Genomic DNA, 144,179 nt, shown 5'->3' with positions numbered 1-144,179 from the left:
CAATGAGGGAGGCCCCATGGGTGTGGGACCCTCCAAGCCCGGTGCGGGACATAATCTCTTGGTGTGCCGTTTGCTAAGACCTGTGGAAAAGTGCAGTATTTGGGTGGGAGTGACACGATTTTCCAGGTGCTATCTGTCATGGCTTCCCTTGGCTAGGAAAGGGAATTCCCTGATTCTTTGCACTTCCTGGGTGAGGAGATGCCTCTCCCTGCTTTGGTCTCGCTCAGTGAGCTGCTCCCACTCTCCTGCACCCACTGTCAGACATGCCCCAGTGAGACAAACCCCATACCTCAGTTGGAAATGCAGAAATCCCCCATCTTCTATGTCACTCACACTAGGAGCTGTAGACTGGAGGTGTTCCTATTTGGCCATCTTGGAACTGCCTCCAGCTTTATTATTTTTGCTTAGGATTGCTTTGGCTATTTAAGCTCTTTTTTAGCTCCATATAAATTTTAAAATAGTTCTTTTTCTAGTTCTGTGAAGAATGTCATTTGTAGTTTAATAGGAATAGCCTTGAATGTATACATTGCTTTAGGCAATTTTGCCATTTTAACAATATAAATTCTTCTTATCCATGAGTGTGGAATGTTTTTCCATTTGTTTCTGTCATCTCTGATTTTTCTGAGCAATGTTTTGTAGTTCTTATTGTAGTGATCTTTCACCTCTCTGTTTAGCTGTATTCCTAGGTATATTTTGTGGCAGTTGTGAATGGAATTGCATTCCTCATTTGGCTCTTGGCTTGGCTCTTGTTTGTGTATAGGAATGCCAGTGATTTTTGTACATTAATTTTGTATCTTGAAACTTTGTTGAAGTTGTTTATCAGCTTAAGGAGCTTTTGTGTCGTGACTGTGGGTTTTCTCAATATAGGATCATGTCACCTGCAAACAGGGATAATTTGACTTTTTCTCTTCCTATTTGGCTGCCTTTATATCTTTCTCTTGCCTGATTACTCTGGCTAGGACTTCCAATACTATGTTGAATAGGAATGATGACACAGGGCATCCTTGTCCTGTGTGAGTTTTCAAGGGTAATGCTTCCAAGTTTTGCCCATTCAGTATGATGTTGGCTGTGGGTTTGTCATAGATGGCTCTTATTATTTTGAGGTATGTTCCTTCAATACCTAGTTTATTGAGAATTTTTAACAGGAAGGGTGTTGAATTTCATCAAAAGCCTTTTCTGAATCTATTAAGATAATCATGTAGTTTTGTCCTTAATTCTGTTCATGTGATGAATCACATTTCTCGATTTGTGTATGATGTGCCAACTTTGCATCCCAGGGATAAAGCCTACTTGATCGTGGTGCATAAGCTTTTTGATGTGCTGCTGGATTCAGTTTGCAAGTATTTTGTCGAGGATTTTTGCATCAACGTTCATCAAGGATATTGGCCTAACATTTCCTTTATTTGCTGTGTTTCTGACAGGGTTTGGTATTAGGATGATGCTGGCCTCATAGAAAGAATTGGGGAAGAGTTCCTCTTTCTGAAATTTTTGGAATGGTTTCAGTAGGAGTGGTACCAGCTCTTCTTTGTACAGCTGGGAGAATTCAGCTGTGAATCTGTCATTCCTAGGTTTTTCTTGGTAGGCTATTTATTACTGATTTTATTTCGGAGCTCATTATTGGTCTGTTCAGGGATTCAGTTTCTTCCTGGCTCAGTCTTGGAAGGGTGGATGTGTCCAGGAATGTATCCTTTTCTTCTAGATTTGCTAGTTTATGTGCATAGAGGTGTTCATAATATTCTTTGGTAGCTATTTGTATTCCATGGGATCAATGACCCCTTTTGTCATTTCTAATTGTGTTTATTTGGATTTTTTCCTCATTAGTCTAGTTAGCAGTCTATTTTATTAATTTTTTTCAAAAAATCAACTCCTGGATTCATTGATCTTTTGAATGATTTTTTCGTGTCTCAGTCTCCTTCAGTTCAGTTCTGATTTTGGTTATTTCTTGTCTTCTGCTAGCTTTGGGGTTGGTTTTCTCCTGGTTCTCTAGTTCTTTTAATTGTGATGTAAAGTTCTTTCACTTGTAAAGAACTTTAGTATGTGACATTCTTGTAGCTGTGAAAATGATAATATTCATTTTCAAATAATTTTTTTTGAGACAGGGTCTCACTTGATCACCCAGCTGGAAGTAGAGTAGTGTGATCATAGCTCACTGCACCCTTGAACTCCTGGGTTCAAGTGACTTTTCTGCCTCAGCCTCCCAAAGTGTTGGGATTACAGGTGTGAGCCACCACACCCAGCCAATGTTTATTATTTACTCTAGTAAATATACATAGACAGTCTTTACTACGTGCATAATCAAGATATTTTATCATGCCATTTAATGTTCACAAGAGGTGTGCCAAGCATCATTATCCCATTTAATAGGTAAGGAAACAAAGGCCCAGAGAGTTTAATTACCAAGCATATGTAGCTAGTGACAGAGCAGGGATCTAAAGGTAGGTGTCTCTGACTCCAAAGCCCACACTGTCTTCTTTACATTTGTAGTTTGCAACCAGTTTTGTGAAGCCAGATTCTGCAAGAGGTGCCCAGTACCAGGAACAGGGACCAAATGGTTGAGCATCAGGCCCCTAATCCAATTTTAACCTGGGCATTTCTGCTTTTGTCTGTTTTACGCATTGGACTCCTATGGAGGTTATTCTTTGACAAAAGGTTTCTGCCATTAAAAACAATTTGAAAACCATGGTACTGTGTTTAACCACATAAATTACTGTACTTGGCCATTTTCTATCAATAAAAATCATATTTTTTGTCCCTCCCACTGCCTCTTACACTGGCCCTGTCCTCCTCGACCTTTTCCCAGCCCCTGCCAGTCATTTCCCAAATTAGGAAGTCTGCTTCCTTGCTCTCCCCACAGCCCATGGTAGATGTATTACCTGTGGGATGGGCCTAGGGCTGGCTCCTCCTGTCAATTCCCCACTGTTCTCAGTGACTCGGGACCACTGAGATTCAATCTAATATCACGCCATGCCTGTGTTAGAGCTGGAAGGGGCCTCAGAAGTCATCATTAATTAGAAGTCCTGGCTGTGTTTCACAGATGATCACACAAGTCCAGAGAAGCAGCCCAGTCTATACTAGCTGCTCAGTACATGCTTGCTGAATTCAGTGACTGCTCCGGAATGTCAATATGGGAACTGAAGGGAAGAAAAACAGTTGGGAAAAGAGTCTTAAAACTACATCTATCTGCAAAGCACTTTACCTGAGACTGACAAAAATTCACTTTACTTCCACTGACCATTTTAAAGAAGAGAATGAGGACAATGCTGGTGGAGATAACTGGGTGGTCCTAACCTTCAGAGGAGGCATGGCTAAGTAGGAGGGAGATGTTTAGGAGGCTGGGGCATGGCCAGAGGGATCTGTTTTAGAACAGGAATGAGACAGGCCTAAGTTGGAGGAGTTGGACAGGGATGGCTAGAGCACCTTCAGGAGAAGCTGTGTTCCTGAGCTGGTCAGAAAATGAAACCTTCTAAAGATTGGGCCGAAATCCAAGAATGAACAAGGAGCTCCCAGGAACACAGGCAGATTGTTCCAACCCTAGGACAAATGGCATGGGGGAACATCTGGGAACATCCCGAGTCGCTAAGACCAGTAGGGATTTGACAGCAAGAGACAGCCCTAGGCCCATCCCACAGGTGATGCATCTATCACGGGCTGTGAGGACAGCAAGGAAATAGGCTTCCTAATTTGGGAACTGACTGGCAGGGGCTGGGAAAAGGTTGGGTAGGACAGGTGTCAGAGGAAGCAGGAGGGATAAGAGTTGAGTGGACCTGGGAAACAACTGCTCTAGTTATAGGCCTGCTATGGGGTGCCTCAGAGTCATCAGCCTGAACTCTTGTGGCCAGAGCTCCTATAGCCCAAAGGTCTCTGATTCCAAGACCATTGTCAGGACTCTGGGACCTTCTATCTGTGGATCCTTCCTCCTTATTCCAGTCAAGACCTTGCCAGACCCCCTGGGCACTCCAGATGTGAGGGAACAACACTAATGGATAGAACTCTTGTTTTTTTGGGCTGACCCAGAAGTATGAAAGCCACACACTCACCATTATTGTATGACTGGCTCAGCTAAGCCTGTTTCCCAGTAGGAATGTCTAACTGAAACCTGCCCCCTCTCACTCTAGTTCCCCTGCCCCCTCTTTGATATCAAGCAGCTACCTCCTTATTCCCCTTCCCCACCCTTACCCCATCTTCTCCATGTGGGCAGCAGCTGGCTCAGCAGCAGGCTGGGGCTTTCACAGTGATGTTTAGGATCTGAAATCAGAGAAAACAGGAGGTGGGGGAGTGAAGATACGGTCAGTCCAGCAGTCTCACCGTATTGGGAAATGTACCAGGTTAGAATGTGGGCATGATGACCTCTGACGCCCATGATGTGGGTGGAGTGTTGGCTTTCCTGTGCATTCATGGAAATGGGGCATCCTGAAGATGCAGGAGTAAATGGGTTAGGCTGAAGGCTCTTCCAGCAGAAGACCCCAGAGTATACAGGTTGTCTCCCTATGTTTCCAAGCACACCAGTTTCATCTGGAGCAGAGGAGGCATCAACAGCTGAGTCTGCGGAAGGCTAGGTTTTGGGGTGATAGCCAGAAGGTATCCATATTAGGGATTAGGCTGTCATTCTCTTCTCTGTGCCCCATATTTTTTGTGACTATTTGGTTTTTGGTTGGACATTCCCTGCAGAATGGTAGCTCCTGAACAGTGGGGACCAAAACTGCCACTTAAACACTCCTACATCCATCTCACAGATGGGGAAATTGAGGCTCAGAGAGTTCAAACCCCAGGCCTCACTCTGCACCAATGAATCTGTCATGGGAAGGTGGATGGTGGGAGCTGAGGATCAGCTCTGGATATGTGAGCCTAGATGGAGAGAGGGTTACATGGCAGGAAGGTGAGGATGAAGTCTGGCTTTCCTGCCCCCTACTGGCTTCCCCAGACCTCACCTTGTCCCAGACCTGCTCACTGATCCCCAAGGCACTTCCCACCAAGTGACTGACCCCTGCCACACACACCAGGAAGTCCACCCCCCCACAGTGTTCCAGGGCCTGAGAGTAAGAAAGGGACATAAAGGAATAAGGTTACGGAAGAAGAGGGTGTCTTCAGCAGTGAGAGGTGACTCCTGTTTAATGTCCCAGAGGCTGTACCTAGGTCAAGTTCAAAGCACAGGAGAACAATATGATGTGAGGATGGAGATTCTCTCTTTTCCTTTAGGAGCCAGGTACTGAGTTTCTGGATAAAAAGCAGTGGAGCATCACCCAAGTACTCTTTCACGTCCTCCTTCTAGTCCTAGGCACTGTTGGCTACCCGTTCCCAAACACACCTCTCACCTGCACTGTGTCCTGAAATTTCACTGTCCCCTCTCCAAATCCCTGAATACTCTACCTCTGACTATAAGACCAGGGCTTCCTTCTGTACAACATCTCTGTCCCCTCAGACCCCTCCTCAGGAATCTTCCAGGAGGGCCTGGCTGGCTCCACGGAGCTGGTGGAGAAACCAGCTTCTCCTTTCCCACCAGCATGGTCCCCACCCCAACATCTCCCTGAGTCCCAGGCCACATGCACTCCCTCTCTCCCTGAGGGAGAGAACCTGGGTGGAGAAAGGATGCCCTCCATAAGCTGGTCCTTTCTGTGCCCAGGTCGGTTAACTGGAGATTGGGCCTTGTGGACAAGGCTCAAGTGACACACAGTTGACCTGATTCCTGTGATGGTGGCTTTATCCCTCTGCCCTAATGTGGGGCATAGTATCAGAATCCCTGAGCCTGTCTGCACCTCCTTCTATGCCCCTCACCATGACCACCAGCCGCTCCCGGTCCTCAGCCTTCCCCATGTAGCACAGGGTATCTGGCACATGCTCAGCCCCTCCTCCTAGGGCGTGGCCCTCCTCCTAGGGCGTGGCCACCTTCTGCTGCTTCCCGCTGCTGATGACCACGTGGGCCCTATAGTGGGCCAGACGCTGGGCAATGACGAAGCCGATCCTGGGGCAGAGATGAGAAGGAGGTGACAATTTAGACTAGGACTGAGACTTTTCTTGCTGCATTTCTAGCCCTGAGGCACCAAATGAATTCTCTCCACTAACTCAGAGCAGATAACCTCATGCTGCACTATGGATGGTCAGAGGACTAGAAGAGATAAAGAGATAAAGGGTCCGTAGATGCATTGAACTTCCTATGTCCACATCAGATCTTCTTGGCCTCCCCTCCCACGAAAATTCCTACTATGAAAACTCGTTCTCAGTTTAGTTTCTCAAGGCTTTAGTTTGCTTTGTAGCTGCAACCAGAGAGCTCCCTGCTTCAGGCATGTGAAACCACTGAGTGCTCACAGGCATGCAACTTCAAAGTGTGAGGCATTAACCCACATAGGGCAACTCTTGACTGATGGAGGAATTCTCTCCTCTTCCCCTGAGAGATGCCTCTGAGATGCATTTCCTGCTTCCTAGAAGACCTTTGAAACCTCTCACCCAGTGACCTATAGTGGGCTGACTCCATAACACATCCTGCACTGGTTTTGTCTCCTTTCCTAGTTTCCTTTCCTGTTCCTCGATGTTGCTCATTAAGATCACCTTCCCAAAAAACTACTAGCACTTAAGCCTAGTAAACTTTGCTTTGTGGGGATGAGCCTAAGAAATGAAGTCAACAAAACCCAAAGACACCCACAGTTCCCAAATTCCCAAAGAGTTGTTCTCAACTGTTTGTAGATCCTGTGATCATGGCAACTTTGTTGGCTAATTTAAGTTTATAGTTGGCTCCATTGCTTGTGAGGACCCCCAACCCAGGGTCAGGGGCCTAAACATGGTGGTTTCTGATGAAATATCATCTCCCTTTTTGGGCTAGAACTGGGTGGGTCTAAGAATCGCTCCTGGAAGATCAGCCTCGAGCCTGCTCCAGTGAGCCTTTCCAGTGATTTTATGAACACAGAATTTTGTATATGAAATCTCTTCTCTTTAAATTAGCTTGAGTGGCTTCTGTTATCTGATATCAAATTCTGACATATGCACACATAGGCTTGAGAAAAGAAATTTGTATCTGAGGAATACAAATCCTTTTAATTATTAGGCCCAGAGAGACATTAAAATGAGGCCACAATCCCACACCCTACTCCCCTCTTTGACCTAAGTATTCATCTCTTGACACTGCTTGCTATTGCCACAAGTAGCTGGAAATTTAACCTAATAATGCCACACCAGACACTATAACACATACTCTGTAGTTTAAAAATGTATAGCCAATCACTAATCAATGTTCTTTGTGTAAACCAATGAGAATTTCTGATAAACAATTTTGTAACAGTCCATTCCCTGTCCCCGTTTTTGCCTTTAAAAATTCACTTGTAACTCCTGCTAATTGGAGTGTACATTCAGGGCAACTTGAATCTATGCTCCTGGGTTGCAATCCTCAAGTTTGGCCCAAATAAACTCTCTACTTGTATTAATTTTGCCTCAGCTTCATCCTCTTAGGTCAACATATTCAATAAATATTTATTCATTGAGAACCCCTAGGATAATGAACATCTACTTCACAGGTTTGTTGTGAGAGGCCCAAATAAATTAAGATGTGAGAGGGCTTTGTAAACTCTCAAGTTCCTAAAGTTCCACAGCTTCTTAAGAGTGATGTGTTTTATCATTTTGTCCTCCATGAGTCTCTAGCCTCAAGCTTCGAGACACATTTGACTTCCTGCTCCCAGTGCTCTACCCTGGCTGCTTTGCATCCCTCAGCCTCTTCTTCTAGACTTATCTTCATTTTCAGCACATGAGAAGAGTCCTTCCTGACACCCCAAAGCTGATTTATTGTCTCCTCCATGTGACCTGATGTCCTCCCTCCTGTGCTTACTTTTCACATTCACCTTTCTAACTCTAAGTGACAGTGTTACATTTGTCACTTCTAGCAGGGTGTCCGGCACTTAGTGATTGCTTCATAGGTATTTGTTGAATGAAAGAATGAATGAATGAATGAATGAATGAATGAATGAATGAATGAAGATTTGGTTGCAATGATGTAATGATTTCTTAGGGGCCTCACTGGACCTACAGGTCAAATTCCTTAGTTACTGCATGTCAGACCCTTCCCCTGTGCAGTCTGTGGTGTTAGTTCAGCTCTGGTCTTAAAGCATTTATTGTAAAGTACCCATTCATGATTTTTAAGTGTTCAGGCTTTGGGTGGCATCAGGCATTGTGTACACTGTGAACTTGTGTTTTCCTGATATTTAGAATACTGAGTCTCTATTCAAATCTTCACAAATCTGTAGCTATGAACTTATTTACATAAAGCCAATTCCCTTATTTAAGTACTTCAACCTTAGTAAATCTTAGGCAAATATCACAGCAGATAAATGCTTTTGAAGCAAACTTTAAAGATAAATTCACAATTCTTTTTTTCTCTGAAATTTGACTCCTACAATCCCTACTCGTTCATTATGGTTCCCTACCTCCCTTGTAGCCAAGGATTCAAAACAGTATTGGGTTTCCTTCTCTTCCTACTCAACATTTTGTTAATGTCACTCCAAACAATTTATTTTTAAAAGCAAATGCTAAGCGTTTCTCTCTCTCTCTCTCCCCTTCCCATCCCCAATATAATTTTGGCAAAAGATACAGAATCAATGCATGCACTAGTCTCTTCATTCATTCAGTGAGCATCTATTGGGAACCTGCTATGGGCTGGGCGGCCAGAATACAAAGATGACTCATGATTTGGGTACTCAAAGCACTCACAGCCTGAGCTGGGCCTGCAGAAAAATATGATTATAATACATTGTGGTAGGAGGAACATATGATTCACATGCTTTTATGGGAGCATAGGAGAAGAACGGCACCTAACTTAACCTTGGGGTGGCAGTGGTTAGATAAATAATTTGGAAAAGGTGACACCTAAGTCAATCGAGGAAAAGGAGCTTCTAATATTGCATTTGTTTGTTTGTTTGTTTGGAGGCATGCTTTTTTAATTTAAAAAGGATATATGTTCATTATAAAATTTTTTTTAATATTTGTAAAATATTTGTAAAATTGTATAAGAAAGTTGAGGGAAAAGTTGCAAAAGACTTTAAAACAGACCTGACTTTGAAATGGACTCTGGATATCTTCAGTAAAAAACTAGGTGTTGTCTAGCTACTCTTCTAGGTAACCTAATTCTGTGGGGTCTCTGTATCATACATTGTCTTTGAGCTATTTACAACTCAGAGTTTTAGGTAACTAATAAATATTTGCATCTATCCAGAGATGCATATAAATTTAATCTGGAGGAGATTCAATTTTCCCTCTACATTGGAAGAAATCAGCTTTGCATCTATTAAGCAAATTTTACTCTTCCCTATGGCCTATATATGTGTGGTTCTTTGAATTTACCTTTGAATCAGTTGTAATGGCTTTGTGGTTCCCCTCATTAATTAACAAGTTTTAAAAGGTTGGTACTTGTTCTTTTTATATTTGTATGGGAGTCATTATCTTACCTTCTCAAAAATTATCCAACACAAAAAAGTGAAAATTTGATATTTCACTGTTAACTATTATAATTATTTTGCCATTCTTTAAGTCACCTCTCCACATATCCATTCTCATATAATAGCTGTGTGTTCAATTTTGCATGAATGGGACCACAGTATACATGACCTGTTTTTTCTTTTTAATTTTCAGAGCTTATTCTTGAAGGATGAATAGAGTAAGGAATTTGGAAATATAGAAGGGCATACCAAGCAAGGAAGTTAGCATGAGCAAGGGCAAAGGGGAGAAAAACAGCACAGAGTGAGAGAAACTACCAAGAGTTTGTTATCCCTGGAACAGCAAGCATGAGGTGGGGAGTGGCTAGAGATGAGGCTATAGAATTGGTCAAGGGCTGGATAGTGGTGGTTATTGTACGCCAAAACAAAAAGCTTAGACTTTCTCTAGAGGGCAAATGGGAGTCCCTGAAATTTAATAAGAAATGCAAAGGGGTCAGATATTGATATGGTCAGATTTTTGCCATATAGAGACAACTTTAGCATGTGTGTGTATGCACATGCACTTATTTGACGTGGCAGCCAGGAGATTATTGCAGCAAGAGATACTAAGGTCTTGTGCCCATCAGATACTGTCAGAAAATAGATGGCATACTTAAATTGGGTAAATTAAAGAGAGTTTCATGAAGGGGCTATTTACAGAGGCAAAGTATAGGGTAACCACAGGAGATAGTACAGCACTGGAGCTAGGCACAGGGAGGTTTTAATACCATCCAGGCCTGAAGGGGCAAAAGGAGGAAGTAAGTTACCCCAACAAAGACAAAGACAGAAGGCTGTCTGTCGGGGGCTGTGACCTTTGGTTAAGTGTTGTAGTAAGCCAGAGACACACTGCAGAAGGGAACTACGTGAATAAATACCACAACCACATTTCCCTCCTTTCCTCCGATCTAGTATCAGTGTTCTCTATTAACAAAACCCTTCTGGAAGTGAGATGTCATCCACATAGCTCAGCCTCCAAGAGATGGAACAGAGTGGAGTATGCACCTGGAGGGTCCAGTGGAAGGTATCCAGCCAGGCCCTGAACTAGTCAGAAGTAGTATAGATGCAGAAAAGAAGTTAGATTTAGGAAATATTTATTAGTTAAAATTATTAGCCCTTTGTGAGAGATTGGTCACCCTGGGAGCAAAAGGAACTAAAAATGAAGCCCAGTTTTCCAGCTTGGGCACCTGAGTAGTTAAAATGTGAATTTCATGTTAGTGCATTATATTGGTGACATAACGTTAATTGAACATGATGAGCAGAAGTCAAAGGAACTCTGAATGTCTAAGTAATACGTATATGCCTCAGAGGGTGAGAGGTAAATTCTACAGAGATCCAGAAACCCATCACATGAGTGGTTTTTAGGATTCCAATGGTCTGAGGCATATTGAGACTTTCATTCAGAGTTGAAATGCAATGAAAATTTGGTAGTGCTCTTCAGGTTTGGGGGACATTGCATACTATTCTTGGAAATTCTGCTGCAATCTAATTATTGGGTGATTATGAAGGCTGTCAGTTTCGAGTGGGGCCCAGAGTAAGAGAAGGCTCTGTAGCAGGTTAAGATGTGTAACCAGCCCTGCCACTTGGGCCACAGGGCCAAATGGATCTCCTAGAGTCCCAGATATTTGCGCCAATAAAGCTCTATGAAAAATCTTTGGTAAGCCCCAATAGGGAGTCTTAGCATAAAACTCTAGCATTCTAGTGCAAGGCAAAACTAAATGCATTAGGAAACAATAAAACATTTGAAAAGTAGCAAGCAGCACCTGATTCCTGGTAGAGACTGAGTATCAAACCATGGAATTTCTTTTCTTTCTTTCTTTCTTTCTTTCTTTCTTTCTTTCTTTCTTTCTTTCTTTCTTTCTTCTTTCTTTTTTTTTTTTTCAGATGGAGTCTCTGTCACTCAGGCTGGAGTGCAGTGGCGTGATCTTGGCTCGCTACAACCTCTGCCTCCTGGGTTCAAACGATTCTCCTGCCTCAACTTCCTGAGTAGCTGGGATTTCAAGCTGGTGCCACCAAGCCCAGCTAATTTTTGTATTTTTAGTAGAGACAGGGTTTCACCATATTGGCCAGGCTCCTGACCTCAGGTGATCCACCCACCTTGTGCTGGGATTACAGGTGTTAGCCACCATGCCCAGTCTAACATGGAATTTCAAAGGATGGTGTGACTAGAGCTACTCATCATAACCTGGGCTCTCTGTCTTAAAGTTAGGAAGACACAGCAGCAACCCACCATTTGAAGGAAATGATACAATAGGGGTCAGGTCTAAGCAGGACCAAAGTAGGTTACACAAATCACATAAGCAGGTGCCCAGATCCCCATGCCACCTACCCCTGTTGCATGGATGCCTCTCTCTCAGCTTATATACTCTCAACTTCTAAGCCATATGTGTTACATGGTCTTAAGGTGGTATTCTCTATGAGCAGATGGCAGAGGAGGAAATAACCTGGTCCCGGGGCCACCTGAGATTAGTGATCATAGAGCCAGATTATGGATTTCATGATATGACTGGATAAAATAAGCTCTAACTACATTTCTGGTTAACTCATATTGGATCTGAAGAAGTCATTTGAAATTTGATTCATGGCTTTGTCTAATATATCTTGAAAAAACTTTGGCAGTCACTAAACCAGTGTCACTAGGTGGCTCAGCTTCATCTGTTCAAAGGTGATTTCCCCTCCCCACATGCCCCCAGCTAATAACACAACCTATGAGTGACTGTTGAGAAGAGCTGAAAAGGATTGCATACATTTAAATACCTGGAAAAGCTAGTTGCAGCGCTGAATGTTGTATATCCATGCTATCATTGCATTGCTAGTCTCTTTAGGAATTCTCCCCATCTGTGTTCTTTGATAAGAGCTGAGGTATGGAAAGGTGAGGTCCTTAAAGGAAAATTGTCAACACATCCACTGCCCCATTCTACCATATATCCGAATTCAGAACATCCCAAAGCAGGTTAAGACATTTAATTTCTAATACAAGGCTACACTCTTCACCAAATTAAGTATAAAAGAGAAAGATAACAAACCATAAGGCAAGAGTCATTAAAGGAGGCATCTCAGTCACAATATTTAGGATGGTCTTACTGTTGGCAACTTGAAGGTTTCTTTACTCATGTCAACACTCCATTTTTACCATAGTAAAAATATGGATAGGAAAAGAATATGACTCTCTTCCTTTTTGAGTAGGCCAACTAAAAGGGGAGCTAGCAAAGTGAATTTTACATAAACAAGTACAGGTGCTTTCTCAGGCAAATCATATTTAGGAAAAGACCACACATGGAAGTTGAAGATCTGAAAATGTATTTCTTTTTAAAGAAATAATTTTATTGGCATACATTTCACATAACATAAAATTTAAGTCTACAATTCAATGATTTTTGTAACTCTACCAAGTAGTGCAACCATCACATTCGGTGAGTTGTAGAGCATTTTTATTGCTCTAGTAAGACCCCTCATGCCTTTATCTCTCTTCCTAGCCCCAGGCCCAGACAGCTGAGGTATGAAAAGGTGAGGTCCTTAAAGGAAAACTTTATCTATTTTGTCTCTATAAATTTTATAAATTTGCCTTTCTGAATCTTTCATACTAATGAAGAAATTGACTTTTAAAAAATATATATGGCTACTAATACCTCTTGGAAAGTCTTTGCATATATACTGTTCTATAACATTCCCTTGACCAAGGAATGAGACATGTGTCTCAGGTCTGTGGTATTTTTGGAAGAATATCTATTCATATTTCTGTATCTCTATAGATTTATATAAAATATTCAACATACAGTCTTCTTACCTTTGTGGTGAGTACCAGTTGCTTTGTCTGGGGCACAGAGGGAATCCCAGTGACAGGAGTAGCTCAAGATTGGGCAGATCCTGGGGTGTCTGGGCAGCTGCTGTTCTCTCTCCTCTCTAAGTCAGGCCATCCTTTCCTTTCTCCTCCCCCTAGGGCACACCAGGAGGTCTCCCTGCCCTCTTTCCAGACTTCACTTTGTTGAGTCATCAGAGCCCCAAACCAGGACCGAGACTCCTTCTGAAAGACACCAAATCACATTCTGTCCATCACGCAGAGCATCTTTCACAGCTTTGCTTACCACCACAGGGCACAGGGACCTCTCTGAATCTCTATGGACTGTGCACATGAGCTCTCAGGAATTCTGGTCTTTTCCTTATATTTTCTATGTTAACATATGGGCCCACTGTCCATTCAGTTGTCTAAGTCAGAAACTGCAGTCAGCCAAGATCCTTCTCACTTCTTCCATACCCAATTGTCACCAAGCCCTGCTAATATGATATCTGCTATCTTTTAGTTGATCTTCTCCTGATTCCCTGGTCGCTGCGTTTTGTTGGAGTGGTCATCTGTCTTGCCTGGAGTGTAGTTGTAGCTTCTGTTCTGCTCTCACTTCAAAACTAAGCTGGAGGAACCTTTCCGAGGTGAAAAGCTGATCAAGTTCATCTCATTGTGGAGATTCAACAATGGCTCTCCCTTGGCTTTGATGATAAAATGTACATTTCTTGCCTTCCCACACTGGGACTTTGTTGATTTGTCCCTGATTCCTCTCCCTTTGCCTTCATAAGCTCCTTCTACTACAAACATAACAATGTTCTTGCATTTCATGCTTGCATCTTCTCATTCCCTGGATTGTTCCTACTCTTCCCTCAGACTGAACAAAGCCATCCCTTCTGCAGGGAAGCCTTATAAATACATCTACTTGGTTTTACATGGCTGTCTCTCCAACCCAACTTTCAGGGTTTCCCCTGCCCCTCTTCCCACTGCCACCAGGCTGACAATATCTTAAGGGCAGAGTTCATATTTTATATTTCTCCAGAGTCATTGCTCATGATAGACTCATTATTTGGAGTTTCTTAGTCTCTTTAAAAACAATCACACCTTTGTCTTAACGTCAGTCTTCTGTAGATGTCTTGAGCCTCCTATGTGGTCATGAGGATTGTGCGTTGGGACCCAGGGAGACACAGTGAAGATTCAGCTGGAGAAAGGGGTTGTGCAACACAGCTTATGTTTGTTCTCTGTTAAAATCAGGCTCTTTCTTTCTAAGGAGAGTTCTAGAGCAGATGTTTCTATTATTCATGAGTCCATGTTTTGTAGTGTGTTCTATGTACCAAACTAAGGCACATTTGGTGTTTTTATCTTTATGCAAACCCACTGAGGTGGGTGGTGCTATCCTCCCTTGACACATAAGGAAGCAATCAGAGAGAAGTTGAATAACCTGCCCAACCTATTATAATTATTATTCATTAGAACTGAGATTTGTCTTCAAGCCCCATACTCTCAGCTTCTAAGCCATATGTGTTATGAAATGGATAAAATATTGTGAATTAAAAGGTAAATAATTTTGCATCCTGACCCAACATGCCTATTGAAGTTAGTAGAGTCTAAATGCAGCTATGGGTGGGAAACCAAGTTAATTATGAGACCTCTTGCCTAGTCCTGTCTTCAATTGTGCCTCCCCAGTCTCAGCCTGGGTTGCTCTGAACATATTTTCTTTCCTATCATCTTCCTGGTCTCCATTTCAAACACCTTGGTATAGGATGTACCTGTTCTTTTTCAAGTACTACATGTCTAAGACTTGTTAGTGAGATATTGTCTTCCACTGCCAGTTTTGGAGTCAGGCTTAGATGTGTGGAAACAATTAATCCCTCTATACCTGGCAGTTTCTTTCAAAAAATATGCCTACCTTTATCTGGTTTTCACAGCTTTAAGTCCACATATGCTTTTGAAATGAAAAGTGGCTTGCATCATCGACAAAGTAACTGCCATTAGAACCTAGTCTTGTAAATTTGTTTGACTTTTTGACCTTCAAATTCAGAGCAAATAGTAATACAACTCAAGTCTTGAAGCTATAACTCAGTGTCCTTGCCCCAGGAAAGAATCAGTTGGTTCTATCTTCAGGAAGATAATTTATACACACATACACATTTATATAATCTATATATATATATAAAATATACACACATGCATTATATATGAAAATTTTTTGATAACTGCAAATTGCTGTACGCATAATGGGTATATTACTTTGTTAATTTTGTCATTTTGTATACAGCAGCTGTCATCCCATTTGCTATATTTAAGAGTTTTATTTTTCTTAAAATTCCTTTCCTTTCTGTGACTTTTAAAGAAGCACTTTTTTCCTTCTGTTCTCTCCCCAGTTTACCGTAAAGAGGAAAGCAAAGCTTTTCTCTATGACATGCAACACTTTCAGCACTTCTGTGACCAAATGTGTGGGGGTTTTCCCAATACCAACCAATTCTCCTACTCTCTGGACACCAACTGGGCATCCTATAATTCAACTATGACACCAACCACCTGGAGTTTATGCAGACGCTACAGGTTAAGGGCTCAGTCCCACAAGACTGCCCCCACTTCAGATGCCAGTTTCAAGTAGCGAATCCCCAGGTTACCCAAACTTCTATCAGCCTTGGCTACAAATGGAGGGTTCCCACAACTCCCTCCTCAGTTTTGATGATTTGCTATGATGGCTCACAGAACTCAGGGGAAGACATTTACCAGTTTATTATTAAAGATATTATAAAGGACACAGATAAACAGCCAGATGAAGAGATACAGAGAGAGAGCTCTGGAAGGGTCCTGAATACAGAATTTCTGTCCCCATGGAGTTGGAATGCACCCCACTCCTAGCACATAGGATGTGTTCACCAACCTGGATGCGCTCTGAATCCTGTCTTTTGGAGATTTTTTGAAGGGTTTATCACATAAGCACGATCAATTACAAACTCAATCTCTAGTTCCTCTCCCCTAACTGTTGATGGGGGATGAGGGAGAGTGCCAAGCTTCTAACCATGCCTTGATCTTCCTGCTGACCAGCCTTCGTTAAGGAACCCAGCAAGAGTGACCTTATTAGAACAAAATATGCTCCTAGCACCTTTATCATTTGGGAAATTATAAAGGTTTCATGAGCTCTGTCCAAGTTCTGACCAGGGAAGAAGACCAAAATAAATGTTTCTTATTATAATTAATATTACAATATTATAATCTTTAACTTCACCTCTGTGACTTGGAATACATAATCACAGAAAATCATTTACAGTCATCCCACGTGTAACAACATTTCTGTCAATGACAGATCACATATACAATACAGCTGAAAAATTCCCATCGCCTAGTGATTTGTGTTGCAGTTGCCTAGAGTATTCAGTACAGTAACATGCTGTACAGGTCTGTAGCCTAGGACCAATAGGCTATAGCATACAGTCTAGGTGTGTAGTAGGCTACGTATCTAGGTTTGTGTAAATACACTCTGATATTTGCACAAAGAAATTCCCAAACATCAGATTTCTCAAAATTTTCCTGGTGGTTAAGTGATGCGTGACAGTAACTACATAGCTTAATGTGTTTGCATAAATGTATTTACACACTATATTCCATTTAATAAGTTGTTTTTCATGTTAATATGTCTCAGAGATATTTTTGAGTCAGCACATGGTATATTTACCTCATTTAAGAGCCATTCTGTGCTTTTTGATGGAAGGCACTCATAAGAATACAGGGAGATTGGCAGCCATGTTTCAATCCTGCAGTGAAGCTGATGCCTGACTAGGCATTAGTGCTCTACTTGTGCAAAACGATGTCATAACGGATCCTGCCTTTTGAGTGGCCTGAGGTCAGTGGTCAGTAGACCTTTGCTCTTCACAGTCCTCGGGGATCAGAACGTGAGCAAACGAGAAGGCACAGAAACCCAAGTCACACTGACACAGTGGCAGTAGGCTCTAGTCCATTCTCAATCTTCTACTTTGAATGAGTGCTTGAGTTAATTTTCAGGTCTGTGGGAATCCCTGCATAAATATAATTACATCTAAAGCTATGGGTCATTACTGTGACAGTAAGCTATGGATATAATAACCCACCATTATTTGTCATGTAATTTTTATAAGCACTGATATTTTCTTATGGATCTATTTACTGTAGCCAATTTATCAGCCTGCTCTTTTTGGGTGATTCCCCTACCCTCCACCCCACAAAGGATAACCCCTTCTCCTGCAAGTCAGTGATGTAGGTGAGAAGATTTCAGTTTTTCCTTTTAATAAATTCCTACCTGATTTTCAAAAAGTCTTATCCAAGTAGATTTCAAAGTTTTATTTATGGTATAAGACATGCTGATGAGTTATGGGACGTGGTATATGATACATGCAAGAGTAGTTATTTCTGCTATTTAAAGCTAACAAAATTTTTAAGCTAATCTGTCTTGAATATAATCAGGTAGGTAGCTCCAAGATTGGATAACCTTTCTTGAAATTAATCTCTTTCTTTCCTTTTCATAAATTAAAAATTTCTTAAGGCAAACATAATACATTTCCCTTAAATAACTGGCTTAAACCAAAAGGAATTGAATTTTTGAAAGGTCATCTTGATAGATTTATTTAAATAAGAGTAATAAATTTATTTTAATTAATGTTATTTACTATATAAAGAATTTTGCCACTATTGAATAGCAAAGCAATTAATCACAAGCCAAAGCAATATAAATAAAAATATGGTGTAAGATATTATCTTATTAAGACTTAGAAAAAAAGTTTCTCACTAAGTAACATGTTCAGACTCAAATAAAGGTCTAGCAGTTATAAATGTATTATATACATGTATTAATTTCTTGATCTCTTTTATAAGGTCATATATGCTAGAAAGTAATATTTTTGAAGTTAAAAATAAATAATAAAATTTATGTCTTTCACCTGAAACTTATGCTTACCTTTCCTCTGTGCAAATACTGAATCCTGAATACCGAATTTGTGGCAACCACACATGAATACCATTTTCACCTGAAATGAGATAATATCCCAGTTCTTGATGGTTGTTCAAACAAGAGAAAGTTCATGGAAAGATTATGTTGTTATAGGATTATTTAAATTCACCAGCTACTACAATAATTTGTTTAAAAAGATTTGGATTAAAGCAGGTTCTGAGTGTAATAATACACTATATTGATTATATCCTGATATCTGAAACTGAAAACCAGGTGAGGAATGACCTAAATGCAGCAGTGACACACATGACCAGCAGAGGCTGGCTGGTAAGTCTAGCAAGGGTCAAGGCCTCTCAAAATGGTGGAATTCTTAGGAATAACCTGGGCAGATGCCACCATGACGTTCCATAGGTGAGCACAAATAAACTGATCTCATTACTACCCCTTGAAATAAACAAAAAAGCCCAATGTTTCATTGATCTATTTAGATTTTGGAGGATGCATATTCCACATCTAGAAATGTTGCTCACTGCTATCCATAAAACTACCCAAAGAATGCTGTATTTGAATGAGGGACCAAAAAAGCAGCCACATCTGAATTTCAAAAAGTAGTTCCGCTCTCACTGCCTATTTTGTCGTTCCATATCATATATGATCTTGGAAGTGTCTGTAACATATGCCTATTATATGTAGACTGGAGATTACTGCGAAAGCCTGTGAGTACCACTCATAGGTGACCACTGGGATTCTGTATCAGAATATTCCTAAATGATGTAGTAAGATATACACAATTTGAAAGACAGCTACTACCTTACTATTGGACATTAATGGTAACAGCCCCTATGACTGAAGGACATAAAATACTCCTGAAACCTGAAATGCTGTTATTGTCTTGTGTTATGTCAGAGAAACAATCTAATAAGGAAGACAGCATCCAGAAGAGTTCCATAATAAAGTGGAAATGAGAGAAACATGTTACTAGGGGGACACAGAGGTACTCACTGAATCTACAAGCAGGTAGACTGTTTCCCTCTAGGATTGACTTTGGAGCCACTTGAAGAACTACTGCGTCCTATCACCACCTGGACAGTGCCGTGTTAATAGATCTGTATTAATCATCAAAGAGCTGCTTGGTTCATGAATGGTAGTTCCAAGGTGGATGAATAGCCTCCTATTTGGAAGGCCACCACACTAAGACTGGCAGATTGAAAGACTGATTGAAAAAGATAACAAATTAGCTCAACAGACTGAATCGCATGCTGTTTTCCTGGCAGTGAAAGGGGAATTGAACAATAATAAAGGCCTTTACATTTCGGTTTTTACTGACTCATGACAGTAGCCCACGACCTAGCTATATAGTCAATGGAACACTGGCCTATTAAGTAGACACTTGTATGGGGAACAACCTCATGGAAATTACTATAGGAATTTAAGGAGCACATTAAAGTAGAATATGATAATGTTCATCAGAAAAGATCCTTTCTAGGGTCAGAAGGCATGTCCTTATGGTAGAACAACTTATATTCCTTTGGGTATATACTCAGTAATGAGATTGCTGGATCAAATGGTAGTTCTGTTTTTAGGTCTTTGAGGAATCATCACACTGCTTTCCACAATGCTTGAACTAATTTACACTCCCACCAATAGAATATAAGTGTTCCCTTTTCTTCGCAACCTCGCCAGCATCTGTTATTTTTTGACTTTTTAATGATAGACATTATGACTGGTGTGAGATGGTATCTCATGGTGGTTTTGATTGGCATTTCTCTAATGATCAGTGATATTGAGCTTTTTCTCATATGTTTGTTGGCCACATGTATGTCTTCTTTTGAAAAGTATCCGTTCATGTCCCTTGCCCACTTTTTAATGGGGTTGGTTTTTTTTTTTCTTGCAGATTTAAGTTCCTTATAGATGCTGGATATTAGATCTTCATCAGATGCACAGTTTGCAAAAATGTTTTCCCATTCTATAGGTTATCTGTTTACTCTGTTGATAGTTTCTTTTGCTGTGCAGAGGCTCTTAAGTTTAATTAGATCCCATTTGTCAATTTTGGTTTTGTTGCAATTCCTTTTGGCATCTTTTTCATGAAATGCCTAGGTTGTCTTCCAGGGTTTTTATAATTTTGGGTATTATGTTTAAGTCTTCAATCCATCCTGAGTTGATTTTTGTATATGGTGTAAGGAAGGTGTCCGTTTCAATCTTCTGCATATGACTAGCCAGTTATCCTGGCACCATTTATTTGAATAGGGAGTCCTTTCCCCATTGCTTGTTTTTGTCAGCTTTGTTGAAGACCAAATGGTTGTAGATGTGTGGCCTCATTTCTGGGCTATCTGTTTTGTTCCATTGTTCTATGTGTCTGTTTTTGTACCAGTACCACACTGTTTTGGTTATTGTAGACCTGCAGTACAGTTTGAAGTCAGGTAGCATGATTCCTCCAGCTTTGTTCTTTTTGCTTAGGATTGCCTTGGCTGTTTGGGTTCTTTTCTGATTCCATATGAATTTTAAAATAGTTTTTTTCCTAGTTCTGTGAAGAATGTCATTTGTAGTTTAATAGAAATAGCATTGAATCTATACATTGCTTTGGGAAATATGGCCATTTTAACAGTATGGATTCTTCTTTTCCATGAGCATGGAATGTTTTCCCATTTATATCATCTCTGATTTCTTTGAGCAGTGTTTTGTAATTCTCTATGTAGATATCTTTCGCCTCCCTGGTTAGCTGTATTCCCAGGTATATTTTTTGTGTGTGGCCATCGTGAATGGAATTGCATTCTTCATTTGACTCTTGGCTTGACTGTTGCTGATATATACGAATGCCAGTGATTTTTGTACATTGATTTTGTATCCTGAAACTTTGCCGAAGTTGTTTATCAGCTAAAGAAACTTTTGCGTCAAGGCTGTGGGGTTTTCTCAACATAGAATTATGATATTTTCAAACAGGGATCGTTTGACTTTTCTCTTCCTATTTGGATGCCTTTTAATCATTCTCTTGCCTGATTACTCTGGCCAAAACTTCTAGTACTACATTGAATGGGAGTGGTGAGAGAGGGCATCCTTGTGCCAGTCTTCAAAGGCAATACTTCCAGCTTTTGCCCATTCAATATGATGTCAGCCGTGAGTTTGTCATAGACGGCTGTTACCATTTTGAGGTATGTTCTTTCAATACCTAGTTTATTGAGAGTTTTTAACATGAAGGTATATTGAATTTTATTGAAAGCCTTTTCTGCATCTATTGAGATAATTATGTGGCTTTCTTCTTTAGTTCTGTTTATGTAATGAATCCCATTTATTGATTTGCATATGTTGAACCAACCTCACATCCCAGGGATAAAGCCTACTTGATTGTGTTGTATTAGTTTTCAGATGTGCTGCTGGATTCAGTTTGCCAGCATTTTATTTAGGATTTTTGCATCAATGTTCATCAAAGATATTGGCCTGAAGTTTTCTTTTTTGTGTGTGTCTCTGCCAGGTTTTGATATCAGGATGATACTGGCCTCATAGAATGAGTTGGGGAGGAGTCGCTCCTCCTCAATTTTTGGAATAGTTTCAATAGGAATGGTACCAGCTCTTCTTTGTACATCTGGTAGAATTCAGCTCTGAGTATGTCTGCTCCTGGACTTTTTTGGTTGGTAGGCTATTTATTACTGATCCAATTTTGGAGCTCATTATTGGTCTGTTCAGGGATTCAATTTCTTCCTGGTTTAGTATTGGGAGGGTGTATGTGTCCAGGAATTTATCCATCTCTTCTAGGTTTTCTAATTTGTTTGCATAGAGGTGCTCATAGTAGTCTTTGATGTTTGTTTGTATTTCTGAGGGGTCAGTGTTAACATCCCCTTTGTCATTTTAATTGTGTTTATTTGTATCTTCTCTCTTTTCTTCTTTATTAATCTATGTAGCAGCTAGACTAATAAAAAATCTTATTTTAAAAAAAACTGGATTCATTGATCTTTTGAATGTTTTTTCATGTCTTAATCTTCAACTCTGATTTAAGTTATTTCTTGTCTTCTACTAGCTTTGGGATTGGTTTGCTCTTGCTTCTTTAGTTCTTTTAATTGTGATGTTAGGTTTTTAATTTGAGATCTTTCTAACCTTTGATGTGGGTGTTTACTGCTATAAATTTCCCTCTTAACACTGCCTTAGCTGTGTCCCAGAGATTCTGGTGTGTTGTATTTTTGTTCTCATTAATTTCAAAGAACTTGATTTCTTCCTTAATTTCATTATTTACACACAAAAAAAGTTATTCAGGATCAGATTGTTTGATTGCCATGTAATTGCATGGTTTTGAACAATTTGTTTAGTCTTCATTTGTATTTTTATTGTGCTGTGGTCCAAGAGTGTATTTGGTATGATCTCGGTTCTTTCGCATTTGCTGAGGATTGTTTTATGTACAATTGTGTGGCCAATTTTAGAGTATGTGCCATGTGGCAATGAGAAGAATGTGTACTCTGTTGGTTTGATGTGGAGAGTTCTGCAAAGGTCTATCAAATCCATTTGGTCCAATATTGAGTACAAGTCCCGAGTACTTTTGTTAATTTGTTAATTTTCTGCCTTGATAATCCGTCTACTACTGTCAGGGAAGTCAGTGAAGTGTTAAAGTGTCCCACTATTACTGTGTGGGAGTCTAAGTCTCTTTGTGGGTTTCCAATAACTTGCTTTATGAATCTGGGTGCTCCTGTGTTGAGTGAACGTATATTAATGATAGTTAAGTCTTCTTGTTGAATTGAACCCTTTACTATTATGTAAAGGGTCTTTTTGATCTTTGCTGGTTTAAAGTCTGTTTTGTCTGAAATTAGGATTCCAACCCCTGCTTTTTCTGATTTCCATTTGCGTGGTAGATTTTCCTCCATCCCTTTATTTTCAGCCTAAGGGTTTCATTACCAGTGAGATGGGTCTCTTGAAAATAGCATACCATTAGTTATTATAAGGCATATCTTTTCTGGTAAATTTACTTTTGGTCCTTTTTGCATGCATAATTGAATATTTTGTTTGATCTGAATGCCTGGGTTAAAAGTTTTGTGAACACTCTTATCTTGGTTCCATTTTGGCTTGGTTATGCCCATCTGTAAATGATTTGGCCTTTTTCCTTTGCTTGTTTCTAAAAATCTTCCAAGAGCAAAAATAAACGTTCTAGATGGCGTATGCAAGATAGCTAATTGAAAACCACTAGTATGATCACCATGATCTAAAACACTGGTCCAAACTCTTGATATTTTATGAAAGAATTTATAGCATTTTCTTTGTTCTTGAGAAATTAATAAGAAGCAGAATTCTCAAATATTAAAGCATACCAAGTTTTCTGGGACTCCCACTGTCCACATATTATGGCCTATTCTCATGTGCAATTTTAAAATTGATGGGCAAATTATATCAAGAAAAATTCAGTGCCCAAATGATCATTTCTCAAGCTCTTTTTTTAAAAATCCTGCAACTACAGAGTTAACATGTAGAGCCTTCTAACTTCCTTATCTCTACTTCTTTTCTACCAACTTTTAGTCTGTCAACTTTTCTACTGATGTTGAGATAAAACTCACTGCTTGTGGCATTCCAGCCAAGGTTTTTAAAAAGTTTCACAGGGCTTTCTGTTTAATGGCTTTACTAATTAAAATAGCTCCATGGTAACCAACAACCTAGACACCTTTTGGAAATGCATATTTAGGTTTGTTTGACTAGCAGTTGCTTATGGTGATGGAACAGTTAATCCAAGGATTGACAGTCTAAAAGGGAAGAACTAGACAAATATTTATGAAAATTATACTCTCAGATCAAACAGATCAAAATCTTGAGCTCAGTGCAATAATATAAGGTGTCTTTGTCTGGTATAAATTTTCTATTGTCTGCTATGCAGAGGTCAAAAAGGAAAAAAACAAAAGAAACCTGCTAAAATGTTTCTCCACCTGCATCAACTGTCAAGCAAACCAAACCGGCAAACAAAAGATAGATTTGTTGCTAAAAAAGACTATTTGGAGATTTTGGGGTTTTTTTCTTATAAAATTCAGTCTGTCCTAGCTAAAATGTAAACATTGAAAATTTAACCCTAAACTCATTTGAAACTTGAAAAAAATAGAAAAAAAGAAAGAGGTTTTTTTTTTTTTTTTTTTTTTTTTTTTAACCAAATTGCTTCACCCACAATTTTGGTCTGCAGCCTTATTAGATTACCTATGAGGGCAAATAAAGTTTACCCATATGAACAGATCCCATCTTTGACCCAACTGTCTTCTATAAACTGGTGAGTCTATATGTTTTGTGTCTCATGCCTAAAATTCTAAAGTGAAAGCTATAAGATCTCTGTGTGTATGTATCTATGTCTAGGTGTATCTACTCATATGTGCATATATTATGTTATATGCTATATTTACATGTTATAATCTGTCATACTCATCCAGAAATCCCTAAAGGAACTCTATTCAGATTGACTTAAATAAATGAGCACTCATGTAAAATATTTAGCAATTAACCCAAATACCTTTTAGTTTATATGACTTACACAAATCTTTGATAAGTAAGCTGGTTTTTAAAATGTTGGTAAAATAAAAAATAGAAATACCTTAAAATTTGTCAGCATACATTTTTGCCTGTGTTTACTGTTCAGACAGCTTTATAGTCATCTCTACCAAACATTTTAAGGTGTTAGAGTTTGACATAAAGATTATAAAACTGTAAACCCAGCTTAAGACAAAATGATCTTTGTGCAATTCTTTGATATGTCAGACTAACATTGTTTAATAAAAACAAGGTAACTCTGTGTTGTCTTTACTAGGTTTCTGATTACTTAGGAAAACTGAGCTTTGAAAGCGTTAAGGTTTTTAAAGCCATATAACTTTCTATATTGCTTTTGAAGTGTTTATCACTCTGGTTAAATGCATGGCTATTAGTTTACAGCAACCTATGATCCTGTTTTGATCAACTGTTTCAAACCTTTTTTCCATCTTTGGCATGCTTCCCCAGGATCAAAATTCTAAATTAAATAGTTTTGACCTAGATTTCACTTTGGAATTTTCCATTTGAGCCCCTGGAGAGTCTCAAAGGATGTACTTCTCATCTTGTGGAGATATTAAACGATTAGGGCTTACTTGGTAAATTGTATGGGGAACACAGTCAAATGATAAGTGATGCTAGATCTTCTTTCAGTTCCATTCATGAATGTGTTTTTGATATGAATGTTCCAAAATTTAATAAGACTCTTAGAAATCTGTCATCAGTCATAATTCTGGATATTATGTTGTGTACAGCAAAAATAACTGAATTTCCTTGTCAATTGCTGATTACAATGAACTTTCATCAGATTTTTAATCATGACTAGCCTAAGTTTTGGTCATTCACAGTTATTATTTTGATTTTTCTCTAAAAGCACTTGTAATAAGCTACACTCCAAAATTACTTTTCACAGAAAATACTCTAGAAGTACTCTTAAATATAGGTTTTTAATAACTTTAAGATCAATGGACTAGATAAAAATTTCCCAGAACTCCAGTAAAGAAACTGATTAGTTCGTCAAATTGCTATTCAAGATCAAGCAAGACAAAAATTAATTATGTGAAACTGAAAAACTGATGAAGATAATGTTTTTGTGCTCTTTATTTAAAACGTTTTTGGCCAGGCATGGCAGCTCATGCCTGTAATCCCAGCATTTTGGGAGGCTTAGGTGGGGAGATCATGAGGACAAGAGATCAAGACCATCCTTACCAACATGGTAAAACCCCATCTCTACTAAAAATACAAAAATTAGCTGGGCGTGGTGGCACGTGCCTGTAGTCCCGGCTACTCGGGAGGCTGAGGCAGGAAAATTGCTTGAACCTGGGAGGCGGAGGTTGCAGTGAGCCGAGATTGCACCACTGCACTCCAGCCTGGCGACAGAGCGAGACTCCGTCTCATTAAAAAAAACAAAAAAACAAAAAAAACATTTTTGATCCTTTGCTTAAATGTTTTGTTTTTCAGATTTAAAGAAATTTTCTCTCTCAAGCTATCTGTAGCTTACGGCAACTTGGTAAAGTATACTTTTGTAAACAAAGATGGATTCATTTGCTTTTTCTCTCCACTTGATTCCTCCAAAATTTGGAAACTATTCATAAGTATTCCTATGGCAATGTGGTTATTTGCATAAGTCCAGTGAAAATCTGTTCTCTCTTTACAGCAGGATACAATTAGAAACATTGGCTATATTGTCAAAGCTTTGATGAAAATGTCATTTTGAGAATGTGCATAGAATGCCTGGCTTCCCAGGCATTCTGGTTTCCAGCCTTATCATGAGTAGATAAAAACGATCACTTCCTGGAAAACTCAGGAACCCTAATAATTTAAATTTTAGATTTAGATTTTAATTTAGATTTTAGCAAAACCTAAAGTCTGCCTTGGTTTGGCTTTCTAACATCAAGAGGTTTTTAAATCTGAGATTCTTATGTGATCTATGTGGAGAGAAAAAGTTATGTTTCCAACAAAAAGCTAAAACATCTGTTATTGGGTTGTAGCTCTGCACTTTTTCAAGTTCTTGCTGTCTGCCTATAGACTACACTAGATCCTGAATTTGTCTAGATTCCTCCAATCCAACCTTCTTCCATTAAATTACTAAAAACAGTAATTTGTTTCTAAAGCCCTATAAACTGAAACTTGACAAATTTCTAAAACTGAGTCCTGTGCCTAATGTATAGGCCACACAGAAAGTTCACCAAACTACCCAGTGCTATAACCAGAGACATTCAAACTGCAAACCAGGATGAGAAAAGTTGACTTTTTCTTTTCCTTTTCCTTTTTTTTTTTTTTTTTTTTTTGAGACAGAGTCTTGCTCTGTTTCCCAGGCTGGAGTGCAGCGGTGTGATCTTGGCTCACTACAACGTCTGCCTCCCAGGTTCAAGTGATTCTCCTGCCTCAGCCTCCAGAGTAGCTGGGATTACAGGGGTGTGCCACCACACCTGGCTAATTTTTGTATTTTAGTAGAGATGGGGTTTCACCATGTTGGCCAGGCTGGTCTCAACCTCCTGACCTCAAGTGATCCACCTGCTTTCGCCTCCCAAAGTGCTGGGATCACAAGAGTGAACCACCACACCTGGCCAAAAAGTTGGCTTTTTCATACTGTTAACAGCTTTTCCCAAGACATCAGAATAGGACTCTATATTGTAATGAGACTCTTACCCTCTTAATGTCAACCTTTTTCATTTGACAGGATAATGGTCATTTGATGTATTCAATTGGTTACTTAGGTTCATGGCTCAAAGCCATTATGCAAACTGGTATTGTCAAACTACTATTAATCTTACTTTGTGTTTTTCTTTTTAAACTTTGCATCTGTTACTTGCTAAATTTTGCAGAAGTGCAATTCCTGGCAGAATAATGCTAGCTTAGCACTTTGAAGTAATAACAAATGCCTATGAAACACAAAAATAAACTTAACAATGGACTCCAGGTATACTCAGCCTGAGAGCCACTCCCTTCAAACCTCTCTTGTTGCTTAAATTGTGGCTAAAAGGGTTTTAATACTGACGTCTCACTGTCGTTTGCTTTCTCCAACATTGGACCGTCTAGACCAGCAACCAAGGACAGGTTTATCTTAGCACCAAGGAATATCAGAACCTCACTACAGGATGACTTATTAGTGATGCTTTTGGAGAAAGAACTTGATCAAATGGGGAAAATGTGAAATTTGTCAGAATGAAAATGGAATCACTTATGTTAAAAAAAAAAATTGACAAATAGAGCTGGAGAAAGCAATGAAGAGAGAGTTTTGCTGGGCACAGCAGCTCACACCTGTAATCCCAGCAGTTTGGGAGACCAAAGTGAGCAGATTGCTTGAACTCAGGAGTTTGAGACCAGCCTGGGCAACATAGTGAAACTCCATCTGTACAAAAAATTAGCTGGGCATGGTGGCACATACCTGTAGTGCCAGCTACTCAGGAGGCTGAGGTGGGAGTATCACTTGAGCCCAGGAGGCAGAGGTTGCAGTGAGCCGAGATTGTACTACTGCACTCCAACCTGGGTGACAAAGTCAGAACCTGTCTCCAAAAGAAAAAAAGAAAAAAGAAAAAAAAGAGTTCTATGCATTAATGCCTAATAACAAAAACTATCACAAAAGATTCTGTAGAAACTGAAATCTTGCACAAAGGCCATTGCAATCTTGCAAAAAAAATAAAAATAAAAAATACAGCTGCAAGAAAATCTGCCCAGCAACTGCCTGTACAAACTTGGACTGACATCACTCATTATTGATCCTTGTAACAAAGGAAAATTATCTTAAAACAATTATGAAATCATCTATTTTTTCTTTAAAAATCTTTGTCTTCCTTTGTCTCCCTGAATATGAACGTGGTTTACTATGGCATGCATATTTCCATTGTGATGCCCTATTCTAAAAAATACATAATTTTTTGCCAGACACAGTGGCTCACGCCTGTAACCCCAGCACTTTGGGAGGCCAAGGTGGGCAGATCATGAGGTCAGGAGATCGAGACCATCCTGGCTAACACATGAAACCCTGTCTCTACTAAAAATACAAAAAAAATTAGCCAGGCATGGTGGTGGGCACTTGTAGTCCCAGCTACTGGGGAGGCTGAGGCAGGAGAATGGCATGAACCGGGGAGGCGAAGGTTGCAGTGAGCCGAGATCGCGCCACTGTACTCCAGCCTGGGTAACAACAGAGCAAGACTCTGTCTCAAAAAAAAAAAAAAAAAAAAAAAAAATATATATATATATATATATATATATATATATATATATATATTTAAACCTCTCTCGCTGTGTGTTTTAGGTTGACAGCATGAATCATATTCTTAACATCCTATATTTTCAAATATCTGGATTTATATTAGATAATAATTATATTTAGTTGCCAAATGTCCTAAAGCTCATCTCAGTGCAAGGACTTGGTGTCTTTTGGAGTTAACTGGTTCGGTGTCCAATGCATTGGTCAGCATCCCACATTAGAACACTCCATGGCACCATTTTCTTTTCTTTGGCAGGAAAGGATATGAGAATGGAACACATACTCACACATGCAATTAACTAGTTATAGCATAGGCCTGCCAAGGGGCATGACACCTGAATTTGGCAGAAAAGTTGTCAAGCAGTAGCTAATCTCTTCTTAAATTGGTGAAGAATTCATAGGCTTTGACTATGGCCTAGAGGTGATCCCAGTGACCGGAGTTATTCTTAAGGTTGGATAGGACCTTGGGTGTCTGGGCAGCTGTTGTTCTCTCTGCTTTTAAAGGCAGGCTATCCTTCCCTTTCTCCTCCTCCCAGGACACACCCCTGAGGTCTCTCTGCCATCTTTCCAGATTTCACTTGGTTGAATTATCAAGACCCCACATCACCTCCTCTGGAAATGATTGCTTCTGAGAGGAAGCCTTCCTTGCTTCTCTGTCCCTTCAACCACACTCTGTATCTTCAGCATCTAGCCCAGTACCTAGTCTAAAAATAGATGCTCAATAAATGTCTGCTGAACTAACAAATGAATACCACTCATTTCAACCTCATCTACCGCTTTGTCTTGTTCATTTCCCCCAATTTTTTTTTCTGAATTTGACTGCAAATGCATTAAGGGTAAGATGTTAAAATTTGTTGCTTTCCTAAAGAGTCCATATTTGCAGTTTTGGTTAGCCATTATATGTTTGTGAATTCCTTGAATCCTTCTCCAAAGCACAAATCTCTTGCTTAAGAGAGGTCATTTTTAGGAGAGCCCAGTCTTATATTATATCATAATAAATTGTGTGTAGGGCCTAGAGAGAAGAAAACCATATGAAGAGATGCCTTGGATGAGCCTCAGGTCCATTAACTCATTTTTTCACTTCATTTTCATAATAACCTCACTGGATTAGTGAGGTTGGTGGCACTAATCTACTAGGTTGGTTGATTATCTTTAAAGCCCATGTTCATAACATCTATGTCACTCCTAGGAGTTCAATTATGAGTAAATGAAATATGGTGAATTCAAATTTAAGCCATGTTGAATCCTGAGCCCTCAAATACCTTTAAAAGCAGGAGGATATCTATGTGCAGGAAGAGGCTGCATAAGACTTAATCAAATCCTAGCTGGTCTTATCTTAAGTGGGCCTCCCTAACCCATTGTCCACATTCTGAGCTGCTTTTGAGATTGAGCAATTAGAATTTACCCTAGTGTGAATTAGAAAAGAGTCCTGTCTGGGCAAAGTACTAGGGGTGCACAGCTTGTTGACTGGATGGCACTGTTGTTCAAATTAGGAAAAGCATCTCCTCTGGGCGGACAGCTGAGAAGAATTGAGTCTGAGCAGGATTCCAGGCTCTCTCTCTATTTTCTGGGCTCCCTCTCCATTTCCAACAGTCCTGATGACTCTGCTCTCCACCTTCTCAAATCCTTGAGGTCTCAGCCGTTCATATTTGCAGTAAGCCGTCCCTCTACAGGAACCTGTAAGCCACCACTGGCCCTAATTCTTATCTCTATGAAGATCCCATATACAGATTTACTCTCTTCTCATAGTCCATGTATATGGAAAGGAGAAGAGTCCTTTCCAGGTTTTTAATTTACTTTTGTCCCATTAAAATTAATCACTCAAATGTTGTGAGACACACAAGGTAATTGGCACCTGCAAGCCCTTGGGATTACCATTACCTCTTCTCACAGTCACCTAAAAACGTATTTCAGTTTACATGAATGTGGTCCCTAAAACAAAAATAAAAGGTTTAGAGTAGTTTTCTCTCTCTTCCCCAACCCTTCTTGCTACAATCAGTCTGTACAACTATCACCATTCTTATCCCTGCACAGCCAGCAAGATGACTATTCTCTGGTAAGAAGCAGTTGTACCTCCGTCTGATCAAGGCATGTGAGTGGGAAAAAGAGAGGGTGTGTGGTAGTTGTGAACTGCTGGCCTTCCCTTCTGTTGCCTGCCCCACCCATAACCTGTACTCTCCTTTCCCCTCTCCCCTTCTCCCTGTCAAATACTAACAAGGCAGATTTCAGCTTCTTAGAGTAGAAGGTATCTTGGTTGTGCCAAGATAAGATGGATGAGCACCAGCGTTGACTGTGAGTTTGAGTTCCTGTAGGGCTTTGAGCTTCTTTTGAAGGAATATAATTCCACTCAGTCATCTTCTGGCCTTTCCAGGAAATTCATCCTGTCCTAGCTTTTACTAGAGCAAAGACCTCTTGTGTCTTCTGCTTCCACCCCATGCCCAAATTAGTGGTTCAGGCCCCTGGATGAAAACTCATAACCTTGTGAACCCTACTGTCCTAATCTTCAATCCCAACCTCAGGACAGAACTCATGAGGATTGGGCCTCAGGCTTCCACAGTGTCAGCAATGGTGATGTGGAAAGAGGAGCCCTGAGATTCACAGCGGGTTCTCCAGGCTTTTTTCCTCTTCATAAGTGCAACATAACGAAATAAAGTATCTCCAATGGAGAAGCCATAAATACTTGGGGCCCAGATTCTCACTGGGGCTGGGATTCCTGGAGTATCTCACCTTAGTAGGGCAACCTTTACCAGTCTGAAGTTTGCCTTCAGCTGGGCATGTTCATATCTCCACTGTCATCTTATTCATGAGTGATCAGACCACTGGAAAATGCCTCCAGCTTATAACCTTATTGAAACAGATTTGTGTCAGGACATTCTATTCCCATATATTTATCAACCGAAGGGTTAACGATGTCATGTCAGCCAGTCAGAGCCTCTTTCCCAGAAGAGTAATCTGACTGGAGAACATAATTCTTAGCAAAAATTTGCTTGGAAAATATGGGTTCAGTAAACAGAACTGGACTATTTTAGGAGACACTTTGTTCAAGCTGATAGCTAATTTGTCATTCATTTCAACTAAGATTCTCTAAGGGGACTGTGTTAGTTCATTTTGCACTGATACAAAGGAATACTCGAGACTAGGTAATTTATAAAGAAAAAATATTTATTTGACTCACGGTTCTGCAGGCTGTACAAGTGTGGCACCAGCATCTGCTCACCTCCTGGTGAGGTCTCAGGAAGCTTTCATTCGTGGTGAAAGGCAAGGAGGAAGCAGGGATGTGACATGGTGAAAGAGGGAACAACAGAGAAAGGAGGAGGTGCCAGCCTCCTTTAAACAACCAGCTCTTGCATGAACTAATAGAGTGAGAACTCACTTATCTCCAAGGGGGTGGTACCAAGCCAATAGTGAGGGATCCACCCACCATGACCCAAACACTTCCCACCAGGCTCCACCTCCAAGATTAGGGATCACATTTCAACATGGTATTCAGAGGAGACAAATATCTAGACTATATCAGGGACCAAGTATTTGCATCTTCTTTCTCCTTGCAGCTTGCTTGAGAATCTTTTGCATTTTTTACTGCGAACCATGTCCTGAAACAACACTTTGTAACTTGTGATGACTTTCAAGTTTGTGTATAAAACTTTGGATTGTACTGAGATTTACCACGTCCTGGTGATACGTAGAATGACCCCTTAATCTTCACAGGAAGGTACTTCAGTTTATTCTGCATTACACATTTTTCTACTAAGTTGTTAACATTTTCATTTGCCTCAAATTTCATACACTAAAAGATTTAGTCTTTTTATCATATATGTTGGAAAAAATCTTTCTCAGTTTGTTTTGCCATTTACCAACCATAAGTTTTAAATTTTTTCATAATAAAATTGATCATTCTTTTGTGGCTTGGAAGCTTAGATTGTCAGTCTTAAGAGTAATCATTAAAATGCCTGAAGTGAAGGGAGAAAAGGGAAGTTGAGGCAGTTGCTCCTCAAGGGCTGAACAAATTACAATAAATACAGAGATTATATATGCCCATTTTACCTATGTATCTATTGTCTACCTTATAATCCACCCATTCATCTATCTACCATGGTACTAATAGAATGTGCTTTGAAGATCTACAATTACAGGGAATATAATTAAGCAGAGGCTCCAACTGCTGCACTCTGAAATCCATCTGGGTGTTTCCTAGGGATCTATGCCCTCCTCTCCCAGCCAATGACCAATCACAGCAGGGACACTAAGGCAGGCTTGTTCCTGGGAGATGCAGAACTCCTCTGACAGCAGACTTGGGCCTGAGGACTCCCAGCAGCCTTGCTGAACTTTCCTAGACTGTACAGCAGTCTAGAACAATTACACCTAACTTTCCTTTCTCTCTTTTTTTATTCAGGGTCAGACATACATGGCAGTCTGATGCTCTCCCAGCATCTCTGGATCCTTCCTCATTTTATCTCACAAGTATTTGTCCTAATAAGGTCCTTGCACACTTAATCTTATTTTGGTATCTGCTTCTTAGAAGACTCTGGCTAATATATTATGAGGTTTTCTCATTTCTTGTGTTGCAGCTGCCTACATCCTCACGGTAATTGAGGTCAATTTGCTCTCTTACATCGTGATTCCTTTCTTTTCCTATTGACCCATTGGCATGAGGAGCCCAGAATGATGAGGTGGTACTCACAGCTTTGAGTACTGAGGACCCTTACTGACTCCTCCTATGAAAATGTCCCCCTGGTCCCCACTGTCCAGGAGCTAGCACTTCTGATTCAGCGGTGCCTGAGGTTATGGGATCAGGAAGTGTGCAGTCCACAGTGGGTCAATGGGATTGATCATAAGAGAGGCTACTACTACTTCCACTCATCAGTTTGCAGATCCATGTGTTCTAGATATTGGTGTATATCTTATATATACCATATATAATGAGTGTACATACTGACTGAGGACAGTTCCAATCCTACAGTGTCTTGTCCACAGTTAGTGACTTAGACTAGCCTTCGAAGGCCTTTCCGTTGTTCTAGTAGCAAATGAAAGGCTTCCAGTGTATGGTAGGGCCAGTGGATCCCATGGTAATACCTCCATGACTATACCTCCTTTGCCATAAAATGAGTCCCTTGATTTGAAGCAATGTTGTGCAGAAACTAGTGCTGACAATTCAGTCATTCTGTAAACCCTAAGGTAGCAGTGCTGGAAGAACCATGTAAGTAAGAAGGCAGAACATATTTAGTAAGGAGAAATCACTGCCTCCTCCAGGAGTCCAGTATAATCAGCCTGTGCCCAAGAGGCTGGCTGCTCTCCTTGAAGAATGGTTTATACTGAGTGTGTTCAGGGCCAGTCTCTGCTTCTGGAAAGTTGGGAATTCAGTAGTGCAGATAGCTAGATCAGTGTTAATGAAAGGGAGTACATGCTGTTGGGTTCATGCACAGCCTCCATTCCTGGCTATCACCGGCCATTGCATGAGCTTGTGAGTAATCAAAGGGAGTCGTTCTGTTTGTTTTGTTTCTGCATGCCTTCTCTATGGTGGTTGCTCTCTTGTGGGCACTGATGTAAACACAGAGATCTGCACAACTTGTCCCCACTGCCACAGGTCCATCCACCTGTCTTTTTCCCAGACCTCCTACTCTCTGATCAGTTGTGGCAACAGGGGGGAGGGGGGGTGTCACACACTTTTAAACAACCAGAACTCAGAGCAAGGACTCACTCATTACCATAAGGAGGGCACAAAGCCATTGATGGGATCCGTCCCCATGACCCAATTACCTTTCACTTAGGCCCCACAGCTAACATTGGGGATTACATTTCAACTTGAGATTTGAAAAGGACAAACATCTAAACCATATGTCTTGTATGGTGAATTAGGGTTGTAGGTTTTTTGCAGTGACGTGGGGCCATAGGTTCAGGCCATAGCCATTTGGTCACACAAAAGCAGATGGCCACGGATTTTTTTTATGAGTCATCAGGGAGTCTCTGGGCCCTGCGAAGGCTGTCCCAGGAAGGACTTAGACTTGGTAAAGAGGAAGCTCCTGCCCTTTCTGGACCTCACTCTGTTGGATCTAGGCTTTGAAGAGTCTATTTATGCTTGAGGGCACTACCAAGCTGCAAGGAAAAGATAGCCTATGCCACATGAGAATTAGGTGTGTGTCAGAGTCACATTTGAGACTTCTAGGCAGTTTGACATTTGAGAAGGAAATAGATGCTGGCTGAATTGTTGGGCCATGACATCTGCCCAGGCTTAATTTTCCCTAAGGATTCTGCTAACAGCATCCATAAGACACTTTACTAATACACAAGGGGTCACAGGGCTTTGATATTATCCTGTGTGCCTTCCACCCTTGACATAAGTATTTGGTTTCATTTGCTAATACTAGACCGTCTTTGTCAATTAGGCATCATCCCTACCCTTTCTGCATTTTCCTCTGCATTGTAGGGAGGTCTGGAACATCATTTCCCAGTGTCACTTTCCTGTATGGCCTTGGGTTAGAGTCTGCCAATTAAAGGCACTCACGAGGCATTTGGAAAGCCGAAGAGAAGTCAGTATCCCTGTTGGCAGCTGTGAACAGATGCTTGGACATATGGCAGGCATACGATTTGCTCCAACTTCCAGGCAACCTCCTGAGAATCACCTGCTTTGGTATTGTAGACAGCTGGGGTTATTGTTAGCAGCTTTACTGGAATCCAGCCCTTCTTAATTTCATGAAGGTAGCAGCAGTTTTCATATTGCTTCCCCAATCCTTCTAATCATTGTGTAAGCTTCTGATTTCCTGTTTTAAAACCCTTTATCCTTGCAATGCAGATGTACTTCTCTTTCACTGAGAGAACCCTGACTGATAGAACAGTGCTGCAGCCTCCCCTCTCCCCTCGCTTCATGATGATCATAGTGGTGGTTGGGGGTGACCTTTAGGAGTGAGAACTCCTAGCAAATTTTTCAGTATAGCAGAGCAGGCAGCTTCCAGATAATTCTCCAACTCTGTGACCAGAGACCCTTTCTGTACAACAGCAGTCACCCCTGGTGGTGCAGAACAAATAGGATTAGATTTTATTTCTCCTCTTGTGGCCTTCCATTGGCTAGAGTTCAGCATGACTGAGGTACTTCACTTAAGATGATCTAGCTGGCTAATGCATGACCTGGCTGTAGTCTAAGATATTTGCGTGAATTATGCAGAATGAAAGAGATAGATATTCACTCTTAGACTCTAAGCCATATGGGGAGTGCTTCCTCAAGCAAACAGATATGAGTGTCACACAAGGAACTTGTCCATTATCACAGATCTCATATTTCCTTTGTTTTTAGCACAAATATGCCCTTAGGGAAGCTGATTGTCAGGGATAGAGGAAACTAAGGACAACGTGGGGATGTGGATGTCTCAGTGTATGCCAGCCTTGTTATATGATGAGAACCAATGCAACAGACACTGCTGGTGCCCTGTCTGTTTTCCCTTTCTGCACTCAACATTCCCACAGACAGCAGCTGAAGGTAAGTACCTGTGACTACATTCGAGGGCTTTGGCTGGCCAAAGGACATTCAGCTTGGGAGCAGGGGAGGCCAGAAATGCGAGGGGAGTTCTCAACTAATGATGGGAGCAGGTGGATAAATAACCCCATCTTCTTTGCACACCACTGGGGACAAATCTGGGGCATGCTTTGTCTCTGAGTCAAATTCCATGAAAGTTTCTCTGGGGAGACTGAGCCCCAGTAGCTAGAGTTGCCAGATTTAGCAAACAAAAATACAGGACACCCACTCAAATGTGAAGTTCAGATAAATGATGAATCATGTTTAGTATAATTATGCCCATTGTAATGCTCAGGACATACATATATTTAAAAATTATTTGATGTTTGTTTGAAATACAAATTTAACCAGGAGTCCTGTATTTTATCTGCCAAACCTACCAGGAGTCCAAAGCAGTTACTTGCTCGTTAGAGCTCCCTGTATTGGCTTCCTGCCCTTCTGTGTCCCACATCCACCCAGCTCCTTGCTGGAGCTTCCTGGGGTCACCGCTGAATTAGACTGCTTGCCCTCCATCTCACTCTTGAGAGTCTGATCAAACAGCTCCTCTCAACTATTGCAGTGGCACTGGGAGGTCCTCAGAAATGAAAGCCCTGAGGATGCCTTGAATTGACTATGGTTAACTTTCTGGAAGCTATCAGTACAGTGGCTCAAAATAAAACTTAAGCTTAGTTACAAGAGAATAAAGCTACATTTCTTGAACAGCCGAGTTTGTTGCCTGAGGTTCGTACATGTAGTCCATGTCTTAAATCTTCACAAAGACGCTATGGGCTAGACACTATTATTCCATGTTTAACCATGGCCATTTCAGGATGCCAAGTGATTTGCCCAAAGTCATAGCTAGTAAGTGGCAAAGCTAGGATTCAAACCCAGACCGTCTGCCTCCAGAGCCTGTGGTCTCATTCACGTAATACATTGGGAACCATGCGGGGAAAAACTAGGTTTTAGTTATGCCACCAAAAGATGGTTAGGGTCTCAACTAAAGCAGTGGCAGCTGCTTTAGTGGATCCAGGGGAGGTTGCTCTGGTTGCACCTGTGGGTTTTGGTGGCTGACTGGTTGTGAGAGTCGTGAGAGTACCCCCTCAGTTTTATCTCTTTGCCCCACATTCCAGCAGCACTGGCCTTCTTTCTGGTTCTCATAAGTATTCATGTCTACACCCAAGACAGAATATGCTCTTCCTTGTGCCTAGAAGTCTGTTTCTGGCCCTCTTCCTTGTCTATCTCACACTCATCTTTCTTTTTTTTTTTTTTTTTTTCATTTTTATGACATTGGCTTTTTATGCTTCCATACAATTTCCCTAATATGTATCCAAGTTGTTGCATTTATCAATAGTATTTTTATTTTCATTGCTGTGTATTTCATGGGATGTATTTCATGGGATGGATATCCCTCAGTTTGTTTAACCATTTACCATTGAAGGACATTTGCGGAGTGTCCAATTTTCAGCTTCATAATTAAAGCTTCTATGAACATCTGTGTACGCATTTTTGCATTAAAATAAGTTTTCATTTCTGTGGGGTTTATGTCCAAGAGTCTTAACTGCTGGGTGATGTGGTAAGTTCCATTTTTAGTTTCAAAAGGAATTGCCAAACTTTTCCACAGTTATTGTATTATTTTAAATTTCTACCAGCAGTCACACTCATTTTTCAAGCCTTGGCTTATTTTTTTTATTGTGGTATAATATACATGACATAAAATTTACTCACCATGGTAACTATTTGTAACTGTTCAGTTCCCAGGCATTAAGTACATTCACATGGTTGTGCAACTGTCACCACTGTCCATCTCCAGAATATTTTCATCTTGTCAAACTGAAACTCTAAACCCATTAAAGAGTCACTCCCCATTCTCTCCTCCTCCAAGCCTATTGCAACCACCATTCTATTTTGTCTCTATGAATTTGACCACTCTACTTCATAAAATGACTTATACAGTATTTCTCATTTTGTGACTGGCTTATTTCACTTAGCATAATGTCCTCAATATTCATCCATGTTATAGTATATTGCAGAATTCCCTTCCTTCCTTTTTAAGGCTGATTAATATTCCATTATATGTATGTATCACATTTGGCCTATTCATTCATCCATTCACAGGCACTGGGTTGCTCCCACATTTTAGCTATTATGAAAAATGCTGCTATGAACACGGGTGTACACATCTCTTTGAGTCCCTGCTTTCAAGTCTTTGGGATATACACCCAGAAATGAAATTGTTGGATCATATGGTAATACTGTTTTCCATGGTGGCTGCACCATTTTACATTCCCACAAGAATTCCATTCTCTCCATATTCTCAGCACCTCGGCTTATTTGTAGTTTCTTTAAGGAAGCCTCTTCTGACCCTTTTTACTAAGCTTACTGCCACCCCCCTATCCAATCTTCATTGAGCTTATCATAGTTGAAACTTAAATGTTTATTTTTATGATTATTTGCTTAATGTTTGGCTCCCCACTGGACTGCAAGATCTATGTGAGCAGGGATCATGGCTACCTTGAATGTAGTAACTTTGTTCCCAGTAACCAGCTCAGTGTCTAGCACATCATAGGTTATTGATGTTTCTTCTGGATAAATGAATGAATTATACTTCTACTTTGGGAGAATGGGTAGAAGGTGATGGGGTTCGTACAATGAAAATGCAAAGTGAGTTAAGTAGTATGGAGTGGTCATCACAATTCCCTAATTGGCTGTCTGGGTCCCTGTCAGACCTGTTGTTCCAAATCCCCACTAGCTGTCTCGGTGTCTGACCCAGGATAGGACAGATGAGTTTTTATGACAACTGAAAAGAGTCTGTAGAGAATGGTTATTTTAAATGGCCTCAAAGGTGCCTTCCTAGAAACAAATCTCTGGGAAGTCAGAAGAGAGCAGCATCTTGGGGGTCTTCCATTCCTCTAGACACAAGGATTTTCCATCTGGTGGCCACATTCATGCTTACTAAAGAGCCCCTCAGTCCTCTAAGGACAAGAGAAGAGCAGTGTTTCAGTGTATGGTCCAATTAGTCCTTAATGGTTTTTTAATTGTTATTTGGCACTCAAGACAACCCATCTGGATTTAAATCATGTATATGTATCTCTGAATATATATATTATACATTATATATTATTTCATATGTTTTAATATATTAATGTATTTTATATATAATATTTAAATAGCATAATATATAATACTATATATAAAATACAAAAATATGTATCCTTAGTCAATCAAGTGCATCTGGCCATCAAAAAAAACCTTGATGCTGGAAGAGGTCTTGGAGACCATCTTGTTCAACCTGTAAATTTTGCAGGTGAAATCTCTGGGCTCAGTGAGATGAATTTTGTCCATAGTCCCTGTAATTTAGGAGCAGAGGAAGAACTTTGATTCATCTTTCTACTCTAAGTTCAAGTAGGTTTTTTCCTGACTAGATAATGGCTATGTCAAAACAAAAATTGTACCAAAGTTAAATGGGCAAAGGAGGCTTTATTCAAGGTTGTTGCAATAGGAGATAGAGGCCAGAACTCAGTGTGAACACAATTCTGCTGAAACAAAAGGAGTTTTTAAGAGACGGAGTAGGGAGGAGTATTATAGGCTATCTGTGTTTGCTAATAAACTTTACCCAAACAAAAATTAAACTTTCTCATGTCTTCATGACAGGAGGTTAGTTTTACAACTTGGAGCAAGGCACCCACCGAAGTGAGGCTCCCACTCCCTCCCACCCCCGACAGGAACTGGAAGATAAGGCACTACCTCCCTTGATGCTTACATTTCAAAGAGATGGCTCCAAGGTCCTTGAGAAGGACATTCCTTAGTTATAAAATTAGCAAGAGGCTTCAAAAAAATACTTACCTCTCAAAGGGGCAGAGAAGGTATTTACAATTACAGATTTTCAAAAGTAAGGGCTCTGAGAAAAGGGAGATCATGGGGCTCCAGAGTCAGGAAGAAGCCTGTCTAAAGTTTAGTGAAGCTGAGGGGAATGTTAAGGCCATCTTGGTCAGATACCACAATATCTACAACTTATTCTCATTCCAGGATTGTCCCTTTTCTAGAACTTTCAACTCAGCTATAAACAGGCATATTTTTCCAAGTTTCCAGTGGTTCACTTTGAATCACTACCAATGAATGACAGTGGCATGGCACAGACCGTCCTTCAGTGGTAACTCTTCCACATCCCGGCCAATGTCACCTTCCATATGGATTCCTTCCTTTCCCTCCCTCTCTCACTTCCTTCACCACTCGTTCCTTTTCAAAAATTAACTTTCCAAATGAAAATCGTCATTATTTCCCGCCTCTTGACACATTTTGAGTCAGTTATGTAAGAAAAACCAAGCCTGTCCAGGTGAAGAGAATATTTTCTGGCCCCAGAAGGTTGACGTCCCCATCCAGGGGCAGAGGGCGGGAACTGCTGAGATGGAATTGTGGTACCATCATGGCAGCCTGTTCTGATCTTGCAGTCCAACCCAGCCACCCACTCTGACCCAAGCAGAGACAGTGCCTTGATAACTGTGCTTGATTATTCCCTGTTTTCTCATGTTGGCATCTTTCTGTTCATTATGATTGTAAACCAGCTTAAATACCTGTTCAAATATCTCATTTAATTTTATTAATCTATTCAAAAGAGATTAGTTGAGGTTTTTTCCCTGAAATTTCCAAATTCTTTCACTGAAGCCTAATCCACAATAGATCCTTAATAAATATTGGTTTCATGAGTGACTTAATGTCATTGTTTATAAGCATTGTTTCCTAATATTTGTACTCCTACATGATTAAGAATCTGCCAGTTAGTCATTAAACAAGACTTTGTAAGTATCAGAAAGAAAGAAGATAAATTGCATCAAGTTCTATGCAATGTTTTCACTTAAGCAGTGTTTTCCAACTTTTTCTTTCCTCCTTCTCCTACCTCTTCCTTTACTTCAACCAATAGAAAGAAGTACATTTTCTATTGCAATCTTCTACACACACACACACACACACACACACACACACACACGAATGAAACAAAAATTTCTAAAGAAATTTTCACTGTCACTATAGTTTCAATGCACTGTGATATTTTCCATTCCATTCCATTACTGGGTATATACCCAAAGGATTATAAATCATCCTACTATAAAGACGCATGCACACATATGTTTATTGCAGCACTGTTCACAGTAGCAAAGACTTGGAACCAACCCAAATGTCCATCAGTGACAGACTGGATAAAGAAAATGTGGCATATATACACCATGGAATACTATCCAGCTATAAAAAAGGATGAGCTCATGTCCTTTGCAGGGACATGGATGATGCTGGAAGCCATCATTCTCAGCAAACTAACACAAGAACAGAAAACCAAACACTGCATGTTCTCACTCATAAGTGGGAACCGAACAATGAGAACACATAGACACAAGGAGGGGAACATTACACATCAGGGCCTTTTGGGGGATGGGAGGCTAGGGGAGGGATAGCATTAGGAGAAATATCTAACATAGATGATGAGTTGATGGGTGCAGCAAACCACCATGATACGTGTATACTTATGTAACAAACCTGCACGTTCTGCACATGTACCCCAGAACTTAAAGTATAAAGAAAATTAAATGTGTCAAGATAATGATAAGATAATCCAGAGACTGGGAGAAAATATTTACAATATAAATATCTAATAAAGGATTTATATCTAAAATATAAAATGAGCTCTTAAAACTCAACAATAAGAAAATAAATAACCTGATTAAAATATGAGCCAAAGACCTTAACAGACACCTCGCCAAAGAAGATATACTGATGGCAAATAAGCCTATAAAAAGATGCTCCATGTCATATGTCATCAGGAATATTCAAATTAAAACAAAAAGCTATTACCACTCCACACCTATTAGAATGACCAAAATCCAGAACACAGACAACATCAAATGCTGGTGAGACTGTAGAGCAACAGGAACTCTCATTCATTACTGGTGAGAATGCAAAATGGTACAGCCTCTTTTTAAAACAGTTGGGTAGTTTTTCACAAAAACTAAACATACTCTTATTACACAATCCAGCAATAACTGTTCTTGATATTTATCCAAAGGCACTGAAAACTTATGTCCACTCAAAAACCTACACTTGGGCATTTATTCATAACTGCTGGAATTTTAAAGTAGCCAAAATGTCCTTTAGGAGGTGAATTGATAAACTAATATACAGTTTCCAGGCAATGGAATATTATTTAGTATTGAAAAGAAATGAGCTACAAAGCCACAAAAATACATGGAGGAATCTTAAGTGCATATTACTAAGTGAAAGAAGCCAATCTGAAAAGCTACATACTGTATGATTCCAACTATACAACATCCTGGAAAAGGCAAAACTACATAGACAGTAAAAAGGTCAGTGGTTGCCAGAGGTTATGGGGGACAGAGGAGCGAATAGGCAGAGAGCAGAGGATTTTTTGGACAGGAAGAAATATTCTGTGTGATATAGGCATACCTCAAAGATATGCAGATTTTGTTCCAGGACACCATAATAAAGCTAATATCTCAGTCAAGGAAGTAACACAAATCTATTAGTTTCCTAGTGCATATAAAAGTTATGTTTACGGTATACTGTAGTCTATTAAGTGTGCAATAGCATTATGTCTTTTAAAAAGTACATACCTGAATGTAAAAATACTTTAGTTCTAAAAAATGTTAACAAACATCTGAGCCTTCCATAAGTCACACTCTTTTTGCTGATGAAGGGAGGGTCTTGCCTTGACGTTGATGGCTGCTAACTGATCAGGGTGGTGGTTGCTGAACGTTGGAGTGTCTGTGGCAATTTCTTCAAATAAGACAACAGTGAAGTTTGCCGCATCAGTTGACTCTTCCTTTAACTAAGTATTTCTCTGTAGCATGCAACGCTGTTTGGTAGCATTTTACCTACAGGAACTTCTTTCAAAGTTGGAGTCAATGCTCTCAAATCTTGCTGCTGCTTTATCAACTAAGTTTACATAATATCCAAAATTCTTTCTTGTCAACTGGGAGTGGTAGCTCACACCTGTAATCCCAGCACTTTGGGAGCTGATGTGGGTGGGCCACCTGATGTCAGGGGTTCGAGACCAGCCTGGCCAACATGGTGAAACCGATCTCTACCAAAAATACAAAAATTAGCAGAGTGTGGTGGTGTACACCTGTAATTCCAGCTACGTGGGAGGCTGAGGCAGGAGAATTGCTTGAACCCAGGATGCAGAGGTTGCAGTGAGCCAGGATCATGCCACTACACTCCAGCCTGGGCAACAGAGCAAGACTAAAGAAAAAAATCTTTCTTGTCATTTCAAAGCATATTCACCCAAGGAATATGTTTCATCTCCAGAAACCATTTTCTTGGCTCATCTAGAAGAACCAACTTCTCATGCATTCAAATCTGATCATGAGATTGTGGCAATTTAATCGTATCTTTGGGCTCCACATATAATTCTAGTTCTCTTGCAATTTCTGGCACATCTGCAGTTCCTTCTTCCACTGAACTCTTGAACCCCTCCAAGTCATCCATGAGGGTTCAAATCAACTTCTTCCAAACTTCTGTTAATGTTGATATTTTGACCTCCTCCTATGAATCACAAATGTTCTTAACGGCATCTAGAATAGTAAGTCCTTTCCAGGTTTTCAATTTATTTTGCCCAGATCCACCAGAGAAATCACTATCTTAGCAGCTGCAGCCTTATGAAATGTGATTTCTTAAATAATGAGACTTGAAAATTGAAATTACTTGTTGATCCATGGGCTACAGTATAGATATTGTGTTAGCAAGCATGAAAACAACATTAACCTCCTTGTACATCTCCATCAGAGCTCTTGGGTGACCAGGTACATTGTCAATAAGCAGTAATATTTTGCAAAGAACCTTTTTTTACTAAGCAGTAGATCTCAACAGTGGGCTTAAAATATTCAGTAGGCCATGCTGTAAACAGATGCGCTGTGAACCAGGCTTTGTTATTCCATTTATAGAGTACAGGCAGAGTAGATTTAGGGTAGTTCTTAAGGGTCCTAGGATTTGGGGAATGGTCAGTGAGCATTGGCTTCAACTTAAAGGCACCAGCTGCATTAGCCCCTAACGAGAAAGTCAGCCTGTCCTTTCAAGCTTTGTAGACAGGCCTTGACTTCTCTCTAGCTATGAAAATCCTAGATGGCATCTTCTTCCAATAGAAGACTGTCTTGTCTATCTTGAAAATCTGTTGTTTAATGTAGTCACCGTCACCAATTCTCTTAGCTAGATCTGCATAACTTGCTGCTGCTTCTACATCAACATTTTCTTCTTCACCTCGCACTTTTTTTTTTTTTTTTTTTAGAGACAGCTTTGCTCTCATTGCCCAGGCTGGAGTGCAATGGCGCAATCTTGGCTCACCACAACCTCCATCTCCCAGGTTCAAGCAATTCTCCTGCCTCAGTCTCCCGAGTAGCTGGGATTACAGTAATGTGCCACCACGCCTGGCTAATTTTGTATTTTCAGTAGAGGCAGGGTTTCTCTATGTTGGTCAGGCTGGTCTCAAACTCCCAACATCAGGTGATCCACCTGCCTCAGCCTCCCAAAGTGCTGGGATTACAGGCATAAGCCACTGCGCCCTCACCTCGCACTTCTGTTATAGAGATGGCTTCTTTCCTTGAACCTCATGAACTAACTTCTGCTAGCTTCAAACTTTTCTTCTGGAGCTTCCTCACCACTATCAGCCTTCACAGAATTGAAGAGAGGACCTTTCTCTGGATTAGGCTTTGGCTTAAGGGAATGTTGTGGCTGGTTTGATCTTCTATCCAGACCACTAGAACTTTTTGTATATCAGCAATAAGGCTGTTTTGCTTTCTTGCCATTTGTGTGTTCACTGAAGTAGCACTTTTAGTTTCCTTCAAGAATTTTTCCTTTGCATTCACAACTTGGCTGTTTGGTGCAAGAGGTCTAGCTTTCAGTCTGTCTTGGCTTGCGACATGCCTTCCTTACTAAGCTTAATTATTTCTAGCTTTTGATTTAAAGTAAGGACATGCAATTCTTGCTTTCACTTGAACACTTAGAGGTCACCGTAAGGTTATTAATTGGCTTAATTTCAATATTGTTTTGTCTCAGAGATCAAGGTGGCCTGAGAAAAGGGAGAGAGACAAGAGAACAGCCAGTGAGTGGAGCAGTCAGAATGCATGCATTTATCAATTAAGTTTGCTGTATTACTGCATGTTCTCACTTATAAGTGGGAGCTAAATGATGAGGACACATGGACACATAGAGGGAAACAAGACATGCTGGGGCCTTTCCGAGAGTGGAGGGTGGGAGGAGGGAGAGAATCATGAAAAATAACTAATGGATACTAGGCTTAATACCTGGGTGATGAAATAATCTGTACAACAAATCACTGTGACACAAATTTACCTATGTAACAAACCTGCACTTGTACCCGTGAACTTACCATTTAAAAAAAATTTTTTTTAAGTTTGTTGTATTACATGAGTGCAGTGTGTGGCTCTCCAGGACAATTTCAATAGGAACACCAAGGATCACTGATCAGAGATCACCATTTTTTTTTTTTTTTTTTTTTTTTTTTTTTTTTTTTTTTTTTTTTTTGAGATGGAGTCTCGCTCTGCCGCCCAGGCTGGAGTGCAGTGGCCGGATCTCAGCTCACTGCAAGCTCCGCCTCCCAGGTTCACGCCATTCTCCTGCCTCAGCCTCCTGAGTAGTTGGGACTACAGGCGCCCGCCACCGCGCCCGGCTAGTTTTTTGTATTTTTTAGTAGAGACGGGGTTTCACCGTGTTAGCCAGGATGGTCTCGATCTCCTGACCTCGTGATCCGCCCATCTCGGCCTCCCAAAGTGCTGGGATTACAGGCTTGAGCCACCGCGCCCGGCCCAGAGATCACCATTATAGACACAATAAGTAATGAAAAAGTTTGAAGTGTCGTGACAATTATCAAAATATGACACAGAGACATGAAGTGAGCACACACTGTTGGGAAAATGGCTCTGACAGACTTGCTAGATGCAGGGTTGCCACAAATCTTCCATTTGTAAAAAATACAATATCTGTGAAACACAATAAAGTGAAGCATGACTACTTGAAAGTCAGTATCATTGGATATGAAACCCTTTGCTTACATTTTCTTTCTTTGTGTATATGAAGCATTACCACGTGTGGGGATGTTATTCTCCCCCACATATCTTTTTGGATAATAACTGTATTTTTTATTCTTAGATTCAGGGGGTACATGTGCAGGTTCATTCCAAGGGTATGTTGTGTGATGCTGTGATGTTTGGGCTTCTGTTGATCCTGTTGCTCAAAGAGAGAACACAGTACCCAATAGGAAGTTTGTCAGCACTTTTTCCCCCTCCTATTGTCACTTCTTTTAGAGTCACCAGTGTCTATTGTTTCCATCTTTATGTCCATATGTACCCAATGTTTAGTTTCAACTTATAAGTAAGAATACGCAACACTTGGTTTTCTGTTTCTGCATTAATTCACTTAGGATAATGGCCTGCAGCTGCATCCACATTGCTGCAGACAACATGATTTAATTCCTTTTTATGGTTACATAGTATTCCACATTTTCTTTATGTTTTTGGATAATAACTTTAAATGACATTTGACTGTGATCTTTTCCTGTACTAATTTTATGTGAATTTTGTTTTCCTGAATTTTTAGAAGGAAACATGGTTCATGATAAACTGTATAAGTTCAAACTGCCCTGTATTCCCTGGTTTTATGCATTGTTTAAAAATAAAATAGTCCCCTAAAATGTCCTGGCTCTATTCTCATTGACCTACTTTTATTTGGCCCTCTCTTTCTTCATCCCTGTTGCCCCTGCCTGGCTCAATTTTGCCTCCACCCCTAGCAATCTCTCCTCAATGTGGGACTCTGCCCTAGAAACAAACCTGTGCAGGTTCTTTTCAAAGTTCACAGGGTCTGGACCATGCCAGCCCCTTCATAGCCTACCGGGCACTCCTTGCAGTCACCCAACACTGGGCTGAACAAAGCCCCTCCCAGTTTCAGCAGCTGTTTCCAAAGATGTCCACTGTGCTTGCCAGTGAATTATTGTCAGCTCTTTGGAATTCTCTGTTCTCCGATCCTTCAGACACTGCCCCATTACTTCTGTCTTCTTTCTACATAGATGTTACTACCATGCAGGTCTTGTAGCTGTTGGGGATTTGTCACCAGTTCTATTTTGGGGTTTGTGGAGACGGCTTGTCATGGAGGTTTATAAATGTTTTCCATGGGCTTGTGGTTTTGCTATCCAGTTGTTCTGTCTGTTTTAAAGACAGAATTTGGGTTGACAGCTTAGTGTGTCGGTCACATTGCTTAGAGCATGAGCTCATGAAACTTGACATGACAGTTGTATAAACCTATAAGCACTCTTTGTCAGGATAAGAATGTGCCTGGGGCTTGTGTGCTTGGTTTCCAAGCCCTGGGCACTCCACAGAGCTACTGAGAGTGAAGCCCATGCTCCCAACATAGCAGATCTGCTATGGCCAGGCATAGTGGTTCATGAATGTAATCCCAGCACTTTGGAAGGCTAATGCAGGAGAGAATTGCCTGAGGCCAGGAGTTTAATACCAGCCTGGGCAACATAGCAAGACCCCACCCCTAAAAAAATATTGCAGTGGCCTGTACCTGTAGTCCTAGCCACTCAGGAGTCTGAATTCTAGCTACTCAGGAGGATTGCTTAAGCCCAGAAGTTTGAGATTACAGTGAGCTATGATCATGTCACTGCACTCAGCCTGGGCAACACAGTGAAATCCGATCTAAAAAACAAACAAAAAAACAGATTTGCTATTACTATGGGAGGGGTGGGAAACTCCTGCCCAAGACCAGCCTCAGATCTAAATCTGAGTTTGGTTGCCACAAGGAAGAATAGCAATGCTGAGAAAGCCCCATCCCTAAGGTCCAAGCACACAGAGAGGGCCTACCCAAGACTGAAACTGAACCAGGACAACAGACAATTTCCCCCACCCTCACCACAAGCGTAGCACAAAATAACAAACTGTAGTAGTCTGCCACTAGGAAAGGGGAAAGAGAATGGAAAGAAAACCCTCTTTTGCATGAGCATATAGGGATGACTAAATGCTGAAGGTGAACTATGGAAACCAAGAAAAATCCTCTGACCTCAGCTTCAACCTTAAGCAGAAGGCAACAATTTCACAGCACTAGAGGGATTTAACTCAGTGGTATAAAGAAAGTAAAGAGAGCAACAATAAAACCCAAGCTTAACTAGCTGGGCATTGTGGTATTCATCTGTAATCCCAGCTACTTGGGAGGCTGAGGCACAAAAATCGCTTGAACCCAGAGGTGGAGGTTGCAGTGAGCCAAGATCACGCCACTGCCCTCCAGCCTGTGAGACAGAGTGAGATTCTGTCTCAAAACAAAACCAAAACCCAAGCCTACCTCCATTTCTGACGAGATTGACTCAACCTCCCACACTGTCTAACAGAAGAAAAGGCATGTCTATTTTCATACATGAATACTATTTAACTCAGTGTCTACTATTCTACATATTATGTTCACCATGCAATCAAGAATTATGAAACACACATATATCAATTTAAATAATTCATTGCAGGGAGATTTGCAAGGAGATAGAGCAATCAATAGAACCTAACTCAGAGATGACCTAGATGTTGAAACTATGAGATGAGTGCTTCAAAATAACTGTGACTAATACTTTTTTAAGGCCTATTGGAAAAAGTAGCTCACATGCATGAGTAGATGGGGAATTTCGGCAGAGAGATGGAAACTATCCTAAAGAGTCCAATAGAAATGTTAGAAATGAAAACATGACATCAAAGATGAAGAATTCACGCCGGGCGCAGTGGCTCACGCCTGTAATTCTAGCACTTTGGTAGGCCAAGGTGGGTGGGTCATCTGAGGTCAGGAGTTTGAGACCAGCCTGGCCAACATGATGAAACCCCATCTCTACTAAAAATACAAAAATTAGCCAGGCATGGTGGCGTGTGCCTGTAATCCCAGCTACTTGGAAGGCTGAGGCAGGAGAATCTCTTGAACCCAGGAGACAGAGGTTGCAGTGAGCCGAGATCACGCCACTGCACTCCAGCCCGGGAGACAGAGTGAGACTCTATCTCAAAAAAAAAAAAAAAGAACAGAACATCCACAAGTAGTGGGACAATATAATCTGTCTAACATATGTTTAATTGTCCAGAGTGAGAAGAGAGAGAACAGAACGGAAGAGAAATATTTAAATGCATAACAGCCAAGTAGTTTTTGAAATCAATAAAGACATCAAACCAGAGGTACAAGAAACTTAGAGAACCTCAAGCAAAATAAAAACAAATACAACACACACACACACACACACACACACACACACTTACCCCTAGATATATGACATTCAAACTTCTGTGTATCAAAGATAATAAGGAAATCATGGAGGCAGTCAGAGCTAAAAGAAACATAACATACAGAGGTTTTTAAAGGGAATTACAGCATATTTGCATTAGAAACAATTCAACAAAACTCCAGAGGCTGAGGCGGGAGAATGGCCAGAACCCGGGAGGCGAAGCTTGCAGTGAGCCGAGATTGCGCCACTGCACTCCAGCCTGGGCGACAGAGCAAGACTCCGTCTCAAAAAAAAAAAAAAAAAAAAAAAAGCAAAAGAAACAATTCAACAAACCTGTTAGTATTGCATTGAATCAGTAGACAAACTTGAGGAAAATGTATATAATACTGAATAATCCAACCACAGACATAATACCTCCATCCATTAAGTAAGATCTTCTTTAACATCTCTTTGTAATTTATATAGACTTCTGCACGAAAGGCTTGCACATGTTGTGCTTTATTTATTCTTAATTATTTAATATTTTATGCTATTACTAATAGCATCTTTCTTTTCATTTTGTTTTCTACCTCTTTGCTGCTAATATATAATAAATTATTTTCAGATGTGAAGTTTGTTCTGTCATCTTGTTAAATGTATTAATTTTGATAATTTATCTATAGAGTCTTTTGGATTTTCTAAATATCCAATCATCAGATGATCCATGAATGATAACACTTTTTTTCTTCCTTTCCAATATTTATGCCTTTTATTCACTCTCTTGAATTACTACACTGGGCAGGATTTCTAGTATAACACTGAAAAGATGTCATGTTTGTGGGCATTTTTGTCTTGTTCCTGAACTCAAAGGCAAAGTTTTCAATGTTTCTTCAATTCCATGTGTTGGCACAGAATGTGAAGCAATGAGAACTCTTATATGCTGATGATAGAAGTATAAATTTATACAACTATTTTGAAAATAAAGTCATTAACTACTAACGGTAAAGATATAATACTCTATGAGCTAAAAATTCCAATTTGGCCTGAAACTATAAAACTACTAGAAGAAAACATTGGGGAAATGCTCCAAGACATTGGTCTGGGCAAAGGTTTCTTGAGTAAGACCTAAAAACCACAGGCACTCTCCAAAGTAAGAATGGGCAAATGGGATCACATCAAACTAAAAAGCTTCTTCACAGCAAAGGAAACAAATAGCAAAGTGAAGAAACAACTTACAGAATGGGAAAAAAAATTACCAACCATTCAACTGGCAAGGGATTAATAACCAGAATATATAGGAACTCAAACCATTCAACAGCAAGAAAACAAGTAATCTAATTTTTTTAATGGGCAAAAATGTGAACAGACCTTTCTCGAAAGAAGATATACAAATGACTAACAGGTATATGAAGAAAATGCTCAACATCATTAATCATCAGAGAAATGCAAACCAAAACTACAATGATATATCATCTAAACCCAGTTAAAATGACTTTTATCAAAAAGACAATAAAACAACAGGTGCCAGTGAGGATGTGGAGAAAGGGGAATGCTCATGTGCTGTTGATAGGAATAGAAATTAGTACAGCCATGGGGGTTCCTCAAAAAACTAAAAATTAAGCTACCATATGATCCAGCAAATCCCACTGCTGACTACATATCCAAAAAAAAAATCAGTGTATTAAAGAGATATCTGCACTTCCATGTTTATCCACAAATAGCAAAGATATGGAATCAACTTAAGTAACCATCATTGGACGAATGGTGGTGCATATACAACAACAGAATATTATTCAGCCATAAAAAGTAATGAAATCCTATCATTTGAAAGAACATGGATGAAACTGGAGGACATTATATTAAGTGAAATAAGCCAGACACAGAAAGACAAATATCACATGTTCTCACTCATATATGGAAATAGAGAGTAGGTTGACGGTTACCAGGAACTGGGGACTGTGGAGGTGGCTGGGGGATAAAAAGGGGTTGGCTAACAGGTACAAAAATACAGTTAGATTGAAGGAGTAAGATCTGTTGTTTGGTAACACTATCGGGCAACTAAACAGTAATTTATTGTACATTTTGAAATAACTAGAAGAGTGAAATTGGAATGTTCCTAACACAAACAAATGATAAATGCTTGAGGTGATGGACATCCCAATTACCCTGACTTGATCATTATACAGTGTATGTTTGTATCAAAATATCAAACAAACCCCATAAATATGTAAAACTATTATGTAACTATAAAAAATTTTTAAAGAAATTTCAATTCTGGATATACACCCAATAGAACTGCATGCACATATGCCCTAGGAGGCATGATAAGAATGTTTTAGAGCAGCACAATTTATAGAAGCACAATTTATATAAACTGGAACAAGTTAAATTTGTATCAACAGTAGAATGGATCAATTGTGGTATAGACATCAATGAAATGTGTATTGGTTGTCTATCATACTACCCCAAAACTTAGTGATTTTCATTGAGCTCGCAATTTTATGGATCAGCAATTTAGACTGAATTCAGCTGGAGAGTTCTGGTCTCAACTGAGCTGCCTCATGCATCTGTGAGATTCTTTTAATTTCTGAGGGCTCAGCCCAGACAACCAAGCTTACTCAGCTGTGTTCCACATACATCATTCTCCAGCAGTCTAGCCCAGCCTTGTTCATGTGGCTGAGGCAGGAGTTCCGAAATACAGAGCAAAAGCACACAAGGCTGCTGGAGGCCTGTGCTCAGAATAGGCATGTGGTCACCCTCACCATATTCTATTGGCCAAAGGAAGCCACAATGCCAGCCCAGATTCCAGGGAAGAGAACTAGACCCCATTTCTTCATGGGAGGAGCTCTAAAGTCACCTTGCAAAAGACATGGGTGTTGGAAAGAGTGAAGGACTGTGAGTCTTTTTTTTAATCTACCACAGAAAATTGTGATTGAAGTGAAAAACAATAACCTGCTACTACACATGACAACATGGATGAATCTCATCAATAATGTTGAGTGAAATAAACCAGGCTAAAAAGAATATATACTGTATAATTCTTTTTATATAAAGTTCGAAAACAGGCAGAACTAAAGTATAGGGTTTATAAATACATGCTTTAAAAAGTATTTTTAAGTGGGAAATTAATCATCATAAATGTCAGGGTGGTGCTTTGGGAGGATGATTGCCTTGAGATAGTGGAAAGGCATCAGAAATTGAGCAACACACAGGGGCTTCTGGGTTCTTGGCAGAACGCTTTCTTAACCTGAGTGGTAATGACCTAGGGGCTCATTTTGAATCACTAAGTGGTAGATTTATGTTTTGTGCATTTTTCTTTGTCTTACATCTCATGATAAAAAATTAAATAATGTATGATATTGGCACAAGGACAAAAAATGGACAAATGGAACAGAATAAAGAACTGAGAAAAAGTTCACACCCATAATAAGAATTTGACATACAATTAATCTTGCATCACAGTTGATTGACAAAAGGACAAATTGTTTACGAGATGATGTTGGAAAAACTGTCTCATTAGAGGTAAAAAAATAAAACTGATCCCTACTTACCAGAATATATATACAAGGAAAGCTCTAGAAGGATTAAAGACCTCAAGGCAAAAGATTATAAGTCGATGGTAAATATTGTGGGTTAATATCTTCCTAACAATACCAGGCAGGGAAGGACTTCTAAAGAATAGCAGAAGAACAAATCATAAGGCCAAAGCTGATTAGGTCAATTACATCAAATTAAGAAAATTTATTCAAGGAAGTACGTCATGATCAAAGTTAACAAACAGGTGACAAATTGAGTGTTATTTGCTATCCCTAATGTTTTTTAAAAATTAACACAGTATCTAACACATACAAGAAACTATTAAAATTAAGATTAAAAAGCAGAAAATTCTAAAGAAAAATGAACAAAGGAAATAAACAGGCAATTTGCAAAAAGAAGAAATCAAACAGGCTGGCAAGTGTATAAGGAGAGGCCCAAACTGGCTATGAGAATAATTCAACTTTTTAAAATAACAAGATATTACTTTATTATGCTGGCAAAAATCATAAAGCTGAACAATGCCAAGTATTAGCAGAAATGTGTGGATAGAGGTGTCCTCTTGTGTTACTGGTGGGCATGTAGACCGGTAGGTACAGCCACCCTAAAGAGCAATCTGACAGTTCTCAGTTATGTATCATTGTGCTTCATGACCATCAAGACCCACTTTTGGATCTGTACTTGAAAAAAAAAAACCTCACAATGTAGTTTACTTGAGTACCTATCTGAGGATGTTTATTCAGACTGTGATGGTGAGGAACTGAAAGTGACCCAGATGTCTATCTAAAACAAAGCAGATAGGAAAAATGTGGAGTGCCATCAGCAGTTAGAAGCAATGACTACACACACCCAGAGTGTCATGCATTATGCTGAGTAAAAAAAGGAAGAAAAAATAGGATCCATCGCGGCCGGGCGCGGTGGCTCAAGCCTGTAATCCCAGCACTTTGGGAGGCCGAGGCGGGCGGATCACAAGGTCAGGAGATCGAGACCACAGTGAAACCCCGTCTCTACTAAAAATACAAAAAAATTAGCCGGGCGCGGTGGCGGGCGCCTGTAGTCCCAGCTACTCAGGAGGCTGAGGCAGGAGAATGGCCGGAACCCGGGAGGCGGAGCTTGCAGTGAGCCGAGATCGCGCCACTGCACTCCAGCCTGGGCGACAGAGCGAGACTCCGTCTCAAAAAAAAAAAAAAAAAAAAAAAAAAAAAAAAAAAAAAAAAAAAATAGGATCCATCGCACATATCAGTTATAAAAATTAATACAACATACCAAACAGACAATACACATTTTAGAAGAATACATACAACTAACAACACATACATTAAACAGAAGTGTTTTCTTCAAGGGAGAAGGAGGCAAATGAAAGTGGGGAATGAGGCTAAGGGGCCTGTCTAAACCAATGATGGGGAGTGCCATGAACTGAAGACTGTGTTTAACCCAACCCTGTACATCCAAAAAAACAAAAAGCTCAAATAAAATCTTTCTCCATGGCTTTTCTCTACATGGCAACTGCTGTTGTGTGTGTGTGTTTGTGTGTGGGTGTGTGTGTGTGCATGCGCATGCACGCATGAGTGTTTGTGTGTGTTGTACATTTCCTAGAAAATTGCTGAATGCATCTACTAGCACGTTTTTATGGCCATGTAATTCTTATTTACATCATATTATTCGGTACCTTGTTCTTTTTGTCTCATGATACATTTCAGACATCTTTCCCTTTCAGCACTTACAAATCTACCTCACTTTTAAACAGCTGTATTATTTTTACATACCCCAATTTAATTTTCCTGTCAATAGATACTTAAGCTTGCTTTTTAAGTTGTTTGCTATTAAACAAGTTTGTTTTTTAAATTGTTCACTGTTGTCATTCAGAAGACCACCAGGATGGTTAAATAGTAGTAAGGAGAGCTTTATTGGCAATATTGGTTTGTCAGCTGGGAAGAGAAACCAGCAAACCAGCACGGACTGACGGTGGTCTCTCTCTGAAGAGGGGAAGGAACAGCTGGGTTTTATTCCTCATGGGTCTGTGTTACACAATAGAGCCATACATATTCAGCAGGTTTGGGGAGAAGCTATACATATTTATAAGGGGAGCTGAGCAAAGGAGCAATGGGTAAACACACATGTTACATACATCTCATGTTTACTTTGAAACAGGGTTTTAGCATTAAAATGAGATGGAATTTGGCTCTTTACATCAAAAGGTTAACTGTAGGGCACAAAGACCTTTTGTTCACAGCCTCCATAAGCTGACTGAAACTGGCTTACTGTTTATAGTAGCTTATCAGAAAAGAGTGTTTGTAAGGCCAGTCCTCTGTCCAATCAGAATTATAGTAGTCTGGTTATAAATCAGATTTAGGAGAGGTCCAATGGCTGCGATAGTTAGAAAGTGTAGAGCCCTGGGAATTTAGAAATTTGCCATGCCAGCTGGGCCCTGAACCCTCCACTCGTAGGTAACTTTGTTCCCTTAAACTTAGAGTCTACATTAGTTGATAAAGGGGCATTTAATTTGGGCTCCCAGATCACACTATTAAACTGTAGGGACCAAAGGAAAATTTCTCCTTTGCCCTCTGAAGGTTCACTGAAAATCAATCGACAAAAGGCAGACTTACGGGAGGAAGGGCATACAAAATTTATTAACATGCACATGTATTCACAGGAGTCATACAAAATATAAAACTCAAAGAAAGAGCCAGATGGTTGATGCTTTTATACTATCTTGAGGTTACGGAAAGAAAAGAGCTTGGATTATCACAATACAGGTTATGGGAGGGAGAGAAGAGGAAAGGCATGGCTACCAAAGGCAGTCTTATGAGGTAGATGAAACCTCGCAGGTAGCAGCTCTCAGAAAGAGTAGATGGTAGCCTGCGCTTGAGTTAATCTTTCCTAGATCTGGACTAAAAAAGGGTGCCTCAGAGAAAGCCTAGCTTTATTTCACTAATGTAGATTTTTCTCTACAGATGAAACCTCCAGAAAAGGTAGCTTTTCTGGGCTATTCTTATCTGCAGGCCCTCTGAATAGCCATCTCAAAATATGTCAAAGAAGTATATTTAGGAATAACATTTTTGTTTCCTTTAAAACAATGCTTCTGCAAATATTCCTGCACATACACTAACAGGAAATTTTGTCAAAAATATTCACAATGTAAATCCCAAGCAATGAAATTTATCAGTCAAAACAGTCAAAATACACATACACTTAACTATTTGATAGACGTTACCAAATTGCCTTCCCAAAGGTTGCAACAATACAAAATCTCATCAAAAACATCTGAAAGTACCTATTGCTCCATACTTTTTCCAGCTCTAGATATTATAAAGGTTTTTTACATTTTTTACCAATCTAAAAGTTGAAAGATTCTGTCTTACTGATGTTTTTATCTCCATATTTTAAATACGTGCGAGACTAAGTACATTTCCATAATTTTACAGGCCATTTATATTTTTCCTGTGAACTGTCTGTTCTTATAACATGTCTATTTTCTTCTGAGTTGTTTTACTTTCTCATTCATTTGTATGAGAGTTATTTTGCAAATTAAGGCAATTAGCCATTTTATCATATGTTCTGCAATTACATTTTCAGTCTGTCTTGTCTTTTGCCAAACAGATCAATCTGCTCCTTTATGGTTTCTGGAGAATAGATATTTTAAATTTTATTTTGTGGCTTAGAAGATTAAGTGCTTTTCTGAGAGGATTGATTAGACTGTCTGAGGTGAAGAGGGAAGAGGAGAGCAATTGAGACAGTTGCAACTTAAAAGCAGAACGAAGACTTTAAATGAAGAGCTGACAGAAGTGCTGGTGGCAACAGCCCTAGCAGCCCAGCTGAGGCCAACTTCCAGGGCAGTGACATTCTGGTAGGGCCTGTTGGATCCTTCCACATCAAGGAAGTTCTTAGTGATACTGGTGAGCAGCCCAGGGTGGTCCTGAGCCTTGAGGCAACTATCAAGTGCTTTCTGGACATATCAGGGAAGGAATTCCTCAGGGGAAGTAGACTTCATAATTATTTGGGTTTTGGAGAATACTGGAGAAATAGTAGCTTCTTTATTAAGTTGGCAAAACTGGTTACACTTGTAATATTAACCTCACAGTCTGGTTTTCTCTACCATGGTTGTGAGAGAGATTAAGATTTTTTAAAATTATATTTATTTAAGTCCTCTTTCTTTTTTTTCTGTTTTCTATTTCACTTATTTCTGCTTTAATATTTAATAATAAATATTTAATATTTAATATCCTTCCTTCTGCTAAATTTGGGCTTAGTTTGTTCTTTCTTCATTCCTTGAGATGTAAAGTTGGGTTGCTTATATGAGATATTTCTTTTTTCTTAATGTAAGCATTTATAGCTTTATAGCTATAAATTTCCCTTTTAGAACAGCTTTTGCTACATCCCAAAAGTTTTGGCATGTTTTATTTCCATTTTCATTTCTCTCAAGATTTTTTTGATTTTCCATTTTATTTCTTCTTTGACCTATTGGTCAGGTGTTGTATTGTTTAATTGCCACATATTTGTAAATTTTCCAATTTTCCTTCTGTTGGATAATCTAAAAGAAATGGATAGATTCCTAGAATTATATAATCTACCAAGAATGAATCATGAAGCATTTAAAAGTCTGAACAGAGCAAGAACAAGTAAGTAATACACAAATAAAGTAAGGAGATTAAATTAATAATTTTTTGTTTTGTTTGAGATGGAATCTCACTCTGTTGCTTAGGCTGGATGTGCAGTGGCATAATCTGGGCTCACTGCAATCTCTGCTTCCCAGGTTAAAGCAATTCTCCTGTCTCAGCCTCCTGCATAGCTGGGATTACAGGCATGCACCACCATGCCCAGCTAATTTTTGTATTTGTAGTGGAGACAGGGTTTTGCCATGTTGACCAGGCTGGTCTTGAACTCCTGACCTCAGGTAATCTGCCCACCTCGGCCTCCCAAAGTAGTAGGATTACAGACGTGAGCCACCGTGCCCAGCCTGAATTAATAATTTTTAATAAAACCTCCCAACATGAGATTTAAGCTTACTTCTTGAAAAAAAATCTCCCAACAAAGAGAATTCCAGGACCAGATAGTGTCACAGGTGAAATCTACCAAACATTTACAGAAGAATTAATGCCAATCCTACTCAAAATTGTACAAAAAATTGAAGAGGAAGAAATTCTTCCAAACTCATTTTATAAGACCAGCAATACTCTGACACCAAAGCCAGATAAAAACACTGTAAGAAAAGGAAATTACAGACCAATATCCCTGATGAACACAGATGCAAAAATACTCAACAAAATACTGGCAAACCAGATTGAACAGCCTACTAAAAGGATCATTTACCATGATCAAGAGGGATTTATCCTTGGGATGTGAGAATTGTTCAACACACACAATCGGCAAATGTGATACACTATGTTAATAGAATGAAAACTAAAAGTCATATGATCATCTCAATAAATGCAAAAACATGCATTTGATGAAACACGACATCCTTTCATGGTAAAAACTATTAACAAATTAGGTATAGAGGGAATGTGCCTCAATATACTAAAGGCCATATATGACAAGCCCACAGCTAGTATCATACTCAACAGTGAAAAGTCAAAAACTTTTCTGCTAAGATCAGGAATAAAACTCTCATCATTTCTATTCAATGTAGTACTGTAAGTCCCAGCCAAGCAATGAAAGAAAGAAAGAAAGAGAGAGAGAGACAGAGAGAGAGAGGAAGGAAGGAAGGAAGGAAGGAAGGAAGGAAGGAAGGAAGGAAGGAAGGAAGGAAGGAAGGAAGGAAGAAAGAAAGAAAGAAAGAAAGAAAGAAAGAAAGAAAGAAAGAAAGAAAGAAAGAAAGAAAGAAGGAAAGGAAAAAAGAAAAGAAGGAAAGAAAGAAGGAAGGAAGGAAAGAAAAGAAAGAAAGAAGAAAGAAAAGAAAGAAAGAAAGGAAGGAAGGAAGGAAAGAAGAAAGAAAGGGAAAGAGAGAAAGAGAAAGGAAGGGAAGAGGAAGGGGAAGAAAGGGAGGGAGGGAAGGAAGGAAGGAAGGAAGGAATCAAAATAGGAAAGGAAGAAGCAAAATTGCGTCTGTTTATAGATGACGTGATCTAAAGACTCCACCAATAATTAGGACTAATCAACAAATTCAGTAAAGTTGCAGCTACAGAATCAACACCAAAAAATTAGTTGTATTTCTATCAACTAACAATGAAATATCTGAAAAAGAAATAAAGAAAATAACTGCATTTATAATAGCATCAAAAACAATAAAATACCTAGGGAACACATTTAACCAAGGAGGTGAAAGACTTGTACATTGGACACTATAAGATACTGATGGAAGAAACTGAAGAATATACAAATAAATGGAAAGATATTCCATGTTCGTGGATTGGAAAAATTAGTATTGTGAAAATATTCACACTACCCAAAGCAATCTACAAATTCATCAATTTCTTGTCAAAATTCCAATTGCATTCTTCACAGAAATAGAAAAGACAATTCTAAAATTTGTATGGAACTACAAAAGACCCCAACTAGCTAAAGCAATCTTGAGAAAGAAGAGCAAAGCTGTAGGCATCACATTTCCTGATTTCAAAGTATATTACAAAAGCATCGTAATCAAAACAGTATAGTACTGGCATTAAAAACAGATAAATAGATCAATAGAACAGAATCAAGACCCCAGCAATAAACCCACACATATACAATCAGTTAATATTTGACAAAGGTACCAAGAACACACAATGGGGAAAGGATCATCTCTTCAATAAATGGTGCTGGGAAAACTGAATATCCACATGCAAAAGAATAAAATTGGGCCTTTATTTTACACCACTCACAAAAGTTACCTTGAATTGAATTAAAGACATTTAAATGTAAGACCTGAGATGGTAAAAATTCTAGAAAAAAAATAGAAAAAGTTGCTTGACATTAGTCATTGCAATTACTTTTTGGATATGACACCAAAAGCAAAAGTAACCAAAGCAAAATAAATAAGTAGCTACATCAAGCTAAAAAGTTATTGCACAGAAAAAAAAAACCAGTAAAACAAAAAGGCAACTTACAGAATGGGTTAAAATGTTTGCAAGCCATATATCTGATAAGGGATTAATATCTAAAATATACAAAGAACTCATACAACCTAATAACAAAAACTTATAATCTGATTTTAAAATGGGCAAAGAACCTGAATAGACATTTCTCCAAATAATGTGTACAAGTGGCTAACAGCTACATAAACAGGTGCTCAACATCTCTAGTCACCAAGGAAATGTAAATAAAAACCACAATGAGATGTCACCTCTCACATCAGGATGACTGTTATCAAAATAGACAAAAGATATGTGTTAGTAAGGATGGAGAGAAACAGGTACACTATTAGTGGAAATGTAAATTGATACGGCCATTATGGAAAACAGTATGGAGTTTCCTCAAAAATTAAAGCTAGAATAACCATATGATCTAGCAATCTCACTTCTGAGTATATATGCAATGGAAATGAAATCAGTAGCTCGATGAAATACCTGCACTCCCATGTTCATTTCAGCATTATTCACAATAGCCAAGACTTGGAAACTACTAAGTGTCCATTAATGGGTAAATGCATAAAGAAATTGTGGTGTGTGTTTATATATATGTGAGTGTGTGTATGTATGACAAATATTCAGCCATTAAAAAAGGAAACACTGCCATTTGTGACAATATAAATGAACCTGAAGGACATGTTTAATGAAATAAGTGATACAGAAAGACATATACTGTATGATCTCACTTATACGTGGAGTCTAAAAAAGTTGAACTTATAGGAACAGAGAGTAGAATAATGGTTGCCGGCACTGGAGGCTAAGGAGACATAGGGAGAGGTTGATCGAAGAGTACAAACCTTCGGTCGTAAGATAAACACGTTCTGGAGAGTTAAAATACCGCATGGGTGGTGACAGATGTGTTAATTTGATTTTGATAATTATTACACAATGCATTTTTATATAAAAGCATCACATTGTACACTTTGAATGTGAGATACACAATCTAAATTGTCAATTAAATATTTGAAAATAAGAGAAGAAAAAATGATTTTAAAAAACAGCTGTTGAACTTTGCAGTTTGGGTGATACTGAGGTTTTCCAGTGAAGGTTTTCCAGTGACAGAGCAGCCACGTTAGCAATTTCTTTGGAAAGCTTTCTGTCCTGTGTGGCAGTGAGACGCAGAACTGTGGTCATTTGTTTGCGTCCATTCTCAATATTTAATGTAAAAGAGGGTATTGATAATTGGCGAGCACTGTATTGCACAAAAGGAGGGAGGGTAGGCTGCTGATGTCAGTATCTCCCCGTGGATTTTCCTCCCTAACCTTCCCTGATAAACAACTGACTCCCTGACAGTAGTGAACATGCTCGACAGGGGCAATAGAAAATCAGGAGCAAACTTTCATGCCCAGCAGCTGCCCAGCAAGAGCTTTACTCTTCTAAATGTTAAAAAACTTGAATTATGTAAGCTAGAAGTGAATGTACTGTGAACTTCTTTCAATTTCTTGCAGTTCTCTCACTGATAAGGTTTGTGGGAAAGAATTGCAGTCATGTAGGTCACTTCAGTGCACTAGTACAAAAACTTGTGCTAGGAACTAAATTTTGTGTGCCCCCAAAATTCATATGCGAAAGCTCTAATCCCCAATGTGATGGTATTTAGAGGTGGGACCTTTGGGAGATAATTAAGTCATGAAGGTGGAGCTCTCATGAATGGGATTACTGCCCTTATAAGAAAAGACACAAGCTGGCTGGGTGCAGTGGCTCATGCCTGTAATCCTAGCACTTTGGGAGGCTGAGGCAGGAGGATCACTTGAGCTCAGGGGCTCAAGACCAGCCTGGGCAACATAGTGAGACCCTGTTTCTATTTAATTTTTTATGAAAGAAAGAGAAAGAAAAAAAGGAGAGAGAGAGGGAGGGAGGGAGAGAAAGAAGGAAGGCAGGGAGGGAGGGAGAAAGGAAGGGAAGGAAGGGATATAGAGGGAGAGAGAAGAAAGAAAAGAAAGAAGGAAGGAAGGAAGGAAGGAAGGAAGGAAGGAAGGAAGGAAGGAAGGAAGGAAGGAAGGAAGGAAGGAAGGAAGGAAAGAAAGAAAGAAAGAAAGAAAGAAAGAAAGAAAGAAAGAAAGAAAGAAAGAAAGAAAGAAAGAAAGAAAAGAAAGAAAGAAAGAAAGAAAGAAAGAAAGAAAGAAAGAAAGAAAGAAAGAAAGAAAGAAAGGAGAGAAAAAAGAAAGAGAAAAGAAAGGAAAGAAAAAGAAAGAAAGAAAGAAAGAAAGAAAGAAAGAAAGAAAGAAAGAAAGAAAGAAAGAAAGAAAGAAAGAAAGAAAGAGAAAGAAAGAAAGGAAGGAAGGAAGGAAGGAAGGAAAGAAAAGAAAGAAAGAAAGAAAGAAGGAAAGAAAGAAAGAAAGAAAGAAAGAAAGAAAGAAAGAAAGAAAGAAAGAAAGAAAGAAAGAAAGAAAGACACAAGAGAGATGATTGCTCTTCCTCACCATCATACAAGGATACAAGCAAGAAGGTGTCCTTCTACAAACCGGGAAGAGGACCCTCACAAACTACAGTTTATTATAGAAACTGAAGGCAAAGGACAGGCATTTGAGGGGCAAGACTGCATCCCTTAATATACTGGCCACTCCCTGGTCTCTGACTCTCTCTTAAAGCAAAACAAATATAACCTTAATATTTGGAGGAGCCAATGAGGGATAGAAATATATTACAAGAAACAGTTAATCCATTCTATAAAGCCATTACATACAATTGATATATTAATATTGATTTGGTTACATTTCCCCCCTTCATATACCACTATTTGTATCTTGTGATAAATTTGTGCAGAACTATTTAGCATAAAACTTAGCTTATGATTAGCTAACTCCAGTTCTTCCACAAGGCAGTCATTTTCCATCAACATTACATCCTGAGGAGCCTTTAACCCCATTTCCCAATACATTGACCATCAGTATCAGTCTTACAACCTTATCAGCAATACCAGTGTCATACCATTTTTGCAGAATGGTAGTAGATGAGATCTGAAAAGTAAAAATCAACAGATATTGGCACATTACCACAGTCTCACTCAGTCATTAACAGTTGATTCAGTTTATCATAATTTCATATGCCCAAAATGTCTCCCAGAGCAATGCCACTCAGGTTGGTAGGCTTCCATTCTAGTTTGTCAGGTTCCAAAAGCAGAAATGGTCTTGGCAACACATGGCCTCACCCTTTCAGGCATCTGGTATGATTGAGCTAAGAGAGACAATATCATCTCTTGCTTCGAGTCTCTCTTGAGGTGCAAATGTAATATTGGATTTTCCTCATTACATAGCTCATTTATTCATTCATTTATCCTCAACTGCATTCCTCCTCTCTCCCTTTATCTTTTGACCCATCCTTTGCCACCTTTGAGAGACGTGAGGTTCAGCCACTGTCCTGATCCAGATGTCCAGCAACAAGATTAGTCCAGCAGGTGTCACCCCTTCAGTTCACTCTTGCTGACATAGGGTAGGGTTAGAGAGACACAGAACTAGTGGGACATTATTACCACTAGGCAATATTGTTGCAGTCATTGTCAACCCCAATTTTGCAGGATGGCATGAGGGCACAATTCATTTCATCAGGATCTTAGGAATTCTGATTCAAAAGTTTCAAAGTACAATTACAGTTTCCTGCTTAGGGATCATCCCTGACTCCTGAATCTGCAGTCACAGCTCTGGTGCTGGGATCACTACATCAAGTAGGAAAAAAGAAAATTGAAATGATGTAGCAAAAAAAAATTGAGGTGATCTGGAGAAGAATTGTAATCAACTTGTCAGCTATGGGAGGACCCTTTCCCCAGGAAATCTGTCCCATAGCCATCTGCAGTCTCTGTCTCTTTTAGTGGCACACGGAACAGGTCTTGTTGGCAATTTCTGCAAGAGGAAAATGGCTGGATTCAGCTCATCTCTGCATTGCTGTAATACTTCCACATCCTTTCATTTCAGAGACCCAAGTAGCCACCTCAAGTAGCAAACCAGGATATATTCCTGCCAATTCTACTTACTTTCTGAGCCTAGAAAGGAGCTCTTCTTGTGGGCATCAACATGTCCTATTTTAATGCACTCCTTAAATATTCAGGGGTATATTTTAATATATTAGTCACCCCCGGTCTCTGACCAAGTCTTTCTTAAAGGAGACCTGCCTAATTTCCATAAGGTCATGCCATTGCCCATCTACTTGACCATATAGCCAGGCCACTGGCCACTACTCATGAGTCAGTAAAAACCCAAACCTAAAGATTCTTTTACTGTTGTTCAATTCTCCCATTACTGCCAGGAAAACAGCATGTAATTCAGTCTGTTGAGTTAATTTGTTACCTTCTTCAAACAGAGCCTTTCAATCTGCCAGTCTTAGTGTGGTGGCCTTCCAAACAGGATGCCATTCATCCATCTTGGAACTGTCATCTACAAACCAAGCAGCTCTTTGGTTAATACAGATCTGTGTTTGTTGGTTAATGCAGATCTGTTAACAGGGCACTGTCCAGGTGGTGATAGGATCCAGCAGCCTCTCAGGTGGTTTTGAGGTAGGATAAGTAAGGTTAGGAAGCCATATTGACTTGTCCTCCTGTGTGGAGTCCTATGGGCTTTTCTCACAGCAGACTCTGCATCCCTTGCAAACTCATGCATCAGCACCTAACATATTATGCAAGATAAGCAGTCCTCCAGGATACCAGCAGCTGCCAGATAGTCACAAGTTCCTGATACCCAGTACAGCCTGGGAAAGAGAACAAAAGCCCCTTATTCCTGATGTGGCTTCCCCAATCTCCAGCCAATCAAATTTCTGCCTTAAGGGAAATAGGCACTTCTCGAGGGTCCTGCATGTGCAGCTAGGCTCAGGTTTAGCTTCTAGTGACCTTTTCCTCATTTTTATAGTAAAAAACACACCCCTAGGTGGAGATTTTATATGCTAATGATAAATGTGACCCATGTTAGAGCATGTAGATACTGAGCACACATGCCAACCGCAGGTCTGCCTTTGCATACTTGACCTCACCAGTATTTTATGAATACTCATGGTGTACTTTCGCTTTGGAATAAACTTCTTTGCCTACTTACTTTGGATTCACTCTGAAATTCTTTTGTGCGGCAAAGTCAAGAACCTGAACCAGCCCACTGACAACAGTTCCAAAGTCAGTGGTAGAGGGAAAGAGCCTACCTGCTTGTAGATACAATGAGTCCCTCTGCATTCCCCCAGTAACATGTTCCTATAGAACCCATTTCCATTTTATCATGGAACATGTCCAGACACTGCCTTCTTTATTAGAGTTTTCTCTGACATCACCCGAGACATTATGGGTATTTCAGGTTTCAGGAGTATTTTACATCCTTCAGTCATAGGGTCATTCTCCATTAATTCCCAATAGCAAACTAGTAGTTGTTTCTCTACTGGCATATATGGTAAGCCATGCCATCCAGGAACGTTCTGGTACAAAATTCCATTGGCCCCCTCTGGGTGGCACTCATAAGCTTTTGCAATAACCTCCAGTCTGCGTAAGTATGTTACAGAGACTTCCAAAATCATGTATGAGTGTGGAGCATAAGGGCCCAAAAGCATCCAGAGAGAAAATACTTTTCACACTTCTGACATGGCCTGATTTTGTTTGGGTCTGCATTCGGGTATGGCCCTCTTTGGGGGTAGTTGTATGGATAAAATCTAGCAATATACCCAAGGTAGAATATGCATCCTTCAAAACTCAAATCTACCACACAAATGTTGAACTAGATTATAACTAACGTTCTTAGTTAGATCTAGGAATAGATATTGACAGCAGTTTGTAGTCACCTGTGTAATGTCATGGGTGGCTCCTACCCAGGTTATTCCTAAGAATTTCACCAATTGAGCAGGCTCTTTGACTTTTGCAGGAGTTATCAACAAGCCTCTGCTGGTCAAGTGTGTCATCCCCCATTTGGGTCAGTCCGCCCTGGTCTTCAGTTTCAGACGTTATCATGATATCATCAATATAGTGTACTATTCCACTCAGAACCTGCATCAATCCAAACCTCCTCTCACCAGTTTATGACAGTAGTTGGTGAATTCAAATAACCCTATAGTAATTCAGTAAATGTAAATTGGAATCATCGTCACAAAATGGCAAACTCCAATTTATTCTTTTCTAGGATTGAGACAGAAAAAGCATTTGTAAGATCAATCAAAAAGCCACTAACTACTACCAGACAGGACATTCTAAGGGCTTAGAGACCACCTCCCAGAAGCTGAGAGCAAAGAGGGGAAAAAAAGGTGATCAGACATCTTTTTGGATAAAGTTAAATTATTTATTATACAGCGAGTCTCAAGCCTTATTGAAAACCATCAGGAAAACTGTAGAACAAAATTTAACAGTATTTTCCTTCCTTTCCACACAAGCATATTGCAGGGTGAGGATCCTGTCTCTGAATCTGTACATTCTGCTCATCCTGAGAATTTGACTGAGAAAAGAGGAAGAACTTTGTGAAGTAAATCACATGAGATTCCCTGATCTGCCCTAGAAAAGTATTGGATTTCTGTAAGAGGATCCTACCACTCATAAGAAAGCAATGAACAATCTGCTGAAGTTTTCAAATTCTTACACGTGTAAGCAAGCTTTCTTTTGTTTAACAACCATCAAGAACTGGGACAGATATTGCCTCGTTTCAGGTGAAAATGATATCCATGTGTGCTTATCACGAGTTTGGCCCGGAATTCAGTACGTATTTGTGCAGTTAAAAGTAAGAATGTGTTTTAGATAAAAGACGTGAATTTCATTCTATATTTTTAACCTCAAAAAAACACTTTATATGTACACATAAGCCTATCAAGGAAATCAAGAAACTAATATATGTGCATAATAATTTTGCATCTGCTAGACTTTTATTTGACCTTTATCATGTCACTTAGTGGAAAAAAATTCAAAGCTTTAATAAAATAATGTCTTAAACTATATTCTTACTCATTTTGCTTTGACTTGTGATTAATTGCTTTACTATTCAATACTGGCAAAAACTTTTATATAGTAAATAACATTAATTAAAATAACTTTATAATCCTTATTTAGATAAACCTACCAAGCTGACATTTCAAAAATTCATTTGCTTTTTGGTTTAAGCCAGTTATTTAAAAGAAATATACTATGTTTACCTTAAGGGTTTTTAAAATGTATGAAAAAGAAAGACATTAATTTTTAAAAGCTATCCAATCATTAGCTACCTGATTCTAGTCAACACAGATTGGCTAAAAAAATTGTTAGCTTTAAATAGGAGAAATAATTACTCTTGCGTATATCATGTACCATGTCCCATACCTCATTAGTGCATCTTATACTATGAATGTGTGATAAAACTTTGAAGCCTACTTGGACAAAATTTTTCAAAAATCAGTAGGAATTTATTAAAAGAAGAAACTGAAGTCTCCTCACCTACGTGACTGACTTGCAGTAGAAGAGATATGCTTTGTGGGGCAGAGGGGAGGGGGACCACAGAAAAAGAGTGGCTGATAGATTGGCTACAGTAAATAGATCCACTGAAAAATATCAGTCCCTATAAAAAATAACACTGACAAATAATAGTAGGTTATTATATCCATAGCTTACTCTCATAACAATGATCCATAGCTTTAGATGTAATTGGGTTTATGCAGGGATTCCTGGAGAACTGAAAATTAACTCAAGCATTTCTTCAAAGTAGAAAGATTGAGAATGTACTAGAACCTACTGCCACTGTGTCAGTGTGACTTGGGTTTCTGTGCCTTCTCGTTTGCTCACATTCTGATCCTCGAGGACTGTGAAGAGCAAAGGTCTACTGACCACTGACCTCAGGCCACTCAAAAGGCAGGATCCACTAATGACATCGTTTTGCACAAGTAGAGCACTAGTGCCCAGTTGGGCATCAGCTTCACTGCAGGATTGAAACATGACTGCTAGTCTCCCTGTATTCTTATGAGCGCCTTCCATCAAAAAGCACAGAATGGCTCTTAAATGAGGTAAATATACCATGTGCTGATTCAAAAATATCTCTGAGACACATTAACATGAAAAAGACAAGTTAACAAATGATATATAGCATGTAAATACATTTATGTAAATGTACCAAATTATGTAATTATATGAATTCCTGTCTGTATGTTCAGAGACACAGAGGGGAAACTAAAGGTTGTGATATTATGACATAAGAAATTTATATTTTGATCTTCTTTCCCAGCTATTGGCCATACCTCCTAAAACCTTTGTAATTGTCAAAGCCGTAAAGGTGCTAGGAGTATCTTTTGTTCTAATATTTGATTTTTGACCCCAGTTTCAGACACAGAGATCCTAAATCCCTTGGAATTTCCTGTGTGACAAGAGCATGTTTTCTTCTAATGAGGTGACTCTTGCTGGGCTCCTTAATGAGGGCTGGTCTCCAGGAAGACTAAGCCGTGGTTAGAAGCTTGGAACTTTCAGCTCCACTCCCATCCTGAGTGAGGGGAGAAGAGATAGAGGTTGAGTTAATAATTGATCATGCCTACATGAAGTCTCCATAAAATCCCTAAAAGACAGAGTTCAGAGACCTCCTGGGTTGGTGAACACATCCATGTGCCCAGAGGGCAGTGCACCCCAACTCCATGGGGACTGAGCCCCTGCTTTCAGGACCCTTGCTGATCTTGCTCTATATATGTTTTCATTTGGCTGTTCATGTCATATCATCCTCTATCATATCCTTAATAATAAACCAGCAAAAGTGTTTCCCTGAGTCCTGAGAGCCAACACAACAAACTGTCAAACTTGAAGAGGAGGTCCTGGGAACCCTCCATCTGTAGCCAAGGCTGACAGAAGTGCCGGTAACTTGGGGATTCAGTACTTGCAACTGGCTTCTGGAACCGGGACAGTCTTGTGGGACTGAGCCCTTAACCTGTACAAACACTAATTCCAGGTAGTTGGTGTCACAATTGAACTATAGATGCCTAGCTGGTGTCCAAAGAATAGGAGAATTGGTTGGTGTGGGGGGAGTGTTGGGGGAAGCCACTCATTTGGTCACAGAAGTGTTGAAAGTGTTGATGGTCACAAAGAAAATTTTTTGTTTTCCTCTTTAGGGCAAATTATGGGGATGGGGTGTGTCAGGGAAAGAACAGAAGGGAAAAATTGCCTCATTAAGAGCTATGAAAAGGAAAGGAATTTTAAGAAAAATAAGACTGCTAAATATAGCAAATAGGATGAGAGCTGCTATATACAAAATTACAAAATTAACAAAGTTACATACCCAGCATATGTATACCAATTTACAGTTGTCAAAACATTTTCACATATATATTCATGTATATATACTTGAATATATATATTCACATATATATTTCACATATATATTCATATATATTCATGTGTATGTTCATGTATATGTGTATATATATAATTTTATGTGATATCCCTAGAACTTCTCTACCTAAAGATGGAGCACACTCCTTCCCTCCTGGTGCAGGAACACTGAGTTATACCTTCAAGACCTGAGTCACATTACTATTTGTTCTGAATTTTAAAAAATCAAAAAGCCAAACAAACACTGACAAGACTAGGTTCTAATGCCAACTACTTTGTCAAGGATGCAAACCACTTTTCTACTCAAAAGAATGTACAGAAGCTCTTTAGTTTAATTAGATCCCATTTGTCAATTTTGGCTTTTGTTGCCATTGCTTTTGGTGGTTTAGACATGAAGTCCTCGCCCATGCCTATGTCCTGAATGGTATTACCTAGGTTTTCTTCTAGAGTTTTTATGGTTTTAGGTCTAACATTTAAGTCTCTAATCCATCTTGAATTAATTTTCGTATAAGGAGTAAGAAAAGGATCCAATTTCAGCTTTCTACTTATGGCTAGCCAATTTTCCCAGCACCATTTATTAAATAGGGAATCCTTTCCCCATTTCTTGTTTTTATCAGGTTTGTCAAAGAACATATGGTTGTAGATGGGTGGTATTATTTCTGAGGACTCTGTTCTGTTCCATTGGTCTATAGCTCTGTTTTGGTACCAGTACCATGCTGTTTTGGTTACTGTAGCCTTGTGGTATAGTTTGAAGTCAGGTAGCATGATGCCTCCAGCTTTGTTCTTTTGGCTTAGAAAAGAACTCAAACAAATTTACAAGAAAAAAACAAACAACCCCATCAAAAAGTGGGCAAAGGATATGAACAGACACTTCTCAAAAGAAGACATTTATACAGCCAACAGACACATGAAAAAATGCTCATCATCACTGGCCATCAGAGAAATGCAAATCAAAACCACAATGAGATACCATCTCACACCAGTTAGAATGGCAATCATTAAAAAGTCAGGAAACAACAGGTGCTGGAGAGGATGTGGAGAAATAGGAACACTTCTAAACTGTTGGTGGGATTGTAAACTAGTTCAACCATTGTGGAAGACAGTGTGGCGATTCCTCGAGGATCTAGAACTAGAAATACCATTTGACCCAGCCATCCCATTACTGGGTATATACCCAAAGGATTATAACTCATGCTGCTATAAAGACACATGCACATGTATGTTTATTGTGGCACTATTCACAATAGCAAAGACTTGGAATCAACCCAAATGTCCATCAGTGACAGACTGGATTAAGAAAATGTGGCACATATACACCATGGAATACTATGCAGCCATAAAAAAGGATGAGTTCGTGTCCTTTGCAGGGACATGGATGCAGCTGTAAACCATCATTCTCAGCAAACTATCTCAAGAACAGAAAACCAAACACCGTATGTTCTCACTCATAGGTGGGAATTGAACAATGAGATCACTTGGACACAGGAAGGGGAACATCACACACTGGGGCCTATTGTGGGGGAGGGGGGAGGGGGGAGGGATAGCATTAAGAGATATATCTAATGTAAATGATGAGTTAATGGGTGCAGCACACCAACATGGCACAGGTATACATATGTAACAAATCTGCATGTTGTGCACATGTACCCTAGAACTTAAAGTACAAAAAAAAAAAAAAAAAAAAAAGAATGTATAGACTGACAACGGTGAAAGCCAGATAAAGGTAGGCATACTTTGGAAAGAAATTGCCTGGAATAGAAGCAGTTTCTACACATTTAAGCCTGACTCCAAAACTGTCAGTGGAAGCCTGTATCTTGCTGACAAGTCTTAGACATGTAATATTTGAAAAAGAACAGAAACCTCCTATATCATGGTCTTTGGAATAGAGACCAGGAAAATGGTAGCCAAGAAAACCTGTTCAGAGTAGCCCAGGCTGAGATTGGGGAGGTGCGCTTGAAGGCAGGACCAGGCAAGAGGCTCTGTAGTTAACTTGGTTTCCCACCCTCAGCCTGCATTTAGACACCCCACTAACTTCAGTGTTCATGTTGGATTAGAATACAAAAGTGCTCGAATTTTAGTTCACAACACATATCCAATTCATAACCGAATTCATAAAACATTATGGCTTAGAAGTTAAGAGCATGGGAGCCTGGCCATCATGGTGAAAGCCTGTCTCAAAAAAAAAAAAAAAATATATATATATATATATATATATATATATATATATAAAAATTAGCCAGGCATGGTGGTGCATGCCTGTAGCCCAGCTACTCAGGAGGCTGAGGTGGGAGAATCGCTTGAATCTGGGAGGAGGAGGCTGCAATGAGCTAAGATGGCACCACTGCACTCCAGCCTGGGCAACAGAGTGAGACCTTGTCTCAAAAAAAAAAAAAAAAGTAAAGAACATGGGGTTTAAAGACAAATCTATGTGTTAATGAATAATGATTATATTTGTTGGGCAGGTTATTTAACTTGTATATGACTCAGTTTCCTATATGCCAAGCAGGGATAGTACCACCCACTTCAATGGGCTTGCATGAAGATGAAAACACCAAATGAACCTGAGTTTGGTACATAGAATACACTCCCAAAAAATGGACTAATAATAGAAACAACTGCTCTAGAACTCTCCTTAGGAAAAAAGAGCCTGATTTCCACAGAGAACAAACATCAGCTGTGCTACACACCTGCTTTATCCAGCTAAATCTCAGCTTTGTCTCCCGGGATCCCAGAACACAATCCTCATGATCCCATAAGAGGCTCAAGGCATCTACAGGGGACAGACATTAAGACAGAGATGTGACTTTTTTTTAACTTTTATTCTAGGTTCAGGAGTACATGTGCAGGTTTGTTATATAGGTACCTTGCATGTCACAGGAGTAGTTTTTCCAGCCTCACCCTCTTTCCACCCTCCGCCCTCAAGTAGACTCTGATGTCTGCTGTTCCCTTCTTTGTGTCCATATGTACTCAATGTTTAGCTCCCACTTATAAGGGAGAACATTAAGTATTTGGTTTTCTACTCCTGCATTAGTTTTCTTAGGATAATGGTCTCCAGCTCCATGCTAGTTGCTGCAAAGGACACGATTTTGTTCTTTTTACTGCAACATAGTATTCCATGGTGTATATGTACCATATTTTCTTTATCCAGACCACTTTTTTTTTTTTCCTGAGATGGGGTCTCACCCTGTCTCCCAGGCTGGAGTACAATGGCGCAATCTCAGCTCACTGCAATCTCCGCCTCCTGGGTTCAAACGATTCTCCTGCCTCAGCCTCCCGAGTAACTGGAATTGCAGGCGCCCGCCACTACGCCCAGTAATTTTTTTTTTTTTTGTATTTTTAGTAGAGACAGGGTTCACCATGTTGGCCAGGGTGCTCTCTCCAGCCTACCATTGATAGGCATTTAGGTTGATTCCATGTCCTTGCTATCGTAAATAGTCCTGTGATAAACATAGGTGTGCATGTGTCTTTATAGCAGAATGATTTACATTCCTTTGGGTATATACCTAGTAATAAGGTTGCTGAGTTGAATGGTGATTCTGTTTTTTAAGTTCTTTCAGAAATCATCAAACCACTTTCCACATTGGCTGAACTAATTTATAGTCCAAGCAGCAGTGTACATGTTTCCCTTTCTCCGAAAAGAGGTGTGTTTTTTTAAGAGACTAAGAAACTCCAAATAATGAATGGCTATCTATCATATTCAATGACTCCGGAGAAGTATAAAATATAAATTGTGCCCTTAAGATATTGTCAGCCTGATGGCAGTGGGAGGAGGGGCAGGGGAAACCCTGAAAGTTGGGTTGGAGAGACAGCCATGTAAAACCAAGTAGATGTATTTATAAGGCTTCCCTGCAGAAGGGATGGCTTTGTTCAGTCTGAGGGAAGAGTAGGAACAATCCAGGGAATGAGAAGATGCAAGCATGAAATGCAAGAACATTGTTATGTTTGTAGTAGAAGGAGCTTGTGAAGGCAAAGGGAGAGGAGTCAGGAACAAATCAACAAAGTCCCAGTATGGGAAGGCAAGAAATGTACATTTTATCATCAAAGCCAAGGGAGAGCCATGGTTGAATCTCCACAATGAGACGAACTTGATCAGCTTTTCACCTCGGAAAGGTTCCTCCAGCTTAGTTTTGAAGTAAGAGCAGAACAGAAGCTACAACTACACTCCAGGCAAGACAGATGACCACTCCAACAAAACGCAGCGACCAGGGAATCAGGAGAAGATCAACTAAAAGATAGCAGATATCATATTAGCAGGGCTTGGTGACAATTGGGTATGGAAGAAGTGAGAAGGATCTTGGCTGACTACAGTTTCTGACATAGACAACTGAATGGACAGTGGGCCCATATGTTAACATAGAAAATATAAGGAAAGGACCAGAATTCCTGAGAGCTCAAGTGCACGGTCCATAGAGATTCAGAGAGGTCCCTGTGCCCTGTGGTGGTAAGCAAAGCTGTGAAAGATGCTCTGCGTGATGGACAGAATGTGATTTGGTGTCTTTCAGAAGGAGTCTCCATCCTGGTTTGGGGCTTTGGTGACTTAACAAAGTGAAGTCTGGAAAGAGGGCAGGGAGACATCCTGGTGTGTCCTGGTGGGAGAAGAAAGGAAAGGATGGCCTGACTTAGAGAGGAGAGAGAACAGCAGCTGCCCAGACACCCAGGACCTGCCCAATCTTGAGCTATTCCTGTTGCTGGGATTCCCTCTGTGCCCTAGACAAAGGAACTGGGACTCACCACCAAGGTAATATGAAAACTGTATGTTGAATATTTTATATAAATAGATCCATAGAGATACAGAGATATGAATAGATATTCCTCCAAAAATGCCATAGGCCTGAGACAGGTGTCCCATCCCTTGGGCAAGAGAATGCTACAGAACAGTATATATGCAAAGACTTTCCAAGAGGTATTAGTAGGCATATATATGTTTTAAAAATCAATTTCTTCATTAGTATGAAAGATTCAGAAAAGCAAATTTATAAAATTTATAGAGACAAAATAGATAAAGGTTGCCTAGGTCTGGGGCTTGGAACAGGGATCAACTGTAAAGGGCATGAGGGGTCTTATTGGAGCAATAAAAATGCTCTACAACTCACCAAATGTGATGGTTGCACTACTTGGTAAAGTTACAAAAATCATTGAATTGTAGACTTAAATTTTACGATATGCTTCAACAAAGTTGTTTCTTAAAACAAGAAATCAGTTTTCAGATATTCAGCCTCCATGTGTGTTCTTTCCTAATGACCTGCCTGAGAAATGATCCACCTGAGAAAGCACCTGCGTTCAAGGCGATGTAAAATTCGCTTTACTACCTCCCCTTTTAGTTGGCCAAGCTCAAAAAGGAGGAGAGTCTTATTCTGCTCCTATCCTTATTTTACTATGGTGTGTGAATTCGAGTGAAGAAACCTCTAAGTTGCCAACAGAAAGACCATTATAAATATTGGTTACTGGGATGACTCTTCTAATGATTAACGCCTTAGGGCTTCTTATCTTCCCTATCTTATACTTAATTTGGTTAAGAGTGTAGCTTGGTACTGGAAATTAAGTGTTTTAATCTGTGTTGAGATGTTCTGAATTTGAATATATGGTGGAATGAGGCAGTGGATGTGTTGACAATTATCCTTTAAGGACCTCACCTTTCCACACCTCAACCCTTATCAAAGAACACAGATAAGGAAAGTTCTACAAGAAATGAGCAACGATAGCATGGATACACAACATTTAGTGCTGCAACTGGCTTTTCCAGGTATTTAAATGTGTGCAATCATTTTCAGCTCTTCTCAACGTTCACCAATAGGTTATGTTATTAGCCAGGGGAATAATCACCTTTGGACAGAAGAAGCTCAACTGCTTAGTGACACTGCCAAAGTTTTCAAGATAAGTTGGATAAAGGCCAAGAACAAAAAATTTACCTGACTTCTTCAGAGCCAATATAGATCAATCAGCAAGCTAATGAAAGTACATTTTACCCAGTCACATCATGAAATCCATAATCTAACTCCCTGACCCCTAATTTTGGGTGACCCCTTGATACTGCCCAGCTTCACACTTTACCTGCATTCATACTCCCACTCCCTTGACAACTGTGTGATTCATCCATGGATGCTGTATAGAATGGTATGATATTTGCATATAGCCTGTATGCATCCTCCCATGTCTCCTCAAACCTCTAGCTTCTCACTCTCTGCTGATGACCCCCCTTCTATTTCTCTAAGAAAATTGAGCAATTAGAAGAGACTTTCCAAGCTCCCACCACATATCTCTCCACCCAAACACATCTCTTCCCATTCACTCTCTCTTCTCTCCACTGATTCTAGGTAGATTTTAGGAGCTCCTGGCCAAAAGCACCCCCACCCTGTATTCTGGTCCTATCTCCTTCTACCTATCCCAGGATGCTCCTCACTGGTCTACCCTTGCACCCCTGCATTGACCAGCTCACCCTCTATCCTGGATCACTGGGATCCTCCTCACTGGCCTATTCTCTCCCAACTCCCACATTTTTTAAAACAACACAACTCTTTGAAAGGGTTTTCTACATCTACTGTCTCTTATTTGTTTCCTCGCCATTTTCAAGCTCATTCAGGTTTTGTGCCCCTACCATTCCACTGAAACCTTTCTTGTCAAGATCACCAATAAATTTTACACCACAAAAACCAAGAGTCAATACTCGATCCTCATTTTACTTCAACTACCAGCAGCATCTGACACAGCTGATAACTCTCCTCCTTGGAAACTATCTTCACTTGGCTTTGAGAATGCCAAATGCCTGATTTTCCTCCCACCTGTCACCTCTGCAAACAAATACTGAAAGGTCATGTCCTCTAAACATTGGTGTGACCCAGACCTCAATTCTTTTTGTAACTTATACTCACCGACTAGGTAGACTCATCCATTCCATATGATGATGACTCCTAAATACATATTTCTAACCTGGACCTCTCCCAACTCCAGAATTGTGTATCCAATTGCTTACTCTACATCTCCACTTGTATAGTCTGATTAGCACTTCAAATTTAATGTAACAAAGCTTACTTACCCTAGGAGGTGACCAGATCTTTAACCTGGATGAATCTGAGCCCCTGCTTCCCTTTGTCAGGCCACCATCCCTGCAATTGTCTGTTCATGGTTAATATGAGGCATGGGACCACCAACAGATGCCCAAACAGATCCCTTGAATTTCAGATATATTCCTCTGTGTCGCCATTTAGTATCAGGTATCCAACTTCTTTATGGTGATCAGAGGCAATTATATCTCCCATCCATTGTCTGCTGTTCTACTAGCATGAGGATTCCAAAATAATCAGAGGGTAATCATACCTTTAGATTCAGGGTAACCTTTAGTGTGTTCTCTAGTGGCAGCATTTCCTCCTAACAGAGAACCAAGTCCTCCAGACCCACTATCTTAGTCCATTTTCTTTGCTATAACAGAACATCAAAAATTAGATAATTTATAAAGAAAAGAAATTTATTTCTTACATTTCTTCAGGGGGTCCAAGGTTGAGAGGCTGCTGCTGGTGAGGCCCTTCTCACTATGTCATAACATGACAGAGGACATCACATAGTGAGAGGGAAGTGTGTGTGCCAGTTTAGGTCTCTCTTCTGCTTCTTATGAAACCACCAGTCTTATCATGGGGGCCCCACCCTGATGATCTTATCTAATCTTAATTACCTCCCAAAGGCTCCACCTCCAAATGTCATTAACCTCCTGCAAATGCCAAAATCTCATATAACCTAAGCACATCCTCCCATATACTTTAAATCATCTATGTATTACTTATAATACCTAATACAATGTAACTGCTACGTAAATGGTTGTTGTACTGTATTGATTAAGGAATCATGACAAGAAAAAAAAGTCTGTACATATTAAGTACAGACACAATTTTTAACAAAGTATTTTCAACATACCATTGGTCAAATCCATCGGATGCAGAACCCATGGATACAGATGACTAGCTGTACATCCATAAAGTAGATTTCTGTGTCAAGGGCTTGTATCCATTTATACCTGAAGAGATTCCCCATACTGCCTTCTCAATGTGTCCTGACCCCACTTAATGATAAGGGTCATTCAGTCCTGTGAGGATGAGAATCCTCTATTTCCCTGCTGTTCTTTGTCACAAGAAGCTCAAAGTATCCAAATGGCAGCCATAGCTTATAGCTGAACAAGGCTTTTGCTTACTCCCAAATAAAGGCATTCCCCTTTGAGATCTAAGACCTCTAAATTAACAGAGTCCACAGATGTAGGAATGCAGCAGGGTCCGAGGTGTGGGATGTCCCTGAGTTGGCCACTGGGTGTGATGGTAAACAGAGCCACTCCTGCTTCTAACCCTTGGTTCCCAGGGAAACTGGGAAGTCAAGATCTGGGGACATCAACTCAGATATGTGTCAGGGTCCCACTTCTTCCCACCCAGATGCCCTGTCCTTGGCATGGCAGACCTGCCTTATGTGGGAGTTTAACCTCCTTTGGAGCTCCTCTACTCTTTTTTAAAAGGTCCTCCAGCTTTGACAGTTTTTTCTTCTCTTTAGCGATGTCTCACTCTGCACTCACCAGGCTTGAGTGCAGTGGTGCAATCTCAGCTCACTGCAACCTCCACCTCTGGGGTTCAAGCGATTCTCCTGCCTCAGCCTCTCAAGTAGCTGGGATTACAGGCACCTGCCACCATGCCGGGCTAATTTTTGTGTTTTTAGTAGAGACAGGGTTTCTTCATGTTGCCCAAGCTGGTCTCGAACTCCTAACCACAAGTGATCCACCCCCGTCAGCCTCCCAAAGTGCTAGGATTACAGGTGTGAACCACCATGCCCAGCCAACACTTAGCTTGTAATACCTGATTAATTACTTTCAGCTTTTCATTATCCTTTTCCTGAGCATCAGTATAGTTACCACACCCCCTATATTTCTCAAATGCCTAATACCTTGTTCCAGTTAATGCACTCCCTTCCACAAGTACACCATTGCAGCGCATCACCAGTGAGCGACTGCACCACCACCTTATGCTACTAGCTATTGATGCCCCATCTACCACCAGTGATGCCAGATGGGTGGCCAGTAATCCTGCTCTAAGACACTGTCTCTTCATCTGCTTTCCAAGAACATCCTGGAACAACCCACTGTCCCTGCCTGTGTTTCCAGGAAGCAGACACCGAGATGGAGGTTAGTATGCAAGAAGCTCACTGGGGAGTGCTTTGAGTATCAACACCTGTGAAAGGGAAGGGAACGACGTGGGAATGGGAAGATGATGAAGTTCAGCTGCAATGCAGTCTCAATGAATGCCTCAGCCAATCCTGCAGGGAGTTCTGAAGATGGGGTGGCCATCAGAGCCTCTCCTGAGTTGGGGTGTAAGGGCCGGGCTCTATACCACTCATTATTCGATCCTGGATGTGGGCTGCTGGGAAGTGGCATAACCCTGGGCACGATGGCTCTCTTCAGTTTAGGAAATCGCAGAAGAGGTTGATGGGTGAGGGCTCTCTGCCAGCAGTTCTCCCAGCAGCTAGGGTAATAAATCCTCTAACCCTGAAGGGCGACTGTGCAGCAAATATCAGCAACCACCACATAACCCAAGCTACTGAAAATAGACACACCTGTTATATACATCCTTAGGTACTGCATGTCAATATAAAAATGTGCCTGGGGATTGTGTGCTCTGTCCTCTGCTCATTTTCCTGTACCTGGGAATCCTGAATTTCAGAGTACCCCTGACATCTGGGAGCCTATGCCCTCACAGGTGGCAGAATCCATTACAATAATCTGTTTATGGATCTTCATGTGGTTGCTGGCAGGAGGCCTCAGTTCCTCAACACACATTACTCTCCTTGGGTTGGCTTGAGTGTCCTCACAACATGGCAGCTGGCTTCCCCCAGAACAAGGGGTTGGAGAAAACAAGAGAGGAAGGCTCAACACCACTTACATCCGAGTCTCAGACATCATAAATCATCACTCCTGCCACATTCTATGCTTTAAACATGAGTCACTAAGTCCATCCTGCACTTAAGATGAGGGGAGGGGGTTCCACCTTTTGAAAGAAGTCATGTCAAATAGTTGTGGACATATTTTTAAACCACTACATATAGAGAGAAGGACATTCTCCAAATCAACAATGATAGATACTTCTGAGAAAGCGAGTAGATGGGAGGAGTAAAGTAAAAGGAGGCTTTTGTTTTTTATTTGTTTTTTATAAGAAGAATTTACTTTTGTAAATTAACAAATAAGAATATTCTTGATTGTTGAAAATATGGCAACCAGTGAAACTGGGTGGGAAAAGAGATGCTTATCTATGGAGCAGATTGTGATTGACTGTTCTCCTCTACCATGGTTTATCCTGCCTGACCCCACCCAACTAAACACAAAAGAATTAGAAACTAAATGATCATTGCCAGCAGCTTCTCCGAGGAGTCATCATTTTTCTAGCACATGAACAAGGAGTCTGATGACTGTACTATATTGAGATGTGAAAGGTTGGGGAAAATCATTAGAGCCATTAGTCTGTTCCTGCATCCCTATCCTTCATCCACAGTTTAATTTAATGTGGAAATTATCTTATTAGTTCTGATGGCTTGATTACAGGCTCTGGCTGGGGCACAGGCATCCCAGGAATATCCAAGAGGGCAAAGCTACTCGGTGGGAGATCCTATACCCTTGTGGCCCCTTCCATCCAGGCCCTTGGGAGCACTCCCTCTCCTGAATCCCACACAGACTGCCATTTTCCAACATCTAGGGCCAGCCCAAGTATCTCCAGGCAGGTAGGGAACCCTGTGGGAGGATCTGTCAATGTCCAGGCAGAGAAATCACACAGTTGCTAGATAGGAGTTGTCCGTCTCCTGAGTTTTATGGGCTGTTAGGAATTTTTTTTCCCTCCTGGGAGTCAAGACGTCTACACCCTATCTGGGTCTTTGCTGGCCCCTTCAGGCAAGGGAAGGAACTTCAGCTGTGTCCACACCCACAGAGCTCATTCCCATTTCTCCCCAGGCTCCCACACCTCCTTCACCTGATCCTTTGCAAAGGAAAGACAGAGTCCCCAGATGCTAAACTACATGGAGGAAACCTGGCCTGTCAGAGCAACAAGTAGGAACAAATAAGACCTTCTCCCCTGCCCACAGGAGAGTACTCTGTAAATGTGGGCTATCCCTGTCAATTTACAGATCAAGAACCATCCCGTGAGCCCCACAGGCATTGCTAGAGATACTCAAAGCCCAACCACTAGCTATCCCCAGTCTCTATTTGTTTGCATTTGTCATTTGTTTATGACTGTCTCCCTTTTGAAGGAGATCACACTGAAGAACTCTCAGTCTTGGAGACATTTCTGGATTGGGCAAGGCTGCTTCCACAAATTGGGCCTACTGTCGGTGTGGGCCAGACTGCAGACAAGAGGCAGCCACTCTAGAGGGTGTAGGCAGTCACAGCATCACTCCATCTGCTACCCCTGCGGGACTTAAGAGGCAAAATCTCCCTCTGACCCTGTTCCCTATCATAATACACCCTATCTCTAGACTCCCTGCTTTTCTGAGAAGGTTCACCAGGGTCAAGGTCCGCAGTCAACAAAGCTCAAGGGTCTACCCTACTTTAGGAATGAGAGTATCACCTCAGTAGCTTCCCTAGAAGTAGCTCCACACATAGGCCCTGATGTTTGCTTTTGGCAATCAGGTGGTGAGGATTTTCCCAGCATCTCTCGGGTCAGACCACAGATATGATTAAAGATGGGTTAACAAGGGGCAGACTGAAGCCTTTGAGATAAGGATTAACTTTGCACAAAATCGTAACAATCGTCTAAAGGGTCATCCTTCCCCCAGCTGCCTAAGCCCTTTCTTCAAGAAAAAGTATGGCCCATGTGAGAATGGACTTAACATGTTTAGGCTGCTATACTGGGGATGCCTCATAATTCCACACAGGAAGTGGATGATTTCTGCACAGTGAACTTTTTCATATAATATCCAACCTGGAAGTTGTTCCCCTCTCTTCAAGAGCCAACACTACTTATAAATACTTCAGTGCAAAGCAGAAGGAGATAAGCCATTCCTAGATACTAAGCAATATGCATTTTCACAGAGCAAACAATATACCATCTACAGTAGACTGAATAATGGCCCCAAATATACCCACATTAATCCCCAGAGCTTGCAAACGTTTTCTTATATGGCAGAAAGGACTTTGCAGGTGTGATTAAGTTAAGCATCTTGAGATGGGGAGATTATCCTGGGCTGTCTGAGTGGGCAATAAACGTAATCACAATGTAGTTATAATAAATGTACTTACATGAAGGAGAAGAGAAGAGGAGGTGATTTTAGCACGGAGGAAAGAAGGTGATATGATGCAGAGATTTAAGTAACTCACTTTGAAGATGAGGAAGAGGCCACAGAGAAGGAAAACAGGTGGCAAGCAGATGCTGAAGAATACAATAGATTCTCCCTTAAGATGCTGCAAAAGAGATCAGCCCTTCCCATACCTTGACTTGAGTCCAGTGATACTGATCTTGGTTGGACCTTTGACCTGCAAACTGTAAAAGAATACACTTACATTGTTTTAAGCCATTAAGTGCGTGGGGTAATTTGTTACAGCAGCAACAGGAAAGTAATACACCATCTTTAAACTCATCACTGTGTGTTATTTTTAACAGCTTTTTGAGGTGTAACTGACATATTTAAATAAGCTGCACATATTTAAAGTGCACAATTTGATAAGTTTTGACATATGTATACACACATGAAACAATCATCATAGTCAAGATAGTGAACGTATTCATTATCTTCAAAAGTTAGCTTACACACCTCATAATCTATAACTCTTGGTCCTCCCTGAGCCCTTGCTTTCCAGATAACAACTGATCTGTTCTCTGTCACTATAAATTAGTTGCTTTTATATATAACTAGAGTCATACAGTATGTACTCTTTTTTGTCTGGCTTCTTTTGCACAGCCTAGTTATCTTGAGATCCAACCGTGCTGTTGCATATATCAATATTTCATTCCATTTTGTTGCTGAGTAGTATTCCATTGCTTAGATATACTTTAAGCACTCACTTGTTAGTAGACTTTTGGATTATTTCCATTTTTTGGCTTTTTAAAATAAAGCTGCTACAAACATTCATGTAAAAGTCCTCATATGCTTTTGATTTTCTTGGATAAATACCTATGAATGGAATGGTTAGATTGCATGGTCGACGTGTATTTTACTTTTTAAGAAACTGTCAAACTGTTTTCCAAAGTGGTTGTACCATTTTACACTCCCAGCAGCCACCATATCTTGTTTTTGTGTTCTTCAAATTATTTAAGTTTTTTGTTAATTGATGCTCATCTCCATTCCTAAATAAGGTAAATAAATGCAGTATTACTTTTTGTTTGTCTGTTTGCTTCTGGTTTTGCTTTTGGGTTTTTTGTTTTGTTTTGTTTTTGAGAGGAAGTCTCACTCTGTCGCCCAGGCTGGAGTGCAGTGGCACGATCTCTGCTCACTGCAAGCTCCACCTCCTGGGTTCACATCATTCTCCTGCCTCAGCCTCCCCAGTAGCTGGGACTACAGGCGCCCACCACCACATCTGGCTAATTTTTTTTGTATTTTTAGTAGAGATGGGGTTTCACCATGTTAGCCAGGACGGTCTCAATCTCCTGACCTCGTGATCCGCCTGCCTCAGCCTCCCAAAGTGCTGTAATTACAGGCGTGAGCCATCGCACCGGGCTGTATTACTTTAATAGTAATACTTTAAAACAACAGAGAAAAAATTGAGTATTCAGATGGAGGAGATAGGGATAGAAAGAAAAAATGGTAGACACGGAGAAGAAATTGGAGGAGAGGAGTGGGACAAAGGAGAATAAGAGAACAAAAAAAAAAGAGAGAAAAAGTGAGAGAGAAACACAACAAAGTACTATCAATTAGAATCCCCACAAGAACCTGATGGCTTGTGCAAACAGGCTAGTTGAGGAATTTTTAATAAAGGGACTATTACCAATATGTAGGAAGAACTTATGAAACCAACAATGGGTCATGCAGTTCCTTGGTTACCATCTCTAAGCGTGAAGGCTGTCAGGGAAGGGAGATTCTGGGCACCCTGAGAGAGCAGCTACAGGAAAGGACCACCCATCAGAAGTGGGAGGAGCTAACCCTCTTGAACTGGGAGTGAGCTGCAGTAATAAACTCCCCACCTCACTCTGCACCCCACTTCCCAGTGCCTGCTGATGACTTCCTTTACCCAAACCCAGCTAGAAGCCAGAAAGCATGAGTCTGTTGATGATGTTCATTTGGGCCAGCCTCCCTCCTTGGTCTGGAGTGGACAGGTAAAATGTGGCTCTAGAAAGGCAAAGAGAAGACACCTAGTACAGGAACCAACAGAGGAAAGGGACAAGGAGCTGAACTGCTTTACCATCTTCCTCCATTAGTGACATGAAAAGATTGACAAAACAACATGTAAGGATTGAGAAACATGCCTGGGGGCGCAGTGCCTTGTGATGCACAGGGCTGCTTACTCTGTGTGCCAGAATTCTGACCACGTTTGTCAGCGTGGGCCATTCCATTTTGAGATCCGTTTTGAAAGGTTATTAACTTGGGCTTTACAAACAAAAAAGTCTGATTGTATCCTCCTTAGAAAGGGAAACCCTCTTCTAAATCATGAAACACAGTGTCGTGGCTTTGTGTGAAGTGTGGACTGTGGAAGCAGGGTCTACAGCAAGAAGGCCCGGGACTCATGACACTGGAGAGGCTTTATGGGGAAGACAAAAAATGTCCTTAAACCTCAGAGGAGAGGCACACATTTTAGAAGGACGGGTCATCTTGTTGGGTATTTATTCTTCCAATTTATCAGATGACCTGCTTGTCTGGGGATTAATCATCTCCATTTTATCCCTTTTAACACAAGGACTGCAGACAAAAAACAAGATGATCAAAGGCAGAATTCAAGCACCTGTCAGATCCACAGGAAGAGCTGAAAACTTTCTTTCTCTGCAACCTTTTTGTTTTTTATGTTTTATTTTATTTATTCATTTATAAGGCAGGGTCTGGCTCTGTCACCCAGGCTGGGGTGCAGTGGTGCAATCTCAGTTCACTGCACCCTCCACCTCCCAAGCTCAAGTGATCCTCCCACCTCAGCCTCCTGAGTAACTGGGCCTACAGGTGCACGCCAACACTCCCAGCTAATTTTTGTATTTTTGGTAGAGATGGGGTTTTTCCAAGTTGCCCAGGGTGGTCTCTAACTTCTAGGCTCAAGGGATCCACCCATCTCGACCTCCCAAAGTGTTGGGATTACAAGTGTGAGCCACTGCACCCGGCCCTTTTTTATTTTTTAATCTCATAAAACTCTAAAATTTATCTCCTTTAAATTATATCTACATTTCATCTTTTATGAATCTTTGTGATGACCATAAACAAGCCATTCATAATAAGATTTTTTAATTTTATTGTTTTATAAATTTTTAATTTTTGTTTTATTATTTATTTTTTTTATTTTTTTTATTTTTTTGAGATGGAGTCTCACTCTGTCGCCCAGGCTGGAGTGCAGTGGCGTGATCTCAGCTCACTGCAAGCTCCGCCTCTGGGGTTCATGCCAGTCTCCTGCCTCAACCTCCTGAGTAGCTGGGACTACAGGCTCCCGCCACCACGCCCAGCTAATTTTTTGTATTTTTAGTAGAGACAGGGTTTCACCATGTTAGCCAGGATGGTCTTGATCTCCCAACCTCATGATCCACCCACCTCAGCCTCCCAAAGTGCTGGGACTACAGGCGTGAGCCACCGCGCCCGGCCAAATTTTTTTTTTAATTTAATACTTCTATAGAGACAGGGTCTCCCTATGTTGTCTAGGCGGGTCTCAAACTCCTGGGCTCAAGTAATCCTCTTGCCTTGACCTCCCAAAGTGCTGGAATTATAGGCATGAGCCACCATGCCCAGCCAACAAGATATTTTCAGAACACCTTCTTATCTCAGGTGGGAATACCGAGGTGTTTTTTTCTCATCTATTCTATGAACATATCGGTGGCAAATATGAATACATTTTCCAGCCATTTTTTACAACATGGACACTGAAGGGAAACCTAGAGGGTTGGTAGTAATTTTAACATCTGAATATGCAGTCAAATTCCCTTTAATTGGCGCTTTTTGTGATCTGGGTTCCTGGTTCTCTTTGTTCAGAACATCTGAAGGGGAAAGTTGAGAAAAGTCGAGTTTACTGCTATTAATGGCTTCTCCCAGTTTCTGCAGTCCAAGAATCAAATGAGGTGTTATGATATGAATAGGGCAAATAGCTTGCTATGGTTCCAAACACTTTGATAAGTGGAAAGATAGCCAACACAATTTCCTATTCACAAATGTGAGCCAGTTCACAAATGTGAGCCAATTCAGGGTAGAGTGGAAAGAACAGCTAGATATGATGAGGTCAGGAGTTTGGCATTCTAATTCCAGTTATGCTGCTAACTAGCTGTATGTTCTCGAGTAACATTAACTTAATTCCTCTGTGTCTGTTTCCTATATCCTTCCAGCATAATTATTATACTTACCAAGACCAATACACCTGAAAGTAGGCATCAAGTCATTTAACAGAAACAACCTTACGGGCAGGTACTGCCCAGGAGAGGCTTAATGGTGTTAAACAGGAAAAATGAAGGTAAGGAATGACCTAGAACAACACAGCGTTAAAAGACCAAGCTAGGATATGGCACAAAGAAAGCAGGCTTTTTAAAAAGGCTCAAAGCAGAGCAGCAGCAAAGGTAGAATCCCCATACCACGGAGAGCCAGAAGCCTTCCCCAGATTAGTAACTTAGCAGCAGGGGTTTTGTAAAACACATTAGAGTCTCCTCAGGATTACAACTGATTAAGACTCTGGAGGGGCAGACTTTGAGCAAGTGCATAAGCAAAGGCCCTGATTTCAGATAGAGCCCTGTACAGAATGACATGGGGCAAAAATAATGAGAGACACCAAGAATAAAAATAAGCAGAACATGAAAACACAAGAACAAGGGAAGTCCAGGCAGAGCAAACAGTATTCTCTCAGCCCTGGGCAAGGGTTTTTGCCAATTCTCTGGGGGTGAATTAGAACCACTTCATTAATTCATTCAACAAAGGTATGTGGAGCATCCTCTCTGTACTAGGAACTTACCAGTTTGGGGGCAGGGATACAACCATGAGCACAAACAGCTCACCTTGGAGCTTACAGCTAATAGGGAAGACAGATCAAGGACCATGAAGGAAAGCAGCCAAAGTGCTGTAGGAACACATAGACCAAGAGGCTGGGGAGACGACAGATCCGAGCACAGAACAACAAGGGGAGAGGCCCAGACAAGACAGCAAGTGCATTCAAGAAACTGAAGGGCCAGCCCATGAGAGCAAGGAGCAAGAGCTGTGTCAGATGAGGTCAGACAGGACAGGAGCTAGGCCATGCAGGACCCAGGAGGCCTGGTTAGGGATTTTACTCTTTGTCCTAAGAATAGTGGGAGGCCACTGAAGGGTTTCAAGCACACGTGTTTTGGTAAGATCACCCTGGCCCATTTGGAAAACAAATCTGAACCCCTGTACATCATTTAAAGTTCATTCTCTGAAAGCAGGACCACATTACCTGTGTTCCTGTGGTGGTGTTTAATAAAGAATTTGTCTAGTCTTAGTCCAGGGTTCCTGGCATGGAGTTTCTACAACCCTTGGAATATCCCAAGTGATGGAAGTGTCTTCATTATTCATGAGCCAAGTGAGTTCATGCTAATGAGGAAACTCATGGTGGCCCCCTAGATAGCTTCAGGATGGGGCTGTTCACCAGAAAGACTCAGCAGAAAGACCAACCACATGATTAGAGGGTTGGGACTCTGAGAAATGTGATGTCAGCTCAGTCTGACCTCTGGAGAGCAAAGGAGGGTGGAGATTGACTTCAATCAGTTGGCCACTGATTTAATGAACTATGACTACATAATGAAACCCCAATAAAAACTCTGGACACCAAAGCTTAGTGTAGCTTCCTGGCTGGTGAACACATTGATGTGTCAGGAGGGTGACAGCACCCTGATTCCACAGGAGAAGGCACAGAAGCTCCACACTCTGGACTCTCCCAGAACTCACCCTGTGTATCCCTTCCTTTGGCTACCCCTGATCTGCATCCTTTATAATAAAATTGTAATTATTTTTTTAAAAAGTGTTTTCTCAAGCTCTGTGAGACATACTAGTGAATTTTTTAACCTGAGGGGTTTGTGAGAACTCCTAAATTTGTAGCCACTTGGTCAAAAGTGCAGGTGGCTTAAGGACCTCTGAATTGCAGCTGGCAACTAAAGTGAAGGAAGTCTTATGGAGAACTGAGCCTGTAACTGATGGGGTCTGCACTAGCTCCAGAAGGTTACCACCAGAATTGTAGTATGCCAGGTGGTGTCAGACCAGCTGGGGTTGAAACAGAATGCATGCTAAATTTTATTGCAGTCATTCTTAATTTCGAATCCAAGAATCCTTTGTTTAAGGAAGAAACAAACAAACAAACAAAATCCTTGTCCCAAAACTAAGAAATGGGAAGATTTATCTAAATTTGAGAAAAACCACTGGCTTTGGACAGCTCAAAACTCATACCTTGTTGCCTAGCACCCAGAGGTGAGCCCCCAGTGGACTCAATACCATTGATGCTTTCTTGTTACCAGCCCTAACATAACTTGGGGGGGTAAAATCTTGTTATTCCCACACTTCAGCCTCTTGTCATTTGTTTTTGAGAAGTGTTTTCCCATGACCTGAGTGTGCACCCCTGCCACCTCAGACTATCCTGCCATGGGCTCCCCTCCCAACAGCTGATGTGGACTCCATGTTTTGGTAACCTTTGAAATGGAACTCTAAACTTTCGTACTTTTTAAAAACTAGCTGCCTACATAAGCATCATTTGTCAACTCCAGAATTCCTCATTTTCATACCCTTTCTGGATGAGCAGACTCATTAGTTATCTTCTTAACAAATTAACAAGCATTGAATTGGGCTTGAGAGCAATTCATCTAAAAATTTTTATTGAACGTTTCCTAGGAATGACTATAGTAAAAATTCAAATTAGTAGTGGTCAGGTCCCAAAACCAGGGAATAAAATATCTCTTACAGAATGGGGTCTTAATAAGGCATTTCAGTCCAGATAGATTATATTAATAGGTTATATACTTGACATGCCCAAGCAAGGCACATTAATTAGCAAGATACTGGTATTTATAATTAACACATCATTTTAAAAATTCTGTCATGAATGACCTTTAGGTCTTTATAATCGTTTGTATTATAAATTTGTTTATCAAATTTTTCCTAATTTGAAGTAGCATCTCATTATAAGTGATTCTCAGTAATGCTTCTCTTCCATGTTGTCCACAGTGGTGATGCTTCTCGTCCCAGTAGTAATCCGTGTCATAATCATTGTCCAGAAGGAAAACACCCAGTTGTTCATTCTCTTTATCACAGATGGAGCTGGAAGAACACAACCAACCTTGGAGCAATTCCGTTTTTTTCCCACCCCTTTACGGCAAATGCCATTTTACCACTTTCCTCTCCCCTCACGTCCTTGGATATTCCAATCATTCCTTCCAGAAAAACACATACCAAAAAAGTGGCTTTTAATGTTTAGAAGTTGGAGATAGAAAGGAATGAGCTAGCTAGTATTGTCTTCCTTGTCCTATTGGGTGTAGAGCTCTTACTAACTCACTTCACAGTCTCCAGGTTTCCTTCTGATTCATCTCCAGGGTCTACACCCTTAGTTACTGTTGTTATCTACTGGTTTTACAAGGACTATAAAGAACCACAGGGCAGAAAAAGTAGTTAGTGGACTCTGCCCACAGTTTCCTGGGCTAGTCTTCCCTTATTTTATGCCACCAAAACTAAGACTAAGCTTAACTACAGTTTCCTACTTTGGGTCAACTTTATCAAGATTTGTAGGGGATCACTAAAAATATGTAATTACCTATTACGTTCCTGAATATATAGAAGAGAATGATAATACTCTCTACTTCAGAGTAGAAGAAAGTATAAGGCATATAAAAAATGTGTGTGTGTATATATGCACACACACTCTGTATTTATATTTTGGCTCTGTTTTGTTTCTATGTGACTTGTGATTCTGTACTTCCTCACATAGCTTTTCACTTTTTTCAAAACATTTTCCCTTAGAGATGATGTTCAGAGATACTTTCAGGTATCCCTGATGCAGGTAGCAGTTACCAGCATCGAGTGTATCCTGACTAATTAGAAAGTCAAAGTGCTTTAGGCTGGGCACAGTAGCCCACACCTATAATCCCAGCATTTTGAGAGGCAGAGGTGGACAGATGGCTTTGAGCTCAGGAACTTGAGACCAGCCTGGGCAACATAGTGAGACCACGCCCCCCACCATCTCCACAAAAAAATGTAAAAAGTAGCTGGGTGTGGTGGCACACACCTGTAGTCTCAGCTACTCGAGAGGCTGAGGTGGGGGGATGGCTTGAGTCCTGGAAAGTGGAGGTTGCAGTGAGCCAAGATCATGCCACAGCACTCCAGTGTGGGTGCTCAAAAAAATAATAATAATAAAACAACAACAAAAAATCTGGTAATGTCATTGATGAGGCTTTTGTTATTTTTTAATACTTGACTACATGACGAAGCCAGCTAAGATTTTTAAGTGTTATTTTCATTCCCCCATAAGAGATAAAACCTTCTTGGTCACAGCAAGAACCCTGATGACTATTTCACCTCTCTTTTTGCAGGAATTTCACCTCAAACACACACATAGAAAAATCTACTTCAAACAAACCTCTATCATTAACTTAAAAAAAAATCCATAAACTCAGCAGAAGAGGGCCTTTCTGCACACCACGACAGAGAAAAATACACCACTATTATTCAAGAGACCTGGGGAGAAAGATTTAAATTTTTTTCCCCTTGAAAATAATAAGAAAAGCAAATAGCAGTCTTTTAGATTCTGTGAATAAGGCAATATAGCTGAAATTTATTATACAAGATCTTCATAAAATCTTTGTGCTACTTTAAATTTCATTTTAGAGCTTTGTTAAATCTGATTGCAGAAATAATTAAAACACATGCGTTATGAGATGAAACAATAAATTTTCCTCTGCTACCCGATATGAACTTCTCATCCACAGAAATCAGTTGTTATTTCCCCAGGATCGAAAACAAGATTGCACAGGTGTTTGTGTAAAGGGCGCAGGGTAGACACCAACCAGCGTCATTTGGTGCAGCTGGAACTCATGAGAGCAGGATCAGCCCAGCCAGGTCCCTGCCCTCCCAGCCTCCTGTTGAAAGGTGTGCTTGGGCCAAATGGATAAATGTGCCATGGGGATGCCAGCAGGGAAACTCCACCCCTTGATATTCTTCCATTCAATGAGGTATGTATAAAGGTAGTCTTGCGTGGGGGAATAAACATGTTAGATAACACACCAAGCAGTTTCAATCTTAGGTGCCTACTGTGTAGGGAAATTCTCTCAGACGTCACCACATCCAGAACTTGGAGACTTTGGGAGCCCTCCGTCCTGTGGGACATTGAGTCTGAGAGCTGGCTCATTTTCAGGCAACTGAGAGGCCCCAGGTCCAGGGTCAGATGGTACTGCTTGTCTCCACAACTTCCAGCAGTATAGAGTTGGGGATATACACACAACATACACAAGTATATAGCTGTGTGTTTGTAACATTTGAATTTAGACAAATTTCCTTATACATGCCTTTTCAAACATGTCTCATAACATATGTAACCAAAAATATATGGGTGAAAACTGTTCACATGATTTTTTTTTTCAGATCCCACCTTGAAACTGCCATTATTGGTCCCTTCAAAAATTCAAGAGAGCTCATCGGAAGTGTTAGCAATGACAGCCTTGCTTACAGGCAAATTATTAAGAGAAAAAACTCATTGACATCCACTAGGTACTTCACATTGTGTTGTTGTCCTAAACTTAAGCACACTGGTCTTCCTCCTGTTTTCCTTTCATTTTTAGTAGTTTTGCCATCACCCTAGCTAAAAAGATAAAGTCATCTTTGCTGTGACCTTCCCCAGTACCTCCTGCTGCCTCTCTCCACACCCTCATTGCTCCCACCTGGGCTAATGCAACAGGCCCTGGGTGGTCTCCCTGATGCCCATCTGGCCTCCATAGTCTCCGGCATTGTCTTTCACTCATTTCACAAATGCTCATTGATTTCTTGCTCTGAGTCAAAAGATGGGTGACTTACTGAAGTCACAAGGATGAACAAGACCCCCCTGCCAACCTCACTGTCAAGGATCTCGAAATCTAAAACACAAATTCCATTTTGTCACTCACCTGCCTAAAATTCTCCAGGGAACCACTGTGGCCTATAGGATGAAATCAGAATGTATTAGCACAGTACAAACTGTTGTTGCCCATACTCATGGGATCTGGCCCCAATCGGCTCTGTCTCATCTCCCACCATTCTGCCCCATGTGCCCAGGTTGCAGCCACCCCAGCTACCTATAGCCTGTTCACCCTTCCAAGACTCAAGCAAACCACGCCCTCTACCTGGAACGCCCTCCCTCTAGCAAACTTCTAGGCAGCAGCACCCTGAGCAGGCTCACAGAGTCTACCGTGGATGAATCAGAATGCCAAGTCAGCGATTTTCCATAAACCCCACAAACGTGTGTACAGCACCTACCAGGCCAGGCACCGAGGGCCCTTACATGATTTATCATTATTCCTCACAAGGAACAGGAAGCTACTCTTAGTATCTCATTTGACAGATGAGGAAACTGATACAAAGAAGGTCACATAATTTGCCCAAGGTCACCAATAGGAAGTGGCAGAGCCAGAATCTCAACCTGGTTCCAAAATCAGTGCTTCTAACTACTTTGGCCTACAATGAGAATTTTTGGAGGACAGAAAGTTCTATCCCTGAGGGTCAGGCTACATGGGAAGCCAAATAATGCCATGAGAGGTTACATGGTAAGCATGCAATTGGAAAAGGGTTACGGTAACTCAAGTGCTTGATGGGGTCAAGGTAGCCTAATACATCCTTTTCCACAGAAACACGATGCCTGTTTCTAGACCCAGAGACACCATGGCTTTGGGCTGGGCACCTCACCAGAGCAGGGCATAGACTAGCATGTACGCCTGCCTCTCCTCCTCCTGGGGTCTGTGGGTCTTTAGTCCTTGCTCTAATTAACAAAATACCTTCATTCAGGCCTGAGAGTCAATCCAGCTCCTTAATGTGACTGGGTTCCTCTATGCTCTGATGAGTTATGCTGGTTTTACAGTTTATAGCTCAGACAGCGCTTATCTCTGCTATTTCTTGCAGATGTTTTCACTCTTGCCTCCTTGTTCTGCCTCCACAAGGTGGCTAATATAACCCATTTTGAGGATGACAAAATGGTGAGGAAGGTCACAGAGCTGGTTCTCAAAGTGGAACTTGAACCTTGGCCTTCTGACTGCCGATACTGTTCTTTCCATCCTACTCATTGTTTAAGAGAAGAAGCCTTTAAGATCTGCAGCTAACCCAACCCCACTGGCTCCACAGCCTTGAGACCAGCCTGTGCGTCTGCTTCCTCCCCAGCTCACACTGGTCTCGGCAGCCATCCCAGGAGGCACCCTGGCTCCACACTTCCCTGGTGCCCCAACTTTATGCACCCAGCATGTCCAGTCACAGCAGCCATCCACTGCACGGGCCATACCTCAGTGTCTGTCCACACTACAGCACAGTGAGTAGTCCTGGTCTCCCTTGGCTCCACCCTGTGGCCCCTCTCCTTGCCATCCACGGACACTTTTCATCTGCCATCTGTGCCACCATCTCCGCTCATCTTCTGCATTGCAGTTTTCTGCTCCCTTGGCCACAGCCCCAAGATTCTACCTGGTCTCCACTGCTTCATGTGGACTCCTAGGCAGGCTCACTCCCACCTGTTGTTCTCTTTGTAGCCTTGGCATTGTCTCCACTCTCTGCCTTTCCATGTATATGGTGCAGTAACTAAATGTTTTGCATTTTCCAACACCTCACTGACTTCAACTCTTCTGTCCCATCAGACCACTGGGGAAATTTTTCAGATCAGAAATATGTAGATTTATTGAGCCTAGACATCATGTTTTCATTGGCACCACACGCAAGGAATACAAAATCCAAAAGGCACCAACGAATATAGCACATATAGCGAAATTAAGTCACTTCCTAGCCCTCTTTCCCAGGCCCGCAAGCCCCGCTTCCCCTACTCAGGGGCAGCGACTGTAAGCAGTTTCTTATGCTTCCAGACGTAGTCCATGAACCTCTGACTTGGGTGGGATCGGGCAGTGTTTCAACTGGGCAATGAAACAATGCTGTGTTTTAGCAGCAGCACTGGCAACTTTCTAACCATTTGTGAATGTAATAGTGTGTATAAACTTTTTAAAATTCAGCTTCGATTCCACCACCCTAAATTAACTCACATCATTTCTCTAAATTGCATCCCAATTTTTAATCTACATACACACATTTTTCATTGTTTTAATCATACTATGGTTAAAAATTTAGTTCTACTTCCATTGCTAATTTCATACACATATTTCATCTTCATTATTTTTAACAGCTATATAATACTCATTTGGGGTAAAACTCAGTTCTTCCGTTTTTTATTCCAAGTTTTCGCAATTGTAAATATCAGGATAACAATCTACAATTTTTTCTTCTTTGAATTATTGCTTTCGGACAAGTTCCCAGAGTGGAAGTATTGAATCTAAGGAATGTTTCATGTCACATTTAGCCAAATAACTCTCTTAGAAAGATGAGAGCAGTTGGTAATTCCTCATACAGGTATAAGGACACATCTTACTTTTGTTCCATCAAATACAATAATTATACTTATCAACAAAAAATGCTTCCTCATAATGTTCTCTTTATGTATGTCTGTAATAAATAAATAACTCAGGTCAATGTCTTCTCTTTAGGTTTCTGTGTTTAATGCAGACTTCTGTTAGAAGCAGTCCTGACAGCCTGTTGGAATAAGGTGAGTGAGTGACTGGTTGGATTTCTAGGACCTCAAAGAGCTTTTAGTTCTCTGTTGCGCCCCACATGAAAGGCAGTTTGGCAAGGTCAAGTATGGTGGGGATGCATTCTCTCTCTCTCTCATCCTTGGTAACATCGTTTCATACCCACTGAGCTCTCTTTACATTACTAGAAAATCCAACCGTGTTTCCAATGTATATTCTTTTAAGAGTGATCTTCTCTTTTTGCGTGTCATCAAAGATGTATTTCCCTTATTATTTAAAATACGTATAAGACCCCTCCCACTTTGGAAAGCAGGACCTGGACTTGAACTTGGGCTCTTCACTTACTAGTTATATGCCTTGGGCAAATCACTCAGCTTCTTGGAGGTTAATCCCTATCTGTAAGACGAGAGATTAATAATATCTGTCTACCTCACATTGTTGTTGTAAAAGTCAAATGAAAAGATGTATAAGTGTGAGAACTGTTTCCTAAATGTTCATAACTGTTCTGTTAGACCATGTGACTCTTCTCTATTTCAAGTCTAATCTCTTATTGATTCTGGAATAAAGTATTCCTGCATCTTTAGTTATTGATTTAGGACCTTTTCTTTGTTTGGCTTACTCAGGAAGTCTAACTATTCAGAAATTGCAATATTCAGATCTATTCCCCAGATCTGCCCTCCTGAAGTGTTTCGTTTCTTAATTTAGTTTCTTTAAATTCTGGATCTATTGCTCAGGTTTCTTTACTGATTTAAGTGCCATTTCTGCTTTGTGCAGTTTAAACATGATTTTCAATGTGTCTTTTACAATAATCATTACCTTCATTCTTTTTTATTCTGACTTTCACTAGTGAGGATGTAATGTCCCCTTTATTTCTTTGAAAAGAGGCTCCAGCCATTTTCTGAATTCTGTGTATGGTTCCCTGTGGTTGTTTCTTTCTTTAGGATTAATTAAAATAAAGTTTTTTGTGTGGGCTCATTGAGTGTTTTTTGAAACTTTTTAAGGAAACCCACACTGATTTTTTTTTTCAGTTTAGTGCATTCTCCCTTAAGTTACTTCAGTGACTGGTCTTTGCTGTACTGCTGAAAATTATTTAGTAACATTTTAAAATTAATTTTAAGAGAATTTGCAATTAGGAGTTTGACTGGTTTTCTACTCACTCCAATATTTTCCTGGATAATTTTTCTACCATGTCAGGCCTTTCTATCTTCTGATTCAATGGAATCTGGAAAGAATCCAAAGACCAATGATGGGATTAGGACAAGAAAGCCAAGTACTTTCAACAGAAAACTGAAAAATGCCTTTTTGTGCTTTGTTGCTGCTGTTAAGGCTCAGGCTGAGTCTAAGAACAGAGAAGAAAGATTGGAATGCTGAAATAAAATCTTACTAAAAACACTTTAATAACCTTACATATTAGCTGCATTCCTAAAGGCTCTGAACCTTCCAGGTATCTCGCAAGCAGCAAAGGCCACAGTCATTTCTTTAGCTATAAATGAAGGGATGCTAAATTATTTCCAAGGTCACTTTTCCATCTCTGAATTTCTACAACATTAAATAATATTTAAGCTGCGAGTTCAGGCATGAATTAATGTAACCAGAATTATTCCCACTTCTTGCTACCCTGCCCACAAAAGGCACACACACACACCCCCACTTTGATTTCCCGATTTTTAAATTTTTCAAATCAATTGTTATTAAACACAAAATGAAGCTGTGAGAGAGAAAATGAGGGAACCGAATACAAAATTCCTCCCTTCCGGAATCAGGGCAGCCTCTGCACCCCCAGATCTGCTCCAACACATGAGGTACTTAAGAGGAGACCCCTCAAGGCAGCACCCTGCCACGGCATGGGTGAGCCACCAAATCTCAGCCGTTTGGACTGTGAGGGGAGGCCCCGAAGCCCTCTGGTGGACAAAGGTGGCATTACAGCCTTCTCTGTCTCCAAAAGGTCACAGCCCATCTGAGATGGAAGCCTCCCAGGGTTCTGATCTGCAAGCGTGACCTGAAATCCTAACCAAGGGCCAACCTGCCCAGGACAGGCTGGATCTTTGCCTCAGAAATGGTGCTTTTGTCATTTTGAGAAACATTATCCCTACAGATTTCAGACTGGAAACTCAAGAAGGCTATGGTGGATTTCAAATAGAGTACTGTTAAGTGGCCTACATTTTTACTAGTATTGTGGGCACTCCTACCAGAAGAAAAAAATTTTAATTCCATATAATTCAGAATGAAGTTAACCAGAATAAAGTTGTTCCCCACTCCTTTCTTGTGTCCTTCCAGCCCTCAGGGTGGTAGCAGCTTCTGCTGCCACTAATATGTGCTTGTTTAACCAGCCCGTTTGGCTTCTCAGCCCAGTCCATCGTGTAACCAATTTCCTGTTTTAAATTCCCTGTTTGAAATGCCTACAATGATTTTATTGTGCTTGGCAACAGGAATATGGCAGTGAGCAAAACAGACTTCGTTCCAGATCTTATGGAGCTCATAGTCTAGCCCAGGAAAATAAATACTAAATAAGCACTCATTCATTTAATAATTATTTCAAAACGGAAGTACATGAGAATGCATAGCAGAGGAACTTAACCTGGAAGAAGGATACATTTTGTGGTGACACTAGAAGCTAGAAACTCTAGGCCAGCGGGACGTTACACAGAGACAGCCCCACAGCTATGGTGGAAGCACAGTTCTGATGTTGCCTCTCCTCCTCCCTGGATCCAGCAGGGAAGAAAGGAAGGGTCCCTAGCCAAAGGGGGAAGTGAAGGACTTCAGGCAGGATTCAGTGCACAGTAGTGACAGAGAAGCGAGGATGGAGTTCTTCTGACAGCCTGCAGGCACCCAAGAAACCTTGGCTCTGCTAGATCTGGCCAGGAAAGAAACCAGACTCTTGAAGGAATGTGTCATCCCCCTGGCAACCTCCAAGCCACAGGAGTCAGGCAATGTCCAGAGCAAGCCTGACTCAAAAAAATGCTTTCCCAAAGATTTAACTTACCATATCACAATATTTCCCCAGCATCCTCCCAACCAGCATCATATGATAGGGAACGAGGATGGGAGAACCAGTCTGCTGCTGGGCTCTCTTGTCCCAACAGGTATCTCCTCCTGTCTTGATGAGCTCAAAACATCCTTATCTTCTCTACCTGTCAATACTGATGAACACCAGATTACTCAACACCTTGACTCACCATGCCAAATCATAACAACTCTAAATTTTTATCAGGTGGGATAGGCATACTTTATTCAGCTTTGCTATTTAGATCGGGGGTCCCCAATCCCTGGGCCAAAGACCAGACAAGTCCATGACCTGTTAGGAACCAGACCACACAGCAGGAGGTGAGTGGTGGGTGAGCGAGGGAAGCTTCATCTGTATTTACAGCCACTCCCCATCACTCGCACTACCGCCTGAGCTCCACCTCCTGTCAGATCAGCAGAGGCATTAGATTCTCATAGGTGCATGAACCCTATTGTGAACTGCATATGCAAAGGATCTAGGTTGCATGTTCCTTATGAGAATCTAATGCCTGATGATCTGTCACTGTCTCCCATCACCCCCAGATGGGGCCATCTAGTTGCAGGAAAACAAGCTCAGGGGTCCCACTGATTCTACAACATGGTGAGTTGTATAATTATTTCATTATATATTATAATATAATAATATAAATAAAGTACACGATAAATGTAATGAGCTTGAATCATCCCAAAACCATCCACCCGCAAGCCCCAGAGTCCATGGAAAAACTGTCTTCTATGAAACCAGTCCCTGGTGCCAAAAGATTGGGGACTGCTGATTTAGATCCCTGTTTACAAGATCTAAAGGTTTTTGAACAGAGAACTTCTACTCCCATACCACAGAGGGAAGCCACTACTCCCCTTCCTGCCTTACAGAGTCCCCAGTAGGGAATGAGGGAGAGAGCAAAGTTTCAGAGTCTTCTCTCTCCAAGTTCACTGCCTACTGCCTATTCTAAGTTAATATTAGATGACCTAAGAATGCCTAAGCCATTATAACTCAACATACCACCCCCTACAGGGCCTTGGTCTCTCCTTTGAACGCCAATTACATTTAGTGTACACTGTCAAACTCACGACTCAAGAAGTCTTTATGGGTCAGTTGTAGCAACTGAGGCAGGCCAAGAAAAGGAGGGAGCTCTGATGTTGCTTGAGACCCTTGGACGAGGACCCAGGGCAGCCCTTCTCAATCTGGGTTCCATGAGAAAATTAAACCCTAATGCCCAAAAGCATCTATTTTATGTAATGAATTAACTTATATTTCTCCTTCTTCTAGAATGGAACTAGTTATGTCACATCCTAGGGAAACTGAGAAGACGGTCACTCAAATAATATTCTGTAGACCTTAATTCTTTCCTGGAAATCCTGTTGAGAAAGGCTGGCCTAATAGCAAAAGTAGGTTCCAGTAATACTTTTGTCACTCTCTTGAACCTGTCTAATTCAGAGGATCATACACAGATGATGACAGTCACACAAGCATCAGCACAACTAGGGAGAAATGTATATTGAAAAGACATGGATATAAAGACATAGCGAGAGAATATGGAAAAGCTACTAGGCAACCAGAAGAGCCCCAAGAAGGTCACACCCAGTCTCCTGATGGCCTTTTGTCTTCCTTCTGCATGAATGAGATTCAGTAGATGCTTATCAATTTAACAAAAGATATCTGACCCCTCCAACTAACCAGACCCATTCCATTTTAACAGAAGACAACCTAAGAAATTAAACCTATTTTTATCTAACAGGTTTGCAGGGTCCATTTTCTGGATATAACCACACAAAACCACCTTCTCCTCTCATCACCCTCACACTCTCCCCCACACCAGTCCACTGAGCCCTGTGGGAAGGAGTGAAGGGTGCAGAGGAACTATTTACCAACAGTGACTATGTTCCATGGGGTAAAGAACGAGTGGGACACTGGAGGGAAGATTCATATGATCTGCCTCGTGCTCCCAGAGTTCTGCCGACTGAGGCAAGGTTGAGCCACTCTGCAGGGAAGATGTAGTGGAAGGGTGGAAAAGAGGTGCCAATGAATCCCACTTAGTTTAGCACTTTTTTTGGCAGTTGTTTTCTAGGTGTTTCGTTGTTGTGTCCTATTTCCTCAGCTAGCTTGTAAATTCCTTGAGTGCAAAGATGAAGTTTATGCTGTAAATCTTTAATTTTCTACAGTGTTTAGCACAGGGCTTCTCCTGCAGACGCTTAATCAGCATATTGTTGATTAATTAGAATCTGCTCGTGAGGAAAACGGTGCATCCTTGCAACAATTACAGTTAAGGTTTATATGGAAGTACTGTATGAATATCATGTAGCTTAAAATATAAGGCCGGGCACGGTGGCTCACGCCTGTAATCCCAGCACTTTGGGAGGCCGAGACGGGCGGATCACAAGGTCAGGAGATCGAGACCATCCTGGCTAAGACAGTGAAACCCCGTCTCTACTAAAAATACAAAAATTAGCCGGGCGCAGTGGCGGGCGCCTGTAGTCCCAGCTACACGGGAGGCTGAGGCAGGAGAATGGCGTGAACCTGGGAGGCAGAGCTTGCGGTGAGTGGAGATCATGCCACTGCACTCCAGCCTGCGTGACAGAGCAAGACTCCGTCTCAAAAAAAAGAAAAAAAAATATTTAATACTTGTGCACTATGAGCCAAGGCTTTCCCACATATCCTGCCCTGCTATGCTTCATGGGAACCACCCACCTTGAAAACTGGACAGAAACTGAATCCTGAGCAGGAAGGGGGCCTCCTCACTGCTGGAATTTATCAGAGCTCCTCCTGGAAACAGCCCAAAAGTCTCTTTCTCATGTAACTCTTCAGGAACAGCAGGCAAACCAGAAACTGTAGATAAAACTGACCCCCCATCTCCCTTCCACCCCTGCTGCCCTCTCCAGTCAGAGGTTTGTCTCATGCTACCCTCATGTGAAAGCAACACTTTGCTGCTGAACTCTAGAGTCCCAGCAACGCTCACCTCTTGCTACTTGCAGTGAGCAATTAGCTTGCATAGCCCATCCCCTGGGCCTTCAGCTCAGCTTCAGAACCACCTCTGGTGGGGTCCTAGTGCTCCTGAAGCCTGTGAGATCTGACTGCCAGTTTCAGGCTGGGCTCACAGGGTCCTGACCCCTGGTGTGGCTCTCAGATCAGTCAGCCAGGAGCTTGGATATCAAGACTTTGGAGGGAATTTGATGCTGAAAACTGGTACCAAACTCCCTCCAAGGTCTTGATATCCAAGCTCCTGGCTGACTGGTTCAGAGACTTTAGGAATGCAGCTAAGTAACCTAAACACACATGAAATTGACTGAGTCTCAAAACCCAGTGGATTGGCCTAACGCCTGTAATCCCAGCACTTTGGGAGGCCAAGGCAGGTGGATCACTTGAGGTCAGGAGCTCGAGACCAGCCTGGCCAACATGGTGAAACCCCATCTCCACTAAAAACACAAAAATTAGCCAGGCATGGTGGTGCGCGCCTGCAATCCCAGCTACTTGGGAGGCTGAGGCAGAAGAATCTCTTGAACCCAGGAGGCAGAGGTTGCAATAAGCCGAGATTACACCAGTGCACTCCAGCCCAGGCGAAAGAGCCTGACGCCATCTCAAAAACAAAAACAAACAAACAAAAAACAGTGGATTCAGTTTCAGTGGGGAACATGCCCTTCCAGTGATGAGAAAAGGTGTTGTCCATCATCCATCCCTCCAACCTGGAGTCATAATTAGAAAGTAGCAGAGTGAACATGGAACCAGGAGAGAGAGTTGGCTGGTGCTGAAGGATCCTTCAACCAGACAGGATGACAAGTCCACAAATAGCCTTGGCTGACCCTCTGTTGCTTGTAATTCTTGGGCAGAATGTACAGAGAATGTAACATTCTGAGATAGGAGGAATGCCCAGAATAGCCCAGGCTTTGTCTCTGTCATTCCTAGAACAGCCTGCAATGCTTGGCTCATCAATCCAAATGGTCTCTGAGGTATAAAACCAGAGCAGAGACCGGGCACGGTGGCTCACGCCTGTAATCCCAGCACTTTGGGAGGCCGAGGCGGGCAGATCACGAGGTCAGGAGATGGAGACCATCCTGGCTAACATGGTGAAACCCCGTCTCTATTAAAAATACAAAAAAAGTCGGGCGTGGTGGCGGGCGCCTGTAGTCACAGCTCCTCGGGAGGCTGAGGCAGGAGAATGGCGTGAACCTGGAAGTTGGAGGTTTCAGTGAGCTGAGATTGTGCCACTGCATTCCAGCCTGGGCGACAGAGCGAGACTCCGTCTCAAAAAAAAAAACAAAAAACAGAGCAGAATGCTTTCAGGGTCCCTCAGTAGTGGTGCTATATCAGTCCATTTTGTGTTGCTATAAAGGAATATCTAGGCAATTTATACAGAAATGAAGTTCATTTGTCTTACAGTTTTGCAGGCTCTACAAGAAGCCTAGCACCAGCATCTATCTCCTCAGCTTCTGGGGAGGTCCACAGGAAGCTCCCATTCATGGTGAAGGCAAAGAGGGAGGCAGCATGTCACATGGCATGACAGGGAGCAAAAGAGAAAGGAGAAGGTGCCAGTTTCTTTAAAACGACCAGATCTCACGTGAACTAATAGCTGAGAGCTCACTCATTACCACTGAGAGGTCACCAAGCCATTCATGGGGGATCCATCCCTGTGACCCAAACACCTCCCTCCAGGCCCCTCCTCCACACTGGGGATCACATTTCAACATGAGATTTGGAGGGGACAAATATCCAAACTATATCAGATGTAAAGTAGAGCACATACAGATAAGACTGCATTCACCCTGGGCAGCTTCCCTGAGCCTTGGGGGACCAGTACATCATGGATCCTAGACTTCCGTTGGCCCTTACTGCCTGCCTGGGAGTACCAAAGTTGCTTTGCCTGACATGTTGCACAAGTGCTCTGTCTCACCAAACTCATACACTGACAGCTGGGTTTGGGCAAAACCTCCTGCCAGATCTAGAAATCTGCCAGATCTAGGAACCTTGGTAGAAGTTGGCGAGGTGTTTAGAGTTCTCCTCTGGGATTCTTGATAGTTGCACAGAATTCCCCACCAGGGAGTAATACCCATGCACAGTATTCTGTTTAACAGAGACGCTGGTGGTGCTGATGCGCACCCACTGTCCACGCTGCAGCACACCTTCGGGGTGTCCAGAATATCCATGCCTACCAGAACATATGGATCTTCTTTGGGACAATATTTGACTCTAAAAATTCCACTTTTTTCAGAGACAGTGTCTCACCCTGTCACCCAGGCTGGAGTGCAGTGGCACAATCATAGCTCACTACAGCCTCCAACTCCCGGACTCAAGTCATCCTGCCTCCTCAGCCCGCTGAGTACCTGGCACTACAGGTGCACGCAACAATGATCAGCTAATTTTTTATTTCTAGTAGAGATAAGAGTGTCACTACATGGCCCAGGCTGGTCTCAAACTCCTAGCCTCAAGTGATCCTCCATCTCTGCTTCCCAAAGTGCTGTGATTTCAGGCATGAACCACTGTGCCCAACTCCCTATAAATTCTTAACTCACAGCCATCTTCACCCTACATTTGATGAGTTTAGACCTCCTTCCTTGTGTCTTAATAATTCCATCAGATTTTTGAACATATTTTTGCTCTTAAACATGTAGACAATGTCACGTCATGCACTGACAAATAAGGGTCATCAGCAGACATACGTGATGGCAGGGATCCCACGACTTCCCTGAGAAGATGAGTTTCCTGCCCTTTTCTTTGCACTGCCTTCCAGATTTCATCTCCACTGTATTTAGAAATGATGTCCTCAGCCCTCAACTCATGGCCTCCAGTGGATTCTGGCAGTCAGGACTGCCCCAGGATCCCAACAAATCTGACAAGGATTTGTGTGACGTCTTCACTGGGTCTCATTGGTTGGTAGTGAGTATGTGGTGTGTTATCTTCCTTTCTTTTAACTACCTTGTCTTTGGGGGCAAATGCAAAGCAATTCTGTACATCTTGCCTCTCTCCATCTAAGCCAAGCTGAGGGTCAGAGTCCTGCCCTGTGGTATCCTGCCCTGTGGTCAGGCACAACTTCTGGCTCTGCTACAAGGCAAACCTGGTCTTCTCGTTTCTGCTAGTCTGCAAAAAATTAACAGTCAACTAACACAACCTTTACACCACATTTATCAGCTTTGGCAAAGGGAAGCCTGAACTTTGGAAACTGTTTAGTAGGGTTGGCTGCCCAAGAAGTCAAAGACCAGCCTAGCCAATAGTTTCAAAGTTGACTGTGTTCTTTAGAGCCACAACTAACACTTCTTGTTGTTGTTGTTGTTGTTGTTGTTGTTGTTGTTGTTGTTGTTTTTGAGATAGAGCCTTGCTCTGTCGTCCAGGCTGGATTGTAGTGGCCTGATCTCAGCTCACTGCAACCTCTGCCTGCCAGGTCCAAGCTATTCTCCTGCCTCAGCCTCCTGAGTAGCTGGGACTACAGGCACATGCCACCAGACCCAGCTAATTTTTTTTGTATTTTTTTTTTTTTTTTAGTAGAAATGGGGTTTTGCCATGTTGGTCAACCTAGTCTTAAACTCCTGACCTCAAGTGATCCACCCACCTCGGACTCCCAAAGTCCTGGGATTACAGATGTGAGCCACAGTGTCCAGCCTACATTTTTATTTAATATATTTTAAGTCACTGTACTCAAATAAGCAATAAGATTTGGAATCTGATCTGCAGTTCTTATTTGGGGGCATCAAGCAGAATTTCCAGCTCAGTGAACTATACACAAACAGGCAGCTTAATGTAGTATAGAACAGTGGCTTTCAAACTGGCTCCACACTAAGAAATACAAGTTAAATGATAACGCAATGTGTGCACATGCACACACACACACACACACACACACACTCCTACATCACTACAACAGAAGCTTCTTAAAGCAGTGCTGCCCTAGAGGAAGATATAAATGAAAGTGATTTATTAGGAACTATTCCCAAAGAAAAGAGATATGTGAGAAAGTAAGAGTAGAAAGGGGCCAAGTAAGGGTACAACATCAAGCCAAGTCCCATGGAAGGCAATTTTGATTCATTCCCGCAGAAGGCTTGGGGAACATCATAGGTCACATCGCAGCCATCCCAGTGAGAGGGCAAAAGAGCTAGAGTATGTCTATCCCCACCCCCATCAGTCATTGGTTAAAGGCTGTGAGGGGAGGGAAGGGACATAAATTCCCAGGCATTTCTGGCTCTCTTGTACCTTCCAACAGCATGCTGGCTTTTGGGAAAGAATGCACGCTGGGATTCAACTGGTCTACAAAGAGATAGCAGAGGGATCCCAGATGACATAGGTAGAGCAGGAACAACTTCTGCTACAAACACCCTAACCACAGGTGATGAATTGTGATATTTTCTATTCTGATTTTTTAAATTGCTGGTCATGCATTTTAATCTCAATACAGCCACTTCTAGGTGTTCTTTAAACTGCCTGGGGCATTTTCCTCATTTCTAAAATGGGAATATCAACTTTGTTCATTGTAGTGAAAATCAAAAATGACGTAGATATCACTATGTCTATGGGATAACGGTAGGTATTCAACTTGTAGCTATTATAATTAATAAATGTGTCCTCAAAATGCCTCAAAAGAGTAACATGAAAATTTCTGTATCCTCTTAACTATGCTCAAGACATGCATGTATAAAAACACCAGTGGTGGAGCAAGAGTTCCTTTGCAGAGACACGACGCACATGTGCACAAATATTCACCACCTCCATGACTTTGTTCTTTATTCCCTTTGCCCAACGTTGCTCATCATTCAAGCTTCGTCTTAAATGTCCCTCTTTCGTGAAGCTTTTTCAGACCCCAATTAAAAATTCTCCCCCTCTGAATTGCCATACTCTTCTATTTGAGATTATTTTATGGCAATTTTAGCACTTTCTTTTTCCTCTTTGCAATATCTATTAAAATCCTGACTTGGAAACAGACAGACAAATCAATGAAATGAACTAGAGTCCAGAAATAGGCTCAAATACATACGGTAATGATAAAGAAACCAAGGCATGGAAGAGTTATTCAAACAGTGCTGAGACAACTGGTTAACCATTTGGGGAAAAAACTAACCCAGATTTCTATCTCACTTCCCACACAAGCACAAATATCAGATGGCCCAAAGATTTAAACATACATACACACACATTGAATAACTACAGGAAATCTTACAATTGAATATCTTATACTTTTGGAATAAGAAAGGCCTTTCTAATCATGACACAAAACTCAGAAGCCATAAACAAAAAACTAAATAAATTTATTTCATAAAGATTTTAAACTTCTACAATTCATTAAAAAGACATAAATTCAAAAGTCAAACTGGTAAAAATATTCACAACATATGACAATCAAATGGTTAATTTCCTTTTGTAAAGAGTTTATAGGAATAAATGAGAAAGAAGTAAACAACCAAATAAAAGTAGACAAAGGTCATGAGCAGTTCATTTAAAAAGAAATATAAATGTCTATAAACAAATGAAAAGATAATCACCTTAATATCATTAACCATTAATATTTTTCTCCCACATCAGCAAAAATCTGTATGTTTGTTGAAGCTGAGTGTTATAAGGGTATGATGAAATGGACACCATCACACAGGATCGCCTTTCAGGAAGGTTCTCTGCCACTGGAAAAGGGCACAGCTTTTCTAGAGGGAGACAGGCAATTTCTATTAAAATATCAAAGACACACTCCTTTGCCCTTGTACTTCAACTATTTACCTGGGCTTAGTACAAGTTCTCCTAGCTACATGTACAAGGGTGCTATTGCAACATCATGCCTTAGAGAAAAACCATAAACAACTGAAGTGGATTCCGATAGGGGACTGATAAGTGATAGTTCATCCAGATAGTGAACAAAGGAATAAGAATGGAGTAGATCTGTATGGCTTGCTAGTCAAAGTTCTCCTAAATACATCAACAAGCAGAGAAGCACAGACATACATTGACACACACAAATGAGTGCAAGTAAAAAATAATGAAAACTGAATAAGGTCTATAGTCTAGTTAGTATTGTACCAATATCAATTTCCCAGAATTGATATTATAGTACAGTTGTCACCACTGTGGGAAGAGTACTCAGGGACTCTATGTACTACTTTTGCAACTTCCTATGAGACTATAATTACTTCAAAATAAAAAATGTTTCTTTGAAAAATCAAGATGTATAAATATTTATGGTTTCTTACAAAGTATGAAAAGGTAAGGACAATCCTTGTTTAATTAAATTCAAAATGAGCTGGCAGAACATATGTAACCAGAAGGACAAATCCACCCTTCCCTTTTGTCAAGCACGTCTTTGTGAAGAGACCACAAACAGGCTTTGTGTGAGCAACAAGGCTGTTTATTCACTTGGGTGTAAGTGGGCTTAGTCCGGAAAGAGAATCAGCAAAGGGAGATGGGAAAGAGGTTGCTTTGTAGGAGTTGGGTAGGTAATGGAAAATTACAGTAAAAGGTGACTATCTATTGTTAGCAGAGGAGGGGTCACAAGGTACATGGTGGGGAGATCATAAGATTCATTGTCCAGAAGAAGAATGTCACAAGGTCGATTGATCAGTCAAGGTAGGGCAGGGACAAGTCACGATGGTGGAATGTTGTAATGTTGGTTAATCGGTTAAGGCAGGAACTGGCTGTTTTACTTCTTGTGTGGTTTTTCAGCTGCCCCAGACTTCTTGGCTCCTGCAGGCCATCTGGACGTATATGTGCAGGTCACAGGGGTTACAATGGCTGAGCTTCAGCTCAGAGGCCTGATACCTTTTACTCCTGAGGGATTGCTCAAGGTAGAAGGTTAATAAATTCTTAAACTACCCCCCACTTCCACTGCAGAGATTAAGAGTACAATTCTGTCCAAGGATTTGATCTGGCCCAACAAAGAGCCTTCTTCAGAAGTAGATTTGTTTTGTCCTTTGGTGAGGCTTGTGATGGGCCTTATTTATTCGTATCATAGGCCTCTTATACTATTCCAAAAACAAGACAAGGGAAATGAAACCACTTTGCATAATAATGTCACCTGTTATCTCCAGTGAGGCCAGTATGGCCACCTCTGGATCAATAGTTCTCTTTTTTTTTTTTTTTTAAGATAGAGTTTTGCTCTTGTTGCCCAGGCTGGAGTGCAACGGCACAATCTCGGCTCACTGCAACTTCCGCCTCCCAGGTTTAAGCGGTTCTCCTGCCTCAGCCTCCCGAGTAGCTGGGATTACAGGCGCCTGCCACCATGCCGGGCTAATTTTGTATTTTTAGTAGAGACAGGGTTTCTCCATGTTGGTCAGATTGGTCTTGAACTTCCAACCTCAGGTGATCCACCCGCCTCAGCCTCCCAAAGTTCTGGGATTACAAGCGTGAGCCACCGCACCTGGCCATAGTTGTCTTTCTTAATGTGGATTTAATCTGCATTGTCCCTAAGAACTCAGAATTACTGTTGATGCTTCAAAGGGGTGTGTGTGTGTGTGTGTTCAGTTGATTCAGAAATTCCTCCCAGGAAAATAGAAGACCCCAGGAAGAGTGAGGCAACACCTCTTTATCTGCTACTGGCAGAGAGATCTTCATGAAAACACACATGAACCTCCAGAACTCGATGTGCTCCACCAGCCAGCCTTCGCCTATCAAAGCCAACCCTGCAACTTACTGCTGAAGCCCCCATGGAATAGCTCAGCTAGCAGGAACTGTAGAGTAGAGGATTCTTACTTCAGTGCATCTTGATGTTCTGAGTGAGGGAACAGCACAGACCCTCTGGGAGACCATCTCCTGTGTGTTAGTGAGGTCTTACATTGTAAAGGTTTTGAAGAAAGGAGACTGTGTCTGTGAGTCCTCAATAAAGCAGATACCTGGTTGGAGTTAGGAGTCCAAAGGGCTTATCTGAAGTGGCACCTGTGAAACGAAAAGGAAGGAAGCAGGATTGAGAAGAAGAAAGTGTTAGACCACGAGATGCAGGTCTGACAAATGCCTAACTGAGAGCTCCAAAGAAAAGAGGATCTTTAGAGAAGCCACATGTTGGGCAGAAATAGCGAGGTCCTTGACCAAACTGTCCTGCTCAGTAAATGGCCAGGGCCACCCTGAGAAGACTGTGACCTCCGTCCAGAGCTGAAGTAGACCAGAAGGAGTTAACAGCTGGACACTCACAGCTAATCAGGCTCTCAGCAGCTGGGCCATGAGTCCTGTCTAGAAGGAAAACCTGAGCTGTGACCTGCATCTCCACATCTGCCACAGGGACTATCTCTGGAGGACAGAGGAAATCTCAGTTTTGAAAGCAGGGCTAGGAATTTGCTGGTGCCAATAAAAGACCCAATGGGAAGTTATGTTAGGCATCCAATGCCTGTGGATTTGTCCCTCTGTATTGTGATTCATTCTGCCCCCAAATCTTCAGTGAATTTCTTAGTGCCGTGGCATTGTGAGGAATAAAGAATAGGCAGCTGGGGAAGTGTGTGAGTCCATTTTATGTTGCTATAAAGGAATACCTGAGACTGGGTAATTTGTAATGAAACAGGGTTTGTTTGGCTCACAGTTCTGCAGGCTGTACAGGCACAGTACCAGCATGGAACAGGTCATAGGCTCCTTTTAACAACCAGTTCCCACATGCACTAATAGAGAGAAAACTCACTCATCACCAAGGGGAGGGCACCAAGCCACTCATGTGGGATCCACCCCCATGACCCAAACACCTCCCACCAAGCTCATCTCCAATATTGGGAATCACATTTCAGCAAGAGATTTGGAGGGGACAAACATCCAAACTGTATCAGGAAGTATGGCATTCCCCATCCCATCCCTGCCCCAAAGCCTGCATCTCAGCATCCACATGGAAATCATGCGAGGGCCATAATCTTGGAGTTCCTAGAAGTGGCCAGCAGAAGAGAGTGCTGAGGCCCAAGACGGAGCCACCTGCTATTTGAAAATAGACTGTGGAACTGCATAGACAACCCCCCTTCCCATACCACCCCTTCCCAAATACAGCAGAAAGCAATCCTAGGCATGAGGGGAAAGAGAAGCCTATACCTGTTTTAAAAGAATGTTCTGCCTGCTAGGACCATGCAAATACTGGGATATTTCCAACCAGTATTCACAAACAACTGCTTAAATACTGAGCAGTCAGAGAAAAAACTGAAAAACCAAAAATTTGAGTAACTACACAACAGAGTTATAAAATTCTAGGAGTCACTTACAAGATGGCTGAATAGGAACAGCTCCAGTCTACAGCTCCCAGCATAATTGATGCAGAAGACAGGTGATTTCTGCATTTCCAACTGAGGTGCCTGGTTCATGTCACTGAGATTGCTTGAACAGTGGGTGCAGCCCAAAAAGGGTGAGCTGAAGCAGGGCAGGCCATCACCTCTCCCGGGAAGAGCAAGGAGTCAGGGGATTTCCCTTTCCGGGTCAAGGGAAGCCATGAGTTACTGTACCTGGAGGAATAGTACACTCCTGCACAAATACTGCACTTTTCCCATGGTCTTCACAACTGGCAGACCAGGAGATTCCCTCCCATGCCTGACTTGGCAGGTCCCATGCCCACAGAGGCTAGCTCACTGTGAGTGCAGCAGCTTGAGATTGACCTGGGACAGTGGAACTTGGCAGGGGGAGGGGCGTCCCCCATTGCTAAGGCTTGAGTAGACGGTTTTAGGCTCACAGTGTAAACACAGTGGCAAAAAAGCTCAAACTGGGCAAAACCCACCACAGCTCAGCAAGGCCTACTACCTCTCTAGATTCCGCCTCAGGGGGCAGGACATACCTGAACAAAAGGAAGCAGACAGCTTCTGCAGACTTCAACATCCCTGCCTGACAGCTCAGAAGAGAACAGTAGTTCTCCCAGTGTGGCATTTGAGCTCCGATAATGGACAGACTGCCTCCTCAAGTGGGTCACTGACCCCCACGTAGCTGACTGGGAGACACTTCCCAGTAGGGACCAACAGACACCTCCTACAGGTGGGTGCCCTTCTGGGACGAAGCTTTCAGAAGAAGGATCAGGCAGCAATATTTGCTGTTCTGCAGCCTCCGTTAGTGATACCCAGGCAAACAGGGTCTGCAGTGGACCTCCAGCAAACTCCAAAAGACCTGCAGCTGAGGGGCCTGTCTGTTAGAAGGAAAACTAACAAACAGAAACGAATAGCATCAACATCAACAAAAAGGACATCCACACCAAAAGCCCATCCGTAGGTCACCAATATCAAAGATCAAAGGTAGATAAAACCACAAACATGGGAGAAACCAGAGCAGAAAAGCGGAAACATCCAAAAACCAGAATGACTCCTCTCTTCCAAAGGAATGCAAGTCCTCGCCAGCAAGGAAATAAAATTAGACAGAGAGAAGGTCAGTAATAACAAACTTCTCTGAGCTAAAGGAGCATGTTCTAACCCATCACAAGGAAGTCAAAACACCTTGAAAAAAGGTTAGACGAATGGCTAACTAGAATAACCAGTGTGGAGAAGAGCTTAATGACCTGACAGAGATGAAAACCACAGGACGAGAACCTTATAAAGGATACACAAGCTTCAATAGACGATTTGATCAAGCAAAAGAAAGGATATCAGTGATTGAAGATAAAATTAATGAAATAAAGCCAGAAGACAAGATTAGAGACAAAAAGAGTAAAAAGAAGCATTCATTCAGGAAATATAGAGAACATCACAAACATACCCCTCAAGAAGAGCAACCCGAAGACACATAATTGTCAGATTCACCAAGGTTAATGGCAGCCAGGGAGAAAGGTTGGGTTACCAACAAAGGGAAGCCCATCAGACTAACAGCAGATCTCTCAGCAGAAACCCTACAAGCCAATAGGGGTTATTTAACATTCTTAAATAAAAGAATTTTCAAAATAGAATTTCCTATCCAGTCAAACTAAGTTTCATAAGTGAAGGTGAAATACAATCCTTTACAGACAAGCAGATGCTGAGAGATTTTGTCACCACCAGGCCTGCCTTACAAGAGCTCCTGAAGGAAGCACTAAACATGGAAAGGAACAACCGGTACCAGCCACTGCAAACACACACCAAATTGTAAAGACCATCAATGGTATGAAGAAACTGCATCAATTAACAGGCAAAATAACCAGCTAGCATCATAACGACAGGATCCAATTCACATACAAAAATATCAACCTTAAATGTAAATGGGATAAATGCCCCAATTAAAAGACACAGACTGGCAAATTGAATACAGAGTCAAGACCCATCGGTGTGCTATATTCAGGAGACCCATCACACGTGCAAAGACACACGTAGGCTCAAAATGAAGGGATGAAGGAATATTTACCAAGCAAATGGAAAGCAAAAAAAAAGCAGGGTTTGCAAACCTGGTCTCTAATAAAACAGAATTTAAACCAACAAAGATCAAAAGAGACAAAGAAGGCCATCACGTGATGGTAAAGGGATCAATTCAACAACAAGAGCTAACTATCGTAAATATATATGCACCCAATACAGAAGCACCCAGATACATAAAGCAACTTCATAGAGACCTACAAAGAGGCTTACACTCCCACACAATAATAATGGGAAACTGTAAACCCCACTTTTAATATTAGACAGGCAAAAAGACAGAAAATTAACAAGGATATCCAGGATTTAAACTCAGCTCTAGACCAAGCAGACCTAATAGATATCTACAGAACTCTCCATTCAAAATTAACAGAATATACATGATTCTCAGCACCTCATCACACTTATTCTAAAATTGACCACATAATTGGAGGTAAAATATTCCTCAGCAAATGTTAAAGAACAGAAATCACAACAAACTGTCGCTCAGACCTCAGTGTAATCAAATTAGAACTCAGGATTAAGAAACTCACTCAAAACTGCACAACAACATGGAAACTGAACAACCTGCTCCTGGATGACTACTGGGTAAATAATGAAATGAAGGCGGAAACAAAGATGTTCTTTGAAATCAGTGCGAACAAAGACACAATGACCAGAATCTCTGAAACACATTTAAAACAGTGTGTACAGGGAAATTTATAGCACTAAATGCCCACAAGAGAAAGCAGGAAAGATCTAAAATGAACTCCCTAATATCACCATTAAAAGAACTGGAGAAGCAAGAGCAAACACATTCAAAAGCTAGCAGAAGGCAAGAAATAACTAAGATCAGAGCAGAACTAAGGGAGGTAGAGACACAAAACACCTTCAAAAAATCCATGAATCCAGAAGCTGGTAATTTGAAAAGATCAACAAAATAGATAGACCACTAGCAAGACTAACAAGGCAGAAAACAGAGAAAAATGAAATAGACACAATAAAAAATGATAAAGGGGATATCACCGCCCATCCCACAGAAATACAAACTACCATCAGAGAACACCTCTATGCAAATAATTGAGAAAATCTAGAAGAAATTGATAAATTCCTGGACACACACACCCTCCCAAGACTAAACCAGGAAGAAGTTAAATCTCTGAATAGACCAATATCAAGTTCTGAAATTGAGGCAATAATTATAGCCTACCAAACAAAAAAGTCCAGGACCAGATAGATTCACAGCCAAATTCTACCAGAGGTACAAAGAGGAGCTGGTACCATGCCTTCTGAAATTATTCCAGTCAATAGAAAAGAGGGAATCCTTCCTAACTCATTTTATGGGGCCAGCATCATCTGATAACAAAGCCTGACAGAGACACAACAAAAAAAAGAGAATTTTAGGCCAATATCCCTCATGAACATCAATGCAAAAATCCTCAATAAAATACTGGCAAACCGAATCTAGCAGCACATCCAAAAGCTTATCCACCATGATCAAGCCGGCTTCATCCCTGGGATGCAAGGCTGGTTCAACATATGCAAATCAATAAACATAATCCATCACATAAAAAGAACCAATGACAAAAACCACACGATTAATTGAATAGATGCAGAAAGGCCTTCGACAAAACTGAACACCCCTTCATGCGAAAAACTCTCAATAACATAGGTATTGATTGAACATATCTCTAAATAATAGGAGCTATTTATGACAAATCCACAGCCAATATCATACTGAATGGGCAAAAACTGGAAGCACTTCCTTGAAAAAAGGCACAAGACAAGGGTGCCATCTCTCACAACTCCTATTCAACATAGTACTGGAAGTTCTGGCCAGGGCAGTCACGAAAGAGAAAGAAATAAAGGGTATTCAAACAGGAAGAGAGGAAGTCAAATTGTCTCTGTTTGCAGATGACATGATTGCATATTTAGAAAGCCCTATAGTGTCAGCCCAAAATCTCCTTAAGCTGATAAGCAACTTCAGCAAAGTCTCAGGATACAAAATCAATGTGCAAAAATCACAAGCATTCCTATACACTAATAACAGACAACAGAGAGCCAAATCATGAGTGAACTCCCATTCACAATTGCTACAAAGAGAATAAAATACCTAGGAATCCAACCTCCAAGGGATGTGAAGGAACTCTTCAAGGAGAACTACAAACCACTGCTCAAGGAAATAAGTGAGGATACAAACAAATGGAAAAACATTCCATGCTCATGGATAGGAAGAATCAATATCATGAAAATGGCCATACTGCCCAAAGTAATTTATAGATTCAATGCTATCCCATCAAGCTGCCATTGACTTTCTTCACAGAATTGGAAAAAAATACTTTAAATTTTATATGGAACCTAAAAAGAGCCAATATAGCCAAGATAATCCTAAGCAAAAAGAACAAAACTGGAGGCATCATGCTACCTGACTTCAAACTATACTGCAAGGCTACGGTAACCAAAACAGCAGGGTACTGGTACCAAAACAGGTATCTAGACCAGTGGAATGGAACAGAGGCCTCAGAAATAATACCACACATCTACAACCATCTGATCTTTGACAAACCTGACAAAAACAAACAATAAGGAGAAGATTCCTTATTTAGTCAATGGTGTTGGGAAAACTGGCTAGCCATATGCAGAAAACTGAAACTGGACCCCTTCCTTACACCTTATAAAAAAATTAACTCAAGATGGATTAAAGACTTAAATATAGGATCTAAAACCATAAAAACCCTAGAAGAAAACAGAGGCCAAACCATTCAGGACATAAGTATAGGCAAAGACTTCATGACTAAAACACCAAAAGCAATGGCAAAAAAAGCCAAAATAGACAAATGGGATCTAATTAAAGAGCTTCAACGCAGCAAAAGAAACAAACTATCATCAGAGTGAACAGGCCACCTACAGAATGGGAGAAAAGTTTTGCAATCTATCCATCTGACAATGGGCTAATATCCAGAATCAACAACAAACTTAAACAAATTTACAAGAAAAAAGAAAATCATCAAAAAGTGGGCTAAGGATGTGAACAGACACTTCTCAAAAGAAAACATTTATGCAGCCAACAGACAAGATAAAAAGCTCATCATCACTGCTCATTAGAAAAATGCAAATCAAAACTACAATGAGATACCATCTCACACCAGTTAGAATGGCAATCATTACAATGTCAGGAAACAACAGATGCTGGAAAGGAGATGGAGAAAGAGGAACACTTTTAGACTGTTGGTGGGAGTGTAAATTAGTTCAACCATTGTGGAAGACAGCGTGGCCATTCCTCAAGGATCTAGAACCAGAAATACCATTTGACCCAGCAATCCCATTATTGGGTATATACCCAAGGATTATGAATCATTCTACTATAAAGACACATGCACACATATGTTTATTGGAGCACTGTTCACAATAGCAAAGACCTGCAACCAACCCAAATGCTCATCAATAATAGACTGGATAAAGAAAATGTGGCACATATACACCAGGGAATACTATACAGCCATAAAAAAGGATGAGTTCATGTCCTTTGCAGGGACATGGATGAAGCTGGAAACCATCATTCTCAGCAAACTAACAACAGAACAGAAAACCAAATACTGCGTGTTCTGACTCATAAGTGAAAGTTGAACAATGAGAACACATGGACACAGGGAGGGCAATATCACACACCAGGGCCTTTTGGGGGTGGTGGGGGGCTAGGGGAAGGATAGCATTAGGAGAAATACTTAATGTAGATGACAGGTTGTTGGGTGCACCAAACCACCATGGCACATGTAACAAACCTGCACATTCTGCACGCGTATCTCAGAACTTAAAGTATAATAATTTTAAAAAAGAAAAAAACAGTGGGGGTTGGAGCATAGAAGAAAGAAAAGAAAAGAAATTTAAAGGACAGTATGTATAGTCTCATCTCAATTGTGGAAACAATTTTTAAAAGAAAAATGCATGTAAATGTATAGGAAACTTCTGGAAGGATACACAAAGCCAACAGCTATATGGGAAGAAGGTTAAAAAAAAAATAGGGAAGAGTTACCTTTTACTTTTCAAATAACTTTCTGTCCCTTTTTAAAATAATAAGCATGTGTTATTTTATATTTAATGAATAGATGTGTTGATTTGAAAAACACACTGATCCTGAAAGTTAAAATACAAATTCAGAGAAAATTGATTTTTATGAAAACTATCAATCCCCCAACATTGCCAGAAAACTGAAGTGTAGCTATACAACATATACTGGTTGAGGTTGTCATCACTCACTCGAATTTCACATAGAGAATTTAAAACACCTGACCAGGTGCAGTGGCTCATGCCTATAATCCCAGCACTTTGGGAGGCTGAGGTGGGCAGATCACTAGGTCAAGGGATCGCGACCATCCTGGCCTACATGGTGAAACCCCATCTCCACTAAAAATACAAAAATTAGCTGGGTCAGGTGGTATGTGCCTGTAGTCCCAGCTACTTGGGAGACTGAGGCAGGCGAATCACTTGAACCTGGGAGGCAGAGGTTGCAGTGGGCCAAAATTGTGCCACTGCACTCCAGCCTGGCGACAGAGCAAAACTCTGTCTCAAAAAACAAAAAAAGAATTTAAAATGCCACAGTCCTTGGTGGACTTAACAAAAGAAGATTAACACAAGAATAAAGACAAAGGCAAAAAAGTAAACTTGGAAGAAGGGGTCAGGGGGCTCCTTGCTTCTAGTGAACAAGGGCCCTGAGTTTCTATAGCCCTTCATATTTATTGAGTAAAGGAGGTAGGGAGAAAGGGGTGGTTGTCAGTCAGCTACTTGACTTAGTGCAGGCTTGCAGGACCGCATTCTTTGAACAGTAGTCTCCAGATGTTGCAGTAGATAACCTCTAGGGGCACAGCACCAGGGAGTGATTGCCCTCAGCAAACCTCCTGGTGGCAGGTGCAGAAGTGAGTTGGCCCACATTCTGCATTCATGATAAACAGTTTGCTGTTTGATCACATAGCCTTCAGTGGAATGCTGAGTTGGTCACAACCCTCAGGCCTTTGGCTTCCTTCATTAAAACACCCATTTCACCAGATGAAAAATATTCAATAAAATTTATAAAAAGCACTTAAAACTTGCCAACACTTAGTAACAAAGTGCTCAATAAATACTGTTAACACTCTTACTATTATTTTCTCTACTTAGCAGTTGTCCTAAGCCCACACCAGCCCCTCCCACACTGCCTACTCCTGACTTATGTCAGTGATGCATGACTCAACAATTAATCTAGGACAGCTATTGCAAAGTGCAAGACTTAAATTCCACCCCAGGTGAATACTCTTCTGGACCGCAGGCAGCCCTTGAAAAGGATAGGAGAAGAGCCCTCAATCATGGAGGGATTTGTCCCTCAAGATAGGCAGATGTTACCACCTCCACACAAGAACAATCCCATTGCCTATTACAGTTCCCATTTCAAAGAGATACTCCCAAATATGCATGTATTTCCCTGAAAGATTTCCTGTTGTGTTTTTTTGTTTTTGTTTTTGTTTTTTGAGATGGAGTCTCTCGTTCTGTTGCCCAGGCTGGAGTTCAGTGGCATGATCTCTGCTCGCTGCAACCTCTGCCTCCCAGATTCAAGCAATTCTCCTGCCTCAGCCTCCTGAGTAGCTGGGATTACAAGCACGTGCCACCAGGCCTGGCCAGTTTTTGTATTTTTAGTAGAGACAGGGTTTCACCATGTTGGCCAGGCTGATCTCGACGTTCTGACCACGCCCAGCTAAGTTTTGTATTTTTAGTAAAGACGGGGTTTCGCCATGTTGGCCAGGCTGGTCTCAAACTCCTGACCGGCCCGGCTAATTTTTGCATTTTCAGTAGAGATGAGGTTTCACGGTGTTGCCCAGCTGGTCTTGAACTCATGACCTCAAGTGATCCGCCCAAGTCGGCCTCCTAAAGTGCTGGGATTACAAGCATGAGCCACCGTGCCCGGCCCAAGATTTCCTGTTCTTATCTCCAATAAGCCAGCTTGATGAGGAGTAGTGCTAGAGATTCCCATACTTCTTGACTTCCTTCTATCCTTTTCTGCTCACAGGCCCCCTCCCTAATGTCCCCTGTGCTCTCCATAAAAGAAATAGTGCTGGAAGCCAAATAGCAACCCTGCCAACACAAGGAAAGGCCATGTGATGTTCACCAAACTCCCATGCCACAATTCTCTTTTCCCAGAATCCTTTGCTCCTTGAAGTGTAGTCTTCCTCACCTTTCTGCCAACCTCAGCCCCTGAGTCCGCCTGTCCACCTCTGAAGAGAAGGGGAAGAGAGAGCAAATGCCCCTTGCAGGCCTGTCCCTTTGAACCAAGCCCTGAGAAGCGCTGCAGCTGTCCTCCTGTGTACCCTCCTCACAGCCCCACACACAGATGGAGAGCCCTGGGAAGGGTTCCCACAGTGCATTAGCTCCAACAGTGCAAGAGGACAAGGAGTGTGGCGCTTCCAGCCTCTGTCAATAATTCATGAGGCTCAGACTGAGGAGTACCAGTCAGATTCAGCTTTCCCTGGACATGGGGAAAATTATACTTAAGCTCTCCTATCTCATCGGGATGTGCTGAGTACCAAAGCAGAGTACTGCAGCTGTAACTTCTTGGATGAGGAAAACACTATAAATCCAGTGCAGGCCTGTTCTAGTACTTGCTCACCGTACACCCCCTTTTGAATGTCGAAATCCTTTTTCAGCTGCTCAGCTGACCTACACTAAATGAATCTTGAGCAAACATGAATTCTATTAAAAAGTCATGCCCAGAACCGATTTCACAAATCAGAATTCTTTCCCCTTTAATTGTAGCGACTGACATAAGACTGCCAAACTGGTGATTTCACCGACGACATATCTCTAAATCTACCCATCTGCTTTCATCATCTTTTCTGAAAGAAAACACTAACACATACACAAGCACACACACACACACACACACAAAGGAGCGAATGTATACTCCACAATAAAGGACTGTTAAATAAGCTTAGCTTTGTAAAACTCACTGTAATGTCTTTATGTTGTCATTTTGCCTTGAACTAGCGAAGACGTTGCCATGGACCAGCACTGCTTCTCAGTCTGGCCTTTGGAGGCCAGTGGGTTAAACCAATTCTGATGCTTGCATCTGGGTCTGTTGGGGCCTTTCTACAGTGCACCATAAGCCATCCAGATTTATTGATTCTCCCAGAAACCCAGGAGGGAGATCACTTCAGCCCACATAGCAGAATTGGAGGCTGAAGTCTTGGACACAGAATTTATAGCTAGTAAGGACTTTATTCATCATCTACTCCATACCCTCAGTAATTTACAGATGAAGAGTCTGGCCCAGGGCACCAACAATAATCACTACATGGTAGCAGTAACTACTATGTGCTTATAGCTTACAGTTCATAAAGAGATTTTGCATTCAACAAATATTTACTGAACTAAGATGGAGGCTAAGACCTGGGGACATAGTGGTTAGGGAGAACTTGAGTGCCCCCAGTTCTCAGCATTTCCACCACTGCTCCAGGGACTCTGCAGCCTCCTCTCTAGCACTTAGCCCCTGTAAAGGAGGAAGTCCCTTTGGCGAGGGATGTGAGATACTGTTTGGTCAATGACCATAGTCTGCCCTCCAGAGCCCATGAAGATGGAGGAGACCTTGGGCAGAGTGAAGGGCAGTGCCAGACCTGGTGCAGCTACTCCCTATCACAGCTCTCCCAGGCTCCTCCAGCCTCACCTGGTGAACTCTATAAGGACCACAGGACTCACCTCCATGGGCAGTCTCAAAACATTTGTCCTCCTGTGGGCTGTCACATACATTGACCCAGACTTTCTTGGAGAAGGAATTCTGAAGAAGCAAAAGCAACTCAAAACCCCCACTTCCCACAGAAGAAAAACGTGGGCAAGCAGATGTAGAAGGGCAGCGGCCAAAGTCTGCGGGTTCCTGCAGGGGCCAGGGGAGGGGCGAGCCCTACAGAAAACTTGAACAGAGAGCGCTTTGGTCACCAGCTAGCACGGGAAGGCAAGCCCCAGTCGGGCGGAACGTAGCTGGCTGCGGGGAGCAGCGGCGGAGGGAGGCGAGCGCCGCCACAGAGGACTTCCAGCGGGCCAAGGACGGGGAGGGGGCGGGCAGGGAAGCGGCCCGCCCTTCGTCCTGCCCTTAGCCCTTGGTCCTGCCCTTCGCCCTACTCTCTGTCACCTCCGCTGGAAGGAGTAGAACCCAGACTTGCTGGTCTGAGCCATGCACAAGGCGGGGCTGCTAGACCTCTGTGTCCGGGCTTGGAATTCGGTGAGGATGGCCAGCTCCGGGATGACCCGCCGGGACCCGCTCGCGAATAAGGTGGCCCTGGTAACCGCCTCCACCGACGGGTGAGTGCTCCGGCGGGAGTTTCTGAGGCCCTGGCTGCCTGGAAACAGGCACTGGCCTCTCATCCTCGGCCTCCGGTGCCCCTGTTCTCAGACCTCACACGCGGCCAAAATCTGACCCTGGAAAAAAGCAGCCGCGTGGTCCGCCTGAAGCCCCTCCGAATCCCCTGGCCCTGGACCCTCCCTTGCCAGGTTCGCGTCCCTGCTGCCTCTGGCACAACTGTGCCACCTCTGTGCAGACCCATCTTTCTGGTCCCGGCAGTGTTCTGGGCTGCCCCAGTCAACCAGCTCCACCTAGTGTCCGGGAAAACCAGAAACTAGAAATCCAAGGGAATCTGGATTTCAAAATCCTATCCCAAGGCCTCCAGCTTTATGAAAATGTACCAGACACTCTATTTGGGCACGAGAAAGTCTCCCGGGACCTCCCCCCCTTACCTAGATGGGACACAAGAGCCATGTGTCAAGATTTTTGTTTAGGTCAGTACATCTGGGCCTACCTTGTCCAGCCTTTTCCTCACCCACCACTCTTGTCTGTCTTGGTTCTCATTTCTACAACACTTTGCTAGATACCAGCTCTCCGCAAAACTAAAATACAAACGTAGGTAAAATGCTAACGACTGACAAGTGCAGAATGTGTAACTCTTCCTCCCAAGGAAATATTTACATTTCTGACCGGAGACCATCTTTTCACAAAATAGATGTTCCCAAAAAGTAACTAAGGATAGAATTTTGAGAATGTTGTAGACTAGTAAGAAAGAAACCTGGGGGCAAAGCTGTTCTGAGTGAGACCCTCAAATCATGGAAGTGGCTGCTGCACACCCACCTCATTTCTTACCTCTCAGTCCCAACAGGGGATGAAGCCTGTCACCATGGTGGGAACTGTAGAAAGTGATGTAAGTTCTTGGGAACTGAGGCTGTGGTCCAGGTCATAAGAAAAAGTAAATGAGTGCCAAAATTGGCCGTGCCATTAAGCCTGTTTTACACATAGAAGAGACACGTGGAGATCATATAGAGAAAGAGCCAGAATTCAAACCCGAACAGTCTTCAGAGCCCATGCTGTCCACCTCTTCCCCTGCACAGGCCTTGGCAGTCTTTGTCTCTTTCTGCTCACAGGATCGGCTTTGCCATTGCCCGGCGTTTGGCCCAGGACGGGGCCCACGTGGTCGTCAGCAGCCGGAAGCAGCAGAAAGTGGACCAGGCGGTGGCCACGCTGCAGGGGGAAGGGCTGAGCGTGACGGGCACCGTGTGCCATGTGGGGAAGGCGGAGGACCGGGAGCGGCTGGTGGCTACCGTGAGCTGCAGGGAAATAGGCACAGAGCCAGAAAGTGGAAAAGGGAGCCAGCCTGATCCTCCTTCCCTGCTTTCCTGGATAGCAGCACATTTTTACTGTGTGCCTTTCTGTTATGTTCATGAACTAACTTCAGAGAATCATCCCATCTCAGTCAGAGAATTTTAAAACATTCTAATGCTTCAACCCTGCATCATCCCTTGAGTACCCCAAAGAAACAGTTGGTACTGGTTCTCTAGTAATTTTCCATCTAATTGGACAGATGAGAAGGGTAAATACAATCACAAAATAGATGTTCCCACCCATGAGCTAATAAACAATCCCCTATTCTTCAGCTTATAGAGTCAAGTCCCTGGGAACCTCAGGAAGCAGCCCACCATGTTTCAGCCACTTATTATGTGCCATTTCCTGTGTTCAGAGCCTTACACAGGTTGTCTCTAGGCCTGACAACAACCCAAGCAAGGCAAGGACTATTCTCTCAGTCTGCAGAGACTGGCTCAGATAGCTGGAGCTACTTCCTAAGGTCCCACAGCCAGTAAGGAAAGAGCCGTGATTCAACCCAGACCTCCCAAGCTCCCTTCCTTTATTGGCTGGCTACAGACTACCAGGTACTGGACTTTAGTCTCAAAGAAAGTATATAAGTCAATGTCACAGTTAGTAGTGGACACCAGCCTTGCAGCTGCTGAAGAAAATATGAACCATCCAACAAAGGAAGCTCCTCTTCCCTTGAGGCTCAGGACACACTTTATTCCCCAGAGTGGAAGGGAGAATCTACCCAAAAATGGATAGTACAGGATTGTGCTAACAGATTGGAAGGTTGGCAGAAATAATTGCATAATCTTCTTAGAAGAGGAGGATCTTAACAATAGTAGACGGTAGTCTGGTAGACTGTATAGGGTAATTCTGTTTTTAAGGAACTGTCTGGCAAATGCTCAGATGTGCATTGGAAAGAACCAAATGTGAGTCCAAGAGAGTCACAAATGTGAGTCCAAAAAAGCCTGGCCTAGGCTGGTGAACACAGCCTAAGATTGGGGACTTGATCCTGATAGTGGAAGGAGCTGTTTGGGAGTCTGGGTCAATTAGCACTAACTATATGACATGTAAGTAGCAATTTAATGTCAAAATCCTGCTGGAAAAACATCCTGTGACCCCCACTAGTTCACTTAACAAGGCCTACAGGCCTAGCCCAGAAGTGATACTTGAGCTAAACGTTTAGGAATAAATGTGAATGGACAGATGGAATAGAGATGAGGTTCCAGATAACTCCACAAAATGAGCAGACAGCCAAGAAGGAACTGAAGGAAAGAGAGGAGCGCTGTCAGTCCACAGTGGAGAGCACAGGCTTAGAAGTACTGCTGGGAAAGGGGCTGCATTGGAAAGATAGAGGCCATGGGCCTCCATATCCTTTTTTTCTTTTTTTTTTCTTTTTCTTTTTTGAGACATAGTTTCACTCTTGTTGCCCAGGCTAGAGTGCTATGGCACAATCTTAGCTCACTGCAACCTCAGCATCCAGGTTCAAGCAATCCTCATGCCTCAGCATCCCAAGTAGCTAGGATTACAGGCATCCACCACCACGTCCAGCTAATTTTTGTATTTTAGTAGAGATGGGGTTTCACAATATTGGCCAGGCTGGTCTTGAACTCCGGATCTCAGGTGATCCGCCCCCTCGGCCTCCCAAAGTGCTGGGATTACAGGCATGAGCCACCGCACCCGGCAATAGCTTCTTAAAAGGATATGTTAAGGACCTTAAAAGGATATGTTTAGACATCCTTATAGCAAATAAGAAGCCATGTGAGGTTTTGAGCAAGAGAAAGATGGTTATTAAGAAAGATAATCTGGCTCTGGTAGAAAGGATATACAAAGAAGACACTGAATCCAGGGTATCAGTGAGGAAGCTGTTGCTGTCATCCAGGTTTAGAGCAGTGGTGGTGGGACTGGAACAGATGTGCCCAAGAGACATTTAGTGGGAACGGACCAAGATTTTCCAACCACATGTCAAAAAGTGGGAAACACGAGCGAAGTCAAAAATGACTCTCAGGTAGTTTGTGTGACCATTGTCAGAGAGGAGAATGATAGAATACTTGTCAGCTATTCGAAATGTCTTCTGCCAATTGCCACATGTTACCCTGCAATGAGAAAAGCCACTGCCCTGAGAATGGTTACTACCCAGTGGCCTCCTCATCTGCACCACAAAGCTTCTAAGTGTGTGGTAAGCGGAAACCAGATTAGCTGCCTATCTGCTTGATTATATTTTTTCTTAAAAATGTATAACTATCAGAACACAGAGCAAACAGCTCCTAACCGTTTTAGTGTAGTGATCACACAATTTAGAACAAGACTTAGATACTTTTTTTTTTTCCAAAGACAAGGCCTCACTCTGTTTCCCAGGCTGGAGTGCAGTGGCATGATCATAGCTCACTGTAACCTCCAACCCCTGAACTCAAGCAATCCTGCCACCTCAGCCTCCCAAGTGGCTAGGACTACAGGCATGAGGTATACTGCAGAGTAGAAAATGTCTCCAGGTGATTCTAGAGCAATCCACTGTCCTCACCCAGCCCAAAAACATGTGAACTCAGCACAGCGCACATCACTTATTAACTTACTCTGCACCTCCCTGGTAACAAGTCCATTGGTGAGACTTAGACAAAACCAAGGCAGGTGACTGGGCTTTATGCCAAAATTTAAAGGGTGCAGGAAAGTATTAACACTGGTTTTAAAAGATTATATGACTGTAAATTTTATTAGATTTACACATTGACAGCCCAGGCATTCCTTCAACCATCTAGAAACAACTGAGTTTAGCACCTAGTTAACGAGAATAATTAGTTAAAACGGGAAGCTAGCAGATGGTGTACATTGTTAGTAACACCCCTCTGTGTGCCAAGTCTGAAGCACAAAGTTGACCAAGGGCCCATGTACTGCTACTTGCCCAAGGCATCAAAATTGCCAGTTCCGGGCAAATGTAAAGTCTGGTTTCAGGGTCACTTTGTAGAGAAAACTCTTGTTGGCAGATTCTGCTTGGCCATTCATTACTCTAGCACACGCCTCACTACCTACTTATAGCTGATTAAGGAGGTGAGATGTTGCCTTTCTTGGCTTTCTCAGTTTAAATGTCAGTTTCTACCTTGAATCTTTCATGCCTTCAGGTCAAAAGAGAGAGACAGAGACAGAGAAAATGCCATCATAACTAAATATGGAATTGCTTTAAATTCAGGCTGGTATCTTCTCCCATCATGGCTCTCCTGGGCAGTCAGTTTCCTAATGACCCCAACTCACTTTCAGAGGGCTCTTATGAATTAGCGGTGTGCTACAGAATGGGAGACTGACCTCAGTTCTTCCACTGCTAACTAGCTTTGTGCCCTGAGCAAATCACTTTCCCAAACACAGAATAAGCAGGCCTCCTGTTCTTAGCTACCCTCAGTGTGTCACTACTGAACTATATGGTCTTGAGAAAATTCCCAGAACCTGTTTCATCATCTCCACCTTAAGGACATTGGAATAGATGATCTCAAAGGCCCCTCCAGGGTAACTTTCTTCAGCTCTATTTAAGCCCGTTTTTCCATTCAGGTAAGTGTGGACAGATTGACTTTGAGATAAGGGTAACTTATTCAAGGAGAACTGGACAGTAAGCACTTGGAGAAATGGGGGTGGAACTCACTGTGAAAGGAAGAGGAGGGGTCTGGAAATAGATTTTGAGGTGAGACTTGAAATCATGAGAATGAAGGAGCTTCCCAAAGGGAGAGTGTAAAGAAAAGCGCAAAGGGTCAGAGACAGCCTTAGAAGAATAGGAGGTGGGAAGAAAAGACTGCAAAAAAATGTAAGACAAACTTCCTGGTGGCTCACACCTGTAACAATTTCAGATACTGAGGCAGGTGAATGGCTTGAGCTCAGGAGTTCCAGACCAGCCTCGGCAACAGGGCAAGACCCTGTCTCTACAAAAAATACAAAAATTGGCGGGGTGTGGTGGCAAGTACTTGTACTCCCGACTACTTTGGGGACTGAGGCAAGAGGATGGCTTGAACCCAGTAGATCAAGGCTGCAGTGAGCTGAGATCATGCCACTGTACTCCAGCCTGGGTGACAGAGCAAGACTCCGTCTAAAAAAGAAAGAAGGAAGCCAACCTTAAATGGTTAGCAGCAGATCTTGGGGTAGTTTTCAAAAAAAAAAAAAAAAAGATGTTTTAGGAAAGAGAACTTATTTTGATGATAGTTCCTAAGAAGGAAGGTTTTGTTGTCATTTTTTTTTTTTTTAATATAAAGACAAGGTCTCGCTATGTGGCTCTAGCTTCTCTCAAACTCCTCAGCTCAAGTGATCCGCCCACCTTGGCCTCCCAAAGTGCCATGATTACAGGCGTGACCCACAGGGCATAACTCAAAAGCAAGTTTTTATCAACATGGGTAAATGTACCTCCCTTACTTACTGCAGCCCTGGTCCAGACCTCACCCCCTCTCTCTAGGCTGTGAAGCTTCATGGAGGTATCGATATCCTAGTCTCCAATGCTGCTGTCAACCCTTTCTTTGGAAGCCTAATGGATATCACCGAGGAGGTGTGGGACAAGGTGAGAGGGGATTAAATCAACAGGGGGCTGGCCTCAGAACACATTCAGTACAAACTCCATCTGCTTTTAGAATGTGTTTGTCAAGGGCAGTGTAAATGTGAGGACTCTTTGCCATGTGCCACACACGTGGAGCACACATGGTAAAGGGCGGGGTGGGGGGTAGCTCTATCCCTGCCCTTCTTATTCATTTCTGCTACTCCTAGTTCTGACTGCTCATATTTGCTCTTCACTCTCTGTAGTCTACTCCCCTCCCCAGGCTTCTTCCCCAGTATGCTCTTCTACGTGGCTGATTTCCAACAGAGACATAGCAGCTAATATGCCAACAACTACAACACTTAAATTTACACACCCACCTGACCCCTTTCAGTGGACAAAAAGTAATCTTTTTTATTAGTTGGGAAATATTAAATGCCGCTAGTTATTTAAAATACTGATTCTGGTGAAATGAGCAGTTGCCACTTTATAACATACACCCTTTAAAAATAAAAAATAAAAACCCGTACTAGTTTCTTCTTAGCTGCAATGTCAAGAAAATCTGAGATCCGGATGTCTAAATTCAAGTGGTAGAATATTGGGTTTTATGTGAAAATGTATAATTACATTATATTCATAATATATTTCACACATATTTAATTACAAAGTTTTAATTAAAATATTTGTTTTTGTTTATTAAGGTTAATATTCCCACATGATTTGGAAATGCTAATTTTTTATGATTTCTCATGGTTTTGCTTTTTACTCTGATGTTGTATTAGTCTGTTCTGTGTTGCTATAAAGGAATACCTGAGCTGGGCAATTCATAAAGAAAAGAAGTTTGTTTTGGCTTACAATACTGCAGACTGTACAAGAAGCATGGTGCCAGTATCTGCTTCTGATGAGGCCTCAGGAAGCTTACAATCATGGCAGAAGGAAAAAGGGAGCAGGGTGTCACATGGCAAGAGAGGAAGCAAGAGAGAGAAACCAGTCTGTTTTAAACAACTAGTCCTGGCATGAACTAATAGAGTGAGAACTCACTCATTGCCACAGGCAGGGCACCAAGCCATTCATAAGGGATCCACCCCCGTGACCCAAACACCTCACACCAGGTCCCACCTTGAACATTGGTGATCACATTTCAACATGGGACTTAGAGGGCACAAACATACCAACTATATCAGATGTCATCAAAAATTTCTCAACACTAAAGTATCAGGTTGTGAAAATACTGTGATTTATTTACTAGTGTTTCATACACATAAAGACCAAAGTGCTAAAATGTTCTTCAGTGAGCTAGTTTTTGATTCTAGATGAGCTAGTTTGAGCGAAGCCTGGGCAACACAACGAGACCTTTTGTCTATATTAAAAACAACAGAAACAACAACAACAACGACAACAAAACCTTCCTTCTTAGGAATTATCATCAAAATGGCTTCTCTTTCTTAAACCATCTTTTCTTCAAAACTACCCAAAGATTTGCTGCTAACCATTTAAGGTTGGCTTCTTTCTTTCTTTTCTTAGACAGTCTTGCCCTGTCTTTTTTGCCTTTTTCTTTTTTTTTTTTTTTTTTTTTTTTCATTTCTTTTTTCTTTGCTGTGTCACCAAGGCTGGAGTGCTGTAGTGCGATCTCAGCTCACTGCAACCTCTGCCTCCCAGGTTCAACCTCAGCTCCTGAAGTACCCAGGACTACAGGCATGTGCCACCACACCAGGCTAATTTTTTGTATTTTTATTAGAGATGGGGTTTCACTGTGTTGCCCAGGCTGGTCTCAAATTCCTGGCCTCAACAGATACCCCCACCTTGGCCTCCCAAAGTATTGGGATTACAGGCACGAGCCACCGCACCCAGCCAGATTCTTATACTCTTTAAAATAGAGGAACATCTTTCGTGAACAGTCTGAATAGAGACCATATGAAAGTCAGTTTTACACTAAGTACAGGCACACCTCGGAGATATTGTGGGTCTGGTTCCAGGCACCACAATAAATTCAATATTATAATAAAGCCAGTCACATGAATTTTTTGGTTTCCCAGTGCATATAAAAGTTATGTTTACACTATAATGGTCATCTAATGGTAGTCTATTAAATGAGCAGTAGTATTATCTCTTAAAATATATATATGTATCTAAAGTTTAAAATAGTTTATTGCTAAAAAATGCTAACAATCATCTGAGACTTCAGAAGCTGTAATCTTTTTGCTGGTGGAGGGTCTTGTCTCCACATTGATGGTGGCTGACTTAGGGTGGTGTTCCTGAAGGCTGGGGTGGCTGTGGCAATCTCTTCAAATAAGCCAGCAGTGAAGTTTGCCACATCAGTTGATTCTTCCTTTCACAAAAGATTTCTCTGTAACATGCAATGCTGTTTCATAGCATTTACCCACAGTAGAGCTTCTTTCAAAATTGGAGTCAATCCTATCAAACTCTGCCACTGCTTAATCAACTAAGTTCATGTAATATTCTAAATCTCGTGTTGTGATTTCAACAATGTTCGTGGCATCTTCACCAGAAATAGATTCCATCCCAAGAAACCACTTTCCTTACTTATCCATAAGAAGCCACTCCTCAGCCGTTTACATTTTGTCGTGAGATTGCAGCAATGCAGTCCCATCTTCAGGCTCTACTTCTGGATCTCTTGCTATTTCCACCACATCTGCAGTTCCTTCCTCTGATGCAGTCTTGAACCCCTCCATGTCATCCATGAGGGTTGGAATCAACTTTTTCCAGACTCCTGTTAATGTAGATATTTTGACCTCCTCCCATGAATCACAAATATTCTTAATGGCATCTAGAATGGTGAATCCTTTTCAGAAGGTGTCAGTTAACTTTGCTGTGATCCATCAGAGGAATCACTATCTATGGCAGTTACAGCCTTACAAAATGTATTTCTTAAATAATAAGACTTGCAAGTCAGAGGTACCCCCTGATCCATGGACTACAGAATGGACGTTGTGTTAGCAGGCATAAAAACAACATTAATCTCCTTGTACATCTCCATCAGAGTTTTTGACTGACCAGTTGCATTGTCAATGAGCAGTAATAGTTTGAAAGGAATCTTTTTCTGAGCAGTAGCTATCAACATTGAGCTTTAAATGTTCAGTTAACCATGCTATAAACAAATGTACTCTTATTCAGGCTTTGTATTCCATTTATAGAGCATGGGCAGAGTAGATTTAGCATAAATCTTGAGAGCCATAGAATTTTCAGAATGGTAAATGAGCATTGGCTTCAACTTAAAGTCACTGGCTGCATTAGACCCTAACAAGAGAATAAGCCTGTCCTTTGAAGTTTTGAAGCCAGGCGTTGACTTCTCCTCTCTAGCCATTAAAGCCCTACAGGGCACCTTCTTTCACTAGAAGGTTGTTTCATCTACAGGAAAACCTATTGTTTGGTGTAGCCACCTTCATCACTGATCTTAGCTAGATCTTCTGGATAACTTGCTGCAGCTTCTACATCAGCACTTGCTGCTTCACCTTGCACTTTTATGTTACAGAGATGGCTTCTTAAACCTCATGAACCAACCTCTGCTAGCTTCAAACTTTTCTTCTGGAGCTTCCTCACCTCTCTCAGCCTTCAAAGAATTAAAAAGTTAGGGCCTTTTTCTGATTAGGCTTTGGCTTAAGGGAATGTTGTGGCTAGTTTGATCTTCTATCCAGAACACTAGAACTTTCTCTCTATATTAACAATAAAGCTGTTTTGCTTTCTTATCATTTACGTGTTCACAGAAGTAGCACTTTTAATTTCCTTCAAGAATTTTTCCTTTGCACTCACAATTTGGCTAACTGGTGCACATGGCCTAGCTTTCAGCCTGCCTCAGCTTTCAACATGCCTTCCTCACTAAGCTCAATTATTTCTAGCCTTTGATTTAAAGTGCAAGATGTGTGACTCTTCCTTTCACTTGAACACTTAGAGGACATTATATGGTTATTAATTGGTCTAATTTCAATATAAACGTGTCTCAGGGAATATGGAGGCCTACAGAGAGGAAGAGAGATGGGAGAAGGGCAGAGCAGTCAGAACGTACAACATTTATCGATTAAGTTCACCTTCTTTTCTGGGTGTGGTTTGTGGTATCCCAAAACAATTATAATAAAAACATGAAAGACCACTGATCACAGATCACCATAACAGATATAATAATAATGAAAAAGTCTGAAATATTCCAAGAATTACTGAAATGTGACCCAGAGACAAAGTCAGCACATGCCATTGGAAAAATGGCTCTCATTAGCGCAGGGTTGCCATGAAACTTCAATTTGTAAAAAAAAAAGAAAACACACAGTATCTGCAAAGCATAATAAAATGAGATGTGTCTATAACTTTTCTTTTATATATCTTTTAAACTATCACAGTACATCAAATGCAAACATAATGGCTGATCCTTGATTGAGCTCTGGACTTTAAAAAACACAACACACATTTGGGGGACAAATGAGGCCCATATATTAGATAGCATTCTCATCATTGTCAGACTCTTGGTTGTGATAACAGATTATGGTTGTGTAAAAGAACATCGTTACTCTCTGGAAATGTCTGATAAGTATTTAGGGATAGAGCATTGTAATATCTGCAACTGAGTTTACTTATTTTATTTTATTTATGTATTTATTTTTGTGATGGAGCCTCACACTATTCCCCAGGCTGGAGTGCAGTGGTGCTATCTCAGCTCACTGCAACCTCCACCTCCTGGGTTCCAGCTATTCTGCTGTCTCATCCTCCTGAGTAGCTGAGACTACAGGCAGATGCCACCACATCCGGCTAATTCTTGTATTTTTAGTACAGATGAGGTTTGCCATGTTGCCCAGGCTGGTCTCAAACTCCTGACCTCAAAGTGGTCCACCCACCTTGGCCTCCCGAAGTGCAGGGATTACAGGCATGAGCCACCATGACCAGCCCTGAGTTTCTTTTTTTTAATTTACATTTTTATTTTTTTATTTGTGTTCTTAGTAATTTTTCATTTTATTATATAAAATCTTACAGAAAACTTGCAACTGAGTTTCAGTGGTTCATTTAAAAAAACTGTACAGATCTACAGAGAGGACAAATGGAACACAATGTGAACAATTGGTGAATCTAAGTGAACGATCTCCAGATATTCGTTGTATTTCTATTACCAATTTTTCTGTAAGACTGAAATATTTTAATATAAGCAGTTGTCTAGAACAATGTAACACATTTGTTTTACATTATGGATGTGGGGATTCTGATTATAGCCTGTCCCCCAGCTTCCCCAGAAGGTGCCTCCTCATGATCCCACTTTCTAATCAGGTCTAGCCAGGCAGTCCATCCTAGAGGGCCAAGAGCATCTCACTCCCTAAGCACAGAAGCCAGAGAAGTGCTAGAACAACCCCAGGTATCCAAGGTCAGGCCACATTTTCCCTGAGAACCATGGCCCACTCTAGGGCAAGTCCAGGAGGCTGACAATTGCAGACTTTCCCTACTTTGAAGAAACGCAGAAAACGCAGCTCAAATCCAAAGGAGCCCTGAGGATTTAGGCCCCTTCTGGGCCACATCATACTTGGCTGGTGACGAAACAAGATGAACCAGGCTCCATTTTTTCTCACCTGAACCTAATGTATCATTATCTAGCTGAGCAGCTGGTGAGAGCTACTTCTCCCTGAACCTCAGTTTCTTCATGTGCAAGATGCAGCTGAATCATCCTAAGATCTTCGTCAGTTCTGACAAACATCCTAGGAACCCACTCTAACTCCTCATTGCCATGCCTCCTCCAGTGCTCTTCACTCATGCTGTTTCCCCTTCTTCTCTTGGCTTCAGACTCTGGACGTTAATGTGAAGGCCCCAGCCCTGATGACAAAGGCAGTGGTGCCAGAAATGGAGAAACGAGGGTACAGAGAGTGAGGGAGAGCCTGGGTGAGATGGGACCCCACACGGGCTGAGGGCAATGGTCCAGGCTGGGAAGACCGTCAGCTCTCTTCTTTTTCCAGAGGCGGCTCAGTGGTGATCGTGGCCTCCATAGCAGCCTTCAGTCCATCTCCTGTAAGAACCCTTTTGACTGCCCCTTCCATCCCATCCTGTACATCTTTCCACCCCAACTGTTACCCAAAGAAGTTTGTGTCCCCTTTTAGAATCACACCACCAAGTCCCTGCCCACAAAATAGATGCCTTGCCTCCACAAACCATAACCTAAGGGAGGTTTAGCCACAAGACAGTTTCCTAACTGTGCCCCTCCATTACAGGAGATCCCTATTGAGCACTGCCCTTTATGTCTAGTTATTAGAACCCAGAGTGACCTGGAAATTATGAGTCTAACCCATTGTTTTCTATCTCCAGGGCTTCACTCCTTACAATGTCAGTAAAACAGCTTTGCTGGGCCTCACCAAGACCCTGGCCATAGAACTGGCCCCAAGGAACATTAGGGTGAACTGCCTAGCACCTGGACTTATCAAGACCAGCTTCAGCAGGATGGTGAGGAAGGAGAGCTCTGCATCCCACTGGAACCCCTTAAAAGGCATCCATCTTCTTGGACGGGGAAGCCCAGTACCTGATTCCTGAACTCTCAACCACTCCCTTCTCCTTCCCTTGGCTTTTCCATGTTCCCTCTCTGTACCAACTGCCCTTTCCAAGCCAGACTCCAGTCACACCATTTCTAAGGCATAGGGTGGAGACTGAGGTATTCAGACTCTACTCACACTGTTTCCTCTCTCCTTCCATGGATGAGAATTGGAGAGATGCAGCAAAATGCATCACTAGAACCTGAAACAAATGAAACACATGAGGGCAGTGGGGAGAGCTGGGAGCTAGAAAAAAAAATAGGAAGTGAAAGAGGGAAGTCTCTCCATCCTTACTTTCTGTTGCCATGAGGACGGGCAGTTTCTTTCTTTTTTGTTCCTCACTTTCCTCTTCTTAAACATAAAGAGATTTCCCTTCTTCCTGCAGTTCTGGATGGACAAGGAAAAAGAGGAAAGAATGAAAGAAACCCTGCAGATAAGAAGGTAAAACTATTATGGGATCAAGGGCCCTAAAAGGCAGGGGGATGGAAAGGTCTGGTCTCTAGCAGCCCACAGCCCGCTGTCTCAGTCCCACAGATAACACAGGCAGGCTCTCCTCTGCCTCACAGAGCACAAATTCATAAACACTATCACTGCAGTGGCCTAAGCAAGAAGTCAGCTTCCCTTTCAAAAAGTAAACTCAGAGATATCAGGGTTTCAGGAGTGCAGAGCTCTGGGAGAAGCCCTGAGTCCTCTCTCCATCTGGGGGATTGCCTCCACCTCTGAGCATCCTTGGAGACCAGGGACCAAAACCAAAACCATGCATTTTTAGTTCCCATGAATAATGACACATGTTTACAAAACTCAGGTTGATGATCTACAATCCAAATGAAAAGAATGAAGAGCTTTACTAAGCCCCAAACTCCCCTTGCCTAAGGAGTTACTTTCTTCCCCAGTGAGCTGGGTGAACTGTTCAAGCACCTTTGTTGAGCTCACTTTCCTCTAAGTTCCCCGCCTCTCTTTACCTTCTGGCTTCAGGGCACTATCTACTTCCTCCATCTTGTCCCTCAAGGACAAATGCCAGCAATGCCTAACTCTGTACTGGTCCAGACATCCCAAATTTTCCCAAAGCCATTCTGATGTCAGGCATCAGCTACAGGCCTGGTTTATAAGTCACGGGATTGTCATCCTAGAGCTCTGATGAATGATCCAGCCCATGTAGCTCAATCCTGGATTCACATTAGAATCACCTGTGGAGCTTTTTAAACTGCAGGTGCTCAGGCCCCGCCCACTCCCAGAGATTCTTTTTTAATTGGTCCAAGGTAGGACTTGACCATCTGGGCTTTTGTTTTTGTCTTTTCTTTTTTTGTTTAAGCTTCTCAAATGATTGCAAGATACAGCTAGAATGAAGAACCATTAATTCAGCCCTTCTAGGTTTGAGCTACTCACTCTGCCCACCTCTAGAGCATACTATGGCAGGCAGATTAAAGTGTCCCCTAACTATGCAGTCACTGACAAAAAAAGAATTAGCACATTCTCACCAAATGAACCTGACTTTAAGGGACAAGTATAGATTCCTGAAAAGGTCGTCTGTAAGTTGAACCTGTACAAATGGAATCATTTTAAACACACCATTTACTGTCACACAGACTCCCTGATACTTTAGTGTGTGCACATGTGAAACCATTTTTTTTTTGAAGTATGAAATAATTGCTCACCATTTTATCTATATAACTTTGGATCTTGGTGTCCTGAGCTCTCTATAAAACAGTATGTTTCCATAGTATTTGAATATTATGGGTAATGGTTTTTCCGAGTACAGTATGCTTCTACTAAATTATAACAGCATATCCTCATGGTAACCCTATTTGATAGGCAGAAAGCTTGTACACTGATCCTGAAAAGTCATCTGATAATTCTTGATTAAGCAAACTTCATTCCCTGTGTCCCAGGTGAAGGGGCCAGAACTATTTTATTTTTACTCCCTTCCTTTCTTCCCCTATTCCCCAGGTTAGGCGAGCCAGAGGATTGTGCTGGCATCGTGTCTTTCCTGTGCTCTGAAGATGCCAGCTACATCACTGGGGAGACAGTGGTGGTGGGTGGAGGAACCCCATCCCGCCTCTGAGGACCCGGAGACAGCCCACGGGGCAGTTTTGGGCTTTAGCTCCTGGTGCTGTTCCTGCATTCATAAACTGGCCTTTTCCACCTCTGCTCACCTTACTGTTCACCTCACAAAATGAATTCTGCCCTGTGACAAGATCCAGCCTTCCCTGCCGTCAAGTTGGCGTCTTACTCAGGATTCCTGCTGTTGCTGTGCCCTTGGGTAAAGGCCTCCCCTGAGAACACAGCCTGCTGACAAGGCTGAGTCTACCTTGGCAAAGACCAACAGATATTTTTTGCCCGGGCCACTGGGGAATTTGAGGGGAGATGGGAGAGAAGGAAGCTGGAGTGGAAGGAGCAGAGTTGCAAATTAACAACTTGCAAATGAGGCGCAAATAAAATGCAGATGATTGCGCGGCTTCGAATCAACCTGTTCATTTCTCAGTGTGGGGTGCTTAGCTGAGCAGAGAGCAGAAGTCTGGCCAGGCTGGATCTCTGGATCCCCCAGCCCTCCTCCCTGTCTCCAGGACCTGAGCGTGATGTTCAGGGGTGGAGGTGTCTGCAGAGCTGCCAACTGGAAGGAAGGTGGCACGGGAACTGCCAGGACGCCACGGGAATCCCTGAGGCAGGGCCAGGCTGGCGAGGGTGGGGAAGGATGAACTCTCTAACACCTCCCCGCCCCTTGCCTCCCAGATCCCGCCAGGTTCTCTCCCAGCATGGCCCTAGTTTCCGAGTTCCCTCCCGAGTCAGCAAGGACAAGCTGGACGGGTCCTGAGCCAGTGGGGAATAGTAAAAGGCCCTGCAAGGTACCCAGACCGACAAACAAAAGAAATGAGTTCTGCTCACGGCCCGAGGACTGAGTACACGGAAAGGGGGAACGCTACCCCCGAAGGCCCGGACACCAGGTTATGCGCGCCGGGCCTTTCATGCTGGAGCCCAGGAGAGGGGTAGAGGCCAGCGGCCTGTGGTCTCACCCTACCCGGCAGCGCGGCGCGCATGCTCAGTCCGGCAATTCCCCGGGCGGGGCGGGAGAGCGGCGCTAAGACGCGCGGGAGAGGAGCGCTTATGCTGCCGCCCCTGACGGGAGCGGGCTCTGCAACTACTGCAGCGCTCAGCGCCCCTATCAAAGCGTAGTCTAGCATGTGTCCCGGCTCCCCGGCTGCAAGGGTGGCGGCGGCTCCTCTGCAGCAGCCTCAACAGCTGGAGCCCATGGCCAAGCCCAGCGTGGAGCTCACCCGCGAGTTTTAAGGTAAGATGCTGCCTCGGTCTCTGGGACTGTCAGTCCGGGAGCATCCCAGACCCAGCGTGTTCCTTCCCGCGGTGCACCCCAGCCCGGTGCCTCACACGCACCCCCCCACGCCACGCCATGCATCCCGGTTCCAAGGCACCCCCTGTATCCTAGTCTGGGCATTCATATTTCTGGAGCATCCCCCGCTGGAGCTGGAGCTTGACGAGGGAGGGACGATCGCCATTACTGAGGCTTGAGTAGGCAGTTCTAGCTCAGTGTAAGCAAAGTCACAGGGAAGCTCGAACTGGGCGGAGCCCACCTCAACTCAGCAAGGCCTATGCCTCTCTAGATTCCACCTCAGGGGGCAGGGCATACCTGAACAAAAGGAAGCAGACAGCTTCTGCAGACTTCAGCTTCTCTGCCTGACAGCTCAGAAGAGACCAGTGGTTCTCCCAGCATGGCATTTGAGCTCTGATAATGGACAGATTGCCTCCTCAAGTGGGTCCCTGACCCCCGTGTAGCCTGACTGGGAGACACCTCCCAGTAGGGGTCGACAGACACCTCCTACAGGTGGGTGCCCCTCTGGGACCAAGCTTCCAGAAGAAAGATCAGGCAAAAATATTTGCTGTTCTGCAGCCTCTGCTAGTGATACCCAGGCAAACAGGGTCTGCAGTGGACCTCCAGCAAACTCCAAAAGACCTGCAGCTGAGGGGCCTGTCTGTTAGAAGGAAAACTAACAAACAGAAACCAATAGCATCAACATCAGCAAAGGACAGTATCAACATCAGAATAGCAAAGGACAACCACACCAAAACCCCATCCATAGGTCACCAACATCAATGACCACAGATAGATAAAACCACAAAGATGGGAGAAACCAGAGCAGAAAGGCTGAAACTTCCAAAAACCAGAAAGTCTCTTCTCCTCCAACAGAATACAAGTCCCCGCCAGCAAGGGAACAAAATTGTATGGAGAATGAGTTTGACGAGTTGATAAAAGCAGGCTTCAGAAGGTCAATAATAACAAACTTCTCCGAGCTAAAGGAGCATGTTCTAACCCATCGCAAGGAAGCTAAAAAACCTTGAAAAAAGGTTAGACAAATGGCTAACTAGAATAAAGAGTGTAGAGAAGAGCTTAAATGACCTGATGGAGCTGAAAACCACAGTATGAGAACTTCATGAAGGATACACAAGCTTCAATAGCCAATTCAATCAAGTGGAAGAAAGGATATCAGTGATTGAATGTCAAATTAATTAAAGTCAGAAGACAATATTACAGACAAAAAGAGAAAAAAGGAACATTCAAATTCAGGAAATACAGAGAACACCACAAACATACCCCTTAAGAAGAGCAACCTCAAGACACATAATTGTCAGATTCACCAAGGTTAAGGGCAGCCAGAGAGAAAGGTTGGGTTACCAACAAAGGGAAGCCCATCAGACTAACAGGGGATCTCTCAGCAGAAACCCTACAATCCAGAAGACAGTCATGACCAATATTCAACATCCTGAAAGAAAATATTTTTCAAACTAGAATTTCATATCCAGCCAAACTAGCTTCATAAGTGAAGGAGAAATACAATCCTTTACAGACAAGCAAATGCTGAGAGATTTTGTCACCACCAGGCCTGCCTTACAAGAGCTCCTGAAGGAAGCACTAAACATGGAAAGGAACAACCGGTACCAGCCACTGCAAAAACATACCAAATTGTAAAGATCATCAATGCTATGAAGAAACTGCATCAATTAATGGGCAAAATAACCAGCTAACATCATAATGACAGGATCAAATTCACACATAACAATATTAACCTTAAATGTAAATGGGATAAATGCCCAATTAAAAGACACAGACTGGCAAATTGGATAAAGAGTCAAGACCCATTGGTGGGCTATAGTCAGAAGACCCATCTCATGTGCTAAGACACACGTAGGCTTAAAATGAAGGGATGAAGGAAGATCTACCAAACAAATGGAAAGGGAAAAAAAGCAGGGGTTGCAATCCTAGTCTCTAATAAAACAGACATTAAACCAACAAAGATGAAAAGAGACAAAGAAAGTCATCACATAATGGTAAACGGATCAATTCAACAAGAAGAGCTAACTATCCTAAATATATATGCACCAAATACGGGAGCACCCAGATTCGTAAAGCAAGTTCTTAGAGACCTACAAAGAGGCTTAGACTCCCACACAATAATAATGGGAGACGTTAACACCCAACTGTTAATATTAGACAGAAAATTAACAAGGATGTCCAGGACTTGAACTCAGCTCTAGACCAAGCAGGTGTAATACAAATCTACAGAACTCTCCACCCCAAATCAACAGAATATATATTCTTCTCAGCACCATATCACACTTATTCTGAAATTGACCACATAATTGGAAGTAAAACACTCTTCACCAAATGTCAAAGAACAGAAATCACAACAAACTGTCTCTCAGACCACAGTGCAATCAAATTAGAACTCAGGATTAAGAAACTCATTCAAAACTGCACAACTACATAAAAACTGAACAACCTGAACAACCTGCTCCTGAATGACTACTGGGTAAATAACAAAACGAAGGCAGAAGTAAAGATGTTCTTTGAAATCAATGAGAACAAAGACACAACATACCAGAATCTCTGGGACACATTTAAAGCAGTTTGTAGAGGGAAATTTATAGCACTGAATGCCCACAAGAGAAAGCAGGAAAGACCTAAACTCAACACCCTAACCTTAAAATTAAAAGAAGTAGAGAAGCAAGAGCAAAAAAATTCAAAAGCTAGCAGAGGACACGAAATAACTAAGATCAGAGCAGAACTGAAGGAGACAGAGACACACAAAAAGAAAAACTTCAAAAAATCAATGAATCCAAGAGCTGGGTTTTTTTTCAAAGGTCAACAAAATAGATAGACCGCTAGCAAGACTGCTAAGAAAGAAAAGAAGAATCAAATAGACACAATAAAAAATGATAAAGGGAATATAACCACTGATCCCACAGAAATACACACTACCATCAGAGAATATTACAAACATCTCTATGCAAATAATCTAGAAAACTTAGAAGAAATGGATACATTCCCAGACAAATACACCCACCCAAGACTAAATCAGGAAGAAGTTGATTCACTGAATACACTAATAACAGGTTCTGAAACTGAGGCAATAATTAATAGCCTACCAAACAAAAAAAGTCTAGGACCAGATGGATTCACAGCCGAATTCTACCAGAGGTAGTAAGAGGAGCTGGTACCATTCCTTCTGAAACTATTACAATAAATACAAAAAGAAGGAATCCTAACTAATTTTATAAGGCCAGCATCATCCTGATAACAAAGCCTGGCAGAGATACAACAAAAAAAGATAATTTTAGGCCAATATCCCTGATGAACATCATTGCGAAAATCCTCAATAAAATACTGGCAAACTGAATACAGCAGCACATCAAAAAGCTTATCCGCCACGATCAAGTTGGCTTCATCCCTGGGATGCAAGGCTGGTTCAACATACGCAAATCAATAAATGTAATCCATCACATAAACAGAAGCAAGGATAAAAAACCACATGATTATCTCAATAGATGCAGAGAAGTCTTTGGCAAAATTAAACACCCCTTCATGCTAAAAACTCTCAATAAACTAGGAATAGATGTAATGCATCTCAAAATAATAAGAACTATTTGAATGGGCAAAACTGGAAGCATTCCCTTTGAAAACTGGCATAAGACAAGGATGCCCTCCCTCACCACTCCTATTCTACATAGTATTGGATGTTCCAGCCATGGCACTTAGGCAAGGGGAAGAAATAAAGGGTATTCAATTAGGAAAAGAGGAAGTCAGATTGTCCCTGTTTGCAGATGACATGATTGTCTATTTAGAAAACCCCATCATGTCAGCCCAAAATCTCCTTAAGCTGATAAGCAACTTCAGCAAAGTCTCAGGACACAAAATCAATGTGCAAAAATCACAAGCATTCCTATACACCAATAATAGACAGCCAAATCATGAGTGAACTCCCATTCACAATTACTACAAAGAGAATAAGATACCTAGGAATCCAACTTACATGGGACATGAAGGACCTCTTCAAGGAGAACTGCAAACCACTGCTCAAGGAAATAAGTGAGGATACAAACAAATGGAAAAACATTCCATGTTCGTGGATAGGAAGAATCAATATCATGAAAATGGCCATACTGCCCAAGGTAATTTGTAGATTCAATGCTGTCCCCAAAAAGCTACCATTGACTTTCTTCACAGAATTGGAAAAAGCTACTTTAAATTTCGTATGGAACCTAAAAAGAGCCCATATAACAAAGACAATCCTAAGCAAAAAGAACAAAGCTGGAGGCATCATGCTACCTAACTTCAAACTATACTGCAAGGCTACAGTAACCAAAACAGCATGGTTCTGGTACCAAAACTGATATCTAGACCAATGGAATGGAACAGAGGCCTCAGAAATGACACCACACATCTAAAACCATCTGATCTTTGACAAACCTGACCAAAACAAGCAATGAGGAAAGGATTCCCTATTTAATAAATGGTGTTGGGAAAACTGGCTAGCCATATGCAGAAATCTGAAACTGGACACCGTCCTTACACCTTATAAAAAAATTAACTCCAGATGGATTAAAGACCTAAATGTAAGACCTAAAACCATAAAAACACTAAAAGAAAACTGAGGCCATACCACTGAGGACATAAGTATGGGCAAAGACTTCATGACTAAAACACCAAAAGCTATGGCAACAAAAGCCAAAATAGACAAAGGGGACCTAGTTAAAGAGCTTCGGCGCAGCAAAAGAAACTATCAGAGTGAACAGGCCATCTACAGAATGGGAGAAAATTTTTGCAATCTATCCATCTGACAATGGGTTAATATCCAGAATCTAAGTGCAAATCAAAACTACAAGGAGATACCATCTCACACCAGTTAGAATGGCAATCATTAAAATGTCAGGAAACAACAGATGCTGGAAAGGAGATGGAGAAAGAGGAACACTTTTACACTGTTGGTGGGAATGTAAACTAGTTCAACCATTGCAGAAGACAGTGTGGCCATTCCTCAAGGATCTGGAACCAGAAATACCATTTGACCTAGCAATCCCATTACTGGGTATATACCTAAAGGATTATAAATCATTCTAATATAAAAATACATGCACATGTATGTTTTTTGCAGCACTGTTCACAATACAAAGACTTGGAACCAACCCAAATGCCCATCAACACCAGACTAGATAAAGAAAATGTGGCACATATACACCATGGAATACTATGCAGCCATAAAAAAGGATGAGTTCATGTCCTTTGCAGGGACATGGATGAAGCTGGAAACCATCATTCTCAGCAAACTAACACAAAAACAGAAAACCAAACACTGCAAGTTCTTACTAATAAGTGGGAGTGGAACAGTGAGACACATGGACACACGGAGGGGAACATCACACAACAGGGCCTGTCGGCAGCATGGGGGGCTAGGGGAGGGAGAGCATTTGAAAAAATACTTAATGTAGATGATGGGTTGATGGGTGCAGAAAACCACCATGGCACGTTTATACCTATATAACAAACCTGCAAGTTCTGCACATGTATCTCAGAAATTAAAGTATAATAATTTTAAAAAAGAAAAAAATTTTAAAAAAGAAATAAAAAAGTGGGGGTTGGAACATGGGAGAAATAAAAGAAAAGCAATTTGAAGGACAGTATGTATAGTGTCATCTCATTTGTGAAACAATTTTTAGAAGAAAAATGCATGTAAATGTATAGGAAACTTCTGGAAGGATACACAAAGCCAAGAGCTATATGGGAAAAAGGTAAAGGAACCACAAGGAAGAGTTACCTTTCAGTTTTCACGTAACTTTTTATCCCTTTTTAAAATAATGAGCATGTGTTATTTTTATAATTTAATGAATAGATGTGTTGATTTGAAAAACACAATGATCCTGAAAGTTAAAATTCCAATTCAGAGAAAATTGATTTCTATGAAAACTATCAATCCCCCAAAAATGCCAGAAAAATGAAATGTAACTATACAACACAGACAGTGATTGAGGTTGTCATCACTCACTCTGATTTCACATATAGAATTTAAAACACCTGACCGGGCACAGTGGCTCATGCCTGTAATACCAGCACTTTGGGAGGCCAAGGAAGGAAGATCACTAGGTCGAGATCGAGACGATCCTGACCAACATGGTGAAACCCCATCTCTACTAAAAACCCAAAAATTAGCTGGGTGAGGTGGTGTGCACCTGTAGTCCCATCTACTCAGGAGGCTGAGGCAGAAGAATCGCTTGAACCCGGGAAGAACAGGCTGCAGTGAGCCGAGATTGTGCCACTGCACTCCAGCCTGGTGACAGAGCAAGACACCATCTCAAAAAAACAAACAAACAAACAAACAAAAACGAATTTAAAATGCCGCAGTCCTTGGTGGACTGAACAAAAGAATATTAATGCAGGAATAAAGACAAAGATGAGTATATTTGGAAGAAGGGGTTGGGGGCTCCTTGCTTCTAGTGAACAAGGGCCCCGAGTTTCTACAGCCCTTTGTATTTATTGAGTAAAGGAGGTAGGGAGAAACAGGTGGTTGTCAGTCAGCTGCTTGACTTAGTGCAGGCTTGCATGACTGCGTTCTTTGAACAGTAGTCTCCAGATGTTGCAGTAGATAACCTCAAGGAGCACAGCACCAGGGAGTGATTGCCCTCAGCAAACCTCCTGGTGGCAGGTGCAGAAGTGAGTTTGCCCACATTCTGCATTCATGATAAACAGTTTGCTGTTTGATCATATAGCCTTCAGTGGAATGCTGAGTTGGTCACAACCCTCAGGCCTCTGGCTCCCTACATTAAAACACCCATTTCACCAGATGAAAAATATTCATGGCCGGGCGCGGTGGCTCACGCCTGTAATCCCAGCACTTTGGAAGGCCGAGGCGGGCGGATCACAAGGTCAGGAGATCGAGACCATGGTGAAACCCCGTCTCTACTAAAAATAGAAAAAAATTAGCCGGGCGCAGTGGCGGGCGCCTGTAGTCCCAGCTACTCGGGAGGCTGAGACAGGAGAATGGCGTGAACCCGGGAGGCGGAGCTTGCAGTGAGCCAAGATTGCGCCACTGCACTCCAGCCTGGGTGACAGAGCGAGACTCCATCTCAAAAAAAAAAAAAAAAAAAGAAAAATATTCAATAAAATTTATAAAAAAGCACTTAAAACTTGTCAGCACTTAGTAAGGAAGTGCTCAATAAATACTGTTAACACTCTTACTTTCTCTGCTTGGCAGTTGTCCTAACCCCACACCAGCCGTCCCACATTGCCTAATCCTGACTTGTGTCAGGGATGCATGACTCAACAGTCAATCTAGGACAGCTATTGCAAAATGCAAGACTTACATTCCACCCCAGGTGAATCCTCTTCTGGACGACAGGCAGCCCTTGAAAAGGATGGGAGTAGAGCCCTCAATCGTGGAGGCATTTGTCCTCAAGACAGGCAGATGTTACCACTTCTATACAAGAACAATCCCATTGCCTATTACAGCTCCCATCTCAAAGAGATACTCCCACATATGCATGTATTTCCCTGAAAGATTTCCTGTTTTTGTTTTTGTTTTTCTTTTTTTTAGATGGAGTCTCTCGTTCTGTTGCCCAGGCTGGAGTGCAGTGGCGTGATCTTGGCTCACTGCAACCTCTGCCTCCCAGGTTCAAGCAATTCTTCTGCCTCAGCCTCCTGAGTAGCTGGGATTACTGGCACGTGCCACTAGGCCCAACTAGCTATTGTATTTTTAGTAGAGACGGAGTGTCACCATGTTGGTCAGACTGGTCTCGAACTCCTGACCACGCCCAGCTAAGTTTTGTAGTTTTAGTAAAGACAGGGTTTCACCATGTTGGCCAGGCTGGTCTCAAACTCCAGACCACACCTGGCTAATTTTGGTATTTTCAGTAGAAATGAGGTTTCACCATCTCGGCCAGCTGGTCTCGGACTCCTGACCTCAAGTGATGTGCTCACTACGGCCTCCTAAAGTGCTGGGATTACAGGCGTGAGCCACCATGCCCGGCCCAAGATTTCCCGTTCTTATCTCCAATAAGCCAGCTTGATGAGGAGTAGTGCTATCCTAGTGCTATAGTACAGCTATACTAGTGCTATAGTAGTACTATAGTAGTACTATACCCATACTTCTTGACTTCCTTCTATCCTTTCCTGCTCACAGGCCCCCTCCCTAATGTCTCCTGTGCTCTTTGCAAAAGAAATAGTGCTGGAGGCCAAATAGCAACTCTGCCCACAAAAGGAAGGGCCATGTGATGTTCACCAAGCTCCCAAGCCACAATTCTCTTTTCCCAGAATCCTTTGCTCTTTGAAGTGTGGTCTTCCTCACGTTCCTGCAACGCTCCACCCCTCAGTCAGCCTACCTCTGAAGAGAAGGGGAAGAGAGATCAAATGCCCCTTGCAGGCCTGTCCCTTTGAACCAAGCCCTGAGAAGCCCTGCAGCAGTCCTCCTGTGTACCCTCTCCCCAGCCCTACACACAGATGGAGAGCCCTGGGAAGGGTTTCCACAGTGCATGAGCTCCAACAGTGCAAGAGGACAAGGAGTGTGGCGCTTCCAGCCTCTGTCAATAATTCATGAGGTCAGACTGAGGAGGACCAGTCAGAGTCAGTTTTCCCTGGACATGGGGAAAATTATACTTAAGCTCTCCTATCTCATCAGGATGTGCTGAGCACCAAAGCAGAGTACTGCAGCTGTAACTTCTTGGCTGAGGAAAATAGTATAAATCCAGTGCAGGCCTGTTCTATTACTTGCTTGCCATATATCCTCTTTTGAATGTCAAAATCCATTTTTTTTCTTTTTCTTTTTTTTTT

At 41.6% G+C, this 144,179-nt stretch overlaps 1 protein-coding gene and 3 long non-coding RNA genes across 6 annotated transcripts; 1 reads left to right on the top strand and 3 right to left on the bottom strand.

Moving 5' to 3' along the window:
* Nucleotides 1-62,468: 62,468 nt before the first annotated feature.
* LOC139364334 (uncharacterized) lies at nt 62,469-81,651 on the bottom strand. Its single transcript, XR_011625991.1, has 3 exons — nt 81,630-81,651; nt 72,070-76,798; nt 62,469-68,546 (listed from the first exon to the last, which is right to left on the bottom strand). It is a non-coding gene; the product is annotated as an uncharacterized lncRNA (long non-coding RNA).
* A 10,003-nt stretch (nt 81,652-91,654) lies between these two features.
* On the bottom strand, nt 91,655-100,577 carry LOC105477846 (uncharacterized). Its single transcript, XR_984954.2, has 2 exons — nt 95,385-100,577; nt 91,655-94,231 (listed from the first exon to the last, which is right to left on the bottom strand). It is a non-coding gene; the product is annotated as an uncharacterized lncRNA (long non-coding RNA).
* Nucleotides 100,578-103,493: 2,916 nt separating this feature from the next.
* LOC139364332 (uncharacterized) lies at nt 103,494-117,622 on the bottom strand. The gene is made up of 3 exons (XR_011625989.1): nt 109,920-117,622; nt 109,357-109,593; nt 103,494-108,064 (listed from the first exon to the last, which is right to left on the bottom strand). It is a non-coding gene; the product is annotated as an uncharacterized lncRNA (long non-coding RNA).
* Nucleotides 117,623-119,337: 1,715 nt separating this feature from the next.
* Nucleotides 119,338-134,535, top strand: LOC105477845 (dehydrogenase/reductase SDR family member 4-like). Of its 3 annotated transcripts, XM_071100410.1 has the most exons (8): nt 119,423-119,745; nt 120,856-121,033; nt 125,487-125,588; nt 131,337-131,407; nt 131,507-131,558; nt 131,853-131,987; nt 132,459-132,514; nt 134,021-134,535. In XM_071100410.1, the coding sequence occupies exons 1-8, from the start codon at nt 119,618-119,620 to the stop codon at nt 134,133-134,135; spliced, it is 837 nt and encodes a 278-aa protein (XP_070956511.1). In that variant the 5' UTR covers nt 119,423-119,617; the 3' UTR covers nt 134,136-134,535. The 3 variants fall into 3 exon arrangements, with proteins under 3 accessions (XP_070956513.1, XP_070956512.1, XP_070956511.1); XM_071100412.1 differs by lacking the exons at nt 131,337-131,407; nt 131,853-131,987 and having other exon boundaries at nt 119,338-119,745; XM_071100411.1 differs by lacking the exons at nt 131,337-131,407; nt 132,459-132,514; nt 134,021-134,535 and having other exon boundaries at nt 119,394-119,745; nt 131,853-131,985.
* The last annotated feature ends 9,644 nt before the right edge of the window (nt 134,536-144,179 follow it).

Source organism: Macaca nemestrina, chromosome 7 (genome assembly GCF_043159975.1).
Source record: "Macaca nemestrina isolate mMacNem1 chromosome 7, mMacNem.hap1, whole genome shotgun sequence".
NCBI lineage: Eukaryota > Metazoa > Chordata > Mammalia > Primates > Cercopithecidae > Macaca > Macaca nemestrina.
This window is presented reverse-complemented; position numbering and strand designations above follow the sequence as displayed.

Coding starts and splice junctions, on each gene's coding strand:
- LOC105477845 (XM_071100410.1), top strand. CDS start 119,618: ATGCACAAGGCGGGGCTGCTAGACCTCTGTGTCCGGGCTTGGAATTCG. Junction 131,408..131,506: donor CCAGAAATGGAGAAACGAGG/GTACAGAGAGTG, acceptor TTCTTTTTCCAG/AGGCGGCTCAGTGGTGATCG. Junction 131,988..132,458: donor AGACCAGCTTCAGCAGGATG/GTGAGGAAGGAG, acceptor TTCTTCCTGCAG/TTCTGGATGGACAAGGAAAA.